Raw genomic sequence first — 144,179 nt, forward strand, 5'->3', positions numbered from 1 at the left:
CTTTATTTACTAAAAGAAATAGCAATGTTTGAAAGCAATTTCTTATATATTTCTGTGAAATTATCTTTATATTTAATGGTGAGCAAAATACCACATAGGTAATTTTATATATATGAAATGATAAAAGCTTTTTACAATCGTAAATAGTCCGAATGATTTATTTTAATTTCATAATTGTTTTATATAATTTTCATATACGATTATTACAATAAATATTGAATATTGTATCTAAATAATGTTTGTACTTAATCCGCTTTTACAAAAGGATTAGATTATTAGAGAAGCTCACTTTTAAAATGACTTTAATTAGCAAATTTATACACAATAAAAATTAGTAACAATATATGCATTAAATATATCTCTTCTCCAATAACAGCGTTAGTGCATTTTCAATGTCTTTATGAAATATTCCCGCTTCTGCCGCAGTAAATCCTTTCGAGCGCTGACGTACCTGATGGCGAAGCTGTCAGGAACGTTTTAAAGAATTACTGCCACATGACGGAGCTGTCCGTGCAGACGAATGCACGTAGCGAAATACCGCAAATCACAATGTTCACTGCTATTGTTAGGCGGCTAATATTTTTATTATGATGAAATTGTATTATGTCAAAGTTTTTTTTTGGACGAAGTGCTTTTACGCGGTAGTGTGATTTGGCAGAAATCGTCACGTAAGGGAGCGTTATCCCCCCCCTGGATGGACATACCCTCACTCTCTCACTGACTCTTTTAAATGACGATATACGGTTTTATATAGTGTAATTTCAGTAGTTCGGGATGGCAAAATAAAATTATGCTGTACCATGATGTTTCAATCTCTCTATATATTTTTACAATGCCCCAATCATCCAATTGTTTTCCTTATGACAGCTCAATCACTTTTAAAATAAGAAATAGTGTTACATGCCAGTTTTAAATGTTATAAAATAATATCAACTAAAGTTGTACAAATTATTGATCAATTAATTACAATAATAATTGTAATAATATGTACTAATAATAATGTGACATTATTAATGATATTATTAATTATGATATCCTATGACGTAGCACCGTATTGGAGGCTAGGGCTAGTCTCGTAACAATAGGTAACACTATTTAAAATATTATTACATTTTTGTCATTGTTTTATTCTACGTCATTTTTAATAACAATTTGTTTTGTTTTAATTATTTTAGTCGTTTTTGATTTATTTAATTGTATCTGTTATTTAATACACAATGTATATGAAAAGTAACTTCATTCCAACCGGGTGTCCCGAGTCACATGACATTTTTTTATTTTATTTACTTCTAGCGACCCGTCCCGGCTTCGCACGGGTGCAATGCTTGTACTAAATATACCACAGAATGTCTTATAACGTTCACAGTTTTTAGACATTAGACAATACAAACCGCTTTGTCCCTCCGTTTTAAATCTGTAATATCTTCAAAAATATTCATTTAAATTACAAGCTGTAAAGGGTCATAATGATCTATATTAAATGCACAGAGTATTTAAGGTACTTAATTGGATAAAGATGAATGCTGTATTGCTTAAAATCACTTCGAAAATAAGCCATTATTTCTCGTAAAAAGTAAAGGATAAAAAATGGTTACTGTCGGTTATCCCAAAGAGATAGACATATTATACAATTGTGGATTTTTTTTGACACCTTTTCAAGTTGCACAATACTGTAGTACATTATTTTGATCTATCTCTTAGGGTTCAACCAGCGCTTGCAATATAAGCGCAAAAAAAAAAAAATCTTACATGTTGTATGCAAAAGCGGTGATTTATTGATGGTTTAAATTTGGATCTAGGTTTCATTTATATTCACAACCCTCTCTTACTCTTCAAATCACATCGAGAGAAAAACTCAATATGTCGGATGAATTTCTACTACATATATCAATCTACAGTAAAGGGAATAAGATCTCTCTTCCTTCTCCTCAAATATTCTTCTCTTTGGAGGCAAGTACTGCGACATTAGCAAAATCTGTTGATGTTTTCATATTAAATTAGTAGGTATTAAAAAAAAAAGTAAAAATTACACATTTCGGGGATAAGTATTCTTGTCTCGCTCAAACAATATTCAAATGTGTATTATCCATTTTAACAAAACATATTTCTATAATCACCCTAAAGATGCGTCAAGATTTGAAGTGTCAATTTTAGTTGGATTAAGAAGTCGTTGGTCTAAGCGTAGGTACGTTTGGCAATGACATTATTAAACTTCAGCGCATCTCTCTTGGAGTGACGCTAAAAAACTACGTGACCGAATTGCACAATTGACGTTTCTCCTCTGAAAAATCATCCAGTCCAAAACCCGGGCCTTCAAGTGAATAAAATAAAAATTACGGTAGCTTTCCCTCGGGACACTTACCGCGTAAGTAACCTACATAAATTATATGAATAAAAGTTTTCACTTCTATATTAATATTGCATGCACGACACCCGAAACTTATTTCGATTCTGAATATATTTCTTTAAATCCGCTGCGAAAATGTAAGTTTAATTTTTATTATTATTTGTTTCGATTGTATAAAAAACTTTCGATAATTTAATTATCTGAATCACGGCTCGCGTGACCTTTTTTGTACGTTGATGATGTTGGTTACTATGTTTAAAACTTTTACGCGTACCGAAAACTGTTAAAGGTCTCAACACAATCTGATAAACAATATGAAAAACGGATAAATGAGTATTATATTTATGTATAAAATAAATTATTTCACAAAATTTACCAGAGTATTTTGGTATTTTAAACTTTTTAAATTTTAAGTAATTATTCAGTATAAGCGCTCAACATTCGTTGCTTTATTTAATAAATTTTAATCAACAAGATAAAACTTATGGGAAATAATAGAGTATGATATAATTAGTCACAATTTTCATTTTCATTTATATTATGTTCACAACAATCCTTTTATTCTTTTACTTTCTTGCAACACTTTTATGGAGCCATTTTTTTTGTTGCAATGGAAATAATGTGTTTGATTTGTAAAAGTAGGATTTTTTATAAAACATTATCTGTTCGAAGTACTCAGAGTTCTATTCTGTGATGTTTAGAAATAATACTCCACGAAAAAAGGTTTCCGATTTAGACTTCATAAGTTGAATACATTTTTCGTATGTCACGCCCTAATAAGATATTATATCGACGTCAAACTTTTATCCCCCAATGCGTAATAGCATGATGAACGCATAATTAAGTTTCTATTTCATGCGGTTAATGTTTGGGGTAAATCCTGACCTGGGGTGATAAAAAATCGTATACCGTCACGACAAAAGGCATGACGTTCTCTCATGACAACATATTCCCTCTTTTCCGCCGTTGTCTACCCCCTTGTTCACACAACTACTACTAAAGTTTTTATTTATTTCTATCTATACACCTTTGTTGGTTTTTATGAATTAGAGTTTTATTAAATAAAAATAAATCTAAATGTTTTCCATCTAAATATATCACGATTATTACAAGATATGATACGGCTTGCAAGCCGTATCATATCGTGTAATGTATGAAAATAACGGAACAGCTTTTTGACGTAATGTTGTTTAAAAATACCTTGGAAATCAAGCTATCTTGATATTTAGTGGCCGCTAAACGACGCCATCGCTATTCTTAAAAAAATAACAACTTTTAATAATAGAAACCCTTATCTGGAACTTTAAAGTATTACATAACTATGTTTAATTTTTTTTTTTTAACGAAAATAGCATACAGATCTATTGATATTTTTGAACAAATTATGCTAGAATAATCAACTATTATTAAATAATTTGAATAAGGATTTTCTAGGCCGATACGTAGTATCATTATCGTCGTTACCATAATTAGAGTGTAAATGAGAAGATAGAATGAGATATTGATCTATAAAAAGTTTGTTTATTCATCCAAGTTGTATAGAAGCGGGGATTAATAATGAGACATCAATCGAAAAACAAATTTCACTGATTTGGTCTCACGATCTAGATTACAGATTCATCGAGTTGTTTTTATTAGAGCTTCTTTGTTATCAACACGAATTTCAGCTTCAAATATTTTTTTAATAATATAATGTCTACAATATTTGTATAAGTTGACTCGCAGTGTTAATGAAAAGTAATAGGAAAAGTAAGTTTATATTATTTTTTAATATTTTATTGAATACGTAGGCGGACGTGCAAATGGATTTCCTGAAGGTAAGTCACCACTGCCTATAGACATTGGAGCTATCAGAAATATTATACACACATATGCTTAATGTCCACCAATCTTGAGAGATAGTATGTTATGGCCCTTGTACCTGTGGATATACTGGTTCACTGGGTCATCAAACTGGAATACGACAATAGTATAGTGGTACCTACGCAGACGGCCTTGCACAAAGCTTTAAAGGCATGGAAACTTGAAAGTTTGTGTAATAAAGAAGCCTATACTAAGAAGAAGATTAAATTGACGACGATGATGATAGCAACGCGTTTATTTAAATTTAGTATATTATTTTCATTAGCTGCAATACGGCGCCGAAACTTCTAATGGATTCGTTTCAAAAATGTACAAAAACAAGTCTCCCTTTTCTTTTATAAAGCTCGATTAATTCTTTAAAGAGGACGACTGGAATAAAGCGTTGACGCATTAATTCAAGTGCAACACGAAAAATGCATTAGTGGACGACGGCTATTCGTCATTGTCCTGCCTTTCTTTGGGACAACGCTAACCTACGGAATATTGGCGTGAACATTAAAAATCCATTGTGGTTAACATTTGTTACTGTTAGTTAAACTGTCAATCGTTTTTTTACGTTTAGTTCAATGATTTTGATTCATTGATTGTTCTTTATATTGAACAATGTAACAAATCGCTAAAATATTACCGTCTTATAAATCTATACATATAATATATTAACTAAACACGAACACGATATATGTATAATTAGAGAAACGTATGTATATAACTACTATTGAGTGGCTGTTGTTAATGTGTGCGTGTGTGTAATGTTTGTATTTGTTTAATTTTGTGTGTATCCTTTAGTGTTTGTGAATTTGAATGTGTTGAGCGTAAATATTTGTCTGTTTGGGATTATTAAACAGACTCAATTGATTTTAGGTATCATCAAAAGTCGTACCTATAAGTGTTAGGCGCCATAGACTAGATTTTTTCCGTTATACCACTGCACCATCGGTGAGATCAGGCAGAACGCACATATTGAAAACTTAGCCTTGAGGCACTGTAGGAATTTGGATAAAACAGATATAATCGCTGGTCACGTGTACAAGTTCGATCGGTAATATTAAATGCTATTATTGTCAAATGTTTATCGTTTAATAAAACGATTTTTCAAATATTAAAAGAATTCAAAGTATAACAATTCATCCAAAAAAAAATCCCTTAGACAACTAAATCTTTGCGGAAATAAAAATGTTAAACAGGGGCAGGTGAAAGATAAAAAAATCTTACTGTTTTCGTTTTGTAAATATATAAAAAAGAGATTACAATTTATTATTTTCTTAAAAAAATATTTTCAATTAGGGTTGCAACCTAATTACTAAAAAAACACGCAAAAGGAGCGGGAACAGTATGCCGTTTCCAATACACTCCGCCGAAGAAGACTTGGGAGCAGTCGTCGGCGTCGCTATGACTAGAAGGGTCTATTACACTGGAAAACCCCAGTAGGAATGAGAGACTTTCAAAGGCGGGCCATCGCAGGCGAAGACGGATTCGGTACCGCTGATTTTTTAATACTAATAATTAATGAACTTTCTTAATTACCAACAAAATATATTTTAAATATTTATGGCTATTGTGGAATTTGGAAGTTAGCAGTATTTACATTTTACTTGCCTTGAAAACTAAGGCTTAGCGTTGCGCTTAAGCTCTCTCCAGACGTGTCTGACGCCGTGTCCTTTTCAGTCGGATTATGAGAGTGCACCTGATTTTGCACTCAAACTTGTTCACCGCAAAATCTTCTACGGAATTGGATAGTCTTCATTGAGAATGACTACGATTGTCAAAATTTGGTGGACTAATATTAATCATAAATTTCTAAAGACTGGCTTAACGCCCGTTGATGATTAACGCATGTTTTTAAACGATTCAATGATTAATATTAAATGAAAATAAGATACAATAACAAGTAATAAGACAGATTAAACAATAAAAAAAATATATTTTAAGCGGGTACGAAAAAAGTACTCAAATTGTTTTTCACATTTTATTTCAACTTTACACCAGTTTTAAATTACACATTTATTGTCAAAGTCAACGTAACATACATACTTATTAGCACAAGAGTTCAAAGTTTCAAACAACCAGTAATATTATGAGGGTAAGATGTACAATTTACGCAGCAGCCTTTTTGTAATTATTTATCGTGTGTATGAAGTGAGCATTACTTGAAATAACGACATTGTTGCCATAATTTATTCACAAAAAATCTATAATTTTAATATATTATACAGGACTTATAACATTGACATCTCTTTCTGATGTGATAGGGTAAAAAGGATAGCGATATTCTTACTCACGGTAAATTAGCGAGACGAGTTACAAGTCGATAGACGTAATTGTTTACAGAACTCATATTATGTATATAAATTACATAAGTATTGTGACCAAGAATGCATTTGTCTAGCCCGCATATAAAATAATTTAATACAAAATATTGTTCACAATGTAATGACTATCATTGACAATTGCTTACGTCGTCATAGATATCAATGAAGTTTAAACTGTCCTTTTTCTACACACACTAATAGAAACATATTACAAATGTGTACCTGTGTGTGTATGATGTAATCGCTATGTTTTATACATTATAAATTATAAAATCAATCAATTATTATTAACAGATTATTACAAATATTTGATATTAAAATTGTTAAAACCTGTACAGTGTTGAATTCGCTGTATGATTTTAAGTGATGTTTAAAATATGATGTTAAATACTATGAAACAAAAACAAAATTACTTCATGGATAAAAAAATCACGATTTAATTATAATTTTGTATGTATCCATATTAAATTATTTGATATATTTCTCATTACTTACTTCATACGTAAATGAAGTTAATAAACTAATTTAATATAATTTTGTGTATGTAACGCAGAAGTTCATATTGTGTCGCTCCAAGTAAAATGCATTTTTTATATGTAGATGTTATTTATACGATAATTTTCTTACGCGGTGTGTTTTCACCTTTACATTTTTAAAATTTTGTATCTATATACTAAGCAGTAGATAATTTTTATTTTTTTGTTTATAATATTAATATTTTATAATATGAAGGTATGTCACTATTAATAATTTAATATTTGGATGGAAAATCTAGATCTATATTTATGATATACATCAATATTTACATAAAAGCTGTATATAATATATAACGTAATAATAAATAAAAGGAAGCGCATAAACAATATATTAAAATTTTATATAACCGTAAACAAATGTACTTATATTGTACGATAAAGGAATAATTTCTGTACAAGGAGATAGATTCTTATTATAAAGGATGACTTATATTTAGTTTTATACTGGAATAGGTTTCTTATCAATAGTCTAGTTTTAGTTATAGTATGACTAGACTCATAAGAATATTATAAATGTTACTCGTAATTGATAGAACAATATATCAATAAATCAGAACTTTATTCTGACACTGCATCCTTACATTTTATAAAAAACTATAATTTATTTAAATATTATTCATTATTTAATCATCAATAAAGAAAACGGTAACACTTTTCATATTACATTTTTTCACTTTTAACGTTATGATAATTAAAAGTAAATAAAAAGATGAACAGACCCGTGCGACTGAGTGAAGCGAAGACGATACTGAGTCTGATTAATCGGTAAGAACTATACAGTAAGGCTATGGTGATGTTATATCCGTTAATTACAAGAATATACCTTTATAGCTTATCTCATTTTTGCTGAAATCTTTTTCTGAAATTATGAGAAAAGTCAAATTAAAGTTTAGTGAGGTTCACTAAATTCTGAACGCTCGCTGGAAAGCTAATAGCGTAATATGCTGCCACGGACAAATAAACATTCAGATTAAAGTTAAATTATTTAATCCGACATAGATCAGTCTTTCAGAAACTTAAGTCAGTAGTACAGTTCTGGTACATCTTGACATTTTTAATAAATTATACTAAGAATTCGGTTCGAATAATGACTGCAAACATTGAAATATTATCAAAAACAGAGTACACAATAATATTGATATCACTCGAGAAATTGTTAACATTCTTAAACCTTGACTCATACATTTATTTGCACACATTGGATTCGATTATATGATCTACAATTAAAATGTATGTATGTAACGAATAGTCGTCAAGAGGAGAGCGTACAGTTGCGGCGGGAGGTGTTTGAGGTATTGGTGCGCGTGAGATGCTGCGGGTCGCATAGCGGGCAAGTTCCGTGCACGCTGCCACGCCGCGCCGGACACCATTGGCTCATCCGCGTAGCCGTTCATGCTGAACTGCAGTTCTGGTAAAATAAATAGTAGACCCCTTTGTTCAACATCTTATTGATTGTTTTTACCGGTAAATTATTGGTAGAATATATGTATTTTAGACTAAATTTATTTTGCCAAATCACGATTCAAGAATACTTCTAAAAGTATTTGAATATATATTTTAGGATTTTATTTATGTAATGTTCACAAGACAATGTTATCCTCTTAATTCAACAAAATAAAATGATATTATCATATCACATATTTATTGCACGTAAAATGAACATTTTCAATTGAAAGAATTTATATTATGTCAGGTTTAATATCCAAAAAATAAGACAAACACGATCTGTATGGTTGTGAATGAATTCACTGTCCTCATTCTCGCTGTAAGCAGAAAAAGCAATAAATCGCCACCACACGGGAGATCGTCTGTCGTGTAGTGTATTTCCTGAGGATGCTCCGGTTTCGGAGCGAAATCTATGTCGAGTGCGTTGTATGTGATTTGTTCAACGATGAATTTTATTTCGAGCAATGATGACTTGTATACAAGGTAAAATAAATCTCAAAAGAAAGGATTTGAAGTATTTCAACAAAATTCTGTTTCAAAATATTTTCTAAGAAAATACCTACTACGTTAAAATACGACAGAATTTTGATGAAAACATATTCGGTACCTTGCAAATGCATATAAATTCATGCGGTTCATAAAATATTCTACTCACTGTGTAGGCTAACTTGGCTCTCCATCTTTCCGAGCGCGTTGACAGAGGCGCACACATAAGTACCGAAATCGCCTGGCGCCAAAGACTTTATCGTTAAGTTCATCCATAAAGAATACTCGTTCACCGCTGCCTCCATGATGCGAAATTTCGGATTTTCTAATAATTTGTCACTCACTAAAGCTGTAAACATTTAAATTTGTAAATAACATTATTTTATTTTATTTTAAAATGTCTACTGTAAAAGTATTAGATCCGAAAATATTAATTAGAAATATATTGTACTCAAAATTGTTTTTTTTTTTAATTAACTTAATTTTAGAATTATGCAATTAATTATTTAAAATGAGCGTATATTCGAATTAAGTAAAAAAAATAACAAATGTATTAGAACTAAAGGTTCGAAAGTACTTTCGCCTTATGGGCTTATACAACAGAGTGTGCTTAAATAGAGACTTAATCGTACGATTAATTTTATTAAAGTGAATCTTTGTTCAGAGTTTAAGTTATTTCCCATTTCATAAAAAAAATGTTTTAGTGATTTTGTTTTATCGAATATCGTAGTTTTATAAATTATGTTTGTATTATATTTATTACATTTTGGATGCAATTTTTAATACAAATAGTTTTGTCAGGTCTGGTCTTATTTGCCTTAGGTATAATAATTAGGTAAATAATTTCTGAAACCCTGAACTTAATTCTGTAAACAACCTTTTATTGCAATTGTCTAGAATAATATTCCTTGGGCCTTCTCAATTTTTTTCATACAGTGAAATACATGCCTTTATTAAAAATGTATACGAGTATATAGCGAAGTTCATCGTTATTTGTATAATGTTTATTGAAAAAGGAATATTTTATTTTTATTTATTAATGGAATATTATGTTGTTTTTTACGATCGCAAAATTTTTAAGGGACTATTTTTACACATTGGATGTGTGTGTGCCTTTTTAAGGTACTATTATACATACATACATATACCCGAACTTTTCTTTAAGCTCTGTAATTTTATAATATAATAATTTAGCTGGATCTCACACACACATTTAACGTATTCACGACACCGGTAAGGCGTCTTAAATGTAAATATAAATATGAAAATTGTCATAATACAGACCGTATTGAATAGTACGTCTAAAATTGGAAATTTATTTAATTTAATATTTTCTCTAAACTTATCCATTTAATACAATTATTAAAATTTGACTTCATTAGACATATATTACTACAATACATATTTGTAAATATATATTTATAATAAACATCTTTTGCGCGTATCAATAACATTTGAACATAAGATTCAAACATCCAATATAGACACTCCGAGGTGTTCAAGTTTTCGATAGATTAAACCTTAATCTTACTCGAGTAATCTGTCTGCCTATTGTCTGGCGGTACTCCAAATTCACTATGGACGAATATTTAATAAAGCTATTACGTACTCCATGTGTTGCCCGAAGAAGAGAATATCATTAATTACATAGATTTTGCTTTGTTACGTGATTAATCGCCCTGTTCTTATGTAATCTTATGCCCTCGCTTTAAGTGAAGCCATCTATTCTTGTTTATCAGATTTCTTCTCGTTAATAAATCTCTCAATGGATACTAAATTTGTCATTTATTCAGAAATATATTAATTGTACGAAACGAGTCAGCGGGCACTATTTTAACTTAAGAAAGTTTATTTTTTTAAATACAATTATAGCCTGTTGAAATAACATAGATAGCCCACTTGGGCTTACTAACAACCACTTGGTTAAAAACCCACATTTAAGTAGTGTCGTAATTTCAAAATTTTCTCCTCAAAATGCGGAGGCCTTAACCTGGCAGTAGCAACATCTAAGTTTACAAGATTAATTTTTGGTTTTATCACGCATTTGTCTATCTTGTTTTTAAGGCACCTCTACAAACCGCGCCTACCAAATTATATAACGAACTGAAATACCTGCTGATAATAAAGGGAAAATGTTGTAACGGAAATATCTAAAACCTTATTAATTGAATACTTACAGTCCTCACGGTACCAGGAGTTCATAGCTTTGGGAGAGGCTTCAATGTAACACTGAAGTTCCACATCACTTCCAAGAGGCGCACCGACTAATTGGTTTGTAACCTTTACCTGTGGTATAACTGTTGAAAAAAAAAATCTTTATTAATATCCATACTAAGTTCTGTAGCAATTGAAAGTTCACTTAATAACATAAGATAAATGTTATAATATAAACAGTACTATTTAAGCGCTATATTGTATAGTATATAATTAGCCTTATTAATAGTCTACGATGTTGCTTGCACGAATTTTGTAAATATATTGAAGCGGTGTAAAGTCTGCCATAATAGATGACTTACAATGCACTTGCACGTGATATCGGCGACTGACGGTGGGCGGCACCCCGTTGCTCGCAATGCAGTAATACGCGCCCATGTCTGTTCTTTGCACGTGAGACAGTTCAAGACTCTCTCCTTTGTGACTATCTTCCACTGTTGAAATAAATAAAATAAAATAAGAAGAACATTATTTTTATTTGTCACATTAATGTCTAAGAAGTTATAGTCTTCAGCTAAAGTTCTTATTTTGTATTGATCAACTTCGTTACTCATGGTCACATTCCGGGAACCAGATAATCCTTTTTTAACAATACATTTTCAAGGCCCTGTATTAGCGCGTTACCGAAATAAAGCTCTTTAGAATATTTTATATGGTTAATGGGACATTCATTATTCAGAGTCATTTATCGATACATGAGAATACTCTCATACTGTTTTTATTTTTATTGTTTAAATTCGTACTCCCGGTGCTGACCCAATTAAGAGAAAATATTACTGAATACTGAGTAGGCACTTACTCTTCAATTGATGTAGGAAAAACAAATTTCTGGTTGAAATTACTGTACGTTTATTTCTTATTTCTAATTACTGCGGGTATTTCAGAAAATAAATTCACTGGAAAATTAAAACGCTGTTTCTAAATGACGAAAGTAACGTATAAACTTTTGGGGAGATAGCTCTGTGCTCGTTTAAACCCGACAGTATTTAAGTAATCGACATTTTGTTTGTGTGGTGTTTTCACCGCTTCAATGCCGAAATTCCGAGTCGCTGAGGCGTGAAAAAATATTCGGACTCAGGGATAGAGACGAAGCCACGTCGTCTGCTGTGGCTTTTCCCATTCAACAGAAATAAAGTCCCTTTTGATATCGCTTTCAGTATAATTCTTTTATTATGCTAACACGGTTCATTTAGTACGGCATAATGTGAATTTGTAGAACCGCTTGTTTAAAAAATGAACAAGAACAACTACTCAAGGACTAAGAAAGAACAAGCCATTACTGACGATTGGTTTAGTATTAAGATTGTATTATGTTACAAACACCGTAAAAGCCGACATCACAGTTCGTATATAAGTAGTGATATTTTGGTTTCGTGAATAAATTATTGTATAAATTGTATTTCAATATTTGACGAATATGACTCGTGGAATAGAGTGCGTATTTTGCTTGCAATTCAAATTAAAGTAGCGATCGATGCTAAAATTTGATCCGCAGTGGTAAACCGCTAACAAATAGTGTAGTACAGATAAACCAAATTTTAATGTAAATAACGTTGCAATATATGAACCGTAAGCGCTAGAAATGAATTACGCACTTCTATTTTTAGATTTGCTCTGCATTAAAACTATAATCTATTAAAAGTATAAATATTTTTAATGATTTTATTGAGTCGAATCAGCTTAAGGTTATGCAATGAGTATGTTTTTATTTGTCGTTTCTTTTCGTAGTAATTAAAGTACATTAAACATCAAATTAAATGCTATAATTATGACGAAACGATATATATATCGAGGCATGAATAATATAATGGTATTAGGAGTGTACAAATTGGTATATTTCCGTAGTCGTTCCTGTAATTAAGATATTATAAAGGCAAAAGCGGACATTAACGAACTATATGTTTAACGAGATGGCAATCAGACATTATAAATTACTTGCAGTTAAAGCGCGGAACAGGACGTTTGTAGTCGAGTCGCTAACTAATGAACTCGACTGGACACACTGAAATGGACGATTGAGGACGGGGAAACTGGCTCTAATAATATTACATAGTGTCAACCAAAATCCGAACATATAATATTAAAGTATAACGTCATCATCATCATCAGCCCACATTCCTGCCCTGCTACTTCAGCTTACTAATCCGGTGGGCTATGTCGATGACTTTGGTTCTCTGACGGTTCACCTCAATTATGATGCGATCCCTCAGAGATACTCCGAGCGTAGCCCTTTCCATAGCACGCTGAGCGATTTTAACCCGGTGGACCAGCTTTGTCGTGAGTGTCCATGTTTCGGCTCCGTATGTCAAGTATAACGTATTTTATTGTAAATTATATGAAAACCTATTTTATCAGAGCTGAGATGGACTAGTGGTTTGAATACGTGAATTTTAAACGAAAATTGCGGGTACAAACCTCGTATTAGCGGTAAAATAAAACATTGTAATTAAAAATTGCGTATTCAAACTTGGTTGAGGATCATTGAATTTTCATGAGATTAATTCTTGTTTATATTACATCTTATTTGTGGCGGTGAAGGATAACATCACGAGAAAACCTGCATCTTTCGAGTGAAACCTGTCACATAATATGTATGAACCAATATTCGAGTTAATGTTGGTTGATAGATTTTTTTATTAGTTAACAAAATAATCCTTCCAAGCTTTTTCCCTAAAAAAAGGAGGGCGCTTCACTTTTTTTACTTTAATTTAACACACAAATTGTAACGTTCTAACTAATACTCAATACATTTTAAACTACAATTGCGTTTTGTAAATAGAACGAGTCAAACAATAGTATTTAATTTAGTTTATTTCATAGTCACTCCACGAGCTCGCTTTTGATTTACCAAATAATAAACTATTTATTGATTACCTATTGTTCACAAAAACAAACAGTGTCCCCGATTTCAATAAGAATATATAGGTCGTGTCTGTTTTACTGGGCGGTAAGGCTGCGCGCAAGCCCATCTAGGTAGGTACCACCCGCTCATCAAATATTCTACAGCCAAACAGCAGTACTCAGTACTGTTGTGTGTATAAAAGGTGAGTGAGCCAGCTCGGTGGCACATTGTTGATATGAGGCATGATTAAATTTTCTAACTGTACCATGTTTATGGGCAGTTTTGATCACTTACCATCGGGCGACCCATATGCAGATCCGCTTACCTTTTTTATTAAAGAAAAATGTTAAACGTAATAAAAGCATACGAGTAAGCTACCCCGTGGTAAGTTAAATTTACCCATACAATCTCTATGGCACTGAAAAAAGGTATAAGCTTATCGAAAATATTACGTCCTTTTCAGTAATTACAATAACTCACTCACCATTCAAACTAGAACACATTCATAGGAAAGGTTAACATATATCCTCTTAACCGATTTCGAACACGGCCATTCTAAACGGAGAATAGCAAATTGCGCAGGGAATATTATAGTACTCCATTTTCTTACTGTCATAATCCTATGGGATAGGAATTCGATACGACCATAGATAAGACTAACTGCTTCACGCGTTTTTCGAAGCACATGACTGTTAACACGGATTATTTCCAAACTTGGTCAGTTTCTGAGAAAAAACCCTATAACTATTTATAGGCCGGATCGGGGGAGAGAAACGAGAAGAGGACTGGAATAATTGATAAGTAGGTTGTACATATATTCAACACGCAGCTTTTACCCGGCCCATCTAAAAAGCGGCTCAATTGATGAAATTAGATAAAGTTTTAAGAGCATCGGAAAAAAATGGCGACTCCAATGAATCCTAGAGATCGGATCGAAAATTATTAAAATTGCTCACGAAATTTTGATTTAAATGTTGAAACAAATAGTATAATGACTTTTTCTGATTAGAATCTCAAAATAATGATTTTCCAATATCAAATCCGATAGTATGTTGCAGTTAAAGCCTGGATACGGTGGTTTATAGAATATTCCATTTGAGATGCCTAAATTTAATTTACATTTACGGCATGTTCTCTCATAAGATCCAATTTCTTTGTTAGAATTCATCTGCTACTGACATTTTAATCCAAAAAAGGGGCCATTCCAGCCGACTATAAAGTCGTACGTGACTAAAATAAAACCATGCCGTTAGTCTGATTCGTGCATTTGCAGAATTTGATAAAATCCTGAATACGGACGCCACATAAAAATATAATTTAGAGTAAACAAAACAACTTCATTATACTTTTTAACTATTTCTATTACAAAGCAGAGTTTCAATTTGCTCTTTTACGAGTCTTTTAAAAGTTAAAGCTTAAACGAAAAAAGTAATTAAGGTCGTTTCCTGCCGTGACATTAAATGAATCAAATCGTTAGAAGAAAATCCTTTATAAACTGCAATGTTCATTGTAAGATTACTTTAGAAAACTTCAGACTAAAAAACATAGATACGATTTATTCATGTTTTTGAAACTTATTTCATTATTTGAAATATTTAATTTGACTGATGAGATTGTTATTGGTGTAGATAATCACTTAACAGGAAAAGCCTTCTTAATGAATAAGATATCAGCGGAATCGTGTTTATTAAACATATGATTTTGTATGATTGCTTATTTTTGATGGCATAAATCAATTCATCAAATCAACAAAAGTTTCACATTGCTATCAAACTCAAGATTATTAGAAAACATAATTTCAGCTCTTGATAATATATAAGTATGTATAATCAATTATTTTTTTTAAATTACTAGCTCTGTTGATATGATACATACATACATAATATATGTAAAGATATATTTGTACACATAATATTACATTCCATTGAAACAAGCAATCTATCCAGCCGTACTGCACATCTTACCGCACGCCCCACGTCACACTTTCATGAGCTTATTCGAATATTTTCATTCTACGAGTAGTATTTATTATATTTAAAACTATTAGTTCAAATTGCAAAAAGAGTAAGCGCCCAAAATAAGTTTGTTTTTATTTTGTTAAAGTTTATTTATTAAATCAAATGGAATTATGAAAGATACACTCTTCCGGAGTTTTCTATACAAAACCAATTCTTCTATATGTTACGGTTAAAGTGGCATTCTAAGCTAAAAATTGCCTAACTTAGTTGCATAATCAGTTAAGCAAATATTGTATTCTCGAAACTCCAATTAGAATAAGCTGATAGGGTATAGTATAGTTAGAACATACGGATCTTAAACGATTGTCTTAAAAAATATATCGTGAGGAATGTCATATGTTGGATGAAAGTCTGCCACAACTCTATCCTCTATCTATCTATCTATCAACTCGTATTGTAGCAGTGTAAATACTTAAAGCTCATTGGACACATATTGACGTACACTACCTCAGCGTCTGTCAACGACCAATGACCTTTCAGATTCAAATTAATATGAATATGTTCCACGTTTCAGAAAATAAAAGTAAATCAATAAACTAACAACGTGTTTTAGTTTGAGAATAATAATAAAATTATAATTATAACAAATATCAACTAGTATGATGAATTCTATGTATGAATCTATTAATTTCCAACAAGTGTTTAATTACGTACCGGTTAACATAAAAGAATAATCAAATTCCCAACATTCAATCAATCGAAATATATTTTAATAACAGGACCAGATATCATTATTATAACGAAGTTCTATCTGCTTGTTTTCAATTAAAAATAGCTTATCTCATTGATATAGAATTGCTTGAAGTTCTGAGAAATAATAAATGAACAATAATTTTAAGTATTAAGTTTTTTTTCAGTAGCGGTAGCATAATATCTATGTTATAAATAAATCACAGTTACCAATAGTAACATTTTTATAACTAAACATTGGCTGAATTCCAAATATGAAAGTTACATAAAACTTTTTAATTTCGCATTCTGAACGTTTAACAACGCATAATATAGAGGCTTAGTTAGGTAAAGGTAAGGTGGCTAGGAATGGTGGAGATCGTTTTACTAGCTTATTTATCTTAGTATATTAATATTAAAATATTATTTCAGGATTAAACCACAACGTGTAATGGAAATAGTAGCTATAAATTATTTTTTTTTAAACCGGTAGGCGGTCGGGAAAATGGGGTTCCTGATGATAAGTGGCCTGCACATAGATGTCGGCTTCGTATGCAATTTTAGTAATTTGTTACATAATCAATGTGCGATTCATCTTGGGAACTGATATGTAATGCCCTTTATGCCTGTAGTTATACTGGGTCACTCACCTTTTAAGCCGTAACACAACAATACTAAGTATTACTGCTTAACGGTAGAATATATGATAAGTGGGTGGTACCTACCCATACAGACGCACAAAGCCTTAGCACCGAGTATTTCTAATTGCTTTAAAGATTAAATTCAAACCTATCATATCTGTGTTAAAGTTACAGCATTTTTGGTAATGAAAAGAAAGATTTGTACGTGGTTTATAGATACATCTATAATAAACTACACCGTTTTTTGCTGTTTTGTGTTGCCCGTCCACCCGTCCATCATTCTGTCATCGAGGCAAAACTTTCACACATTTGATGCACAGCGGAAAAACAAATACAAAGTTCCGCGGCTCGCAACGATACCGGCAAACGATGTTTTAATTATACCAAGCAAAAAATAGCTTTATGGCCTTTTTTTGAGGCGGGAAATAGTGTATATTTCTCTTTTAGTTATTCGTGGTTGCCAGAAAATTCCTTTCGATGTCAACGATTTTTTTTTATCTATTCAAATTTATAATGTTTATGTTAGAAGTAAAGACTAGTGCAGACTGCTGGGAATGTATCGACAAATAGGTTATCACCGAAAAACAATATTTCATGGTTACAGAATTCCTACGCTTAGAAGATAAAACGTAAAAGCGTAAATATATCCCACTGCTAAGACAAAGCCCTTATCCACCACGTTGCTTCAATTCGGTTTGGTGGATACATTAGTAGCACACATGCAAGTTTGCTTATGTGCATATGGACCTTCATCGTCGAACATTATTGTTGAAACACATGAGGCACATGAAAATTAATATGATTAATTTTAAAATAATTATGAATAATAGCCTGAGAAGCAGAAAATTTTAATAACATACAAGTTAAATGAAATAATATAAAAGTTAATGCATAAACAATACAGAGGTCTTATTTATACTAAAGGCGCTTATTAATAATTCATAATATAGAAATCCACTTATCAAGTTTTTCGTCGTAACGAAGAAGCAGAATCTATTAAACGATAGTTCTATGATAAAAAACAGCCTTATCTATAATAGTACTATTCAGTATTCCTATGAATATTACATTAAAAGACGAAGAAGGCCTCACGCATAAAATAAATTATGGCAGAAATTCAAGCGACAGGCGACCAAAGTGTTCGCGATCTTATCACGCCGGCATCGCGGTTATGACATTATTAAACTAGACCGAACGTATCCACTGACGCTAAAAAATACGTGATCGTTTTACTCGATTTTTCCCCGTTGAAAAACAGCCCTCACAAATTTAAGACCCGCACTGACAGCCACGAATAAATTATGCTAATGAACGGTTTGAAAGTGCATCCGTTGATTCGGACGGTGGCGTGGCGCTTTTTCCGCAATTTACATACCCAATTACCGACATTCTATGACTGTGGTTGCATTGTTATTTTAAAGCGAGCGGTAACTTCTAAGGAATGATATAAACTATGCGTTTATTTTAATATTACAGTTCAGCTACAGCGTATTGCAGTACGGAAAGGGTTGTTTTAACTGTTATTAACTGTTTCGCTAAGTTCTTTGAGTCTTTTAGAACGGACTAATTATAATTTAAGTACCTAAATTATTAGTTACTCTAAGCTTTATTATTTTGTAACTAATTATTTATAATTTTATCGTCTTGCTAGCTTTGAGGAGGTGTTCATAAAATTGCAAGTCAAGTAGAGATACCTAATAATTATGCTGTGCAAAAACTTGCTATTATATAAGTTATCCTTAAACTTGTAATTATATAACATTGTATTGCTTGTGTTTTATTGCGCTTATTATCATTTGAATCCAAAAAGAACTATTCAAAGCAAAGATAATTATTCTGTTTTACAATTAGTTGCTATTAGATTGCTTATCCTGAAACTTGTAATTATATAACCTTTTTATTGTCAACGTTTCTCTGACTGGCTCTTTGAGGCACTTATCATGCCTTTAATATAATTCAAGTGTTTAATATAATACAAGAATAGTAGTTTAAAATATAGAAAGCTAGTTGTGGCTAGCGGCTTCGTTCACTGCGTCAAGTGTTAGGCGTAAAAACGTATGTACGAGTTCAAGCTTGCTTCATACTAAAATTTCTTCAAACTTGGATCAGTGATTAGGCCGTGCAATAGCTACAGATAGACAGAGTTACTTTCGAATTTATAATATTAGTATAGATAAGTCTGTTTCACAATTATTTTATTACTATTATTCTATTGAATTCTCGAAGGCGATCCGTAAACAGTGATTATTTACAAGCAATACCGTCGGCCCACATTCCTTGCCAATTATTATTCACTAAAATATTTTCCAAAACGCGATAGTTTATGTATATTTTGTAGTTATTTTTTTCAGTTTTGGAAAATAAAAATACGACCGCATTTTCATTCAATTATTAATATCCGCAATGATATCAGTGTAAAGCACTAGCCGTACCCATAGCCTTGCTAATCCTGAATTTTGATTACATAGAAACGAGATATATAGAGTTTCCTTGCAACGTGCCGTAACCTAAATGCATTTTACATGCTAAATCCATTAGGATTATGTTCATAAGTGTATACTCATGTCTGCGTCCGACCATGGAACTACATCTATTTTTTGTTGGGAAAATATCCTATTCTGGTAAGTAATATACATTGATGATCCAGACGCTATGCTTCGACTTTTTATCTTGAATGAAGATAAATTATCTATTATTATGAGCCGCGATGACCCAGTGCTTAGAACACGTGAATAAAACCTAGAGATTTCAGGTTAAAATCTGTTTAGACTTAGTTCTAAACAGATTTCATTTGTGTAGTCATGAGAAAATATATGTTTCGCATTAGTTCTGTTACGTGTGTATCCACCAAACCACAATGGAGTGACGTGGTGGAATAAGCCCTATTTCCAATTTCAGCAGCGGGATAATTGAAGGCTGGTATTATATTTAACATATTTCTCTTATAGGGTAAAGTTAAGACTAAAATACAAATGAATTTATGATTATTACCAACAAATGAAATTGAAATAAATGAACTAATTTAGAAATATATACCGAATATTTAATAGCACCATGTATTAATGTTACATAATATACTATAAATAAATAAATAATTGCGGCGACGTCATATACAATTATAATGAAAATCAAACCTCAATTATTGAAATGAGTTCGTAAAATAAGCCTTTATATACACATTTTACATGCAAAATGATCATTATATCATATTTCAAGTACAACTTAATGAGTACACACGATACTTGTAATAGCACTTAATACATGAAATTAGCTATATATTCAAAGCTTAATAAGGTAGCATTTTTTCGCTTTAATGCTAAAAAACTGTGTAGTTTCGTTAATATTCAGATATTCTAAATTGAAACAAATTTATTAATAAAATCACAGCCTGTACAAGTCCCACTGGTGGGCTAAGGCCGCCTCTCCGTTTGAGAAGGAGGTTATATCACCTCGTTGCTCTTATGCACGTTGGCAGAATCACATCTAACACACACGGTTCCTTACGACGTATTTTTTCATCGCCGTGAACGGGATGATTTACAAACACAAATTAAGCATTTATAAAATCAAGTATGCTTGGCCGGCTCGATCCTGCTATCATCGATAAATATTCATATGTACCACTGAACTATCTTGTCTCTCTTGTAATTTTCATATATTCAAGTTATGATACACAACGCACAAAAATAAATATTTGGTCTAAACACGAACTCCGACAATAAAAAATTTTTCCACCCATACGTTAAACCGGACAGCCGTTATTCGTGTATATTTTCATCTCCATTTAATAATGCATATTTGAGACAGATGATGCCACCAAAGAAAATTTAGTAGCACGGACAAAAAATAAGCCATATATGAACCAAAATTAATGGAAATAATGTAACGTTTTAGTTCCTGAAGTAAGCATGTTTGTTTTTTTAGGTTTTAAGTCTTGGTAAAAACGAACCCATTATTATAGGTTAGAATGTTTTCAAGAGTACAGAAAATACTATAGGTTACTCAATATCTGATCCACTCATAAACGCGGGCGAAAAGGTGAGCGGAGTCTAGTTCGCTTTGGAAAGAACATTCGATACGATTCGATTTCGAAAGGATTTTGATATGGATTTGTAAATTTTTGACCTTGAAAAAGCCGGAAATCTTTGTATTTATTTGTTTCATGTGATATTTCTTATATGACTCTATGTATGAAGGATAATAACTTAAATAAAAAACAATGTCTACCGCAAAGGAAGGAATGTACGAAATGTAGTTACATTGTATTCAATTTAACTTCGTTCGAATTCAATACTAAAATGACATTAAAATAACGCCAGATATTACGAATGAATGTTTTGTTTATATTGAAACAAATGCCTTTTATAACGAGCTTAAACATTCACGTGAAGAAAGATTTGATGATAAAATTATTTGTACATTATTGCAATATTTTCGATAACTTTGTTTTATATTTAGTAATTTTTATTAAAACTATTTTTTAATGTTCATAAATTTTGATGTCGATATTACTTTGCATACAATTGAAAATATAACTACTTGTATCACAAGACAAGTATTTGTTATTAAAAGGGCGTATAAAGCAAAATTGCTAATCTTTCACTTGTACGGGTAAATTCATTTCAAATATGAAAATAAAATATTGTATGTAAAACTAAAATTATATTTTCAAGGACTCCGTTTGATCGAAAACATAAAAGAAAAACATTTTATCGATGAAAAAATCACGATTTTCAATTTTACATTTTTTATTTATACTCGTAATCCATAAGTTATTGAGAAAATAAGTTGAATAATTCATTATAATATATAGAAATAATCTACTCCTATTTATATAAATATTTTTAATGATACAATGTTTTTGGCGCTTACTGCATTTTCTTCGCGAAAATCAATCATACATCAACTCCAAATAATATTCCTAAATAGAATTTACTGGATGCTAAGTTTACTTGTGAAAGAACAAAAGAATTTAACGAAATAATCTGTTATCGCTAAGCCCAATTAAATTATATTTAATAATAATTTGATAATTAAGATCATTATTATTATACCCGTCGTCATTAAGAAGGTTCTATTGTCTAAACTGATTGTTACACAAATGAACCATCGCTAAAGTGATGTGTTATCTTGACAGACATCACATTCTCAGCTTATAATATTAAATTTGATCGTATAACATACAGTAACATTATACATTATACAATATTACATTCCTGTCACGTCGAATGTATACAGGCTTATCAAAACGTATACCTTAACGTCATATGATACGTCAAATTTACCCCTGTCAGGGATTTGAAATATTTAGTCAAACAATACATGTTTATAAAGCATCATTTTATTTTTGGACGTATATAAATGAGTTTAATGGTATTATGCTTATATATAAGTAAATATATTTTTGGTTAAGTCTAATGGAGTCATAGATTTTATTGGAATTTGTGTACGCTGTGTGTAACGTTACTTTTTTGGAACAACGATTGTGATCCATTTAAATTTTTAATTGCCTGTTACAACTGTAACGAGATGTGTTTTGTTAATCAATAAACTTAACTGTTTAAGTAAATAAGATTAATCATATGTTTTGTTAAAGTAAGAGGCATTACATAAATATTTTTACTAGTATAAAATATTTTATTCTTGTATAAGATACTTAGTTTCGAGATTTATCGTTACGATATTTTATCATTAGGTAAGTGTTAACTGTTGGTTTTAGCTTTAGATCGTGTAAAAAATAAGATAATTTCTTGATGATTTTATATATTTGGTAGGTTTCTGTGCAAACCCAACTCTTCACATATTCTACAAGGTTGGTGGCGTATTGGCGATGTATGGAATAGTCTTAGATTATAATTTAATATAATATATATACATAGATAAATAATTACTTATTATCTAACTGATTCATCATCGCCGAGCGTAAACTATTAAAGTTAGGGCCATGAAATTTGGTGAGTGGGATCGTTTTATTGAGTAAACACCCACTAAGGAAGGAATTTTGGAAATTATACCCCTAAGGGGGAGAAATAGGGGTTGAAAGTTTGTATCACGTCCGTCATTTTTAAATTAGTAGCATGAAACATTATTTTTGGGATACTGATTAAAAATGAGTGGCGTATTTTACATATTTAAGCGTTTCTGGATATTCTACCCTAAGGAGTGAGTTACATACCAATGTAGTATACAAAGAGAACTTAAATAAATGTTAAATTAAAATATAACATTAATTTAAGATTAACTTAAAAGTTAATCTGTAAATTAATGTACTCGAGTAAGATTAACTTAAAAGTTAATCTGTAAATATATTCAACTTCCACGCGAGCAAAGCCGCGGGCAACAGCTAGTGAATCTATATAGAGTATCCCTTTACAAAATAACTTTATTTTTTTCGACGCGTTCTCAGTTTTGACAGTCATCTAGGTAGATGAATATTCAAAGGAATAGTTAAAATTTCTGTGGTAGTTATGTGTAATAAATATATATATATGATAATTAAAATATTATATTTTTTAAGTACCAAGTTTTAAAACAGATTATTATACTATTAATCTCTGATTAATAGTATTAATACTTAATAACCCATAGTAAATAAACAACTAGTAACGAAATCGTAGAGAAAATATTTTTGCAACAACTTCGGGTCCAGATTTGCATTAAAAGACGAATAACTTATTGCCGGCTTCGAAGCGGATATTTTAGTTAATTCGTAAACTTCATACTATTCCCTTCGCTGGCAACGAGTTAAGACGTTAATTAAAACACTTTGCTAACTTTAAGTACTGAATTTCTAAAAGTACGGCAATCAGCTTAATGGCTCAATCAAAGATCAAAACAGCCCCATCGCGTTAAATGTATATTATAAAAGATTTACTCTCACTTTTTAGTACCCTTCGTATTTGTTTTGAGAAATGTGAAAATCATTTTCTTCCTCGTTATTTTGGATCCACTTCAGGATCTATATCGAGATGCTAATTATAAGCTAGTATGACTACCCAGAAAGGCCAAGATGGTCCAGCGGTAAGGTAAAATTTTAATATAACGTGGTTTCAAACTATTGAATTATAAAGACTAATTACGCATTTTGTTTTTATAATTAATTTCCTGCTTGGTGGTTAAAAAAATAGTGTGGAAACATGCTTGAGTCGAATGAACCTCTACCACATGTGCCCACCAAGACGTGTTAAGGCAACTTAGTAGAATAAACTCCAATGCAACCGCGGTACATTCCAATGTGTATTACTAAATATTTTTGTTATCATCTACAAGAGAAAATCTAGTTGTGAGTAAACTCGTCTGAAATAAATGCGGAAAATAAAATGAATCCGTTCCAACGGGAATTGAAGCTGCAACCAATGGCTTTAAAATGATTATAATAGCTTTTGCAGATGATCAGCGACGAAAACAATTTACTGTGTAAAATAAAATACTTCATTAATGATTAAATTAAATTGTAACGATGGCTTAATTTGTATGTAATCTGATAATATTTCTAAAAAGCAATTAATTTAAAGTAACTTATTTTTTTACTTCTTGTTAAGATTTTTTTACGTTTATTTCTGCTTTTTTAAGAGGGTCATTCGTGTGTAGATAGGGGAGACCATTTTAATAAGAATTTAACGCTCTATGAGCAGTCTGTACGCCATTATTACTGAAACCACTATTCTCTATTTGTAGTAGGTGAAGCTTACAGCGCGGGTCAAACGTAGTGAAGTGCTGTGAAACTTATCGATAATTAATTAAATGTTTAAGAGTTCGCTCAAAAGTTACGCTTCTAATATAAATTTTAAGAGCTCACTTAATTTGTTGCCATGTTAGATTTAATAATAATTAAATTATAATTATACCAAATACTTTTACCACAAATCTACATGGGCTACAAGTTAATCCTTTTTGAAAATTATAGAAACATCTACTACATTAGCGGTAAACTTTTATTGAAGGCAGCCAATACATTAATAAATCTAATATATATGACATATTACTTTAGGATAATGCTGCAGATATTTAATCTGTTTTTATTTTATAAAAGAGAGCAATTTGGTCTATTTATAATCTTGGAGCTAGAGACTCTTTTCGGGATGTTTTTAACAAAGTAGGAATACTCACTGTTGCGTCACAATATATTTACAACTATACTATGTATATTCACAGTAATATTAAACACTTTGATAAAATCAGTGATAATCATTGTATGTGAACAAGAAGTAAGGATAAGCTTATAACGCCAAGATTCCGACTCCGCAAAGCCAATAAATCCTTCTTGGGACAAGGTATCCGTTTCTATAATCAAATTCCGCAGACATTTTTAACTTTGCCGTTTCATAAATTCAAATCATTTGTAAAAATATATTGGTAAAGAAGGCATATTACTCGATACAAGATTATATAGATGATAAAAAAGCGTGGAGTTAATGCTTGTTGACTTCCAGGCAGGATATATTACATATATGTATAATTCTATTTAACTAACATGACTGTATTTGTAGGCGTTGAATAAGGGTAACTGAGTTTCTTGCCGGTTCTTCTCAGTAGAATCTACATTCTGAACTTCACTTAATATAGTTTGTTAAATGACGATTCAAAAGTGCTTGTAAAAGCCTACTTGAAGTTGAAGTCAGGATTTTTTTCAAGTGCATTAAGCAAATACAGAAATATGTGTCTGTAGAAGTTCGGTGGTAGAGTGGTCATAAAAAGAGGGAAATACTTTCTTAAACAAGTTAATCATTAAAAAAACCTAGTCAAAGAACTTTATCAAAAAACAATATATGATAAAAAAGCACTTGATAATGTCTACTAGGAAAAGGAAATAAATAAAAAAAGTGTTATTATTCATAGACTTACTTCCAAAGACAATATTTAAAAAAATATATAGTATACGATGCTTTTTTACAAGTATGTAAGATACCCAGCCTAAAAATCAAACCTACCAACGGTTGTTCATGCTCTCGTGCATGTAACTATAACTAAAACAAAAATAAATAAAAACTCTCACGCTCCCCTCACTATCATTCTACGCTTCAGCTCCTTTTAATAAATAGCAATATTTCTCTTTTGAGCGTTATATAAGCCGGTGTCGACTAGCTTTTACATTACCTCCACAATTATTGCAATTACTTTGTCCAGACCTTTGATATTGCTTGAAGACGTGTATTACATACAAAACATTTTATGTGCTATTTTTTATGACACGGAAACTGCACTGTACTATTATTTTTTGTTGTATTTTGACATCAACAACAAAAGGAAATTATGATATATAAATATAATTATTTGTCTGAATACATTTAACAAGTATCAATCATTTCGAAGAATTTTATAATTAAAATAATTATTGAAACGGTACAAATTTGTTAAATAATATAGTAATGGCAATTAGCATTGTTCTACAATATATTAATACATATATTAACAGGAAAAATGGAAATGGAATGGAATATAAAAAATATCTTAATTTGTAAAGCTAAGGTTTATATAAATAAAATAATGGTCTGGTAAAATGTATTGTATATCTAAGCTAACCTCTAAACTAGACTAAGTTCAATAACCTTTGTGTTTTTAATAGTTAAATTTTTGTTTGCAGCATAACATTATTTTGTGATGAAAGAAAACGTTGAGAAGAAACTTGCATACTTGTTTCTATCAACCGCAATTTTCTTTCCAAAGAAAAAAAGAGTAAGTTGAGCTCAATAATGGGACTACAAACTGTTTTTTGATAGAAATATTTTTTACACCTTTTAGCCGTTAACCTATTGTGAATTATAAATACTTCTATTCGATACAAAATTACCGTGAATATTTTAACTTTGCCTGTTAATAAATTTGAGTGTATATATTAATAATATTTTGACGAGAGATAGACAATAAATGTCACTACATGGATGGACCCAACAGTCAAGCGGAGAGAGGGGAGACCTTATACAAGATGGGAGGACGACATAAAAAAGATCGCAGGAACAAACTGTCTAATAACAGCAAAGAACAGAGACAAATGGAAAGCCTTGGAGGAGGCCTTCACCTAAGAGGGGTCCATGCAAACACAAAAATTTCCAAGAAGATACACCTTACCTATTAAATCAAATTTATTGTTTATATATTTAAACATCTTCATATTTTTTTTACTTAAATATTCAAAAAAATATTTTTATATAACTTAAATAAGAAAAAAACTTTATAACTGTAGATTTTGCATGGAATAAAAAGGCTTTTATATTTTATTTATTTTTAATTTATTTATTTAATTTTAATTTATTAATAAGAATATTGATTTGTATAAATCTATAAAATAATCGTTTTATCAAACATATGGCAGGACTTAAGTAAACATCTGTCATGTCGTAAGCTTGCTTGCTATTTACTCGTTTGTGATGTGGTTGTGAATATTTTCTTATGGTATTTTATAACGCATATCGGTCGTGTTTCTTGATATTGTTTGTTTACCCGATTACGCTGTGCCAGCCTTCGACAGAGTAACTTTTCTTCTTTGCCGATTCTCAAACGATTTGGATGGTTTATTTAACAATGAATGTTATAATATACATTTAAGGTGCCATTTAAAATTGAATATAAAATCTTGAACTTTAAGGAATAATGAAATCTTTGCTTGAGTTTAAATTACTTGGTGTGTTTAATTAAGAACGGATTTTACGAAAAGAACGAACGAATTTTGTGGCCCATTTGGGAATATATACTCAACATACTTCAAATATACTTATATATTTAATGTATTTACTTTTTTTTTAAATAAAATTATTTTTATTTGAATATTTACTATAAATTATTAGACAGCAGTACTACTCTATAAAAACTTACTTCATGTATCATTCCTAAAATGTTTAAGATGACTTACGGTGGTACGCTATTTTGATGCGTCAATAACGTATAAATTAAATGTAATAAATGCTTATTAGTAAAAGTCGCATAACATTTTCTGACATATTATTATCGTTTTCTGGGGTATATTTTGAGTTTGTTAGTATAGAGGAAGTATGAAAAATATAAATAAATGTGTGAAATGAACAAAAGTGATTCAAGGTAAGAGGATAGATTAGAGACAAAGTTGATAGATTATAGATAAAACGACGTGTCTGTGGCTCCAAAAATGGTTTATGGACAAGAAAATGATAACGATGATAATCATAATTGACGTTTTTTGTAAAAAAGAAAATCTTTTTTTATATTTAACTAAATCCCCTGGTAGTTTTATACTATGACGTGTAACGTATCGTATTTAAAATACAACATCGCTTGTTCTGTTGACGCTGATTGGTTGATACCTTGGTTTGTTGATTGGTCTAAGTCATTTATTGTATAGGTATATTGATGCGTTTAATTATATAAACTTTTTGTCACGTAGTAAAACTATATCCTATTTCTTAATAATTACGAACTTTACAAATACTATTAAGCAATGAAAGAAGTCAGTAACATTTGACTATTTTATCATTTATAATATTTTACGTTAAGATCTTCAGCTCAAAATAACTATAAGGATTCGCGTAAGTAAGCCAACTAAACAGTTACACATAACATATTACAAGCTAGTTGTTTTAAGGTTAATGAGCTCAGACAATTCCTACGAGTATTTCTATTAATTAAATCGGACAATCTAGTGAAAATTCGTGTTTTACGCCGACAAAGTAATGTGTAAAGTTTCATTGCTGGCTTTTATCTAATTTATTTTTATGGTTATATGAGGCGGTTTATGAGGTATACTAACCCTTTGTAATGGATTGCAATCACGCGTAGATAACGTGAATTAATTGTAACTTTGTAATTAAATTGAAATATATTAAAATTGTAAATATTAATAATAATGTAAAAAATATTCGTTACCCGTGCCTTTGTTGTCTTTATATTCATTTTATTAAATTTATTTTAATATACCTTAATATTTTTTATTTTCAGGTATATTCGAAATAAGGATAATTGATGTGAACATACGATTTGACTTCCTCTAACGTAATCATCATATTTTATGCATGCCTCAGCATCTTCTGGGCTCAATTTAAAAGACATTTCTAAATTAGATTTACAAGCAAAAGCTAAAAACGTTTTGCGAAATATTATAATATTTTAAAAATAATATAATTTCAACAATTTACTTAAACAAACAAAATTTCCTCTTCAAAGGTATGACCGACCTAATTTCTGAAGAAATAATTCGAACCGTAAACCGTTCTACGATCTTCTTCGTTAGCAATTGTTAAGAGCAATTTAATTTTAAAAATTGAAAATACCAAGGCATTGTACTACCATTCCTAGTCTCGAGAAAACTATATTGCGTTTTTTTATTAAAAATACGGAGTGTTCCAACGAGGGGTAAACGAGCACTAAAACGTTATGGTTACTGCGGTGACGTTCGCACCGTTACCTAACTTATAAAATTGGTTATTTCCCACAATGACCATTCCTGGCTATTATATATATATTATCTTAAAAAACGATTCAGAAGTTGGATTTAAAAAAATAGCTTTTGAGCATTATAAAGTTTAAAATATAGCTAAGGTAAAAGTAATTCATATATGAGGATTTTGAGTTATTTTAATTATGCTAGTCAATTGCAATATGGTGTAAATCACCCGAGATGTGTATGTTGCTGCACGATGTTTTTCTATAATGCAGCTGCAACACTTTTTATTTTAATAAATGATTTTAAGGCCAACAATAATTATACTGCTTATCTGTATGTGATAATAATAAAAATCAATTTTATAATAGCTCATTGAGTATAAATGAATATTTTCATATCATAAAATTAAATTGTCAAAAAAACAATACGTCTTTAATATATTTACTATATAAAAATAATATCACAGATACAAAAAAAATGCCTACGTAGCTGATTGAAAGTGAATTGTTATTAAAAGATAAGGAAACGACTTAACAGGAGAAAAACTTCAATATTATCTTCTCAGTCAAAGGAAAGCCAGAACGTGCATTTTAGATGCTGTTATAGCTCAGCAATAAAAACAATGGAAAAGTTTATTCGCTTGTGTTTAATTAAAGGTACAAATTTAATCCGAGTTCAAATAAAAGCGCGGTATTCAAACGCAAAACAAACAAGCAATTTACAATTTACGTATACATCGCGCACACCGCATTTACATTAAGGCAACCAATGATATCCGTTGCTTCTGTTACGTGAAATTTCCATTTGGTATGTGGCAGTTTGCAGAGCGAAATTATTAGGCAATTGTTTGTTTAGCGGTTCGGCTATAGCCTAAACAACATCGTTATATGTGCATCGGCGTGATAATGAGTTCTATGCGCATACTGTATGGGAATGTTGATGCTAATGTGACACCTGGGGGAGGAACGAGAGAATGAGTATCTGCGAGATTTAAGGATAACTTGAATTTACTCTATCGAAATGTCAAGAAAAAAAACAATACATTACTTTAGTAAAGACGAGTGTTCTTATAATTTTTTGAAAAAATATTTTATCTAAAATAAAAGTAGCTTTTGGTCCACAAGTGCATCTGAGTTGTCACCACCCACTCATCGTATATTTTACCGCCAAACAGTAATACCTACTTAGCGTTGTTGGGCTCCGATTTGAAGGGTAAGTAAACGAGCATACTACAGGCCCAAAGGACGTAAAATAATAGTTTCTAAAGTTGGTGCTCATTAGCAATGTAAGGAATGGCGAAAATATCTTACGGCGCCAATGTCTATGGGTTGTAGTGACCACTTACTGCCAGCTTGGCCCATAACTCCTACAATCCATATTATATAAATAAGCATTAGAAACCTAACTAAAATTGTTAAACCGAAAGTAGCATTACTATTTTCTTTGTTTGTCGTTCTTTTATTCGGCAATAGGATAACGCAACCGCGTGATATTTTGCACAGTTTATTATAGTTTGCAAACTTATATCCGAAACTGTTCATATTGAATAGCTACTCATCATAATTCTATAATTTATTCTTAAAGCTAAAATAGCTAAGCGAATTTGAAAATGTTGTTTGCGAATTTGTCCCAGATTTAAAAATATTATGACATCGTCAATAAAAATAAGACGTGTAAAAAGTATGCGAACTTTTTATCGAGCAAAAACTACGCGATTGATAGTTTTTGCTCGATGAGTGATATTAATTTATTTATTCATAATATAGGTATAATACTAACACTACTAGATGACCATCGTCCTGATTTTGTATGGATAAAATAAGAATTTAAGTTCTTTTTTTTTTTAATCCTACCAGTCGTAGCTAAACCTGCCAGGTAGCTTAACCATCAAGGATCGTTGGACGATATCAGTTACAAACAAAAAAATCTTCAAAATCGGTTAATCTATTTAAGAGGAGTTCAGTACACACGCACAGAAGAACTTTATACATAGTATTATAATCATTTTGTAATTCCTATATCACGCTAAAGCGACTATACAGACTATGACTAAAATACTCCGGGCTTAAATGTGTAATATTTGCATATTTGTTTTTTTATGATATTGGACCACCTAATGGTAAGTGGTCACCATCGCCTATTGGAGCTGTAAGAAATATTAAGTATACGTTACATCGACAATACTCCACTAACATCAGAAACTAGATGTTAAATCCATTATTACACTGACTGACTGACCCTTTAAGCCGGAATACGACATACAGTACTTAGTACTACTATTTGGCGCGAAACGTTTGATTATGAGTAAATTTCCCCGGTGGCCCTGCACAGCACAAATAAGTAAAAAAGTGTGTGTGTTTCGTATCAAATTTAAATAAAACATAGTGTAAGTAGGAATTATTTTTATCAGTATTTTAAGCACACACAGACCACCGCTCTTAATAAATAACTTAATATTTATTCTGAGATAGAAACTTCAGTAAATTTTGAATGTTTTAAAATGAAAAACAATTTTACATTTGAGATTTTACGACGCAACCGGTTTCGGAAAATCCAATTTTATACCATTGTGTTTGTAGTACAAGGATCGTCAAACCCTCTAAATTTAAAAAAAGTTAAAAAAATTCCTCGAAGATGATGAAAAGATAAAATTGGTATTAAGTCGATATTTTTATTTTCCTCGTACACAATAACAATAAACGAGAGATAAAAAAGGGGATGATACGGAGACATGTTAATGATCTCGCGTTTTTCACTACGACAGATATTTTAAATATTATATTATAGACATCTGCTCTCTATGAATTTTTAATATAATATTATATTCTAAAAATATAAAGGCTTTAAAATTGTATATAAATATACTTTAAGGACACAGAACGTATGATACGAAAACGTTTTTATATTTGAGATTTGTAAGTTGATTCCTTTACTATATTGAAAAAAAAAAAACTTATTAATAATTTTTATTGAGTCATATAAGTAGTACGTCCAACAAAATAAGCAGATCACCTAGTAAAAAAGTACAGATATCAAATAAACTTTAATAATTATAAAAATAAATTTACATTTTTTTAATAACCTAAAATAGCCACAGGCACTCTTTACTTTAACGTAAAATCGCCGAGTTACTCGTAAAATGAAATATCATTAGCAACTTTTCGTAAACTGTATTGCCCTTACAATATCAACAGAGACTTCGCCATTACTCCCGCTGCCCGTGCTACCGTAACTTTAGGTTCAATCTTAAAGAAACAAACAAAAATTCATAAAAATTCAGCGGAGAGAGCGCAGTTGTCCTTTTGGTCCCCCCCTGAACGGCCCGACGTAAAAGAGTCTGACAGAAACTTGTTCGTGGAAGTCGATTTAAGTTACGAAGAGTGATAAATTACATTTCATGAAATAATGTTTAGAAAATAAGAGATATATTTTTATTACCGTCCTAGTTGAGAAATTATATTACCTCTCCTTATATGCTTTATATTGGATTTGAAAAACAACGAGATGAAATTTGTAGTTATCAAAAAGAATATCTCTTATATTATCAGATTAATCTTTTATAGTTACATTTTTTGTATTTAACTTGTTAATATTATAAATAACAAATACATACAAAAATTATATTCTACACACAATATACAGGGTGTGCTTAAATAATATTGTGCTGTTTTGTTTATTGCCTTTTTAGACAGACATTTCAATGATCGGAATGATTGGATTTAAAAACACTTACAGGAAACTACTTGAATTTGTATATTGTGTTGTTAATAATACGAATACATCGAAATGTTAGCAGCATACTTATTAATTTAAATCAAATGAAAGTATTTATTATATGAATATATTTTTTTGGAATAGAATAATAATAACAATATTAATATATAACAAAAATCATACGAAAGTAACTGATGCGATATTTGATTGAATAATATTCTTTAACAAATATATAAATAAGATCTAAGATCGTACAATCGAATCGCTGTGATCATTATTTACAATTTTTACAAAGTATTACGCAAATAAAACCCAACGATGACTATAAAGTCCGCAAATTATTCGAATCATTTCAAAGGAATCCTACTAAAAGGAACGAAGAGTAACTCAAAGCTTTTATATCTCGTTTAGAGCCGCCTTATTGTCTTCAACGATATATGTATTAAAGCTTGCTTTCTCTTGCGTAAATAAAATCCATTGGAGAGAAAAGTGCTTAGGACCAAGTGCAAGGGAGGCAGGCGATGGGCTAGGTGTAATGCCTCATGCGAGTGTCGGGGACAATGCAAAGTAGATTGAATTGAAAAAAGACATTCACGCTTTCGGGAAAAGGGAAACTCGAAATAAAGGGTTAACAATACAAACACTCCATTGGATATCCTCGTAATCATAAATAAGGTTTTTATAAGCTTAGCCTGTTAAAATTGTCAATTTTTTGATAGTCAAAGTATATATCAAATTATACAATCAGTTACCTGAGTTGTAGCACATTGTCTCAAAATGTTGAGAGTATTTATAGATAAAGAGTACAATCACAGATTTGAGAATTTATCATTGGGTAAAATAAGTTTTATTACCTTTTTAAATAATGCACGTGACATTAGAAGATGTACGATACAAAAGTAGTACCAACGTACGCCCGCAGGTGCTCTCTTCGTACTGTGTTCTCACTATTCGTCCCGTAAGTGCCATAAATATTTATGTAAAAGTACTCAAACAACAGTGATGAAAGCGTACCACGAAAAACAGTCACTAACTCCCTTTATTATTTACCATTATATGTTCGTGTGACACTTAGAATGTTCTTAATGTGATTTGATATTTCAACATACCTTTCTTTTCAAATAATTTTGAATTATTTATTTGAGTAACATACGTGTAATACATAGTGATAGTGGGTCGATAGCTGCACGTTAAAAAATCGGTAGCCGGAGATATGCATAAAAAGAAAGAGCATTCTTAATTAATTATGGAGAGCGCAAAAAAGTTGCTGGCCGGTTAGAGAGTGGTACTAAATTGTTATCGACAAACTCCAATTCTAACTGAACTAATGTTTACTATTTGACAAAAAAATTATAATAATTTATAAAAAAAATAAACCGACTTCAAAATAAGAAACAGCTAGTAATCCAAAAATAAAAAAAAATTAGGACCTACGGAAAGGCAAACAAAATTCAAAAACGGATTTATTCTTCAGGCTTCACTCGATTTATTTTTTTTTAATGCCGGAATTTTGGGACAAGGAGTACAACATTTCATATTTATCTGTTCAGTAGTTCGTAAAGTAGTAGTAGTACCAAACACACTCTTTTGGACTTTTACATCAACTTTATGGAATAACAAAAAAATAATAACTATACAACTACCTATTGTTTCTTCGAGTAATTTACACATATCTCTGAAACTACTGGATCAATTTTAATGAAGCATACACCGTTCCCTAAGTTGAAGTGTACTTAATTTAAATTAAAAATGATCATCTAGATACGACTTTTAGTTTTCGATAAATTCGTGGATAACCATACAAATATACATATAAACATACACTTAGAAAATAAAGCATACGTGCTTGGAAGCCCAAATGGATCATCAATGTTACATACATACATGTCGAACTGATAACCTCCTTTTTTTGAAGTCGATTAAGAAATAATTTAAACAAGGTTTTATATGGCATGGCAATTTCGAAAAAATCATTTTAATAAGCGCGAAGTTTCGCGGGCGACCCGACTAGTAAATAATAATCGTTGTATACAAAAAAAACAAAGTGACAACGTAAATGTCTCATATGGTTAAGTGTTCTGCATTAAGGATTTAAATTCATGTTTAGTATAAATGAATTAAGAAATAATAAGATACGCTAGTCAAGTTGGTGAAGAATAATAGAGCGCACTTGTGTTTGCGCACAGAGTTGTGCACTATTATTTGTCCCGCGTATTGGGTCGCGAGGAGGACGTCAGAGTAAATATATCGCATCCTACATAAGAAAACAGATTGTCTGGATGTTAAATTTTTAGAGACCAAATCTAATCTTTCATTAAATTAATGATACGTGAATTGTGAATAAAAAATTGTTTTATATATCTTTAATATGCATTATATGTTGATAATTTTTCTAAAGGTATTTTAAATCTATGTACTTTATATTTATTTTTTTATTTGCTAGAATTTTCATACCTGCTACAAACAGTTTGCTCGATTGATTGACATTTATGGCTACGTTCCGCTACCTATTAACAATAGCAGCGTCAAGTTATACAGTCTGTGATCTCCCTCAATTAAGGGGCTATAATGGTAGAATAGGAAATATTCAAATATACCTGGGCTATTTCGAAGCTCGTTTCAGCATACAAATTTTATTATATATGTATATTATATAGGCAATATCATATACAATATTTATCTACTTTTCTCCCGCTTTTAATTGTATCTATTGAACGATAAGGTTGAATTTTATGTTCCTGTCAAAAATGAAGTATATAACGTGAAATCTTTAACAATATTATAAAGAGGTAAATTTTATTTGGTACTCCAGAACTAATGATCTTAGACCAAAAACGTTAATGATAACTTTTTAAAACGTAACAAGTTAGTAAGGTCTGGTGATTTATTACATTTATATTAACATGGTATCATGGTTGTCATCAGATATCATGTTAATCTTTTTTTTTAAATATTTCAGAACAATTATATAAACGCAAATTCCGGGAAAAACACTTTATTATTCGCGTTGGTAGCGATTATCTATCTTAAAAGTTTGCTTTGACTGACGAACGAAACAGCCACCGCTAACAAGCAAATATTCATTAGCTCACGACAATATTATTAAACGTGTTAAAATAAAAATGCAAATGACATCATTTGAATCATTCGTGATTTAAAACGAAAATACTAATCTAGTTAGATACGCTTTAGTGAAAAACAAACTTCTTAATTAATAGTAAATATAAGTACAAGTTTGTGCGATAAAAGTGGCAGGGTTGCTAGAAAAATGAATATAGTTTCAAAGTGAAGTTTGTAACTTCCACTGTTGAGGGATTAGTTCTCTTGGAAGAGTAATCTTCTTAACGGAGATTAATTTGTATTCAGGTCATGATAATTGAAGCAATAATAATTTTAACATGAAATAAATAAAATGTTCGCGTAAGAAATTATTTGGGAATAAATTATTTATTCCGTCAGTTTATTAATTATATTTAACTTTTGACAAAACAATAATAATATCTTTATTTTTATTGAATTGCTGGTGGGAACAATTATTGACCTTCTATTATAATAATTAATAGATATAAATAAGAAATTAGTATTGCCTTTAAAACGTTTGTAAATTAAACGAAAACTACTAAAATATTTATAAATATATCTTGTGCTTATTCAAATCGCTGTACTAGAATAAAATCGCCAGATCTTCGCGTGTAGCGTAAAGCGCAATTTAGGATAGTCGGTCGCGAGGTGCGTTGAACAAGCGAAGCGTACGAGATATCCCATTTTCCCTCTCAACGTTACAAACGTTAGAGACTTTTGCATCTTACCAATTGCAAGCAAAAATTTAAATATTAAATTTTCATTACTTATTAAATCAACCAAATCAGAAAACACACTTGAAATCAATTTTTTAGCTTCAGGTGGGCGGGCTGTGGGAAAATGCAATTTCTACGTTATATTTATCGACAACAATAAAAAATAACCAAAGATCTAAATTGTAATTATTTTAGGAAATGTGTAGAAATGCATGAGTTCTTTAAGTCTAGACCACAATTCCTTTCCTCTTGTTAGCAGATTACATAATCTAAGTTGTATATAATATGACCACCTAAGTGCTAACTACACAGGCTAAGTATATTTACAAAACTCTACGAGGATGTGTGTTTGTAATGCACTTCGTTGGTTTTACCTGTAACCATTATAGTTCGCATCACAAGCTTAAGGCAAATTAATTTATATTCTATAAAAAGAAACCGTTTTACCTTTAAACTTTTAAAACAATTACACGCCGGTATTAAAACAAGCGATGTTTTCGATGGCTCTGTTTATTTATTTTATTGATATACATTAACGATAAATTTATAAGTATAAATTTGTATGAATAAGTTATTTATAGGTTTGAACAACATTTACAGGAAGACACAATTAAACTTCTTCGATATATATTTTTTAATTATATTTCAATTATTGAAATAGTCTGATGAAATTGATATTAATTATTATAAATAAATTATACTGTAATAAAAAGTAGGTAAGATTTGAAGTGATATGAGTTTATATCCATATAAAAATGATATTAAAATATCTTGGAATGTTTTTTTTTTTGAAATTATGATTAACTTGTTGTCGCCCTCGGCTTTGCTCGCGATATAGAGTTTTGTCGTCAGCTGATAGGCATAAAAAGTAGATCAAGTTCTTGGAGTTGGAGTTCAAGTTTGCTTCATCAAATTTGGTTCATTAATTTGGTCGTAAAACAGACAGAGTTACTTTGTCATTTATAATATTAGTACAGATCATGTTATTAGTCACATATTGAATGATGGTCTTGTATGTAAAACTCATTGAATAAAACATTTTAAATAAAACGCTTTCACTGTGAACTACAAGGGAAAAAGGCGGAACGTGTTGACAACTTGACATAAATACCTTCCATTCTTTATGCGGTTTCTGCAGACAATATGTTTTCTATTTCGTTATGGAATACGAAGCAGATTCATTTAAGTACCAGCTTATAGTTCCCACTTTGGCAAAGAAGTAGACTTTTTTAACCACGTTGCTGCACGAATTTTATCCGATTAATGCAGATTTTATCACCTCTTTTCAACACAGAGCACGAAACGCATCGAGAGAAGAATTAATTAATTAATTTGGCCACGTAAACAGTCTCGACGGAAGCTACGCAAATGGAACTGAAAGATTTTGGAGCACAATTAATCGTATGCTCAAATATAGGTGCAATCTTTGTTTCCGCGCTGTCATAATTTGACGGAATGTTGATTGACATGGCCGGAGAGTTCAGACGATCTCCAAGGCATGGAAGTGTAAATACTGACAACTTCTAAATGAGAATGGTTGTCTGATAAACCAGCTAACTTTTGTAGGCTTTGAATTATAATATAAGAGTCTCGGATTCTATGGCGTTATAAATCAAAACCTTAAATCAACGAGGTAGACCAAGAGAGAATCGAACCGGCACTCTTCGATTTCAGTTCAATGTTAAAACCATATTAATACCAGAGCGTAAGTAAATATATTTAGATACAAAAAATTTAAATAAGTACAAAGGATGATTTTTGAATATTTATATTGTTCACATCACACTAGGACGCTTGTGTTAATTCCTCTTGGAAGTTTAAAAGTGAGCATTTGCTGAACAACTATTTTCAAAATATGCAGTAATAAAGGGGTTGAATTGAAAATTCCAGTCCAAACTGAGTAACTAGTAAAACAATGGAACTGAACGTTTAAATTTATGAGCTGCAACGTGATTTTTAAAAAGCAAGTAGTTATTGTTATTGAAATTGTACAAATGAAAATATAGCTGGGATTCATGTTTACTATAATATTATTATTATTATTTTTGGCCGTACATGGTTACACGTAAACATCACTCAGAGTTCGACGTACATAATAAACGATTAATTATTTATTCAGAAGCGTAGAAATCAGCGTGTATTGTTTTTTTTATTTCTACCCACATAATATTTGATAGACAATTCCCATTAACTCATAATATTATAATTCCCATTTCCATTAAAAATACAAGCTTGTTCCATAAAAAAATATACTAATATATAAAAAGACGTTAAGATAATCAGTTTATTCGTAATTAACTTGATGGTAGGGCTTTGTGCAAGCCACCACTACCACCTACTCATCATATATAAATATATATATATTTTACCGCCAAACAGCAGTACTCAGTATTGTTGTATTCCGGTTTGAAGGGCGAGTGAGCCAGTGTAATCACAGGCACAAGGGACATAACATCTTAGTTCCCAAGGTTGGTGGCGCATTGGTGATGTAAGGAATGGTTAATATTTCTTACAACGTCATTGTCTAAGGGCGGTGGTGACCACTTACCATCAGGTGGCCTATTTGCGCGTCCGCCAAACGATATCATATTTAAACAAACAGTATACTTCCTAGAAAGTTAAAATAATTGTAAGATAATTGAACATAAGATCTTTTACTGTTAAGTAAAATGAATGTAAAGCTGTTTTTTATTTATTGAAATATAACAAAGAACGAATATCAAACGATAAACAAATGACTGGAATTAAAAGAACTTAAGGGACATAAATTTCTCCGAACAATCTTCAAATTAAAAACAACGTACGTCTATACTAAAATCCATTTTATAAGTTTCAAATGTCATTTTCAAACAATTCGAACTGTAAACAAGGCAGGAAAAATACGTAATATTTTTCAACCTATAAGTTAGCGGGAGTTGCGCCGTCATTGTGTAACGGAACAAATTGTTACTGGCTCCTTTTGTTACGATTTTCTCTACGTTTGATACTTTTGCATTCACAGGTGATAGAACATTAACGATCTAGAATATAATATCTGTGTATTGAAAGAAAGTAGAAATATTATAATAAGAATAATTTAATTTTAAATACAATTACTATATTTTTTCAAAGAACAATATTTATTCGAATTTAATGGTAACTTCAGTCTGATAAAATAATAAGCCGAATTAAAGTAAGGAAGTTTTTCCGGTGCCTATTGAAAGTTTTTATAAGCGCCTCATACCTTAGGTATATATCTACTTAGAAACAAATACAAGAAAATATATTAATAATAGTAGTTTCTTAGCAAGATTTTTATTTTGTAATTTATTTAACATTTATACTCCCATTATACTCTAAAAAGTATACATATCAAAGAAAACATCCAAAAAGAATATATATAATCTAAACATATTAGACGGATATATAAAAGTTAGACACGTATAATTATACAAACGTTTAAAATAAATAAACGGTGACAATTAATTTTTAGAAAAATAGGACATTTTCTTAAGGTGGCATGTGGCCGGGCGAAGTATTCCTATCAATTATTTCGTAAAGTCAGACACGACGTGTTTCATCACAAGTTACATACAAGTTTCTCATTAACTTTTTCATGGCTTTGGATAAGATCGAGTAAATGAGTGTGCGTTAACAATCATTTATCATGTCTTGAACTCAGTAATGATTGTTTGTATTAAGGTATTCTACAATATAATAATCCATACGTTCCGACTAATGACACATTCATATTAGAATAGAAAATAGAATAATATATATTTTTTAATAATTATTATAAAACAGAGTGCCCCGCCTTTAATTAAATATAATCAGTCGGTAGTTTAATGCAGTTGCCACCAATGCACGGATTGATAAAAGAGCCGAGATGGCCACAGAGGCTAGAAAACCTGAATATTAAGCCATGATTGAGGGTTCAAACATGTAACCCAGGCAAGCACCACTGAATTTTCATAAGCTTAAATTGTGTTTGTAAATAATCTCGAACTCGATTAGCGTCGAGTACGAGAAAGCATCGTGAGGAAACCTTTTCAAAATTTTCTTTCCTTTTTTGTGGTGTTTTTTTTGTAAATTAAGTGGTATATTCTTGCTTTCTTCCTTTCTTTTTCTCTCCCTCTCTCTCTCTCTTTCTTTCTTTCTTTCTTTCTTTCTTTCTTTCTCTCTCTCTTTCCTTCTTTCTTTCGTTCGTTCGCTCGCTCGCAATGGAAGAGGAGACCTTAGCCCCACAGGGGGAAATTTAGAGACTGATACTTAACGGGGATGATCATGCCGCCTTGGAGTTTAGCTCATAGAATTCATAATATTTAGTACGATATAAACCTCTTATGTAGACTCTAATTGTACGCGTGCGAAAACAGGACAGGTAGCTGGTTATAAAGATAAACTTTATTAAAAGCCACGTTCACTAATTAGCTTAGTAAGTTAAAATAAGTCTTAAATATCATAAGCTCATAAGAAGTATCTCAAAAATCTTTAGAAGCAACGTAGAAATAACAAAATACAGCCATAAACGATAACAACCTTCCACAAATGTGAACTATAGGTACGGCGAACGGTGTAATGAAATGAGTTCGCTGGAGGTAGAACTTTTACATTTCAATTAGATCCCGTTTACGGTTGAAATACTCGCAATTTTAATTTTTGCAGCGGAACGTTAATACTTATCGCCGTTAAGATGTATTCTGTATTAAAAAAAAACTCGATAGTCGACGTTTATGAAAGATAAATTATATTTTATTTTAAATTATTGCGAGCAGTTACATTTTCGGTTGTGAATAATAACTACCTAAAACTACTGCCCGTGAAATTATTATTAATAACGCCCACGAAGTTTTATTATGTGAATTTTAATGGTAGATTTATAATTCATCGAGTACTCGACTGTGAAGGAAAACTTGGTGAGAGAACTTGCATGTTGCATTGCATCCACATCGGAGGAGCTTTTTGGAATGCGCTCTAAGCCTCTCCTCAAAAGTAAAAAGAACTAGAGCAAATCTTAGTCCAACATAAAACATTTACTGTATGTTACTTCAAATGTTTTATTTTATATTATTGGAAACGATACAAAATATAATCCTATCCTATCCTAATCCTAAATGGCTCTATTTATCTAAAAATTTAAATTATATTAATTGTAATATTTTTATATAGCATATGCGTAGGTGGATGAACTACCTGAGTGTAAGTACTCACGAATGCCTATAGATATTTATCTCGTCAAAAAATTTTAATTTTTCTTTACATAATGTCACCAACCTTGGGATCTAATATGTTATGTCCCTCGTGTCTGTAGTTATACTGGCTCATTAATTCTTAAACAGGTTGCATTACTGCTTGGCGGTAGAATAAACGTATATAAATTGGTGTAACCTTCCCAGACGAGCTTGCACGGAGTAAAATATAGTCTAATAAACTACATACAAATATTACACGTGAATTTATTTTAATAATGGTTTTGAATAAATAAATTTATAAAGTAGATCATATGTATCTTTGAAAATGTATAAGTTTAAGATTTCTGCCATTATGGCGCTATTGCTCTTCCAAGACACAGCGCACTTAGTCTGTGGACACATGGTATCCATTTTATAATCTGTGAACCGTGGTAAATTTAAAACTTGTGCAAAAATATTAAGAATAAAGTGTTCATTTTGATAATGTAGTCTAACAAAAAGTTTTATTGAAATATTGCCTAGACTCAATAAATGGTATATACAGTATGCTGATGAGATGCCGTTGTCATAATTTTACAAGGCGTTTCTCGAAGCTTGCTTAATGTGACGTTGATCGCTCAAGCATTTCTAAAATTGTTAAGGTAAGTGTATTAGGTGGTTTCAAATGCAAAATATTCTATAATACCCACTTAACTTAATATACGTATTTTAATGACGTTATTTCTTATGTTTTTTAAAATGTTTTTCATTTACAGTTTAAAGTTGCTGTACTTATAGAAGCATCAAAGTGTACTGATAAAAGCATCTAAGCCTTCAAACACGCTGCTTCACTAAAAGTTGGGGTCGTGTCAGACTCATACAGACTTCCCCTAACTGTTTTCCTTCATTGCCAAGCTAAGGATAAATTGAATACACAATATTGGCGTATGTAAAATCTAGTGTTTTTTTACGATAATTTTGTACTTATGTCCGCGGCATTATGATCTATGACTAGATTATTCGAAAAATAAAGTCTATATTGCAGTGTACTGCTAAAGCTGTCTTTGTGACTCTTTGCCGAATACAAGTGCACTCTTCATTCTCTCAAACTAATAATCCATTAACACCGCCAACTTCCGAACTTCGGAATGTTACTGATAATTTCACGACACACTTATAACTTTCTAGCAGCCTGGCCCTGATCACTTTTCAAGCTAGCCACGATATCAACGCAATGAATACACAATAGTATAAAATCAACTTTACCTTTCTTCTCTCTGCCACCATCATGTCTGAAGACAATCGGGCGATTGCTCTCCCTGCGCCACAAGACGGTAGGCGGTGGAACGCCAATGGCGCTGCAAATCAAACGAATGATGCCTCCTTCTCTTGCTGAACTGCCTTCTGTTACCGAGTCCACAATATCCGGAGGAATTACAACGGATAAGTGACCCATCTGAAAGAAAACATTTATTTCTTAACTTGTAATTTTATTTTAGTTGACATAATTTCAAGGCTGAGTATTTATAACAGACAGCTTTAAAATAAATATTAATTAAAATAGCTTCGTATTCTCGAACGAATAATTATTATTAAGGCTTTATATTGTGTCCATACAGATCAATCGAGAAACCTTCAATGATTGATTCTATAAACTGTCAATTCCAGGTCACAAACGGTTGGATCACAAAGCCAGAGCAATTACGTTTGAACCCTTTAATATTTCTATTAGTACTCTATTGTTATATAAATTAATAATCAAATGATTATTTTATGGCTGGTACAAATGAATCATGATGATGTAATATTATGTGGATTTTTCGTATCCGAAAGGAGTTATTACTACAAGCAAAACAATACTTCTTTTAAATTAACACAATACTAACTAAATCTACTCATCATTATTCACTTGTTGCTATTTTATTTTATTTGGGAGTATGTATTATATAGCACTGCAAAAAAATTTACTAGAAAAAATTAAGTCAATGTTTCTTGATTATATCTTTGCTGGTTTCTGTTAAGAACCGATTGTACGGATATCCGCGCGATTTTTATTTCTATTAAACATGCTCTACGTTATTAAATATTTATATAAATTTCTTCCTCTTGCTTCTATAATCAAAAAAAATATATAAATTTATGAATTCAATTCAATTCAAATTTGAATCACAGTTAAGAATAGATTGATTAAAAAAAAGTATATAATAAGAGAAGAATTACTTGATAATCGATTATACGGATAATAAAAAAGTGTGGAGTTAGTATTCATTGATGTCCGTGAAAGGTAAATTTAATTTGTTATTGTATTAAATAATCTTTGCAACTGAATGTCCGAAAAGAGTAACTACTAAGTTTTTAGCCGGTTAATCCTTGTAGTATTTACAATCCGAATGATATCTTTAATTTTAATTGAATCCTGTAAAATGAAGATTCAAAAGTGCTTGAATGAACCAACTAGAATAAAGTATATTTCGATTTGAATTGGATTGATTTGAATAATAAAACATACCAACCTGACTTTTCATAGGGTCAGTATTGACTTGGCACATGTAAGTGCCGGAGTCGTTTGCTTGGACGTTACTGACGTGGAGTTTCCATGTGTTGTGGTTATTGTAAGTGACAGACAGACGAGGATTTAATGCCACCATGTTTGTGTGAATTGCGAGGATGGCTTTGGAGTCTGATTTAATCCATGCTACCTGGAAATAAAGTGATGCTTAATTGACACGTTTAATACTAGTAGGTATACAAAGTACTAAGTTACTATGTACTGAGTAAATAAAAAAATAACAAATATTGTCTTGTCAAAAAATGTTTTAAAGATGAATATTGTTGTTATCATTATCGGTTATTGATTACTTCAAGCTAAAGTTTTGAAACTTTAATTATACTAATATTTTTATGTTAAATATCTATATAATACATATTACATACATATGCACGTATTGTTAATAGAATTGGTGCATACGTAAGTAACCTATAATACTTTTAAGTATTCTATTTTTTTATGGCATTGGTTGCCGGACGAGCATATGGGCCACCTGATGGTATATATATATATACATATATATGTTTCAAATAATTGAACCCACGACCACAACTAGAGTTTATCTCGTGCTACTGCTTCAATTCAGCTTCCAAAGATATAAAGAAATAAATTTATTTATCATTGTGAAAAACTTGATAATTAAATTGAAGATTCCTTTTGTTGTTCTGTTGATTCCAATTTAAGAATGCAATTAGAATCAGTGTCGGCGAAACAAACCATCTGGGATTGCATACGAGCGTGAAATTTCATTTAATGTCTGGGATTAATGTCATAAATTGCTCGCAATTTCCTCGGCGCTTCTCCAAGTTTGAAATCGTTTGTATTGTTCAACGTAAGAGGCTGAAAACTTAATGTGACTTAAACTCTATGGCGAGCAGTAAAAGTGAGGGTGTGACATATAAAATTGTATCGTGTTTTACTGAGGAATGTACGGGCGTCTCATCCAGCCGCTTTCACCTATTTTTCATGTGACATCTCCCTTTGTTGCGGTTGGAAAATAAATTAGTAACAATTTCATTGTTTGTAGGAATTATTTCAGTCTAGCGCTGAAGCTAACATTGCTAGCAATGTTTTCGTGAACGTTATTATGAACGTGTTAACTTTATATGTTGTTGAGTCAGTCTCTTGTTTTTTACTTATAATCTTTTTTTACTTTTGATGACTTCCTTTGCTTACATTTTTTAGACGTGAATGGACCAAAGTATTTATCTATTTTGTATAAACGTTTTTGGAAGCGGTACGTTCAAAAATCATGTGATCTTGTTATTATTTATTTAACAAAATAATATATGCATATTCTTAAAACTACATGATGCTTACAATATTTAAAAATAATTTTATAGTATAGAGAAGTTTCATTATTTAGCAAACAACAACTTCAACTATGAGCATTTTCCTTCAGGCTAAGCACATTTTCTAAGAAACGCTGTAGGTATTTTATATTTGGTTCATTCACGATGCAAAATAGTATTGCTAGAGATCACAAAACTTTTACTACTTTCATTAGTTGAAAGAAAGAGGAGTCTGTTTCAACATAATGCTTTTAAATCTTCTTTTACGGGATGCTTTTAAAGAATTACATCGAGGAAGCTTGGTAATATAATATGGACATGGATATTATTGCTCATTTTGAATCATGTTGTTTCATAATTATTGACGATAAAAATAATGACGACTGGAGTTAAAATATATATTTATATTTTACTTGTTAAAAAGTTTTGTATTGAGATTATCGCTACCGTTTTACGGAAACCATTATATGCATACGATGAAAAATTAGATAAGACCTTGTAGATCATAAATAGCCCTTTTCACAGTCAAGAAAGAAGATGAAGAAGATTAGAAATAAGACGGGATATTATATCGTTTTTGTTTATATTTCAAGGTACAAATGTTTCAATTGCAAGCGTCACAAAGATAATATTTAGAGTTAGAGACGAACATTTGCGCCATTTTCCGCTGCGACTCCGGCCTTTAGTTTTGTTTCCCTGAAATGAGACGCGACTAATGTTTCAACAATAAGCGCTGGGATGTCGATGGAGGAAGAAACGAATGAGAAATTAAGAAATAAATCCCTGGCCAAAAAAAAGTTTTCATATTTTTACTCAAAGAATAGTGCTGTTCCTAGTCGGAAATCTACTGTTATGTGATAAACCAAGGTTTTTTTAGTTTAATGTTTTATCAACTAGGTTATAGAGTTTGAACTAATCGTTCATCCTATTTCTTATTTGGCAATGTATTTAGAGATATCGTCATCTGGACACTTAACATTTTAGTTTATAACCGCCTCCATTACATACATACGTTTTGAACTGGACTTGCTTATAAAATTCGCCAGAACTATTAAAATTACCTCGAGCCAATACCACCTTATCGATAAGGAAATTAATATATAATTTTCTCTATATACAAATTTATTGTAGTATACAATATTAATTAGGTCTAGGATATATATATTAATTAGGTCAACGTAGTTGGGACAAAAAATTTACGCAGACCATTTCTGTAGCAAACGCCGGAAAAACTACACTAAAACAAAGTAAAACCACATGGGTAAATATTCCGAACAGAGGAACAGCTCTAGTGGTTAATAGGGTTAGCAAGAATTAAAATACTATCAAATAATTAAATTGTATATGTATTATATATAAATATATATATTTATAGATAAAAATTGAGATACCCTAATCTGTGATGTGAACTAAACTAAACTATTTATCCAACTTTTTACCTTTGTTTATGACATTTGGTCATTCAAGTTTTCTGGTATGGTCCTATAAATTACAATGAGATGCGGAAAATCGTTTCATATTATTTTTAACAGAATTAAATAAAAGCGCATTGCTGTGCCTGTCACAAATTTGTCGTAGATCATTTTGGTATATAAATATATTAATAACTAGTAAATAATTATTAAATCGCGTAAGAAACAACTTCTATGTAATACGGAAGTTCGTGTTATGGCACAAAACATATTTATCGGACAAACTGTTTTGCCCTCTCATAGAGCAAGTGTGAATCTGGCGGTGAACGGTTAAACAGACAACTGCGCTGTATCAGTGTATCTAATGTTTGTGGCTTGGGATTTGTTCGAATGTTTGGTCATGTCAAAGTTTTGCTTCCGATAGCAGACTTTTAAGCATCGAAATGATCTTGTAATATAAATGATGTGTTTTTTTTTGTTTGGTCGTATGCGTTCTTTTTTTGAAATTGCTGGAAATTTATGTGGCAAGAGGCAAAGTAAGTGTATGTGGGACTGAAGTAATTGCTGAATACACTGGAATATCCATTATTCAAGGGATGTTTTAAGTATGCTACCATGACGCCTCAACGGTTAGTCTGTCTATGCGGAAGATGGTGCGCATAACGCACGCGACGTTGTTAATCAGCCTTCGATATCATTCTTTTCCCCATTTTTCGTTGGCGGAGCGAGTTAGTGGAGAAACTCTCCTCACTTGTGACCTCCTTACGGGGTACGACAGAACACTTTCGCATAACGAGAATATCTCTCTATATTCGGTAGCGAAACATTTCCGTCGATTAGCGCCACCAGGGAAAATCTCTGTGCCCCACGAGGCACACCCCTAGCAAGAGATCGTTCCTAAACTATTAACCCCTTAATCATTGAACCTCTACAGTTGGTTTTGACTCTTCCAAAAGGTTTCTGGAATAATCTCATAAAAGCAGAACGGGTGGTGCGCGATTTGTATCGGATAAACATTTAAAGAGGCATTGCAACGCATGGCGGGCATTAGCTAATCTTTTAAGCAATTTCGTTTTTGTTTTATATTCTGGCAGTTACATAACAATAATAAGATTAACCTTAACTTACTCAATATATAAAACACGCACAAAAATTGTCATATATTAAAATGGCTGAGAGTATGCGGTGACGTGATGTTGAAATTTGTGAGTATATTGACTGTTAATCAATATACATAGAATCAGAGTATATTTGAAAAAAAAACAGTCGAGCAGGGACAACTTAGTGGAAAATACTTATAGACAATTTTATCAATGTAGAATATAAGAAGTAATAGAATATAGGATGACCTCTGTGGTCAAGTAGTGTGTACACCGGTTTTCATGGGCACGCCACTCCGAGGTCTCGGGTTCGATTCCCGGCCGAGTCGTTGTAGAAAAAGTTCATGAGTTTTCTATGTTTTCTTGGGTATACGTATGTGTGGTACCGTCGTTACATCTGATTTTCCATAACACAAGTGCTTTAGCTACTTAAATTGGGATCAGTAATGTATGTGATGTTGTCCAATATTTATTTATTTATTTATAATTTTGTCTATTGAAATATTAAGAAAATTATATTTTTAAACTCGGTACACAAATTTAAATTTGATGTCACAAGTACTTTACATTCATTCAGCTGATATTTAAATTATTCTATTTTCACTGCCTGATCGTGGTTTTATTCGTTACGTCTGCGGTCCCGCTGTAGAACGCCAAAGCCGAGTGTAGTTTAGAATTCCTAGTTTAAAGTGCATGTCTAATATAATTGTCATTAATTATATACTTAATAGCGTTTAATAAAATAAATTTTATTAATAATTTATTACATACATAAATTATTAATATGTTTTCATAAATCGCTTTGGATGGAGGCTTAAGCTTAATTTAAGATTTTTCTGATCTACTTAATGCTCTGCAAAATGTTGACACATTTTCGTCGCACAAGCCCGAAGATGAGACGTCTATTTAATGAAATCGAATGACAGCAATTATTTTTTGTCGAGATATTTATTTATAAAGTATACTATATGCTTAAACTCCAGTGACACCCTAATCAAGTGATGCTTGTATCTTAGAGGTCAGTGCCATCCTATACCATTATAGCTGAGAAAGAGGGAAGTGTTCGAGTTATATGTATCAATAAAAAATATTTTATTTGTACTTATTTTCTTGCAAGAAATTCTTTTAATATCATTTTTATTTCATACTATCTATTTGTTCTAGAACGCCATTACGAAGGAGACGTTAAACTGTACCATGAGAGAGATTAATTACACCACATTAATAAGTTTATGACTCTGTCCCGGTGAAAAAGCTTACAATTTACGTGACACGCAATAAACTTCATTCCTTAGAAAAGTAAATTAAATTTTTGATTACGTATTGTTTAGTTTCTATGAAAATCAAGGAACGAGATCTTTTTCTGTCGTTTGTTTTACCAATTTCCAGAGCCACTGAGATAGTAAGCATTTTTTATTATATTTGTATGGATTCTCAGCTTTTTAATAAAAAAATAAAGAGAGAGACACACTTAAGCTGTATCCTATTCAATAAAAAGGTTTCACAATCGGTAAAGATATTGCAGTATTAACTAACAAATAATAACTGTAAATTTACAATCTTCTCTTTATTGAAGTCGACTAAAAGCAGTTGTAAAGGAACAGTCAGTCAGTCAGTAGAAGCATGAAGTCTGGAAATTTGCAGTGTTTCCACTGCCGTGCGTCAGAGAGCACGTTTAGTCTTAAGGCTGAACAGAGCTATTTAGGAAATAATTCCGGCCGTTTTTTGCCGTCATATCGAATTAAGAACTCCCTGTGCCCGCGTGTGTTTATATTAATATTGTCCGCTATTAACTAAACTAGTTTATTAGGATTAGTGTCGAGGATTCTAGTCTCTCTCTCTTACTCGCCGTAGCCGAAATCGGTCAGGAGAATCAACATTAGACGCTTAAAACGATATTAAATTATCAAGTTAAGAAATTCTAAGGAAATCAAATAACAGATGTATATCTTATTACGTGTAATTATCTATTATGTATGTATATACTTTACCTAAGTAAAGTACACTTTTTTACTAGCGTCTATTATGTATGTACAATTTGAAATATACAAAGTCACGGATACAGTCATATTAGTTACTTATTTAATAAGTCAAATTATCAATATTTGTATTCAATAAATGCATTAATATTTAATGGTGCTGTCATTATTAATAATATATTTTCATTACTTTTTAAAATTCAGCTCAATTTTCCCATAATTACAAGCAAAAATAAAATTAAAAATTCTTTTATTGGAAGTTGCGTTACTAAAAGGGAACGATTCCCAGTCGATTCGTGAGCGTCCCAGCTATCTATGGATACTAATTGACAATTATTTACTTAATTAATGGCGCAAAACAAAAGCAGCCAGCGAGGCGAAGAGTCGACCGCCACGCCGCATCGTATCATGTTGAAATTTCCTACTGAATCGGGGTAATTTATTTTTTAATTTAAAGTTTTTATTTTAACGCACCATGAAGTAATTTATAATTTCTACAGTGATTTATATCCTGTAATTTGTTTTTACTAAAAATAGTTAAATTGTCTTTGAGTAAACAGTTAAAATCTCGTAAATTTTAGTTATTATTTAACAACAATTACTTGTATTATGTTCAATACAAGTAATTGTTGTTAAATAATAACTAAAATCAATACTTGTATTACAAGTTATGTTCTGTTATGAGATAACTAAAATGATTACAATGAACTATATAAAAATATACATGTATATTTATTTTATATCTATTACCTGCTTATAATAAAATTGTTCAACTAATTAATGTATTATTATTATTTATTATTAGATTAAATTCTCTTAAAACTTGTTATGTTCACATATATTTAATAATTGTGACTCATTTTCATGTCAATGATGCCACAATATTCATTCTTAGATGAGATTGAGATTTGTTTGAAGATGTCGTGAAAACTGTTAAAGATACTTGTAACTGTGAAGAAATTAATATTGTTGATGCAAATGGAACTGATGGCTTTCGTGGACAACCAAAGTCAACACGTTTAAATTTAATGAGAAAAGTTATTATGATTTTTTAGTAAATAAAAGGGTATTTTTTTAGTAAATACAAGGAGCCTTTTCCTGCTTCGTAGAGTAAACCCAAACAGTATATAAAATTCATAATTTCATATCATTTAATTTTTAATTAATTTTATTTTCAGACTATACTACGAGTGATATTTTTTGTGTGTAATGTTGAGTGTATTGATTGAACTCGGTAAATGGCACTGTGATCGAGTTTTTTAATTCACCCGAACGAAGTCACTTGGCGTACGAGGGCAGCTCGTGTTAATATATTTTTGAAATAAAACTTCATTGTGTACGACGACAGTAAATTACCTGATTTTGACTTTACAGACGTGTATAAAAAGTAAAACGTACGTTTTACGATTTTATTTCCTTTTAGTTTTTGTTTTATTCGAACTTAAATTGGGATTATATGATTACGTAAAGTAATAGCCCTTAAATGTACCACTAGTGCCAAAGCTTGGTAATACAACGTGTTAGGGATGAATACTGCCACATTTGTATCACACCACATGTGTGATATTCATACAGATTTTCCTGCTTTGCTTTGTTTCACCACTGCGCTTTGAGATTAATTATAAATACAAATAAAGTTTATGAAAATGTGTATATTTTGCTGCGATGGTTTGTTTGATTAGATTCTAATTTAGCTTAAGATCATGTTCTATTCTCTAACTTCTCTTGGCTTTTCATATTATATTATATTTGTTTTTTATATCCTAATGTAGCTAATCCGTCGTACTTTTGAATCGATATTCTTGAAAAGACAATGAAATCGATTTAAAAAATCGCCAGATTGTATACACTTGAATCGAGTTTAGACAACTAATTTTCGCTTAACAATAGTTTACTAACTTGCGACATCTCTCTCATCATCTCGGTGCTTTGAACACTGAAAAATGTCCGTGAGGAAAGGGGAACTAGTTTACGTTCTTTATTTTCTATGGAGTCCGTTTTTGACCGTCCGTTTGGCCGTTTTCTTAATTATATAATAAAAAAGGCTGTAACCGACATTGTACATCACGTCAAATCACTTCTATTAAGCCTTCTGTGATGTGTGACGTGATTGTGATGACACCTGTTGGATTGACATTGATTCCTGGAACGGCGACAAGCTCTTATCAGGAAAATAATGATAATTCAGTAAAATACTGAAGCAAACAAACGAACCTAATATTCGTCCCTAATTCTTAATTGTTTTGTTTTTAAAACAAACATGCACTTTATACTAATATACTTTCGATACACAAACATCACAGTTTATTTTGCGCGGTCATGAGATGAGATTTATAGAGTACATTTAAATTTTTTGCACCTATATATTTAATGAAGGCCTCAATGTAAACAACTCTTATGTAAATAGTAATAAAAAAGGTGTTTTTTAGGTGTGTATACTTTTATATTTTATCGTAAATATTTCCAAGTGAAAAGTCAGCTTACCCTATAATGGGAGAGGTGATTGACAACACAGGTAAAGTGGACGTCTCTGCCTTGAGTGACAGTGTGGTTTTCGAGCGCTTGTAAAAATTCGGGTTCCACATCTGCTTGTATCGGCATTTCTCCTAAAAAATTTAAAGCATTAGAAAACAGTGTTTATTTACATAAATTTGAATTATGAATTCATCTATACTAATATTATAAATGCGAAAGTAGCTCTGACTGTCTATCTGTCTGTTGCTCTTTTAAGACCAAACCACTGATCCGAACTGAAATTTTGCATGCAGCAAGCTTGGGCCCTAAGGCTATTTTATGCGTAATACTAGATCAACCCTTACAACACGAACTAAGCCGCGGACGAATTAAGCTACTTGTATTTAGTTGCCATATTTCAAAAATGAGGAAAAAAGGAAAAGGATATAATTTTTCTTCGTGTAAAATTGTATGCATCATAATATTTCATTTTGTTTGTTGTCATAAGAAAGACTGAACTGAAATTGAAAATATTATTTAGAAAAAAAATTAAAACTCAATAATTTCTTGTACAAGCTTGATTCGTTGTTTTTTTTTTCATTTTCTATCAGCAGTACAAAATGAAATGGCTAAAGGAAACCAGCGGAGCGAAATCTGAAAGATTTTCTTATAAATTAATATTCAATTTTACTCAGCAAATCCCGAGTCTTAACTTGTCGATGTCGGGAATTGTAAAATGATTAGTCGAATATTCAGTTTAACTTCACAAGTGGAATTCTGAAAATGTCTAAGAAATTCCGCTACCCTATTTCATATTTAATCTATACATACAATAAAACTGAAAAGGTACTGCGTCTGTGAATTATATTCTTGGAAATGATTGAAATATATGTTATTATTATCACCTTCTAATTTGTAAAATAATAGGATTAATTTTTTTATAAGTACATTGTCATTTTGTTAGCATATTTCTCTTCTCTCTTGGTGTCACATGCTTTATGGGCAGGCAGCATTAAAAACAACGAAATCATTTTATAATGTTCTTTTATTATTATTTCAAGTAATTTCATTCTGGTATTAAGATGTAAGCGTCAGCTGCAGTGGCAATGCCATGCTTTATATCTTATTTTATTTTTACGATGTTATGAAGTAACTAAAGCGATGGACATTAATTACCCTCTGTTGAGTATTGCAATTATGATTAATATTATTTAAACATTCATCTCTATCTCTCGTCACGAAATAGATTTTAGGTAGAATTACTTTTCAAATTTATTACAAATATATTTTTAATTTTAATAATTTAATAAAAAATATATATGTAGTTTCTGAATTTTGTGGAATACGTTTTTTATCAGGAATTTTAATATGCATAGACGGAATATCGATGTGTGTACTGTACATACAAGAAATTGATTTAATTTTCACAGTTTAAACAAAAAAGTAAAATATGAAAGCATTTTTTCAATTTTAATTCAGTTAGCAGCTTATACCAATCTAAATTTCAAGATATAATATTCAATTTTCTAAGTGCTTAAGTAATATAGAAAATATTTAAGATAAATAGTACCTGTGACGAACACACTCAGAAACGTCATCAGCCAGCAGGCCGCTTTTGTCGACGGTGAAAGCATGTGTTTGTCGATGATATATCTGAAACGAAAATGAAAAATACAACTTCATTTTCTTAAACTATAGATTAAATTCTAGTTGAAAATTTTCCCGGCAGATGAAGAAGACAAATGGTTGAGACATTAACGCTACACTTTAGCAGGTAAATAATTTTCTCGGCACTCTTATTCGTATTTAATTTTATCCATATTATAAGTTAAGGTTTTCTTTTTTGTTATACTTAATGGACTACCTCGTCGGTCCAGTCGTAAGGTATAAGGTCCTAGATCCCGAAGTCCTAGGTTTCAGACCGGGTCGGATCATAATAATGTTATTGGGATTTTCGTCGAGATATTCTCAATAGTAGCCTGAAAAATGGAAATTTCTTCGTCTGAATTATTTTTGATTGTGTCGGATTGCCATCCCATTTGGTCAAAGATATATTTATATTATGTGTACACTTAATAGATACATACTTATGAGCTATAGTGTAATTATAGTCTATCGCAGTTTGTCGACCGAAATTGGTCAGGAAGACATAATCAAAGACAGAATCAAACTTTTTTAACATTATTTTATTATATAAATTAAAAATATACAACAACTTACTCCATAATAAATATTAAAATAGACTTATCATTGTAATAGGTAAACTCTTAAATTATTGGTCATAGGATTAACAACAGTTTAGAGGGAATAATTCTCTTGTCTAATTCGACATGGGTTTCTTGTCCCTTTAGGCCTATAAATAACAAGTTTTATGATAGAGTAATTGTATGATAACGTTAACTGTCCTTTTTATATTGTTGGAAGAACTAACTAATCGCTACCTAAATAATTAATCCTTTCCAAAACTTGTAGTGGGGAGGGAGGATATGTGAGATTCGCCGGCTGTGAAAGTGCTGAAATAAACCAATAAACCCGCGGTACCGACTTCGACTCTTCGGAAGGCATCCTGGGATCGCTTGCACAAGCTACCATGCTGCTCCTACTGTTGGCCGACCTACATGGGGTCCTATCTAAGCTAGATAGATCCCGGGATAACCCACCTACTCCTGGCGACGTTTAAGGCGGAAGGATAAGATGAGCTATGTGTCCATAGTACCGACGCCTTCTTGGTCTTCTTCAACGGAGCGGGTCAGTGGAGGCACTCTCCTCACGCACCCGCTAAACAGTCTTTTCCCCCATACAACACACTTGGAGGAATATATAATCTCAATCCACCACCTCTCTCATCTCGATCATCACGTTAATCACACCTTCGCAGGCTTTCGCTAACAGGGATGTCTCTGACGCCACCGTTGACGGTACTATGACTGAAATAACTAGATGGCCCAGAGGTTAGAACGCGTGCATCTTAACCGATGATTTCGGGTTCAAACCCAGGCAGGCACCACTGAATTTTCATGTGCTTAATTTGTGTATATAATTCATCTCGTGCTCGGCGGTGAAGGAAAACATCGTGAGGAAACCTGCATGTGTCTAATTTCAACGAAATTCTGCCACATGTGTATTCCGCCAACCCGCATTGGAGCAGCGTGGTGGAATATGCTCCAAACCTTCTCCTCAAAGGGAGAGGAGGCCCTTAGCCCAGCAGTGGGAAAAATTCACAGGCTGCTAATGCTAAAATGTAAAATGCTAACTGTTTTATAGTTTGTTCACGTCTCACCTACTAACTAACTAATCATCATAAAAATCAGGTTGTCAGGGGCAAAGATAAGGCCGCCGGACCTTCAACTGCTTCTACTCTCCCAACACGCACACATTATTGCTGATCAATCTAAACAATATCTAAAATATTATTTGACCGGATGAAAAAATTTTCTAGTTTTAAATTAAACTATTAATTAAAAAATATAATTAAACAAACTTCGTAGAGAGGGAACTCCGGTTGTTATCCAAAAGTGCTCGGTTAATTTGGTGTAACGCTTTTGCTTTGCACGTAGCACTCATTTACGTTGGTTTTTATTTAAACAAGGAAAGGTTAAGCAATTATAAGTTTGAAAAATTTATTTTTGTGTAATTTAAATATCTTATGCTTTTAATGACTAAAATAGCAATAGATTATTAACAAAAATAAATGTGTACCGCAATCCCCGTTCCATTAATTAGCATATTATTTACATGCGAACATTTATTTTTAATTAATTTACGCTTTTGTATTAACTTTATATATTTAGTGTTGTTCTATTTTAAATTTGCTACTGAACTGAGTTACTGGCTTGGATTTAAATTTCAATTGTTATATTGTAGATTTTTATATCTTATTCAAGTAGAATTTTAATCATATTGTTTATTATGACTGTCTATGCAAATGATCTGACTTCTGACCGTCCAATAAAGTACTTAATATTATATTAATGTCTCAAACAACAAAATATACTTAGTAAAATTTGTACAGTTAGATTTTGTTGGTAAATAATAAATAACGAATAAGGTGAAACGACAAACAGTCACCAATCAGATTCGATACACAAATAATATGATTAATTCAGCAAATCCGGCTTACACAACTCGATTACGTGTATAATTAGAGGCTATAGAAAATCAATCAATGCGCCACAAATCGTCGGCCGTCTGTAGTTTCATTCGATCTCTATGGAAATGGTGGGTTCCTTAGAATATGATACGGCAAAAATGAGAGAAACTTACTTATAAACGTATCATATCAATGTTAAAATTTTTAACAGCCTTATAAGTAACTATTTAGACTTAAAAAGTTGAATTTAATTTATTATTATGTTAAGATTTAATTTGTCATGTTATATTGCCGCCAGTCATATAACGTCATCTGTCTCGAACTTTAAACACTCGTTTTATCTTACCGTATAGCTAGTTCAATATAAAACCATTTTTATCTTTCCATATGGATTGTCAAAATAGTACTTACAAATTCTAAAATAAAATACCTCACATCTAAAGAGCCGGCGAAAGGAACTCATCGGTTCAATTATTAATAATCGCTGTTGATATTGAAATGTATGTATGAATTATTTAAAACAATAGTTAAGGATGTATTTTTTTTACATTTACATTAACAGCCTGTAAATTTCCCACTGCTGGGCTAAGGCCTTCTCACCCTTTGAGGAGAAGGTTTGGAGCATATTCCACCACGCCGCTCCAATGCGGGTTGGTGGATACACATGTAGCAGAATTTCGATAAAACTAGACACATGCAGGTTTCCTCACGACGTTTTCCTTCACCGCCGAGCACGAGATGAATTATATACACAAATTAAGCACATGAAAATTCAGTGATTCCTGCCTGGGCTTGAACCCGCAATCATCGATTAAGATGCACGCGTTTTAACCACTGGGACATCTCGGCTCTCAGGATGTATTATGTGTCTCTAAAAAAATTTTTCAATGACAAATTACAATTACGTTCAATGAAATCTTGATATTATCAAATTAATTCCAAATAATATTTTTTAAATGTGTCATAATTTTATTAAAACAGATGACATTACCAAAATTATATGTTCTATGATGAAATCGGCTAAGAAATAAATATCTCTAGCGGGAACACCCCTAGAAAACTAATTGCAGCCCTATCCGTATTGATGGCACAAACGAACGGGGATCAATGTAAATTATCCAAGCTGATCCACAGAATGCCATTACCGTATATCACTATAACGTTTTATTTGTTAAATACTGAATCTATTACAAATTCTACTAGCTAGAGCTTCAAATTCACACGAGTAATAAAAGTTTAATCCCTAGATCTTTTTTCAAAATTATAAAGTCTTAAGTAATATGTATGTACGTATATGTACATATGTCTTTTTTTGTTACATATTATTTCTTAAATTGTTTGATTTTGTTTTGGTGTAGTTTTTAATTTCGTAACTGCATTAGTTAATTCCCTGAATAATATATTTCATTTTCGTATTCTTACTAAATATCTTAATAATTCTTATTATGTCGACTGATTTCAATATTTTAAAACCGCAATGATTAATTCGGGGAGATCGTAAAAGTCATATAAGCAATATTTGCTAAGTGTAATCAATCTACCTGTGTGCTTTTGAGGAACTAACCTACCAGTGAAATCAATCTCAAGGAGGGGTCAGGCAGGCAAGAAATCTGACAAATCAATGCAGTTTATACATTTTTCCGATCACAAGTTTCACATAAATGAGAAATACGGTGTACAATAATTCTAATAGTATGTGAAAATCAATTATTTGAAAAGGCAATTATTAAATATTTACTGATATTTGTTTATTTGCATTCTGATGTGGAAAGAATTAACTATCAAATTGTTGATATTTTTATTAACAGGATTTAAATTATGAAAACAATCTGAGCCTAAATTAAATGCATTTTGATAATGTTTGACAGTAATTTCAAAATAACATCTACGAAATGTAAACAACTATAGCGGATTTGTGTATCAAAGTATTCATTCGTTTAAAACTTTATCAATGTGTTTGTAGATACACCCAATGTGTGTGTAGGTTTCGGTTAATCAAATACAGATGTGATTTATATACATTTTAATCATTCACAAACGATTCGTTAATGGGTATGTAACTTTGTCTCATGTATCATCGGTAATTGGTATGTTACTATGTAACCCACACTAACGGTTTGTTTTCATATCCAATAGTTCAATTATTCTTTTATTTGAAAATATTTCCTCTATATTGGTTATTGCGTTTATAAAAAAAAAACAAAATTGAACAGACCTCTTATCCTTATATTATATGGGACATAAAAGAATACTACTCATAAAATACAAGATACATAATAATTTGTATAATAATATAATATGTATATAATCAATTTGATATAAATAAATTAACATATATTATAGTTGATCCGTTAAAATTTCAATTAACTACAATTGCTTCTTAATTGATATTGTTCAATGATAATATCGTTAATTAATAATAATTAGTTTTAATGCGGATTTATTGAATGTTAATCTTTATTAAGTGAAGTACAGATTGAATTTTCTTATTAACACATTCATTATAAATGTTTTACATATATAATTTATCGTTGAAGTAGAGACAGCAGAAAAAATATATTTTTTTTTTAATTGTCCGAATTTTAATATTATAAAGAATATTTTATTATTTTTTCTGTATTCGAAGCGATTAATTAAATTTATAAGTAGATAAATTAAATATTACCTCATTTTATGTACTGAATTTAATATTATATGTACGGTTAAAGAGTGTTCTACAGGCTAAGCCCAGGTTATTATATATGTATTGAGTTCCACTCAAACCTATCCAGTGACTCTCACAGAATACCTAACAGTAACAGGAAGGCCTAAAAATGACCCCTCTATAAGTAATAATTTGATTGAATAGTTTAGAATCCTTGTTATATATGCATGTGTTAAATAAATGATTCAATATTAAGACAGTAAGAAATCTTTTTTTGAATACGCTACTTAAATAAACTTAATATAATTGGTAATTATGTCAAATATCAAGCTTTCGGTCTTAATAAGATTTCGCTTATGATAAGGAAATTGTACACAACGCAAATCCAATCATATGCCCACAAGCCACGCGTGATAACGCGATAATTATTGCGTGAGATTATTATCTCTACGTATCTATTGCGTTGCATGACAGCTGAGCTAGAAATAAGAGAAGAGACAATTATTTTGATTGCGTGAGAATGAAATGATATCGTTTCGGCTCAAGTTAAATATATTGTTCAATAATCGTAAAGTAGAGCAATAGTCTGTTAATACTCCATTGCTTATGTTTATTAATAAGGCTTTTTTATTAAGATAAATAAATACATTTAAAACAATTCAAATTGGAAATGCTGGCAGCGTTTTCACCTCTATCCCACGTGGTCATGATTTTATACTATTATTTAAGTTTTCAATGTGAATAATTCTAATTATTATAATTTTTTACTGAAAAATTAAGTCAATTTTTTAAATATTTTGTGGAGGTAATATTGTTATGGGTATTAATTATTGTACCATGGTGGGACTACAATATAACCCAAAGAACAATCCACCGCTAATCTATTAATGCGATCGTTTAGGCACTTAAATCATATAAAGATTGGTTAATGTTAAGGTAGTGGTAACGAAACCCAAGCAAAAGTATTGGTAGCTAGGTAGGAGTGCTGGCGCGATACAAGCAAAAATGACCAATGTTTTATTCTATTAATGCTTCCCACGCAGGTCAAATAAATGAAGATGATGATTGTAAGATTTGTATTTCCTTTTGACGATGAATAAATGGGCCGCCTGACGGTAATTGGCCTCCAACGCCCGATGACATTGGTGCTTTAAGAAATATTAACCATTCCTAGAACACACCAATGCGATACCATCCTTGAGAGCTAAGATTTCAAATCGAAACACAACAATGCTAAGTACTGCTGCTTGGGGGTAGAATATCTGATGAGTGGTGGGTACCATACAGGCTTGCACAAAGCCCTACCACCAAGTCGCTATGCTTAGAGCATTTATTATGATGGTTTAACAAGACTAAGAAAAATCTTTGTGTGTCGTTTACGCTTCAGACACATTTTTGTGAAAACTGATCGTTGTCTTTTTATGTAATGTATAACTGGAATAAGGCATATTTGGCGTAGTATTTTCGAGTTGACTTATTAATTACATTTTGCTTTTTGTCTTCAAATTACGTTACGTACGTTTAAAATCTATGAACATGATATGTTAACGTTTAGCCTTAAATATGGAAAATAAATGTAACTGATTTACGTATCTAAAGAAGCATCTTATATGAAAATTTGCGGACATAAAGCTGACTTTAATGGAGGTATAGGGATAACTCTGTGTATTTTAGTGTTGATCCTGATGAATGCATGGTATATATTGAAAAGCAAGATACATTGTGATTGACATTATAAATGTATGGTGCCTATGCCTTACTGGGTATTAGGCATTGAATCATAGTCCATTTTAGTAGTTGTTTTTCTTGATAGAAGAAAAAAAGACGACAAAGTTATCTGATGATCAATGATAAAATTTTCTCAAACATAAAGCTTTGACCTTTTAAATGAAATGGACGCACACACAAAACAATACTCCAAAGTATTACTGACACCCTCGCATTTACAATTGTGTGTTCACGCAGGACACGGATCACGTGACACAGGACACACACGATACGGATTAATTTTAATGAATCCGTCTAAGATCTTCCTGTAATACTTAGACAGATTGTAATTTATGACTGAAAAAGTCAAAATGAAAACACTGACTATGTCAAAATTTTACAAACTTTTTTTTTAAAATATTAAGATGATTATTTTAGTTGCGAAAATAAAACAAGCAATTCGTACAATTGTATAAACAGTTATAATTGGATATATCCATGCGTTGACGAAAAATTGGAACTTTATTGAGTTATTTTGTATAAATACTTTTTTATTAATAATAAGTATGAGATCTTTAACAAACCAATTAAAGTTGTTATAAGAATTATTTCTTTTGCTTACTACAAAGACTAATAAATTGTTGCCGAGAATACCTTAATAAATCCAGTTCGAGTCAGAATCTGTAGCCATAAATTGTCAAATAAATCGAGCAACAAGGCCCCAGCTATTGTCGTTTGCTCGACGTCAAGTCATAATTCGAAGGGCGGTAGATTATCGCTTGTTCTCGTTGTTCATACGTTACTAACAATAAGGTACTTCTGAAATTATAACGAGGAATAATGCGTTATAGATTTCAATCAAATTTGCATGCAAAATAATGAAAACGATCACTTAAAAAAAAACGTAAATATATTTTTTCCAAATTTATGCAAAATTATTTAACTTTTTTGTTGTTGGTAGGGCTTCGTGCAAACTTGTTCTTTATCTTACATCGGTACTAGGGTCAAGGAACATATAGGAGATGTCAAAAATAGGCGTTCTTCAAAGTCTGCAGTCTGTGAACATGCTCTGGATAAACCTAACCATTTTATTCGATTTGATAAACCACAGATCCTCGCTAGAGAACACAGATTCATTCCTAGAATGATACGCGAGGCTATTGAAATTCAAAAACATCCGAACTTCAATAGAGAAGATGGTTGGAGACTTTCTAACACTTGGGATCCACTTAAAAATTTAAAATCCCAAATCCAACAGACTGCAAGACCTAAAGATACAGTTAGTACCTTCTGCGTGCAACCGGAACGCTACTCAAGATATCAATTAAGAAATCGTTGGCGGTAGTTGTAAATAATATTTCTTTTGTATTTCGAACAGACAAATGTCACCTTAGTCTGCCCGTGACCACGAACACTGCAAAGTGCTCGAAACGTCGGGATGTTAAAATAATTAATATACGCGATTAAATCCGTTAAAAACTAGTTTTATTTCAAACTTGTTCTTGTTCTGGCACGGCAGAAAATCTCAAGGGAGGTTAGATATCTACGCGGGCCATAATTATTTTGGTGCACAAGTGGATGTGAACATAAGCGTATCCTCTATTCTATTATCCTCATCATCCAATGCGGCTGAAGTACGACACGATCAAAATGACCTACGATACTGTTAATACTGCTGTTAGGCTTGGATTAGGCTGTATCCCAAGAACTTTTTTTTAGGCTAACCTGGAGCATGGTCGCAGGACTTCAGGTTCTGCCGTATAACTAACCAAGATCAAGGAGGCTAAGAACTCTTTCAAATTATAAACTTGATTATTTTATCTTTTTTATTTTTTTTTCTCGGTTTAAGAATAATTCAGATTTTAGTCTGACCCCCTAGTCAGATTCTATTATAAAAATGTATTTAATTTCTTAATCTAAATACGCAAAGACTAGGCTAGGCTAAGGCTAGGCTGTTTAAATCATTTCCTCCATTTTCTCCTCTGATTGTCAACTGTCTTATCAATAAAACATTATAAAAATAAGTAAGAACCTATTTGCTTTCCTCAAATTTAAAAATAAAGTTCCTGGTGTATTTATATTTATAATTCATCTCATGCTCAGCGATTAGGTATAAATTAACGTGCAGCAAATAAAAAATATATATTTAATCTTAAAAGAAATATAGTTGAAACGTGATTCTAAGCGTAATCACCGAAATGTCATTAGAACGAAACCAATATTAATAAAATTTGTAAAGGGTATTTTGAAAACCTAAAAAAGACAAAGGAACTCCACCACGTAGCCATTTATATTAAACGATGTTACCCGTCTTAGCTTTACAAGGGTACAATTAAACTTCTTATCAACTACTTATATCGTCTCGCAGGAGAGAAATTTCTCATAACTGTATTCAACCTGTAATGTACTTGCAAATCTTTGACTGACAACCTTGCTCTGAGAGATTATGAAAGATATTTACTTCAAATTTTCTGAGTTGATAGTCTTCGATCATAACATGCATTTTTATTATTAAATACACGTTACAATTATAGTTTTACACTAAAACCACTTATCGTATATTTTATGTTAGCAAACACATTTTTGGATGAATGAAATTTCTGTTGAAATGTTAATAGTTTTTCGATAACTCACTACAAAAGCGTATGGATTGGTAATTTTCATTTCGACCACGTTTATCGTGATAAATTTTAACGGCGAGTTTTTTTGTTTCATTTTTTCAACGTTAAGTAATATATCAATACTTAAAAGTTGTAAGTCTCTTATGATTAAGACTGAGCTGGACTGTTGCTGGGTATATTTGTCCTCTAATTTTCGAGGAAAAAATTAGAAAAGGAACCCTAATTTCAGAAATTTGACACATGAGGTATTCTTTCACAACCACTTGCTTAAATGGTTTCGAATCTGAATTCACTTCAACCACTGAGCCATTTGACTCTCATTCTCATCCTAGCAGTACAGTAATTCGATATGTAATGTGGTGTATACACAAATAAACACATGCATAGATTTGCGTCCTTTCATCTCGGAAAAATGCGTAATCCTAGGGGGATATAAATGCTGCATAAGAAAATATCTGAACAACATTTCTTTATCTCACATTTCACCTAACCACTATATAAAACGCATTCTAAAACTTCCTGAATAGAATGAAAACTTTTAAAACGCTTAAAAGCTAAAAATAAAAAATAATAATGACAATAGATAGAACTGATCGATTCTATAATTGCCCTATCGTGTTGTATTTAATTTACTGTAAAGCACAGTAGTCGTCAGTTATTTGCTATTATAGTCAATTATATCATTCGCTAGCATTTGTTATATGTATATATTACTTGTTGTCATCCGCGACTACACGCACGTTTGCGGGTTAGCTTATGTCTTTCCTTGAAGTTCAAGCTAGTTTTAGACTAAACAAGCTGTCGCCCGCGGCTTCGCTCGCGTTTTAGAGGATTGTTTGTCATGTGTTAAGCAAAAAAATAGCCTTCCTAAAAGTTGCAGTTTACTTCATACGAAATTTCATCAAATTCGGTTCATCGGCTTGGTGGTTAAAGAGCGACAGACAGACAGACAGAGTTACTTTCACATTTATAATATGTGTATAGACTAGCAGAACCTGGCATATGTCGTTTTTGAACGGTACAGAAGTTGCAGCGCCATCTAGCGGTGAGTTACAATAAAGTTAATACCTAGTCTCTCCAAGAAAAAAAAAACACATGACGATTTTAATAATCTAAAAATGTCGAAGTTAATGAATCTCAATCGAATTTACCGAAATTCACTCATATTATTGAAATATAAGATTATTTTGTGTGTACGATTTGAATTTACACATCGGCCTATTTATTGGAATTCTTTGCTATTATAACGGATACTCACCATACGAATAGTTGGGACGTATGTACGTTGTAAATGTAGAACGGTATTAATTCACGTAACAAGTCAAATAATATCGGTTGAAAGAAAATCAAGTCTACAAAGATTTATAAGTCCATTATTTACCGAGATTTTGAACAAAAACAATTGCCCCTCAACTTCTAGATGGTGTCTAAGGCATCGGTACTAAAATATTGATACAAAGTTTAGAACAATAAAATTACTGACGGTATTTTTAGCAAGGTACATTAACTTAACTAGACTAATGCTTTTGTTTGAATTATCAATTTATATTCAATAAATACTTACGCATTAAGTATGCGTAAGTATTTATTGTACAACAGTATACAGTAGTTACAATACGATATAACTAGTGGTCCAATAATTAATCATAATTTTTGTAAGTAATAATAATCGTTACATCAAATTCATACGAGATTAAACTTTGTATTATAGTATATAAAATATTACAGTCAAATATTCTATGACAGTTGTGAATAAAGGCATAAATATAGTCCCCAAAGGTCAGAACCATTCATGGTATCCGTCGACATGTCATCCGCCTTCATTAGTCATAACAACATTTTCCATGTGTCACAAACATCCTACTATAAATGATAAATTAGTTTCGACTAACCGACACCTGTTTAATGTACTTTAAGTTTATAGTATTTAGGATTATTTTTATTAATTGCTGTTATATCCCAGTGGTTGAAACGCAGTTGCAATACAACACAAGAATACATTTATATAACTGTTACTCTTCTAAGTATTCAATTTTTTACATCCCGAGAAAATTTTCATTTTATCTCTAGACCAAGTAATTCTTTCCGTAAGCAGTCACTTCATCATGAACTTCCTGACGCAAGATTATTACAAAACTTTCTTAATGTTTGTAATAATTTGAGATTGAAAAAAGTTAAAAAAATTACAAGTCTTAAATTTAAAAAAAATATACCGATCAGCTTAAATCAATGTTGTGATTCATTAATGTAACCAAAAATGATACATTTATGATAAACAAATCATTATTAATACCAAAAATCGTTTAATAAAATATGGTGCGTTACACAATACGACTTAATCTACCTCAATAGCACATCAATTATCCTTGTTTCCCATATAATCAAATATGCAATTACCGAATGTAATTAGTATTTAATGTGAGGTTTAGACTGTGGCGGGATTCCCATAATTAATGAACATTTGGGTTGCAAATCAGTGGCCACGTTCGCAGAGTTGACTGTCGGGAAATGTGGAAAAGAATAAAGATAAGATTTCTAACGGAATTATCTACCTTTGCTTTTTCAACGGACTTTTATATACATTTCTATCTCCGCTATGTTAAACTACCTGATGGTAAGTGGTAAGTGAAACAGTAAAATTAAATATTGAATAGTCAGATATAATATAAAATGTTGTAGGTATATTTATAATCATCTATGTATTTCTTTCTATTGCATCTACATAGAATAGAACACAAGTTACCACATTAAACTTGTCCAGCCCATCTTACGCGAGTGAAGTCGACTGTTGCCAGTTGTAATTAAATATAACACGACACTACGTCTTTATATGAAAAAAACCTTAGTAAAAAAAAGATAACCATAAAAATTTAATTACATTAAGTTATTCATACTTGCACTGCGTTCTAAAATTAAAAAAACAAACATAATATTTAAACAGTTGTTTCTTGAATGTCTTATGAATTTGTCAAATTATTTCGAATAACATTTCAAAGTGGAAACGTAAAATGAATTCGAAATATTTAAAGAGACTGCTACAATTTGTCTAAAATTAACAAATCAACAAGGAAATTACGACACCTCGACGGGGCGACTTAATTAACCGACAAACAAACAAGATAAATGAACTGTCAGGTACTAATGCGCTTGCCGGAAGAATTCAAATATACGATTTTTGTTATATATTTTTACGAAGGAAAATTTAATATTTAACTTTACAAAGGTACAAATTGTTTTTGTTAATTTTACATTATTTACAAAACAATAAATAATAATATTGGAAACGAGCAATGGATTTTAATCAAACTTTATATAGTATCTCACATCTTAAGCAAATATTCTTTTTATTCTAGAATGTTCTCAGAAAATCTGAGTGCTTGCATCTCTCGGTGAGATGGAAGTTTTGGGACGTGACGAGACCTCCGAATAATTGTCTTAATACAGATAAGCAATATGCACATATGTACATTGGTTAATATAAAATGTTAAACGAGTACTTGTGCGTATATACGTATGTGTGTGTGCATAGCATGTATGTGTGTGTATTTATACATGTAATTATTCTATCGCTTTATCAATCAAATTTCCAGATAACTGACAGAAACACCCTCTGAACGTATTTAATATCTAAATCATACATATTATTTCCATACATATGTACTTACATAAGTTTTTGCCGGATATATCAAACTATATTTTTTATGTAAATATGTATAAAATAAATTTGTTTTAGCGTAATTGTATTAGCGTTAAATTTTAAACGAAACTAAACGTAACTAGTAACGTTCTAACAGTTTTGGTCTTCCTGCCGTGGAAAGGCTGACTCAATTTATTTCCACGTAACTACCACAGAACAGTAAAACCACTACGCCGATGTAGTTAGATAAACTGTTGTTAAACGTAGCTCGAAACTAAAAAAATAATTCAAACACTCGCAAGTACATTGCTTAGTTTACAAACGTTACTATTCATGAAATTTTCGTTTAAAACCAATAACACTGACGTGAGTTTTATTAAGTTATATTACTAAAGTCTTGTGTGGAAGACATTTTTATTCCACCTTTGTGAAGCAGTGATGAAAAGTTAAATCTGTAAATTTATAGTAAACAAAATAATTTTAATGTTGATATTTTAATGTCAAAGTTAAGTAAAAGAACACTTTTAACGAAACGCAAGTCTTCACTCAATCAAAGATTACCATATCACTGTCTGACTGGCGGCACAAAAAGCAGAACAACTTATTTATAATAAATCGTACGTTATATCCATTATTTTAAAAACAGAACGCTTATTCGAATATAATAAGCGCATAATATTGGAGAAAACATAAACGCAATCCTATAGTTGTCATGAAATATTATGTGATCCGTTTAATTATTGCGCATACTACGTAAAATCGAACCTAATTACGTGTATATTAAAATTTACCGCGTCATTATATTATAATAGCTTAATCTCATTGGAACTGCAATGCAATGAAATTATATTTAATTTAATTTAATTATGTTTTTTTTTTATTGACGTTTTTGTTTAGTCTTGTATACGACAGCTTACGGGTTTAGAAATCGGTTTCAATGCGTGAATGTGTACCGAGAAATCAAAAAATTTAATAATAAGGCTACCCCACCTATTTTTTCTTAAGCCTTGCCTTTTATTTTGTATTTAATTAATTTAAATTTACGTTAGTAGTACTATCTCCACTCATTGTTTAAGAGGAATGGTATATAATATTCTAATTAGATAAGAATATGATATAATGACTTTACTGTCAAGTTAAATCATTATAATATATTCTTATTATTTATTTCTGGTACATATTATTTATGGGATTACAATCTGATAGCGGGAGGGAAGAAATGGGAGGGAGAAAAACGAAAAGAAATACTATTTATTTCCTTATCGTGGAAATTAATAAATGTTTAATAAATTAATGTAATAACACTGACTCAAAACTTCAAACCGAAACATTACAATACAAAGTATTCCTGTTTTGGCGGTAAAAACATAATATGATGAATGGGTGGTATCTACCACCAATACGTATTTTGTATTGTAAATTTACATCAATATTCCTGTAGTGTCATCCATTATCTGGCGTAATGTATCTGGATATGCCGGATGTATTTACGTCATCACTTTTGTATGCTTAAATAGAAGATACATATTGAGCCCGTTATATATTCTGTAATTATTATTTGCTGTTACGATTCTGAATGTTGTCGCTTTGGATTTTCTTCGGGAGCGCAATATTTGCTTACTGCTAAATCCTTATGTAAGCATGTTAAGCTGATTTTAGTGAATTTCGTCAACTTTATCTTCCTTTTATTCATATATTATTTAAATTTAAGATACAAGACTTCCTACTTTGTATATTCATTTAAAAAAAATAACATTCTGTATTTAAAAAACAATCACGAAAAGATTTATTTAAACTCTTCTTAAATAAACAACTGGAAAATAGTGTTCTTAATCTTTCGAATGTATTTTAGTTTCTAGATATAACGAAATTTTATTGAAACTCAATTCTATTTTAGTTTATACTCAGGACATATTTTTTATTCTGAGTTAAGTTGCCATTGGTTGAAAGGGAATTGGTGAAACAAAAAAAAATGTATCTCCACATTAAAAACGTGGATAAAGTTTCAAGTAAAGCATCTCGTTATAACTAAATATATTCAACATTCACATCATTCCGTATGATATAACATGTAAAAAAAATATTAAAACCGCCCAGCTCACGATAGGTGACGATGAAAAAGTCTCTTTTATTCATTGTGTCATTTCTATCACCATCACGTCTTTTTTGTTCGACGCCACAACTGCAACTGTGGGCTAAGGCTTAATATTCACCGGTTATATTACGCTATATATTGCGATATTATTTTTGTCGAAGATTTTAGACGATGGAAACACATTGCAACAGTCAACAAAATTTACCGAAGTCGAACCCAAACATATGTAAAATATTGTATAGATAGAAAAAATATATATTTCAAAGTTTATCGATGGAATGGTTTTGTATAGGCTCTAAGTGGGTACCTACTTTCAATTACTAATTCTACGGCCAATTGAATATATATATATAATATTGAATTGGACGAGTGTGTAGTTAGCATATGCTTTATACGCTTATGCTGGTGGTTTTTCCGAACCAATACGACTTAGGTAACTTCTAGAAAATAGCCTACCCATTTCATTAAATTAAAAGGGAAAACAATTATCAAGTCTACAAAGTCGTTTTCCATCAGGTGACAAACTGACAATTATCCTCTATTTAAATATACATTAATATCTAGTGTCAATAAGCAAAAATGAACCCTCATCACCAGGTCCTATTGTTGGTTGTCATCCTTAAATAAATTCACTATGGGTTATTCAAAAAACGGCGGTTTACAAATAAAAAAAGATTTAAAATTCATCAATAGGCAAAGATTATGTTTACTTATATAGAAATAAAAACATTTAATAAATAAATAATTATTGAATCTTAGAAGATTTTAGTAACGAAAGTTCCATCGCATTTTTATTATCAAATTGTCTATTCATTCAAGCATTCCAACCACAAACTGACAACACCTAAAATTAAATCCATTAAAACTTTTTAAACTTTCTTTGTTATATAAAACTTTCTACCAGAAATTATTTATAAAAAAAAAACCTAATTGCTATGAACATAATTATTTCTGTTATACGTAATAAATTATTCAATAGTTCTGCATAGTATATTCCCATTGAATAATCAACCTAATGTTCACCTTACAATAGCGACTACCGTAGTCGCTTTTTACACAAACGTTTCCCCTTTACATTCACGGCTACCGAACGCAAAGCGGCTTTTCAGTGTTACTTTATCGGATTCTATTCAATTTTATTCTATTTGATATATTACTTGAGAATATGTACATTTCAATGTAAGCGGAATGCGGTTCAAAGGTTTTGATATTAATTGAAATTGTCTTCGTTTTTTTTAAAAATATATAAATTTTCCATTACAGTATCTATCGTAAAATTAAGGCATAAAGGCATATATCGTCAAGTAAGGTATAAGCGTTATGCCGGGCCACCTCTCTTTTTCTTCCTCTCTGTTTCTTTTACTAACGGTTTGATAAAATAATATTTAAACTTATTTTTCGTTATTGTTTGATTCACACTTTATACAATACATAATATTTAGCGACTAATATAGACATTGTCGGATCGCAAATCTAAGTTGAACTGATTTCTTTGATATATTAGGAACAAAGTTCAGTTAATAGTATTTCAACTTACGTTAGTACCCTTTGTTCGCTACTTTATGCAATTTGTAGGTACTCCTAATAACTTAAGACTATTATTGTACTATGTAATAATATGAAACCTGAATAACTAAAGTTTAAGTAAGTTGCACCAAACATTATTCTAATCCTTAAATGATGTAATAAAGTTTCAAGTCGTGTTATAATTTATTTTATGATAATTACACAAAAACGCTTAGAATATTAAACCTTTATAAATCACCAAATAGTCATAGGTATGTGAAATTATTCGTAGCAAGCATTCCGTAGCATGCCGTAGCCGTCACATAGAATCCTAATTTTGGCTCATTAGATCTACAGTCGACAGTCGATACTAGAAGAGTTGTCATCACCGTAATATAATTATTTTTTTTTGCTCTTTTTGTGTCAAATATAATATATTCTAATAGAATGCAACGGTAAAGGATCGATTCCATGTCGATGTAAAATAAATTTTTCGAAAATATTTTTTTAGTCTACGGAATATAACTTCGTTCACGTTAATGCATGGTTATCAATAATGTCCCATTTAAATCGATTTCAGATCGTGAATGATAATACAATTTATAAAAGTAAAAATTTGCATATTTCTTAATGCATAATGGGTTCTTAAAATCCAAAGATGATTTAATCTGTTACCTCATTTTATATATATTTTTTTAAAGTTATTGGTATTAGTAATTGTTGCCTGTTTTATTTGACCATCTATATAACTGTTAGTCTGTATGGTATGGTTATATAGTCATATTTCATGACATTTTAAACAACTGATGTCAGAGTATGGGTATATATCAAGATTATTTTCCGATCAAATGAAATCAAATCAAGTAAACTTCACAATGAAGCGTTTTTGAATCGTCGATATTTAAATACTACCAACTCAAATTGAAGTTAAATCTATGTAATTAATAAATTACTAAATTTATTATAATAAGTGATCGGGCGTTTTTATACTGCCCATCCGATAATACTACTTTATATGTACTCAAAAATTATACAGAAAATGCAGTACGTTTCGCTGAAGGTTTTATTGTATAATCTAAATTAAAAACCGTTACTAAATCAATATACATAATATTTATACCAGATGTAGCAGCGCAGTATCATCTGCTTTAAATTAAGATCATTGACATGTCAAACATTTAATGTTCTAACAATTCTTACAATATCGTTGAGTCAGTCAAAAATCGTCAAGAAAGAAAGAAATATAAGATGCGTGTGTTGTTTTGGTGACACACTTATCTCGTGACATCGGTATAATTGCCAGCCCTACTACTACTACTGGCCCAGCAGTGGGCATTTACGCGTTGCTTTTTACTTTTATATAGTTGTGAGGTACGCTTTGAAAAGCAGTGATCTGGATTTGTTTCGAATATTCAAAATGCAGCGCAAAAGGCGCCGTTTGTAAAAATAAAAATTGTAACCGTTGTGTACAAAAATATTGTACCTCTAATATTTAGGTATTTGAACAAATACACGCTGGTGTATTTGTTTTAATTTCATTGTTATTTCTATTCGATATATTAAGACTCATTTTTAATAAATAAATTTGGGAAAGTCTGATAACACACGGGAAAAAATTATGTATAATTCATGCGGATTATACAAAACAAAGTTTTGAATCAGAATGTTTTTTTATGGTCAGAAAAAGGTATCCATAAAAACTTTTTTTTTTTAATGCAAAGCTTAAAAAATAAGGCAAAGGTTAATTTGCAAGTCCTATTGAATGCTTGTACATTAAAATATTGTCCATGTTTATTAATTCGTTCACATAGGAACGGACATTTTTTACTAATTAGCAATGACTCTTTATGATGAATTTTAAAAAGAAACATATTTTAGTAGGTTTGTATAATTTTATTTAAATTTAAGAGACAAATAATAACATTTTAAACACCATTTAGAGAACATTTTGCTCGACGGAATTTATCATATTAAAGTTCAATAAATTTTGTAAGTATAAATAATTTAAGCATGCAGGAACAATCAGGAGATTTTTATTACAAAATATATTCTCTTGGTTTTTTGATTGACGCTTGATTATTAATGATTCTTTATTTAAAATAGGTAGACAGACTGGCGATTAGACCACTTGATAGTAAGTGGTCACCAATGACCGATACCATAACAACTGTAAGAAAACTTCTCTTTCATTACTAACAGTATTTAAAACGGGATATTTACCATGACGGCATTAGAAGTGTCCATATCGGACTACCTCCTTTCTCAACATCTACCCGCAAACGTCAGTCTCGTGAATAAGACATTCGTAGATAATGTCTAAATATCGAGCTCCACCAAATAAAAATAAAAAACATGGTAAATATCCCGTTTTAAATACTGTTAGTAATAAAAATAACCCTGTTAATTTAAAAAAAAAATCTCTTTCATTGTCAATCGACCAGCAAATTTCGAACATACGAAGTTATGTCCCTTGTGTCTGTTGTACACTCACCGTTCAAATCGTATAACAATAATATCGGAATGTACTGCTGTTGGAGTTGGAGGTACCCAGACACGCTTGCAAGAAGTATTGCAATCGGGCAAATTGCTTATAAATTATAATAAAAATACTCGTAAATTTGGACGTAATCATATTGAGTTTGACAGCTCTATTTGACTATACATTAAGCATTGGAGTAAAATCGTAAAGCCATCTTTAACTTTACTATATACAACGTGAATATTAAACAATTTTTGTTCACATTCCGTAAAACAAATCTAAATCCATTCCTCTCAGAGCCGCTCGTTGTGGCGTTTATTTGAATTTCCCCATTTCTATTTCAGACCGTAAAGGCTCCGGGAGCACCGCATATCTGTATCGCAACATAAATATTCTGTGTCAATCGATTATAATATTTGAAACGATATCTCCTAACAAAAAAAGTTAAAACGTGTTTATAAATGTTGAAGAATATTAGTTGGACAGTATTAAATTATATATGATGAGCGATCTATAAATTTGCTACTGCTGGCCAACGGCCTCCTTTAATTTTTAAGGAAATTATTTGAAACATATTCCACCAAGCTGTTTCAATGCGGGTTGCTGGATACACGTATGTATTTTTAAAGATCTAAGCATACACAAGAACAGACAGGCAACGGTAAGCGACTTTGTTTTACACTATGTAATGATTTACAATAGTCAGACTTTTTTATGATATTTACATACTTGGTGATAGGATTTTGTGCAAGCCCATCTGGGTTGGTACCACCCAATCATAAGATATTCTACCTCCAAACAGCAGTATTGTTTTATTCCTGTTTGTAGGGTGAGTGAGTTAGTACAACTACAAGCACAAGGGGCATAACATCTTATTTCCCGAGATTGGTGCGCATTGGCGATGTAAGGAATAACTAATTTATCTCTCAGCGCCATTGTCTATTGGCGGTGGTGACCACTTAACATAAGATGACCCATTTACCCGTCCGCCTAAGAACACAATGTGCTTACGCACATACAACAATATTTACATACAATATTTTTTCTGCGTTAACTGTTACTATTGTTTTGTCGTAACCTCAAGTAAGCGTCTTAACGTAACGACTTATTTGTATAACACTATTCCGAAAACTCTGCTGATTGATGAGAAACAAACACTGCCCAACAACAAACAACACTGTCGCTTCGTAAAAAATAAGGTTCGCTTTAATTAATACGATTTGAATAAAACAGACTAAAAATGATGAATCGAGTAGTGAGTTCTTAAAACATGCTTTTCCAAATTTAAATAAATCCGACGTTATAATGTTGCCAATTAATTAGACAGCGTACAAATGAACAAAATTATCTCGATAAATTATTGTAAATAAATTACGTTTTTAATTTAGCCTTTAAAGCTACTCAAGTTTGAAGTAAACCTAACGATACACTCATTATTTAAAAGGAATGTGCGTGTTTCACAAGAATTTGCTTTGTGAACGAGTTTATAAGTAGATACAAACTTGTGAGGGTACGCTTGACATGCCATTCTGTTCTGATCTAACTGATACATTCAAAAGTAATTGATATTGTAGTACAAAATATTTATCTAAATTTTGAGTAAAACTCTTTACGTTATAATTCTTTTTTATGTAATATTTAGGCGTCCGCCTAATGGCAAATGTGCTACCTGATGTCGGAACTAAGATACGTTACTGCTTGTAGTTACACTAGCTCACTTGCTCTCAAACCGGAACATAATGATACAAAGTTTCGCTGTTTGGTGGTAGAATACATATTCTTCACATATTATTATTATATACATATTATTTACCGCTGATCATATGATCAGCTGTGATACCTACCGAGTCGGTAACCACTAGGCAAATACAGTAACCGTATTCAATATAATAATAAATGAAATATTTGTATTATAATTAAAGTACATTTCGCTTAAAAAAAAACAATGTTTGATGTTATCGTTCGATTGTAAGTCTGTATGCCAGTCTTTTTATTCCGGGAAATACAGAACGGTTTTACGTGATAATTTAAATATTATATTTCCGTATACATATTTATTTTGATATTCGTTTAGTGTTTCTGAAATTCATTTTAAGCCTATGTACTTGTGTAGACCACTTTACAAATTACTATACCATCGAGCCTTATAAACATATATTATGTATATTTCATATCTCATAAATTAGATTATAGGAATCAATATCCAGCGGTAATAAATATTATATGTAGGTGTCCGTGTAAGGTTATATAAGATCAAGAATCTTCAGCACATTGGAAAGTATATTTTTCGTTAAAAATAAAATGTATGCAAGGTGAATTTAAGTTATATTTAAATTTTATTATTCAAATACGCTTCGATTTTCAAGTCAAAAAGTTTTAAATTTATATTAATATAACTATTAAATCCTATTAATAGATGAAAGAATAACCTTTCACCACTTCCTTCTTCCTGTAACTTTAACCACCCACGCAATTTAGTTCACATACTAGATAATCATGAAAGTAGAATTAATTTCACGGCAATAAATTATTAAGAGGTTAAACTAAATTAAGGATTGGGGGTCAGTGGTTTTGTTTAAAAAAAATCAGTACCGTCTGTAACATAAAGGTACATTGGGCACGTGCCCAGGGCCCCTATTTTCACGGGGCCCTGAACGGCTTATACTGCACTTTTTTGGTAATGATTCTGGCGGTGCGGCGGAATAGTTATTAGTGTTTTCTTAACATAAGTTTTGTATAGGTATTTGTTTTCTCTTCTGCTCTGATATGTAGCAACTTATCTTTTTTTAATTTTTTAATTTTTTATTTAAGTACTTTATTGACCACCACAAAGTAAATGGAACAAAAGGCGGACTTAATGCCTGAAGGCACTCTCCAAGTCAACCTTTAGGTCAAACAGAAAACCATGAATGCAGTTAAAACTATAAAAAAAAACATATACATACATACACATAGTATCTACAAAATTATGATGAATATTAATTGATATATACTATATATAGTAAAAACAAAAAAAAAAAAATTATAATAGTGCATTATAGAAGTAATGAGAACTAGGGGTTTCCTGACGATATGTGCTCACGTAGACGAGTCTTTAAGATTTCTAATTGTGCGTCTATTTGGTGTTTTATCGTCTTAATTTGTATTTTTTTATTATCTACATAACAATTTAAGCAACTTTAAAACGTTTCAACGTGAAATATTCAGTAATTTATGTTTCATTTGCACCTTATTGTTCAAAAAATACACATAAATAATTCATGTGTGCAAACATGTACGATAATATTATTCATTTTCTTATGTAAATTTAACTTTTATTAATTAACGAGAATATAATTTTTAAATTTTTACAATAATATAATATCATAAAAAAGGTCGTTCGCGTACCTTTTTATTTATAACAAAATTAATTATTAAAATAACATGTACAATTATGCCATTATATATTACCCACCCAAGAATTTCACAAAAAAATATATACTAACCTTTTTTGTGAGGCTCAAATAGGTTTTCATTAACGTAATGCCTATTGACTTAACTCTCAACTCGGGTTCCATAGGCGGTCAATTTAATCCAGACGAACGTGTAAACAGAAATGTCGTGGATGCTCAGTCGGGTCGCAAGTTGATGCGTCACGCAATATCAAAATGATTGATGAGAGGACAGCCGCTTGAATCCCGTGTGACCACAGCTTTGTGCCATTTGATACACTACGCTCGGATTAGTTTGTTAACGACAGGGCACATGTGTAAAGGAAAATATACGTTTTCAAAACTGTGGGATATAATCAAAACACCAATGCAGTTAGAGGGTTACTATATAAAAAAAATCAATTTAACAATGGCTTATATTTCTTTCAAAAATATAAACACACTTACTAACCCAACTAATCTACGCAGTTTTATTACACTTTAGAAATTAAATGTTTCGGAGTCGAGTCAAATCAAGACCCACATATTTGAAAAAATATACCCCTTCAAGTGAAAACAAAAAATGCAATACGAAAACGCATACTTGCTTTTGCAGATATTAAAAACATATACCTATAGCTCCCGTGTCACGCAATCTCAAAAAGATTGATAGGAACAGTTCCATCAATTCGTTGAAACTCTTGCATTTCGTACATTATTTCTGATGTTTTGCAGTTCAAGGCTGCACATGCGCTCTCGAAAGAATATTCTTAAAAGAATAGTAATGCACCAAATTAATTAAGGAATTAATAATATTCCTATTTAACTTCTTTTAAGCTTATCATTTGTATTAGAAGTAGGTAAGACAATAGCCCAATATAGTCAGGATCAATCCTGCGACTTTTGCATTGCTAGGCATTGTAAACCATTGCGCTATTGATGCTTAGTTATATATTTTTTTAATATAATTTACTCAAGTAGGCCCTTGCGAGCATTTTTTAAACCAATCTAAAGTTCCCGGTTCGGAATGTAGTCTACCAAGAAGAACTGCCAAGAAAATCAATACTTTTCTTATTTTCCTACAATCAGTTCCATTACTATTAATCGCAATAAACGTTAAATAATTTGAAATATATTTCAAAATAACATATATATGCATAATGTTTGAAAGATATAATTCTCTTATATTTACATTGAAAATGGACGATAAATTATCGCGATTTTTCTTCCACCTTTCAATTAATGCGATGTATATTTATCAAAATAACTAATTATGCAAGTGAAGTAGACGTCTTTTTTCCTTTCATTACATGGAGTTTAATATTATTTTCTTGGAAAATTATATCTACGTTTATTTTATATTATTTTATTTTATCTTCAAGCTAGCACTTTAAAATGTATTCAGTTTCACAGTGGATTTTATTTAAATCTTTTTTTTTCATAAATTGCATAGTGACATAATATGATGCCTACTATGGTCTAGGTAGCCTGGTGGTAAGTGGTCACCACCGCCAATGTACATTGTCAATGTAAAGAACATTACCCATTTTTCGTCAATGCACGACCGACCTTGGGAACTAAGGTGTTATATCCCTTGTGGCAGTAGTTACATTGGCTAAGTCACCCTTGGGTTGCACAGATAAATTTAAGATTATGTACTATGTAGTTTTTATTTTTATTTTAAGATGTACTCGTGCGCATAAAAACGGACGCTGTAAGAAATATATTCCACTTCTATCTTTGTCAATGCGCTGCCGATTACAGGATCTAAGATGTTTTATCCCTTATAGCAACTATTACACTGGCTGATTCATGATTCAAACCAGAATCAATCAAAGTTTTGGTATTAGTAGGTAGAACACACCTTAACCGGTCTTCACAAAATACCCAGTGAAGAATTTTAGTTTTAATATTACTAGTAAAAAAAATTATTGTAACTTATTTAGCAACAATGCTGGAAACTAATTAATGAACGTGGAAAATGGTATTAAACGCACGTTGTCTTAATCAGTTGGAAAAAAGGGACATTTTATGTTTTTAATAAAGAGGTTATATTAAGAAAAGTTTTTAATATATTAACGCATTCGGTATATAAATATAGCACGAATTGATCAAGAGAATAGTAGTATAGGCCTCAATGTACGCAATATCGTTACAAAGCAACAATGCTAATATAGCCTCATCTATACTTAGGTATATTATGAATAAGAAAGCAACTGTCAGTCTATCTGTTGTTCTTTCATGGTCAAATCGCTTAACCGAAATCGATGAAATTTAGTACGAAGTAAGAAACTCTAAGGAAGGACATAGACTACTTCTTATGCCTTACAGCTGATGACCTGCCTCTAAAATGCGAGCGAAGCCAGGTGAAAACTAGTATAATAATAACTTGTGATTACCAGTGCCGTAATGGTTTCATGCATACGAAGCGTAAGTTATTGATTTTTTTTTTACTCCAAATAATATTTAAACAAAATAAACACAGACATATTTATAATTGATTTTCATTCAATTGTTTTATATAAATCGATGTTTATCATGCGAACAGACCAATTACTATTAGAACGATAGTTTTAAGGTTCGAGTAATCAAAACCATACATAAATAAATAGCATTAAAACACCCGAATATTACACTACAATAAACAAGCTAAGAAAGGCGAAACTGTCACCAAACCATAGCACTGAATAAATGAAACGAGACAATACGATGCAATACAATTGCAATGAAAAGACGCGGTCCGTGTGTTCTAGTTCTGAACAAGAGGAATGGGAACTCGCAGGTGCATACAACAATACATTGGAAGCAACAATGTATGCTATTGCCATGCGATTGCGCTACGCCACTCGACAGGAGTGACTAAAATTTTGGCACGACTAAGATTACTCCGTTTTTTAATCACTATCTTTTCTAGTATTAAAAAAAAAGAGTTATGAAAGTTTAAGGCGAAATTCGGAAATTAATATGTAGTATTTTTGTGTTTTTGTTATAATATAAAAACATTTATGTATTCATAATTGTATCATTAATGTTTCTCAATAATTTTATGTTATTAATTAAATGTAAATTTACGTGTATTTTCCATTTAAATACGCTTATGTTATTTTTTTTAAGCGACGTAACAACTTTGGTTGGATGTACTGAAAATATATAACACTCAAGGAAACGCTTAAAGAAATTATACAGTATTATTTGTTGTTAAGAAACTTATACAAACTCCATCTTAAAGGCATTTAAGATGTTCCAACTAAGCTCAGGCGCGACCTTTCTAATCCATCAAAAGTAAACTATTAGTGTCGGTAGGAGATTTTTATAGACACATTGAGATAGATGAATATATAAAACTTATTACATTATGTATCGATTCATATAGTGATTAATTATTAATATATTAACAGCCTGTGAATTTCCCACTGCTGGGCTAAGGCCTCCTCTCCCTTTGAGGAGAAGGTATAAAGCATATTCCATTTCGCTGCTCCAATGCGGGTTGGTGGATTCACATGTGGCAGAATTTCGTTGAAATTAGACATATGCAGGTTTCCTCACGATGTTTACCTTCACTGAGATGAATTATAAACACAAATTAAGCATATAAAAATTCAGTGGAGTTTGCCTGAGTTTGAACCCGCAATCATCGGTTATGATGCACGCGTTCAAACCACTGGGCAATCTCGGCTCTATTAATTATTAACGGTAATATATATTTTATTTGAATTACTTATGAAGTACATTTTTATTTAAACTTTATTTTTATTTCTTACTAGGTTATCCTTATACGATTCGTACGGGTAACTAAGAGCTTACACTAAACTATTCATCTTTTATATTGAAGGACAAACAAACAAACATTAAATTAGATTAAATCTATTCATTTTAATTTTCATTTATTTACATCTACTTGAATGTTTCATTAATCTTCATCTATGAATAGGACCGATGACTATCTTGATTGCGTTGTCAAGCAGTATCTCATATCATAGACAATACTCTATATAAATGACTAGATGAATGCCCGTTGCCCATCCTATGCCTTTTTATTGCTTTTTCTTAGTCCTTATAAAGTACAAAAAACATGTTTGCGTATGTATTAATGTTCAAAAAAATATTTTTGTTTTGTAATTGTTATGAAAAATAAATTATTAATTAACATTCACTTCAAGTTGCTATGTTCAATTGCAATCTATTCTGTGTAGGTCATCAAATATTTTTCCACCTAACAGCAATAACTTGGAGCGTTATGATCCGGTTATTTTTAACCAAATCATATACATTTCATTGATTCGGCGCAAATACAAGGGACATAACAGTTTAGTATCGAAGGTTAACCACGAATTGACAAGGTAAGTAATGGTTAATTGCTCATATTTATTTTATTTGATAAAATAAATAAAAAAATATTATATATTTTTACATCACTATAACAAACATTTCGGCCACAGTTCCCTTATTAACCGAAATGGTCTGTTTATGCAGTATATTAATATAAACATACTGTTGGAAATATAAACCAAATAAGTACGGAAATTTATATTTAACAGTGAAAAGTTGCTTAACTTTTGAAGTAGCGAATATGAAAAGCAAAATATTATCAGCTTTTTTTTTTAATTTCGTACATATTTTGCATAAACGGTATGTAAAATAACTTCGCGTAACCGTGGGTGCAACATTTTAACAGGAAATTTCTACATTAACCCGGAGTGAGTGGGCAATAAATAAACCTTTATATATTGAGTACAGTGTTTTTCACGTGAATTCGTTGCTTAAATTACTTATATATACTCACTCTATAGAAACTACTCGGGTAGTACACGAAAACTTACTTATTGGTCGGGGTTTTTCTCTGAAATAGTAATATACTTAGTCTTTATACGAATCCTTATTTTTATTTTTTACCGACGCTGAAAGGAAAGTTAGACGTAAGAATAGATGTAAACATCAGAGTCCAAATCTTTTTTCATTATAGATCTTCAGTATTAACACTCATTGATTTCCAAAATATACAAACGTTTTGTAAATAATATCTCAAACAAAAATTAAAGTATTTGTTTACAATTGAAATATTATGCACTTGGTATGTCTAGAGAGCAATCGCTTAATCCCCAAGAGTAGCCTATCTAAAAAGTTATAAGTTTCACAGTATCCGACAGCCACCATTGTTTCCGACATTCAACGATATAATAATATGGTCATAGTCTACATTTTTATGAAATATTAAGATACATGACATGATAAAAATACATTGGCGTATGTAATAATATATGTATACAATTCCAAACAATAAAATAAAATTTTCATAATCGGTTCATAAATGACTAAGTTGCGAGGTAACAAAAATAAAACATCCGAATTGAGACCGCTTCCTTTTTCCGCAGTCGGTTAAAAATAATTTTCAGAAGAACTAGTGAGAGAAACTAAGTTTCGTTTAGATTACAATATAGTTTTTTTTTATGAGTGACGGCCGAAAATCTGAAAGATCAACCTCTCGGACAACATTATGTAACCTCTTACAATATTAATACCAAGAAATAACCGTGCAATAAAGAAACTAACGCACATCAAATGATGTTTGAATGGGTTGAATCGTTGTACCAAGAGAATTTATATCTACCATACGTCATTTTATACTTGTACATTAAAGAATCAAATACAAAAGTTATTATCTTTCTCATTTAATATTTTTGCCTAAAATAAACTATATATTTCATTCATTTGAAATAATGATTACATAACTAACAACAGATAATGTTTTATCCTGGTCTGTACGTTCAAATCGTTTAAAAAGTTTCGACTATACGAAGCATAAAAGTTCACAACAAAAGTTAAAATAGCACTATCCATATAAGCAAATGTCGATGATTTAATTCGGCGATAGCGGGAACGTTATGTCCAATTCAATCCCAATGTGAATTTAGTCCCAGTCATAGCGGTCGGACCAACAATGCAAACTCTGAAGTTCCTAACTTTGTCCCCTCCTCCCGCCGCCCCGTCCCCAAGGACCTAGTCCGGCGTCAGTATGTGGCTGAATTTCGGAGGAGTCCAATTTAGCCCTATTTATGCAACACCCGAGGTCCCCTGCGTTTACTGAACTGACACTGTATTAAGTTTAATGATCCTGAGCATCTTGATTGATTCTGAGATTGTTTCGATTTCAATTCGCTCTGAATTTAATCTTGATTTGTACGTGACATGGCTGGATAAACATAAGGGTGTGGATATTGGAAGTTAGGAATTATTCTAATTAATTTAATTAAACTTACATACTTTTACATACAAATAATTTTAAATTTTTATTTAGGATTTTATTAAAACAAGCCTTTTTCAATGGATGGACTCACCATGTATAGGTATCATAATCACCAAGGTGAATTCTAAAGTACTGCTTTCTAAATACACTGCTCATAAACTTAAAATATAGAAAAAAAACTAGGATGTTTAAAAACGATAGTATGGAAGTTTGTAAAGTGAAGAATAAATCCAAGTGGCACTTTTTTTTCTTTTATTTCTTCGTCTCTTTTACTCTAATGACATTTCTTTTTATGTCTAATGTGTTTTTAACATTTTATAAAGATAAATATTTTTCTTTGTACTTCATTGTACACCACACAGAGAAAATAAATAAATACAACATAGATCCAGCCTTAATAAAAGACACGACCAATTTTGCGACCTTATCGCTACATAGCGATCTATTCCAGGCAACCCATGTCTTCTTCTAATATCTTCTACTAGAAACTCCCCCTTTTGTTAAAGAAAAGGTTCGAAAAAACAAACATGTGGTTCGCTCCGAACGATCCGCATTGGAACAGTCGGGTAGAATGCTTTTAAGTCATGTCTCCCGGTAACATGAGCAAGAGTTTGACTAACAAACCATAAACAAATTATATATTTACTTAATTTATCCTTTTTGTTAATCTATCTATCTTAAGATTAACACGTTTATACTATAAAGTAATTATAGATTTTAACATAAGTGCTTCTATGAAGTAGATTTATAACTAGGATTAAATTATTAATAATATAGTTTATGGTAAAACCAAATTATAATTAAACTCATTTTCTGATAAATTTATTGTATAATATAAAATTGAAAAAGCAAAATTTTAAAAATTGTAAATTTGTCTCATGAGTTTTTATTACTAAAAAAAAATATTTAACAGTCATGTCCTACCCAATGAAAGAGAACGTACGAGCAGACGAAAAGAGCCAAGTGTATAATATACATAAATTTATTTAAATTGGAATCTATTTATATAGTAATTAGACTCTACATTAGTGCTTAGTCTCACACCCTCTATGCCCTGTGTTCGTGGAGACAAGAGTCACAAGTCTATTCAGCGAAACATCTCATCCCACTGTAATTTAGTAGGGGACAGATGGGTTCACCGCGATTGCTCGTATCGCTTACATAAAAAAAGTAAAATAAAAAAATATGCCGAAGGTTCCCTTAGTATTGTGTTACTTAATATTTCAATGCTAACAAAGAAATTTTGCAATATATAATTTGGAAAAAATAATAATAATAAGGAATTCAGAGATGAATTTGTTACGTATGCAAAATTCTATTGCTTCTTTTATTTCTTTTTTTTTTTTTTTGAAAAGAGGCACGTTTGTTGTATATATATTGTTGGTTAATATTTATTTGTTTAAGTTTTTCCGGTAACGAGAAAAGGATTCAATGTAACTCAAACGAAGCCAAGTCACGGATATACATATATACGGTTTTAAATTAAAACGCCTACCTTAATATGCGATAAGAGCAATAACAAAACGTGTTCATCTGGCGCCATTTGTAATTATTAATTCACATTTTGATCTGTTATAGTTTTTACTAACTTTAAGCTAACAAGTTCCTGGAGGTGCTAACTTTTATTTTGACCGATCTTTACGTAATATATTCATCATTGATGATGTGATCACAAGTAACTGTAAATCAAGTTCCTAAATCAATATAATTTATATTACAGTGATATTTTCTTCAAATCGCTCTTATTTCTAAGCAAATGATGAGCTTAATCAAATAAAAACAAAAGAAGTGAAATAAAAGAGTAAAAATGCAATTTTAAAAAGCTTGTAATACCTTTTTTATCTTTGTCCGAACTATTTTTATATGTTAATTAAATCTGTTATTTTATACCCATGCGTATATTACTTTTTTCTCCTCAAAATGTTTTTTTTTTTTTTGTTTCGTAGCTATTAATGAGTGTTGCCAGTAAGATAAAATGATTCATAAAATGTTTTTCCCCAAATTTGTTCAACAATGATTGTGATCGAATTTCGACCACTGGGCGAACATTAGAATAAAAAAAGCCTTATAAAGCATATATAAATAATTAAAGACTCGCGCGAACTTTATATCTTCTTAAATCTATAGGAGCAATTTTCTTATCGGAGTGGAAAATGGAAATCGATTTTCTGAATAATCCATATATTTATACTGAGTAGCGAAGCAGGGCGGTCTGAGATCGGCTTAAATCTTTGCCTTGGGTTTATTTCGTCTCGTTTCTATGCTATCTTTGTTACAGAAAATATAAATGAGTACAAAATATTTTAACCAAATTTATTTCATATATATTATGTAACTTTTATTCAAAATAAATAAAAAACATTATATATAACTTTTAAAATTTCAATAAACTATTAAGTCGGAAATAAAACATAAATCTATAAGTATTTTACGTGCGTATATCCATTTATATTTGAATTGAAACCAAGTCAGCAGCGGCTCTGAATTAAATAATTCATACTAATATCCATACTAATACTAATATTATAAATGCGAAAGTAACTTTGTCTGTCTGTCTGTCTGTCTCGCTTTCACGCCAAAACTACTGGACCGATTTAAATGAAATTTGGTACACAAATAGTCTAGAGCCTGAGAAAGGCTTTTTATTTGGAAAAAAGTGCTGTAAAGAGTTGAAAAGGGTGATGAAAGGTTTAAGTTGTTGAAAGTATTATCATCATTCGAACTAGAAGCATAAAACTTACATTTTAGACTGTACACTTATAAACATGACACCCACTAAGGAGCGAATTTTGGAAATTCTACTCCTAAAGGGGTAAAATAGGGATTAAACGGTTGTCTGGAAGTCAATAATTTTTTTAAGTTAGAAACATGAAACTTTATTTTTGGGGTACTGATTAAAAAGGAGTAGATACTTATTTAAGTGTTTCTGCATATTCTACCCCTACGGGGGTGAAATAAGCGTTGAAAGTTTGTATAGAAGTCCGTCATTTTTTAAGATAGTAATATAAAAACTTTATTTCTGGGAGACTGATCAAAAATGAGTAAATACGTATTAAAGCGTTTCTGGACATTTTACGCCTAAAGGGAAAAGTAGGGGTTGACATTTTGTATACAGGTTAGTCTGGAAGCCCCTCATTTTGAAGTTAAAAGCATGACATTTTATTTTTGAGCTACCGATTAAAAATGATTTGATTCGCATTTAAGCGTTTCTGGATATTTTACCATAAGGGCTGAAATACACACCAATGTATACCACATTGGTGTGTATTGTACAAAGAGTTCTTACATTAACGCAATATTTTTTAGTTAATTTGTAAATATATTCATATTCTACGACAGCAAAGCTAACAGCTAGTAATATCATATATATACTTTTTTGTACTCCATAAACATAAAATACAGAAATCTTAGACTAAACACAAAACCTAACCTGTATTTCATATATTCCACCCTGTTGCTGCAAAGGCAAAGCGACGACCAACACGTGCAGGTGCCCTTGCAACGTTTTCCTTCTCTGATCATAATTTAAATTATAAATACAAATGAAGCACATGAAAACTTTGTGGTTGCCCAGATTTAAACTACAATTAGTTCAAATCCATCTATTCTATAAACTATTTAGTAAGCTTCAATTGAATATAATTATAAATTTAAAAAATCAACTGATTGCTTCTCATTGTAATGTTACTTTACATATTCATTTATGCTAAAATCCACACATAGACTGTCAAAAAGTTAAATGTTTCTTTGTTGAGAAAATTTCAGTAGTAGCCGAGGATCTAGAAAAAGCTTGTGTTCATATTCCTGTGCCTGGGAAAACCTGTGCCTGTGCTCTTTCCGGTCGTGTCGCATTTTCCGTTCGGATTATAAGAGTGAGAAAATAGAGATTGCTTCTGTTTCCGCATACACTTGTGCACTTTTATATATCTCACATTGATGTATAGACTTCTTTAAGAAGGTTGATAAATTGGTTCGGAGGACATCAGATATCTATTGATCTTAACTATACTGATAATATACATTGATTATATGAGTTAATACATCCTTCCTGGGGCACGGTATTCGTTACTATACGAAGATGCCACAGTTACGTTTAAGTTGGACTGTTAAAAAATTTAAAGTACATGTCAAAAAAACATTGATTAATAAGGCAAATTACTCAATACAAGATTATATTAAAAAATAAAAAGCGTGGACTTCGTATTTATCGAATTCAGGAATATAAAAAAATAATTGTAATTTTCTGACATACTCTGTTAAATTAAAATGGTAGAAAAGAGTAACTACTAAGTTTCTTGCCGGTTGTTCGGAACCGGTGGTTCGAAAAGCGGATTCTACCGAGAAGAAGATAATTCTACATTTAATTCAAAACTAAAACATGACGATTCATAAGTGCTTTTAGGAGTAGAATTAAGAATATTTTGATTTTGATTTTATGATTTAAGTAAGGGATGCTCGATAATTAGAATCATTCATAAGATAACGCATATTGTTTGAGATATTAAACTGTGTACCCACTGGTTGTATTTTTTTAGTCTTTTTTATAAATTAAAATATATTCAAACTGAAAAATATAACAGAACTAATAGGCGATCGTCAGAATGTTTTGTTTTACATTGTTTTAGGTTTCAAATTGAGTAAAATGATACGAACATGTGCTTGAACGTATCAGTTTTTAACATTGGCAGAAAACCAATAAATTCGAACGTAAAAATATTTTTTTAAATATAACGCATTTTATTTTACATTTTTAAATATATTTAAAAAAAGAATAGGGTATGTGAGCCATCGGACGATGAATAAGCGCATAGACAGTGTAAGATATAAATTATTTTTATATATGGAAATTCGCCAAATGTGGAAACCAAGATGTTATGACCCATGTTCTTATAATTACACTGGCTAACTGCCGTTCAAACTAGAATATTATTTAAGGTTAGGAGGTAGAAGTATAAATAAGTGAATGACTACATAAGAATTTATAACCGGTCTTACATAAATCCAACTGCGGAATTATTTGTAAGCAACACGCTTGTTTTATATTGTCCTTGCTTCTAACAAATATTCTAGTACTAAAGAGGTTCGTTGCTATAGTGTTGAGGTGCTTTCAAGAATTTTCGATTGTCATCCAGCAGGTTTGAACTTTATCTAGAGCTGATTGCGACTCTTTCTGAAGTATCGTCGGATTTTTCCTTTACTTTACTTGTTATCTCGACTGCAGAAACTTATTTCAACATGAGAAATATAACTCTTCTTAACTTTGTGAAATTGCACTGCAGATCTGCGTTATTGATTGCAGTAATTTTTAAAATAATATAGGGAACGCTTACGAAGATTTTAATTCATATATATCATTATAATATATTTCGTCTTGACAATATTGTCCCCAATTAAAAAATATTATGCAATAAGGAAGTTTTAATTAATAAAGTAGCCTTTATGAAGATTTCTAGCATTTTAATCCATAAATTACAGTATTTATTCGTAAACTTTGCATTCGTGCCTACATATTGAATTTTTATTTTGACGTTAAATCCGCGAAATATCGACTTTCAAATCTATTAACAGTTTCCTGGCACCCAAAATTTTCAGGGCGTTGAAATGAAAATCTCACAAAGTCGGTAATAAAGTAAGACACGCTATAAATTAAAAATATATATATATTTGGAATAATCTACTTAAATCGTATATTTATAGATTGGATATAAACGCGTAATAATTTTATAAGCAATCTGATTCCGATGTTTGGCTCAGAGTAAAAAAATGTTTTCAATGTGGCACATTTGCTTAATTTCAAATGCTATGCGGTTTTATTTATTTGCCTTAATATTCTAAAATGAATAATATATAGAAGAGATCTAGCCGTAGATGTGCAGAAAATATATAAAGAGTATTTTTGATTGCAATTTACTAAATTATCACGATTTAACAAATAATTAATTTTAGGAAGCGGAAAAAGGTTACTGGCTGGGTAGAGAGCGGCCCTATACCTGTATAAAAAAAAAAAACAAATGTAAAACGTGCGAACAGTCGTCGCCAGTTTACAGTGAAATTAAATCAAAACAAAACCTTTCACATGTTCCGTAATTTCTAAAAATCTGTTGAATAAACGTGAAGTTTCGCGGGCGACTCAGTAGTTATAGATAAGTCTTTGTGTTGGTCAATTATCAGTTACATTGCAATTGCTTTAATATAAACAAATATAGATTGCGTTGTTGTAAAAATTGAATAAAAAAACTTACATCACACTATTCTTTATCTAAATTTGTAATAAAACTTCCACACACTGTAATAATACAAAATTCATGTTAAGCCAATCTGATTTATATGACAACCAATATTGCACAAGTTCTGATAACACATTGTCGTCACAGAAAATTTACTACGTACATAACTAAGCACGGGCGTAAATGCATACTCTTTGTTCATTCAAACAAAGGCATTCTTGTTCTGTACAGTGTGAACATCGTCAAAAGTTCCATGCATTGTAGGCTCTATGTGTATACAAATAAGAACTACTAATGTTTATCTTATTTGTTGCCCTGTATACAATAGCTCAAATGCACGTGCAAATGACATTTTTACTACCAACTATGTTTTCGTTTTGAAGTGAGCTGAATAGCACTCGACTATTTTTACTGAGCTTATTTTTTTCATATCTATTAAACATTTCATAATGGATATCCATTTAAACTGTAGTATAAATACTACACTTTAGACTTGATGGTGGATGATTTTTTACACTTAAAAATTTATTCGGTTCAACCAGTTTGTTGAAATAGGTGATTCTGTAAATCATTTTTATTTTTAATGAAAGCAGATCTGCGGAGTAGACTTGACTAATAAGTGGTCACGTTTGTTCACGGAGTCTGATCGTAGGCTAAAGCCATACCGATGTTCAGTGTGTCTCCATTTGTAAGGCGAAGCATAACATGTTCCTTGCCTCTGTAATTACTCGAGTTCATCCTTTATATTGGAACACCACAATATAAAGCGTTTAATTTGTAGATAGAAACTTTTAAAACGGTTTTTCTAATAGAAATTTAAAGCATATTGTATCAATATTTGAAAATAATTAATAAAAATGAATAGAACTCAGCAATTTTACAATTATACGTTAAATCAATTATAAAAATTGCTCATTTAAGGCTCTAACGGGTAAACAACGAGAACTCTCTAACGAACGATGCTCTATTAATATTATTTTCTTTTTAGTGCTGTAAGCATGTTTTTATATTTTTTAAGCTATTATTTTATGTGCCTAGAGGTTTTTTATAAGATGTTGATGTGCTAAAATTCACTTTGATTTTAAGTGCGAATATATCAGTTTTAAATATTCATATCCTTTTTTATTCATTTTTTCCAGATCTAAAGGTTGACCGTTGGAGTCTGCCCAGGGCATTAAGTCCGCCTAATATAATAACATATTTTTTTTCAAGTTTAGATGTATAAATAAAATACAGAGTAATTAATAAAATCAAGTAAGCTATGGCTCTAGTATAGATTTCATTCATTCGGATTCATTCACAGAAATAAAATTACTTTTAGTTTAAAAAGTATATAATATAAAAAAATAGCAATTAATAACCAGTAACAACCAGATACGATGAAATATAGTTATTCTTTAAACATATTTTATGGAACAAAATGTATAATCTTGTATTTTCTTTTCAGGATATTTTCCAAAATGATTCTCTCAAATCTCAAAGAAATTATTTTATACAATGGTCATCTATTTAAAAAAGGTCAAGTACAAGACTTGTAATTGTACTGTACTATAGATTTAATAGGAAAAACGATAGTACATTACTGTATCATACATATATTTTATACATTGAAAAAAAAATTAGTACTATATTAACGATATATTTGCGTATTAGTGATATAAATTTTAAACATTTTTACACTTTGAATTGAGTCTATGCATAAAAGGACAACGTTTACGAAGTATTTATGCAATATATATATATATATATTTTTAGTGAGTTTTTTCAAAATGTTCTATAGGATTGTATGGAATGTCTTTGTAACATATTTTAAAAAACAATTTTTTTTTTTAATGAATATAAGTCATACGAACCAAAATAAAAATTCAAATTCAAATTCAGATTTACTTCAATTTAGAACAGTTACAGATATTTAAAAGGATGGAAATATATAAATCGTGTGTAAAGATGTAATAATACTGGATAGGCCAGTTAAGTATGTGAAAATTACTTGTATAATTTACATATAAATGTCATACTAAGTTGGGTTTAGCTAGTATTACCATAATTATTATACTGTACGTTACGGTAATCTGCAAACGTTGGTAACCGATGTTTATCAACATTACTTAACCCGTGTTGATTTGGACTTCTGAAAACTAATTTATATTATTAAAATAGATATTATGTATATTTCTTAAAATTTCTACACTCTCAGGTAATATTTAACTATTCATTTGACGTCGTCCTAACCGATTTCGGCCACAGCCATCTGGAAAACAAGGAGACAAGCCAACTACGCAGGACTTATAGTGCACACATGTGTGATTTTTTTTTTATGGCATTCGTTGGCGGACGAGAATATGGGCCACCTGATGGTAAGTGGTCACTACCGCCCATAGAAAAAGGTGCTGTAAGAAATATTAACCGTTCCCTACATCACCTATGCGCCACCAACCTTGGGAACTAAGATGTTGTGTCCCTTGTGCCTGTGATTACACTGGCTCACTCACTATTCTAACCGGAACACAACAATACAGTGTACTGTTATTTGGCAGTAGAATATCTGATGAGTGGGTGGTACCTACCCAGACGGGCTTGCACAAAGCCCTACCACCAAGTAAATAATCATCAAATACAGTTGCACTCCTTTCCTTACTATCATTATCCGATGAGACGACAAACTAATAATTAAGGAGGTTTTACGTGCTTTCCGGTGTACTAGAGATGTACTTCACTTCCAATTTTCAACACCGGACTATTACTGAAAATTTTGCGATGGAAAAAACCAATAACTTTTTATCTAATTGACTTGCGGTTTGAATCCAGGGCCTCGGGTTATAAAGCCATATCTAGTCACTTTATCAACAAGGCTATAAATTTTTATTTGTTGTCAAATAGATTTTCGGTTACTTCGTATATATTATCTATTAATTCTATTATTCTTTTAAAAGATTGAAAAAATACTATTTTTAAACAAGCAAATACTCTATATAGCAAAACCCAATTACTTTGGACTAAAGATAAATAATGACTCAAGGTCTGTAAATGATCAGTATCATACATAATGTGATTAAAAATTAATTATTTCAGTTGTTTATTTTCCGATATAGGTACGAGAGTAAGAAATATTAAGCGTTCTATACATCGCCGATGCGTCACCAACCTTGGGAACTAAGATGTTATATACATTTCACTTGTAGTTACCCTGGCTCACTCGCCTTCAATTCGGAACGCAACAATACTATAATATCTGATGAGTAGGTGGTACCTACCCAGCCCCACGCGCCCACACAGCCCTACCTAGCTATACGTTTTTACACTGGTAACATTTTTAATGTAGTGTATAACATTTTACATAAAATATGCAGGTTAAACGCATTATCATCCTTTACTAAACAAAATTCGAGCAAAAATCCAAGAAAGTAATAACTGATGTAATAGAACTGATGTCATCTTCGAAGCCGATACTGGCTGTAACCAGTTTTATTTCTGTTTAGGATTTCTACTTATTTTTATCGTACACACATTTATAGTTCCAATTGAAACTGAAATCCATCAGCATGTAAGGGTTTGAAAGAACTTTTTTAATTGTGGATTGTTTTGAAAACATATAAAAAAGCATAAAAACTTCAATACGACATAAGTATAATATAGATGCATGTTTATAATTATAATATAGATAAAAATATGCAAATTACTTTGTTTGCATTCGATCAAATATTACGCTATAAAAGTTCCCCTACTTAAAAATATTGTAACTCATTTTAATGAGAGAAAATTATTACAAAAAAAAAAAATTACGCCTATTTATGGCGCATATATCGCCCAAATCAGATATGATTGAGCACTATTAATATTATTCTGATTATTATTTATGATGTATTATTTAATCTGTTCAATTAAAGCTATAAATCGTAATTTACGTATTTATAACATTATTTTAATTCAATTATTTAGGTTAATGAACTTAAATATTATGTTACCTATTATTATAGTGTTTCTATCGTATGTTTACTCTGGATATCAATCAATTATTTTCATGTGACATTAAATACGAATGACGTTTTGATATTACAGTTTGCGGTTATAAAAATAAGAAGTAAATTATAAAAATATTTCAAAGAGAACAATGATTATAAAAAAACTTATATTCTTCTATTTATAAAATTTCTTATGAAATTATATCTTAATTGCCTTACAAAGGCTGCTTCATAAGTTATGCAGATTTATTATACGTATAAAGCAGAAAACTTGCATTGTCCGCTCGCTCCAATTAATGAAACCAAATATTATTTTAAATGATAAAATGAATTTTTAATTGTTTCAATTAAAAACTATAAGTGAATATAATTATTTAGCAGAAAGATCGATATTGTAGTCGATAATTAGTTTAACAACACTGTCTCGTACCTTAACATGGACTTGGTAAAAACTAAAATTAATGATACAGTAATATTACAGAGAGTTCCTCAAAATTTTTGCCATGCCATAGTCTTAAAAAATCTCTTAGAAAGTTAAATATATTGAATAGGAAATATGTATGTAATACAAAAATCGTTATTTTAAAGTAACGCACTTAATTTTACACGTGCAAAATGAGTGAACGTAGCGCTGCCACCGTGCTACGTGAGAGCTGTGCTACGGATGTCGTAAATCCTTATTTCATTACCTCCTGCAGAATTTCCTTCCCTCTCATTATTAAGGATTTCGCCCTCTTTCATGTAATTTCTTTATGTAAATTTCCTTTCAAATTATCATATAACATTTGACGTCGTACTCAGTTCATATTTATAGCTATTTCTTTCCAAATTATATTATAGATGTAATAAAATAGGTACGAAATTAATAAAAGAAATATTATATTTTTCAACATTGATAAAGTATCTTAATCTTTTAAAAGTTATTTAGTTTCGTTAGGTATATTATTGCATTAGTATTTTAAACATAATGCGATTTTCGAATTATGTCGATTTTAGGTTAACGACTTTCAAATACTCTACTGATTCACCTACAATCACATTATTTATTGGCTTTATAGACAATATCGACTTGAATTTTAGACAAACTCGATAAACATTGATGAAACAAGATCACATTACAACAGTTGCCCCCGGGGATGCCTTTGAAAATTGTGAACAGAATCTTTTTAAGGAATATGTAATTCAAACAAAACCTTAAAAACATATTAAATTAAGTATTATTATTTTTTTAATTTATAGAATAGTTTATAATTTTTATATTATTAAAAGATTAATATATTTTTTATACATTATATTAGTGAGCAACAATATTTCTCTTAAAATATATTTTAAATCAGTGTTAAAAAATAACATTTATTGTATTCATAATTTATCATTTTATATTCTTATAAAACTAATAATTATTATTACGATAAAGTTAACTTACTTCCTCAATCGAACGAAGACAACAATAATAACAGCACGCCACAGTCATAAGTTTATAATAATTGTTTTTAAACATGAACACCAATTCATTATACCACGGCCTTATTTTTTACCATACAGCAACTTTCATTCCTTTGATTCATTCAAGTAAATAACCACGTGGGCGGCTAATGCGCGGGAAATCGAGAGATCGAGCGCCAAAATTCACCGTGCCCGACACAACCATCCCTTTCCGTGCCTCACAATATACTGACAACTGTCACAGAACTCCCGGCCGGTGTTTCAGCCGATTTTACTACCAACGTTTTCCTCTCTTGCCCTATCTTGCTTTCACGAAAATATATATACACAGGGTACGTACACATACGAAAAACAACTTAGTACGTTTCTGTACATATTACGTTTTATTTGACTGTGTGCACCGACTGCACGTATGTGCGAATTATGTTAGGACACATCTTCACGATTGCTTACTATTGCACTGTTGCACACAAAAATACTAAGTTTTTTTTTAAATATCGGAACCTCATTGCAACGAAATAAGGTATAAAATTCAAAAAATCGATTGAGTAGATACGTCCTGTTCGAAATTAATCATTTGAATATTTGCGCATGTCTGTTGTCAGTGTTTCATCTGTTGAACTACGAAAACTATTGTTGTCCTTATTTTTCTTTAAGTTTTCCTGCAAAAGTTTTATTAAAACACTGGTTACAGCATTCCTGTAAGTATATTTTCTTTCTATTACTGTTATAATATCTTCAAAGATAAATATATGAAAAAAAATTGTTAATCATTATAATTTTGTTTCCAACAATTCTAATGAACCTTAAACGACCCATTTCTCTACTAATATTTCATAAATTAACGTCAAAAATACAATTTATATGAGTCTTACCTATTTTTATTTAATTGTAAAAAATATACAAATTATACAATATTTCTTAACAACATTGCTTGTTAGTAATTTAAATACACTGCAATTTGAATAGAGAAAATATTACGTTGACTTCAAAGAACTTCAAAGTAACCAACGAAATTATAGAAGCGCTTTTCGTTTCCGTTCCTATTCATTTATTATAAGACAAATCTTTTATCCGTTTGCTTATAGGAAATATTTAAGGAACGACGCTTTAAATACAGTTTGACTTGTTATTTATCGCATTAATTTGTTTGAAGTAATTATATGGTATAGTTTTACCATTATCATATGGATTTATCACGACCACTGGTTACATGATACCTACGCAGGTTGATGCTAAATTGTGAATCATATAGCTTTTTGATTTTTTGCATTTCAAAAAATAGTCATACAGTGCAATTTTCGTATTATATATGTAACAAAAAAGATAAGATTTTTTTTATACCCTTAAAATGAACGCATTAAATGTGAGACATGCTTTTAATAAATACAAATATTCGGATTGAGCGAGTTATAATGAGCGAGCCCGAGAGGCGCTAATAAAACGTTTTATTTCTAAAACTATTTATTAAAGAACCAGAAGTAAAGTAATTACATTTATCCTATCAGCTAATTACCCTAGTGTCAACTGCTCGAAGTGTGAGCCAGAAGTGAAGTTTCCTTCGTACTCGGTCCCGATGGTTGGCGGCGATTCATCCGTGGTTTCGATGTTGCAACTCGTGCGATTCCCACATTATGTATTACGAAGAATTATTTAATTCACGGCGATCGCTTTGGTGGTCTTTGTGTTGTATTCCCCAGAATGCTCAAGTAAGGTGTTACGACAATTCTTGAATGTGGATTGTCGATGGAAAATATATAACGTAAGGTATAGATCGATAGTTATCAATACTGTAGTGCTATTATAAGCGGAGCCTATTTAAGCTTATAAATAGAAAATTTATACACAAAAAGAAATAAAAACTTATAAACGAAGTATTTTTTGTATCACAGAATATATAAATATCATAAAATAATTATTAAGTCTTTACGGATCTACAATCTGATATACGTGATTTTTATTTATTACAAAATAGTAGCTATTCGAACAGAGTAAAGAAAAGGCAAATAAAAAAAATATAAAAAAGTTAACAAAGAAACGTTAATTTCTTATATAACTTTATTTAGGTCATTAACTTATAATAAAAAAAATGTTGTTTTTTTTAATAGCATTGATTAATGTTAAATTTATCAAAGAAGAGTGAGATCTTAAAACCGACAGTATACATTTTTAGTGATTTCGAGAATGATTCTATACTCTGCTAATTCTGGCGGATCGTGAATCAGAGAACTATCTCGTAGTTGAACTTCATAAACGGATCGCCATTAATTTCTATTTCGTTTCAATCATAATAAATAAAATTCAGGAACAAATTTGTAACATAACTACCTATCGACGCAACTCGTACACCAACATATATTTGTCATTTTAGTAAATAAACCATAACTTAAACAAGAACTGAAATAAAACAATGACAAGTAATTTAGTTGCTACAGATATTAAACATAAGATAAGAGTATGGAGCACTCTTTCCAGCGTTTATACGGAGCTATGAATAACAATTTACTAAAGAGCCGAGAGCACAAACACTTGAGCGTGGAAGTTTGCTCCGAAGTGCCCAAACTCCAGAACAATGGCCTCACGTGACGTTACGAAATCGGTATAACTCGTTCATAATAAACTTTCATTATGATATATTAATATCTATGATAATTATATTAACATTAGTGATAAAATCTTTAACCATAAAAAAATACAGTAATAACATGTGATTGTCCAAAATGATTAGGCAAATGATTGCTCAACAGGATTTAAACCAGGGATATTTTGTAAAGATTGTCATGTTTGATCGAGTGGGACACATTGGTTCTAAAGCCATGTCCGATACGGTAGGATTACATCTGCTGTCTTCAAACCTCGCTATTTTTGTGTTTGTTCAGCTTCCGTTTCCCAACATTGATAATAATATGCCTTATTAGATAATAACTATGGAATTATAAGGTTATTTATCATAATATTAAGGAAATCACAAAATTAAACGTCCCCTTTCTTAACTCCTTGACATCAAATTCAAGTATTCTGTTGTTTGACACATCTTATGAAAGTTGTTATATCGTAAGTTTATACAGGAACGTTGAATAGGGCTTAATTGTACGAAATGTCCATGTTTTAACTATTATTCTTAACAAATCGCTTATTATATAAATAATACAATTTAATAATATAGTAATATAAATATTTAAGACAAATTATTTACATATTTTAAGTATCTTTATTAGTTGATATTCATTTATTACAAACAAAAAAATGCGTATTTTTTTAAATTATGATTATTTAAAAATGTTTTATATATATATTTGTTTCGTCTGTATTGTAACCTGTATAATTTATACACGATAAACTTATGAGTGTATATTAACTGTAAAAAAATAAAAAGAACTTAACTAACTTGTTGATTTAGTAGTCATCTTATAAAGCCCCCATAAAATTGTTTGTTTATCAAGCAATTATTTGAAGAAGTCTGGGCTTAGGACTTTGTAGTTTCGGACTTCCTTGTTTTGAGAAGCACATAAAGGCGATCAGGCGTAGGATCAAGCGTGATATCCCTCCGGTTGTGTGGATAACTATCCTATCAGATTATGAAACTATGTATGGAGAGTAACTTATGTGATATCTCTTAGGTAAGCTGGTCCATGAGATTTCTGGTCTGTGACAAGACTGACGTTACGCTAAGCAAATAAATTACTTGTTCTAAGTATTCTTTTTTTGAAATTGATATAACAAAATATTTGTTTTTTGTTATCTGTAAAAGGATGCGTGCTTCTTTAATGGATCATAAAAAAGTCATCAAGACCATTTTAGCAGAGAACATAAATCTCTCAAAAACACACTATTTTTTTTTATTTATCCTAGAAGCTTATACCATCTTTTCGTCTTTAAATATTATAAATGTTCTTTTTAAAAACGATCTTCAAATCGTTTATATTATATTTAAAGTCTAAGAGCAAGGATTGCTATGTCAGGGGAAACTTGTTGAAAGTTATCTTTCCGGCAAAGAGTTATGAAATGCTAACTTTAGGGTCCCGACAAAAATGCGTCGACAGTTTGCTCAACTCTGGCCTTCAACGGATTTTATAAATGTTAAATTCTGGGAGAGATTCTCTCGAACCGACGACCAATTTTTTTCCCATTTCGTTTGTATGAACTTCACGAAAACAAAGTTAAAGTATAAGATGGCTGAAGACAAAGAAAATGAGATATACAAAAGTAACTTCGAAGCGATAAATTTCTTTGTATTATACTTCAATAGAAAAAGTTTACTTAATTATTATTAACCAAACAAAAGAAAATATAGGAAATCAATGAATATTTGGAACACAATACATAGTCACTATATTTATTTTTATTATACAGATATATTTTCTTAAGAAATAGTTATCGTGAATTATTAAGCTAAGTTTTTTATAAAATTAAAAACTTCGATTCGTATTACGAGTACTATAAAATATTCAATATCTTAAGTGGCGCTTTAGAACTATAAATTGAAAAAAAAAAAACTAATAATACCGTAGAGCGCGTCTAAAAGGATGTATTTTAAACCACATATATGTTATGTTTTTAATCTAGGCTTTATTAATAACAGAGAAACTGAGTTGCCGGTAAATATGCGCGCTAACCACACTCTATGTCAGGGCGTACGTTTAAACTATGCTAGTTTACTTTCATAATATTATATCCCAATTATTCTCGATTAGAGTATTTCATTATTACATAACTCATTCTTATGAAATAGCAATCTATTTAATTTTTAATGAACTATATTTCTATTTCATACATTATTTGAGCTAAGATGCGTAAATAGCCATGAAGATAGTTAATCAACTACATATATCCCTTGATATGGCTTATATTATAAATAAAAATAAAACTTATATAAGTGTTTGTTTTTTCTAATAACAATTTAAAATATAAATGCGACTAAATTTAATTTGAAAAAAATATTATTGTTTTCTTTTGTTAACATGCAAAGTAAGTTGAAAGGAAAATTAAAAATGGATCAGCTTAAATGAGTTAATTTCGACTTGTGTTATTTATAAAACGAATGTAAAGACAGCATCTATGGTCCTCGAGTTCCCTGTGGTATTATGAGGAGTTATTTGCTCGCAGCTCGTTAGTATGACGACATTCTGCATGTAATGATATGCTGGGCTACTAAATCCCAACAGATTATTAGTTTACTAGATTATTAAGGTTATTTTATTCGCCCCTGAGATGCAGTAAATATAAACCGTGTTGAAAATAAAACCGTTAATAAGCCTGTTAAATACGATTTCAAATTTCGAATGTTAAATATTTGTGTCTAAGCTTCGCTTTAATTTATTTAAAAAATAATGAATCTAAATTTTCAGGACGTACATTAAAACTCATTCAGTCGAACTGAGAGCGCCGTAATAATCCGCTTTTGTTTGCTGCTACATGGTTATTCCAAAATTCAATTTAAATATGATGGCGCGGAGAACAAACATGAGATCAGCAAAATTAAATGACGTGCGCCAATTGTCGGAGTTTCATATAACTAGACGGGAATCAAATATAATAATCTTAAGCATTTCCACAAATATTTATTTTATATAAGTTTCAGATATAGTTTTTTAGATATTAGATATGAGTAAAATGTTTTTAACTCGAAAGATTGTTAATTTATATCATAGCTGCGTTGCCTCGACTGTTTCGTTGCTCTAGTGATGAGATCCTGGATTTAAGCCCTTGGTTGGGCTCATAAAACTTTATTGGTTTTTACCATCGAAAAATTCTCAGTAATAGCTCGGAGTCTGTATGTCGGAAATGTGTACACTCCCTGCCTCTTCCTTTCCGGTCTTTTCGGATTAGCCGTCTTATTGGATTACGAGAGTGCGAAAATAGAGTGCACCTGTGTGTGCACTTGTGCACTGTAATTATCCTGCGTACTTCGTTGGAAATTGATCAGGAATATATCATCATCGTTGCTACGCAATCAAAAAAATATAATACCTGCGAGCTTTACCCGAAGATTAGAGATTACAATTTTAGTAAGCAAGTATTCTAAATTTGTTATTTACTTTAATTTGTATTCAACGGTTAATTTATGTATTATATCAAACAATAATTCAATTTTTTTAATTAAAATTTAACATGAGAGGAGTTGAGCAACTAGAAGCTGATAAATATTAACGGGTCTTTTTAAATTTAACTTTTTTTAGTTAATCTATGATATTTAGAAAGTTTGTAATATTTACGCTGTTTGTTATTTTATTATGAAATGTGCACTAAACTTACATAGCGAGAATATATTGTTGCCGCTTTAGAAATCTACTAACAAATCTCAAGACGAGCGTTCCAAATCTGCTTCTCGCTGTTACGTAAATAAATCCCAAGTCACAAATGTAAATCTATATTTTATTTAAATTTATTAAACTTTTCATGTCTTCAAATTTTGGTACCATTATATTTCATTAATGTAAATTTAATAATCCCTTTCTAAGCGCAACATGAAATAAACTCATTAATAATAAAATTAATTAATTTAAACTTTATTTAAGAAACTTAAGAATTAGACTTCGGGAGACAAGTTCAATCTGAACAAGCTTTGTCGTGAGTCCCAACGAAAGTGCATCGCAAGTAAAACAATGAATAAAGTTTGAAAGACTGCTGTGCGATGGAGCACGGATTAATAGCTTTGACTCAGGTGCTGGGAAATGGGTTTACTGGCAATACATTATACAAACTATGTTATATTGTGAATAATAATAAGAATGCGCAGAAGATACGTTATTCTGATTAGTCAGTTTAATTAAGTTTTATGACCAAAAATCCGTGACCTTTTACATTGTGAATACCTTTTGTACATGACTTCGATTTTACATTTGAAAAATCAGTTTTTTTTCTAAGAATACACTTAAAACTGCGATTTAATATCTTAATCTTTAGCTAAGAAAAATTGTTGTTAAGCTTTCTTAACATGAAATGGTTTTACTGGTGGGCATGAAAGGGCATACATGAAAGGGCAGGTGTTCGTAGATATGCATCTACGAGCACCTGCCCTTATAACTTAGCTATAAACCTAAATAGTAAATTAGTTATTCTACCAACAAAAACTAACACTTTTTGTGTGTTGTATTAAGTTTGAATGAGCTAGTAAATTACAAACAGCAGGTACATATCATCTTAGTCTCCTTATACTTTTACTGGACTTGTTAACAATGAATCGACATTTTCTATAATAAATTTAACATAGCTACTTCGACTTAGATCGGCTTAGAAGAAAGTTAATAATTCTTACAATACCAATATTTTAAATCAGCTATTGTATTGCTTGATAAAAAATACTTTTGAAATAAATATAGTCCTGTTTGACTAAAAATGTTTATTAAGTATTAAACATCATTCCGTACAGTCGATAGTTATAATCTAAGTCTTGGTAGAGATTAAGAATTTAATTTCGAAAGACAAATACAGTCTCTTGCATCTCGCTTCTTGCGAGACTCAAGGCAAGTGTTTCACAAGAAAACAATCAATGAAGGAAAAACTTCGCCTTCCGCGTATAACAGCCAGTCAAGATCAGAATAAAGCCAGTGAAATATCGTTAAATGCTTTCGTAACTTAAAACATATCTGCATCAAAACATTATTGTGCTGATTATAAATATTTTTAACTTTCCATTCATTAATTATTCGGTTCAATTTATGAAAGTTAAGATTTTAACAAAGTCCCACGATTTTAAGTTCCCAGTGTAAGTATGCTTTATCTATCTATGATAAAAAGATTGTACCAGATTAAAAAACATCCTAACACTAGCGTATAAGTATCGCTTTTAAAAGTTTTTTTTTTTCATCAGGTAAGGAAAACAGTTTATTTACATGAAGATAACCACATGTATATGTCCTCTTAAACGAGGTAAGATATGCTCGAGGCAAACCCTTTCCATGAGGTAAGCATGTAAGTGCATCTGCGATCTTATTTAATTTTTAAATAACTAAACGATTACAGTTTGTAGGTGTTCTAAACATTTTTATCATTTAGTTTTTTTTTTATTTTACAAACGTGATATGATAGTGCTCATTTGTACAAGAAATTCTCAGTCACAACTTGGAGCATACTAGACCAACGTCTTGTATCTGAACTCTTTCCTGGCTTGTAAAATATACCGTTCTAACGTATACAGGGTCAAGATATAGAGTTGAGAGTACATTTACCAGACGCATATGCCCTTGCTTGGCTTTTAAGGGGTTTGACGTCAGGTGTTAGAAAAGAGTACTAAAAATAATATCCTCCTTAGTTTCATGCTTGCTTCAAACCAAATTTGGTCTTGAAAGAGCAACAGACATCCCGACAGATTTACTTTCGTGTTTATGATATTAGCATGGATAACGGTAGTATATATGTTAAAAAATAGATATTTCCATTTTTTATAAGTCTGACGACGACTGCGTAGTAATCATCAAGTATCACTCACAAAAATAATTTATATTAACAATAATTATAAAAGAGCCGAGATGGTCCAGTGGTGAGAAAGCGTGCATCATAACTGATGATTTCGGGTTCAAACCCAGGCAGGCACCACTGAATTTTCATGTGCTTAATTTGTGCTTATAATTCATCTCGTGCTCGGCGGTGAAGGAAAACATCGTGAGGAAATCTACATGTGTCTAATTTCAACGAAATTCTGCCACATGTTTATTCTGCCAACCCGCATTGGAGCAGCGTGGTGGAATATGCTCCAAACCTTCTCGTCAGAGGGAGAGGAAGCCTTTAGCCCAGCAGTGGGAAAATTTATAGGCTGCTAATGCTAAAGCTAAAAATAAAAGAACAATTTCAACTATCAAATTATATTCCAGTATTTTTTTAATACAATTCAACATTTTTCAGAAACAAATGTAAAATATGCTATTCGTATGATGTAGCAAAACCAATATATCTCTTTACCTCAACACCATTTGTGAACACTTGACGAGGGCCAAGAAAGCCTCGGCTGGAATTTGAAATGCCGCGTCACACGTGTCCGCTAACCGCTAACTTGTCTACAACGCCGGTACAAAGGACAAAGCAGCATCACTATCCATTACGTCCCGGTGCCATACTATGGACATTGTTGGATATGTTGGTCTGCTAACGCTCACACGTAAATACATTAACTTAATAAGTTAAGCCTTTACGTGGAATTTACTCTGTACGTAGGAAGTAAATGTTACATTCATACGTTAGTTGAACATGTATTTTTATTTGAGAACATTAAAATGGTAAAAATATGTTGGTTTTAGAATTTCGTGCATCTGATACCATACAATTAATTTTAGACTAAATTTGGTGAGCCAAACGCGGATATAGCGTAAAAAAAGGAATTTTCATTATGATTTAGGTATATACTATATTGCGGAAAATAATTATGATATTTTTTTTCAAAAGCGACTTGTGGCATATGATATGGCATAACAAAGGGAGCTCTTTATGGAAAAAAAATACCTTTAAGTATTTATTTGTAATTTAAAATATATATACAACAATCGAATATTGTCTGATGCTACAGGTTTTTTAATTCATACGTGAACTGGAATGTTTGTAAATTGGAAATAATATGTAAAAAATATAATATTTTCCGCTGGCTAATTCCTTTGGTTTTGTTGATATTATAATAGAAAATGCACCAAATATAGAAGAAATATTCCATAGAATTTCAATAAAAGGTTTTATTTTTACTTCGAAATCATCCGAAGAATATATTTAAATAATAGAAGGTGTAGTGCATCCCTCCAAATCTATTATGTTATTTCAAGTTTGGGTTAAGTGACATTTCTTCGAGAGATGAAATTTGTTTATGACAGGCTTAATTAAATTTCTACTTTGGAATACCTTTAGCATTTAAGAAAATATACGTCTTAAACGAAATTGAAATATTAATATCGTATAATCGAATGATGTTATGTTATACATGATATTATGTTATGTTATAAAGCATTAGCAGCCCGTAAATTTTCCCACTGCTGGGCTAAAGGCCTCCTCTCCCTCTGACGAGAAGGTTTGGAGCATATTCCACCACGCTGCTCCAATGCGGGTTGGCAGAATAAACATGTGGCAGAATTTCGTTGAAATTAGACACATGCAGGTTTCCTCACGATGTTTTCCTTCACCGCCGAGCACGAGATGAATTATAAACACAAATTAAGCACATGAAAATTCAGTGGTGCCTGCCTGGGTTTGAACCCGAAATCATTTATGTTATAAAGGCGCTAGCATAATAAATGATATAACATATGATATTGTTAATAATGTCTTTTCGAAAGGTAATAGAGATACCCGACTATATATAAAATAATATAAGGAAATATATTTAAAAAAAATAACAGGCTTCAATTTATTTCTTATAATTTAAATGGGGCTGAACAGCTACTATAGCCCCTCATGCATAAAAAAATATTTATATAAAATTTTGCAAACCATTCTTTTTTGAAGTTGGTTAAAACTCAACTACGTGTTTAGAATAGGAGGTATCTCCTATTCTACTACCAAACAACACTTGGTATTGTTGTGTTCCAGTTCGAAGGGTAAGTAAGTCAGGGTAATTACATGCACAAGGGCCATAACGTCTCAGCTCCCAAGGTTGGTAGCGCATTGGTGATATGGTGCATTATTAATATTTCTGACTGTACCAATCTACGGACAGTGGTGACCACTTACCATTGGTGCCTCATTTGCTAAGCCATCTATATCTATATGACATGCATATATATCTATGCATATATTTATGACCGATTATAAATCAATCTAAACGTTTCTATGAAATCAATGAGATAAATTTAAAAAAAATATGCATAGAGACGCTGTGTTTTAATGTGTATTAACTACGGGTGAAGCCGAACGCTTATGTTAGTATATTTAAAAAAATATACATACATTAGACCAGAGAAATAATTCAAGAGAATCTTGTCGGATTAAGTAATATATTTATATTATTCCATTTTGATTTGGCAGATACAAATGCCTGTCATTTATTATCGTGAGAACTGAATTGATTTATTTTGAATATTTTTGTATAAAATGTAGTAAATCATTTTTTGCAAACAATTAAATGTAATTTTAAATATTCTGCTCCCGTTTTTACTTCATTGATAATATATCAAATTAAGTTATCATCATTTTTAATTAATGTAGCTTATTAAGCTTGCTTAGATGGATAGAGTAAGGAATGAGTACATAAAAGGAAGTTTAAAAGTGGCACCGGTAACATAGAAGCCATCTGGAAACCGGCTGTCTTGGTATGGGCATGTTATGTGGAGGAATGAGGACCATGTTGTGAGAAAGGTTTTGAGTATGGATGTGGATGGATATAGAGGTAGGGGACGACCCAAGAAACGATGGATGAATTGTGTGAAAGACGATATGGTTAGAAATAATGTTACTTGTGAGATGACGACTGACAGAGAAGTATGGAAGAAGAAGACATGCTGCGCTGACCCCAAGTAAAATTGGGATAAGGGCAGGAGGATGATGAATGATATTAAGCTCCTATGACGACCTCCGTGGTCGAGTAGTGTGTACACCGGTTTTCATGGGTACGCCACTCCGAGGTCCCGGGTTCGATTCCCGGCCGAGTCGATGTAGAAAAAAATCATTAGTTTTCTATGTTGTCTTGGGTCTGGGTGTGATTGTGGTACCGTCGTTACTTCTGTTTTCAATAACACAAGTGCTTTAGCTACTTACATTGGGATCAGAGTAATGTATGTGATGTTGTCCAATATTTAAAAAAAAAAAAAAATATTTATAAAGCTTGCTTAGATTACTAATAGATAATCTCTAAATTCTCAACCGAAGAACGCAAGTTAAAATTTGGAGAGATATCATTGACTTACGTAAACATAATGAATTAAGCAAATAATACAGTATTACAGTACGTAATTACTTCAATATCATCTGAATTTCAATAAGTTAAACAGCTGTAAGCAACTTGCGTTTAAGAGACTGCAGTCCAAGAAAGAAGTTGGTAGAAAGTCGGAAGAATGGAGCCGAAACTTCAGTAAAGTAAGTTTTCAGCGCTTGCATTTAGCTTTGATTTTAGTTATTACTAATATAATTTAATAAAGTGTGTTGTGTACGTTTTTGTATTCAATTTTAAAAAGAATATTTGACGACGTAAAATCGTAGTATAGAAAATTTTATGAAGATTGAAATGAGAGTTAATTTTTAATTTAAATCCGACGTTCATTGCGCAAACCTAAAAAGCGTTAAAATGCTTATATTAAATTTTAAAGATAGCTAGGATTTTTAATACAGCGAAGCATTGCTTTCGTACTTGACCTTATTTTTGCGTTGGTACAGACTGAGACGAAAGTTGCTCAAGAGTTTATAATATACAATACAAAATCTGCATATATTATGTAATTACTTAACCTATTATGGATATAGGATTTCTTATTACAAATTATATTCAAACACATATTATTTACATGTAAGTTATTCTTGATGCTAATTAAGATAAAAATTCTTGTCAGTTCACAATTTTCACGATCCATTTGTTGCGTTAAATTTGCCGTCTCAAAATATTTTTCTGTATTATATTATTACTGAATTTAAATTATATTCAATTTGTAAAAACAAGAAAGCTTTTTAAAACATCCAATTGGAAATTTCAATACTTTATTTCGCAACTACTATAATGCCTCCCGCCATAATTCATCACGGAATATTTTGGGCGTTTATTTAAATTGATGTTTCATAAAATCGGTGGTTTTGTAAAATTCAAGTAACAAAATGTACAATTGCATTAATGAGACAGTTATTGTCGATAAAAATATAGCGTCAGGAAAATTGTAAGCGTTGTTCCCGGCGCTGCAGTTTTCACGTTCTGTCGATTTAATACCATTACGCTTTTAATGTAATGCCCGTAAATTATGCTTGATTTTATTTTTCACTTATGCCATTTCGTTTAAATGACACACACAATAGGTTAAAAGTGCTACCACATGTAACACGTACTGTACGTACCAAGCATAACTTAAATAACCGTAAAATTTTGTTCACTGTGAATACTTTATAACGTTATGAATATACTCGTTCTTAAAAAAATCTAAGAATTTGACATATATATACATATAATAAAATTCGAGTGTCTGTTTGTAATATTAAAATAACCGTTTTTTACATTTTTATCTGTCTATTTGTTTCGACTTATATCAGGAACGCTTTTTTCTTGCCCTTAAACCAATTTCGAAGGTCTTCAACATATCGTTTACAGACTTCTTGAGGCGCCCAAACTTTATCCTAATCTCCAAGTTTCAAGCCAAAATATGCGAATTATATTTTTTTATAAAGTCTGTAATATTAAGGTATTGCTTTAATACAATATATTCGCCACAAATATAACAGAAACTGTCAGACGAAATCACAGACTTTCGCACAGACGTCATTGCACTATATTGAACCAAGATCTATAAAACAATGACGAATTAATACCTAATTGTACTCCGCCACTTTATATACTATCAGAGCGCGCACCTTCAGGTTACAAAATGTTTATACTTGATAATTTAGCTTACATATAACGTTCTTTATTTAGAAAGTAATGATCAAGATGGCCCTGTATACATTTAAAAACAGTTATCAAAATAAAATTGTACCTATTATTTATGACTAAGTTAGCCCAAAAGGTGTTTTACCTTTTTATAATACAATTATGCATTTTCCAAAAAAATCTGACGTTCTGGAATGGAGTTTGGAGTATTTTTTTATATTTCAGAACACCTAAATACATAGAAACCTTTTGAAAACATCCAGACAGTATTTTTGTTTCAGAAAATAAATATCTAAATATTCCATTCATAATATTAACATCCTGTAAAAGTCCCACAGCTGGGCTAAGGCCTCCTCTCCCTTCGGGAAAAAGGTTTGGAGCATATTACACCACGAATCTCAGGTTCGGCTTGGTGAATACACATGTAGATTTTCGTTGAAATTAGACACATACAGATTTTCTCAAGATGTTCTCCTTAACCGCAATTCACGAGATGAATTATAAAAACAAATTAGCATTAGCAGCCCGTAAATGTCCCACTGCTGGGATAAAGGCCTCCTCTCCTTTGAGGAGAAGGTTTGGAGCATATTCCACCACGCTGCTCCAATGCGGGTTGGCGGAATACACATGTGGCAGAATTTCGTTGAAATTAGACACATGCAGGTTTCCTCACGATGTTTTCCTTCACCGCCGAGCACGAGATGAATTATAAACACAAATTAAGCACATGAAATTTCAGTGGTGCCTGCCTGGGTTTGAACCCGAAATCATCGGTTAAGATGCACGCGTTCTAACCACTGGGCCATCTCGACTCAAAAACAAATTAAGCACATGAAAATTCAGTGGTGCTTTCTGGGTTTGAACCGGCAATCATCGGTTAAGACGCACGTGTTCTAACTGATTGCCTGACTTCTTTCCATGTAATTGTCTATGATTCTAGAATATTAATAAAAACATTTGAAACAGCTTAAAACCCATGTACTTACAAAGCAATAAAAATAATTTAATTAATTAAATTTTACTCAAAAATCAAACAAAGGCTAGTTATAAATTTAAATCAGCTATGATCAATGAATGTAATTTGTACAGCCGTATTCGTTGCATTTTTGATGACGTCATATTTTATATTTCCGACTGTGGTATCGCAGCCCGAGGCAAATAGGTCAGATAACGCATCACCGGTCTTTGTGTACTTTACCGTCAATTTGGGAAACCTTTTCTGGTATCTGAATTCATACTGGACTATTTAATAAAACTGAATCCTTTTGTGGTTATGTTAACTCATGACGTAATAAATGTATAAATTTCAAACAATAATAATAAATAATAATTATATTATAATAGACCTATATTAAAAAAAAAATTACATCTTATATATTCCCAAATGTTTGTTTGTCTCTCTCTATTTATTACTTAATAATATAGCATTTTTAGCATATGTTTCCAGCAGAGAGGAATAGAATACAATCAACGCATGAGTGTCGTACATTCCAGTTAAAGGATATTTCGTTAAGTTTTTAGGTTTTCAAACGGTGAAACTATTAACCAGTGAAAGAATTCTCAATGTGTGAATATGTTGACTAATTCGATTCCTCTTTTTACTATTATAATACATCCCTTTAATGATGTAAATATTATTTAATGTCTTTAGTTAGCATGGTTAAACACTATATATAGCAAATATTTAATAACGATATTTGACGTAGTAATTTTGGAAAAATGTAAATGAATACAAAAACTTTTTGAGATATCTATTTGGTAATTTTAAAATGAATTCGAAACGCTTAATTTTAATTATACGAATGCATATATTTAGGTAATTTTATTTTTATATTTAATAAAAAACGTACCTTTTAAACTTTCTCTTTCTGTACTCAGAAATTGTTTGTACATTGTTTTATACAACTAAAATTTCAGTGTAAAGTTTTTTATCTGTCAAGTCTGTTTCTCATAATCGAAATAAAATTATCCAATTTGTATATATTGAAAGAATATATACATTGACTTCAAAGTCTTAATTACAAAGTTATAATTCTCACAACGTAAAAAGGAAAGTATCATTTAGACGCTTTTACGTCGTACGAAACCACGAAAAGACATTTCTTTAAATAAATACGTAGCTATTTACAACAAAAATTTCCAAGGAAACTCCTTAATACGTCACTGATTTTTATTTATCGTACGTGAAATTGTTTTCTTTACAAAACGAACCTTTGACATTGAGGTTGAAGTCATTTTGAACTTGTTTATATGAATATTCATACATTTAATCTTTGAGGCTATCAAACGATTTTTTTCCTTTCAAGCCATAATGTCCGGGAAAAAAAACATCAAACAGTTTTGTGTGACACGTCACATTTAAATTTAATATAACTTCTGGTTTATTTATGTTAAGAGTATTGACAGCGTTAAATGTATTATTTTAAGATGAGGAATATTTTTCACGGCTGGTAAAAAATAAACCATATTAAAAAATAGCATATTTTTTATAAAATTAATAATTCAATTTATGAACGAATTTTTTTTTAGATATTGCCCGTCTTATCGTCTCCATTGGTGACAGGAAAGTTAGTCATATTTTTCCAGAGAATCGGAAATGCGAATCAAAGGGGAAATATCATTCCCGCTATTCCGCGGGATGAATCGTACAGTTGCTATTTTTAATTATATTGGTATACATTCGAGTTTTTAATTGAAAAAGTTCTCATGTAAATAATTATTAACACAATATTTTCATTCACATTAATTAATCGTAATAACTTTAATTAACTCAACCAATCACATGGTCACATCTGATTTTTAAACACTAAATACTCACTAAAGACATCAAGTGTTAAGATCAGGTAAACATTTGTTACTCTTGTAACTACGCTAATCCAATTAGAGAGAATTCATTATCCATCCGAACGTGTTTCTCGAGCAATAGTGATCTGTCGAAAGAACCCTTGGTGCCCTTAAAGGGGCTCTTGTAGGCGATTAGCGTTGGAGGGCGCTTCACCCCCTTCAATGTGGGTTTCGTCTCTACGTGCGTAGCTCTCCACTGCGCCTATTATTGGCTTATAGCTTGAATTATATCGTTACCTTTGTTCTGGATTTCATTGCTTTAATACGTATTGCAGATAAATATATTGGATTTTATTTTTCGAATGATAAATCAATTAATCACGTAAATGATAAAATAATATTAGTATTATAATACATCAAAGATATAAAAAATCGAGTTAATTTTAATACATAAGTTAATAGAGGTGTTTTTCGATAAAAAAAATATAAAGTATTCGTTGATTTTTATGCAGAATAAATAGTAAATTGTTTTTTATTATTTTTAATCCTTTGGGCCACAACCGAAATTCTATAATTGATTTAAAACTAGACAAGGTCCGCTCTAATAATGTCCGTACTCGGCAACACAACTACGATAGCTTGTAATATGATGAAAGACATTTTGAGTTATAATTATGTATCCACTAATACACGGGCGGACAGTACGACGGTAAATTGAGTTCCCTATTTTACTCCTTGACAGGAGAATACCACTTTAAGGAGAATATGTTTTTGCGTTTTGTTATTAACCGAAATGTCCCGAAAAAAAAAAACTATACTTTATTTTCATGTTATTTTCATGTGTAAAATAAATAATCATTAATTGTTAAAATGAAGTACATACATATTGGTAATTTTTATTCTTTGATATGCATTATCTGAGGGGCTAAGGCCTCCTCTCCCTTTGAGGAGAAGTTTTGGAGCATATTCCATCACGCTGCTCCTATGCGAGTCGGTGGAATGTGGACGAATTTCGTTTATTTATATATTCGACATATGCAGGTTTCCTCGCGATGATTTCCTTCACCGACGAGCACGAGATGAATTATAAACACAAATTAAACACATGAAAATTCAGTGGTGCTTGCCTGGGCTTGAACCCGGAATCATCGATTAAGATGCACGCGTTCTAACCACTGGGCCATCTCGGCTTTAATAGTAATAATTACTACTAAGTCAACATTAAATTAATTGATAAATTTAATGCTTTGCATTTAGGTTTGTATTAAATGTATATATTTTAATTAATTTTGAAGGCTCAGAAAAAAAATGATATCTTCTAAAAATAATACTTTCGCACTGAGGGTAATGTATAAAACAATTTTATCAAAATATTAACAAAAACAAAGCTATTTTTGGATCCCGTATCGGTTAAAGCGAGGCAATGTAATTCGTATCTTAATCCATCAATTCGTTTGTTTAATTTGACCTTTTATTTTGAAGCTGTTGCTGATGCCATATACATATACGATTACATACGCTTTGTAATACTCGTATGGTGTAACAGTGTATTATATTATGTTAATTGTTTTAACACTAAGTAGCACCGGAAGTATTATTGCAATCCTGTTTGCTGTTACCTCATTTGCATTGCGATTTAATTAAGAGGAAATTAATTTGTTCCCGTACATAACACTATTTCCCGCGTATCCATAATTCGGCAAACATACAAATAATTTCATTATATTTTTGCCGCAACAATCAATTAAATTAAGCTATTGGATTTTGTATTGTTTAATTTAGTTGCTGTCATGGATTACCGATTAACTGAAATCATTGTTATTAAATCTAAATAATTTAATATCTATCAAAACATTTTAATACATAGAATATTAACAATTTAAGTTTAATGTAATACTTCGAATAGCTACTTTTTTGTTAGGGTTCCGTAGCCAAATGGCAAAAAAAGGAACCCGTCATGTTCGTCTGTCTATCTGTTTGTCTGTCTTAGATAGGTCTTCAAAAATGATATCGAGGTGTCTAATGTCATTTTGTATAAACTGAATAGTTTGGGCGAGAGACACTTCCAAAGTGGTAAAATATATGCCACCCCCCCCTGTAACTTCTAAAATAAGAGAATGATAAAAATAAATTAAACATATACTTACATAAAAATGTTTAGATAGGTCTTCAAAAATGATATTGAGGTGTCTAATGTCATTTTGTATAAACTGAATAGTTTGGGCGAGAGACACTTCCAAAGTGGTAAAATATATGCCCCCCCCTGTAAATTCTAAAATAAGAGAATGATAAAAATAAAAAAAAACATATATGATGTACATGCAACTTCCACCGAAAATTGGTTTGAACGAAATAAAGTAAGTAGTTTTTTTTTTAATACGTCATAAATCGTAAGCAGCAATTTACCTTTCATTCAATCAATTCAATTATTAAAACATCGATCAAAGCTACAAAGAACTACAAGAACTTTTATATTATGTTACTTGCTGCTACGGAACCCTTCATAGGCGAGTCCGACTTGCACTTGGCCGCTTTTAGTATGAAAGACTGTATCATATATAATTTATGTTTAATTATACAATTCACTAGACTACTTTAAGTTTAAGACTACTTCTACGCTCATAAGGGTTATAGCTTAATGCTGTATACCTTAGCTATTTTCTCAATCAATGGGCTATTAAAAACACTTTTTTATGCAAAAGGTAGGCGGATGGACAAATAGGCCACTTGATGTTATTGGCACCGTTAGCCATATTACCTTTCATACATCGCCAATGCGCCACCAACCTTGGGAACAAAGTGACACATCAATACATATCAATAACAAAACAGTACCAAATATTGCTTTGCTTGCGGTTTGCACAAAGTCCAACCAGAGAAAAATCGTACCTTACCTTTTTAAAAGGGCTCGTATTTTTTTTTATTACATTCCACTTTTACAAAATAGAATCAAAAGTATGTAAATTAGCTAATAAAATATATAAGTATAAAGGTACATTTCGAGTGGAATAAATGTTCCTATAATTTTCATGCTCAAGTGTGCATATCAAAGAGAAAGAGACAACTGAGAAACTGAATAATTCTAATATTAAAACGAGACTATAGCTTGAGTTTGCAGCTACAAAGACTAAAAACTCTGTCCACTTGAAAGGCAAAAGCAGCTTTATTGTCGCAAAGAAACGTTTCTGCTTGTCTCCTTACTTTCAAGCTATCTTTGCCGCCTGTGAAGGCACGTTAAATTACGAGCGGAGAGCCAAAGAAGTAATACGAATGCAGCTCACGATTTGCAAGCATAATGGGGCAATTTCCTAGTCATTTCCCGGTGAAGGCAAGTATTCGACATCTTGTGGCGTTATGTAGCGTCGCCACTTTTCGTCGACAAAGATGTATCGCTTTGCTGTGTGTAACAGGCTTTGTTTGATGTTTCTGTTACGTATCTGTCTTTATAATGCTACTTTCTTTGTTACGCATAGATGCGTGGATATATAGTAAAGCTATTCATATGATTACGTAATTTTGTTTCTTAGATATTTTTAATTGAGATACTTTGTTATTTGTTCTTATTCATTCGGTAACACTTTGTATTATTATTAGTTTTGACAGTTACAAAAGAGATAAAAATAAATATATCACAATACATGAAAAAAAAATTTAAAGTCTGAGAGCCAGTTATGTGATTCATAACATTACAATACTATTTTTATAGTCCTACTAATTAACATTGTATATCGGATAAAAATAATTGTATTTGATGGACATTTGAAAAAAGAAAACAAAGAATTGTATTTAGAATTAGCTTTGAAAATTCAAAAATATAAATATCTTAAAGCCTATGTATGTGACTTTGGCACCTTGGGTGCCAAGTTTTATGTCAGTTCTTTTCGGTAGAATCTACATCCTACACCAGTAGTGTGATTTTGTAAACAGAACTTCGTTTTTAATTAAATTTAATAAAATTACTTTTTAGTAAATAATAATTTTGTACGGTAACCAATGTTAATTTTTGTTTGTATATAATTTATAACCTAATATTAATAATTATTATGTCAATAAATATGTAAATTATAAAAAAGTAATTAAAGGTTTATCATCGGATTATGATAAAACTTTGGCAATCTATTTTGAATAAGCTCACGAAGGTTTCTGATCCAAAATAAAAACAAGTTTTTTTTTCTTAGTATGTATGTCCTTTGTTATAATTGTTTAAGTTGATTATTCCACACGTGCAATTCCAGGAAGTGTGGTTAGTTAATTGTAAATGTTTGATATCGCCCGTAATGAACAGATTAATTACTTTTAGATATTCTTAGGAGCTCCCGGCAAATTTAATAAAACTGAACCGATGTAAAAGTTTTAATTCATGACCGCAAATCGATTGTAGAGAAACATCAAAATCATTCACTACTGCCTACAATAACTTTACGAACACTGTAGGCGAGGAATATCGAAAAGTTTTCTTGTTAAAAGTTCTCAATTGCTAAATGAGAATAATAATTCGCAAAATCACTTCCCTTAATTACGGTTAGATATAAATATGATTGAACAAGAGTTAAGACTTTTTTACATATAATCCACACATCCCACTTACCGTCACGGTAGTAACATCGTAAAAAGCCGATTCTAGGAATAGCAAGTAATTATATAATAATAATGATTGATTTTCACAATGTGAACGTAAGAAAATACAAAATCAAATATACATTCCCAGTAATACGACGCGGCTTTTTGTTAGTACATTAATGATTTATTTTATATTATAATAATAATTATTATTATAGTGATAGCACATTTGTTATATTAACAAATATACTTTGCTTTAGAATCTAAGTTATTTTTAAAAACACTGATAAATAAATCGGTAAATTGCATCGCTTTTATTTAAAAAAAAAGATGTAAGATTGATCTATTAACATGCAGATTAGGTAACAAAAATTGATTAATGCGTCATTTTATCACTATTACGAAACAGTTGTCTAACAAGTATTTGTTTTATTTTCGAAAGATTATTAAGTGTATAATAAAATCCGTTATATGGGTACCATCTATCAGGAGAATTTTGTAATACTCCTGTCACATTTGCCACGCCAGACAGCCCCGTCTGCTCAGACCTCGTGAAGACAGCCGGAAAATTAGAAAATAAACACTGACTTCCTGATACTTTATTTTTTCTCACGCATGAGGAGGATGACGTGAACGCGTTTCAAATAATAAATACGATACAATTTTATATACAATTACATCGACGATACAAATTAACTTCATTCAATTAAATATGAGGAATTACCGCAGGCGTTTCCAGTCCATACCCTCGGGGCTTAGGAGACAAATTTCTCTGAAAATAAATGCGATTCAAATTCAGACAAATAGTCCCTGCGCGGAAGGAGCAGTTTACCAGGAAATTCGTCCATCACTCAAGGTCGGCAAAATGTTTCGTATTCCTTGCCCCACTCGAAGTATCCGTAGAAAAATATCATCTAATTAATAACGTTTGTTTATTGAGCCCAAGAAGCAACACATGGTTGGTCGAAGGAAAAAATAATATTCTAAGATTTTACCTCCATAAATGTTATGAAAAGTTACTTTTAATATAAAAATTTATATGTGTGAAAAGCAATACAAACACTTTTTTAAGCTTAGCTATGAAAATATTAAACACGTAAAATATATTTGTAAATAATGTTATATAATTATTATATTCCGCATTTAAAATACAAATGTAAAGCTGGTTTTTCCACGGCCTTTGACGTAACGAGCCGCAACACGCCAGCTACCGCCAAGGTGCCATTAAGCGAGCCGTTCATGGCAGCGTGGTCTATCCCGTAAGGGCTCATTGGATCTACCCAAAGTTAGTAACTTTAAAGGTCCATGTAATCGCAAGCCATGGTAAGCGATCTTAAGTCAAATCTAATAATGCTTTAAGCATGGTCATGATCTCATACAACAATAAAATTAACAGCCTGTAAATTTCCCACTGGACTAAGGCCTCCTCTCCTTTTGAGGAGAAGGTTTGGAGCATATTCCACCACGCTTCTCCAATGCGGGTTGGTGGATACATAATTATGTTGCAGAATTTCATTGAAATTAGACACATGCCGGTTTCCTCACGATGTTTTCCTTCACCGCCGAGCACGAGACGAATTATTAACACAAATTAAGCACATGAAAATTTAGTGGTGTTTGCCTGGGTATGAACCCGCAATCATCGGTTAAAATGCACGCGTTCTAACCACTGGGCCATTTCGGCTCATGATATCATAGTATGTTAAATATTATAAATTTAGGACGTATACTTCACCGATCATATTCGTTATTGGTTAAGTATTTAAGGTACATAATTAAGTTGTACCTATTTGTAAAAAGCCTATATATATTTTTTTTTTACCTTGGTGATCAGGGTTTATACAAAGTACCACTTACTCGTCACATATTCTCCCTCCAAACAGCGATTTATATTTATCACTAATTATTAATAAATATAAATTATTATTATTTATTTTTTAAAACGCCATCGCTATTATAGACCACCACCACCACCATAGACATCAGCGCTATGATAAATATTAACCACACATTACATCGCTGATGCGCCGATCGCTGCACCTTAAACTAGAGCTTACTCTAGTTTTCCCTAGTATTCCCAAATCACTTACGAATACTTCAAAATGGATCAGAACCTTACCAAATATTGTAATTTGGGGGTAAAATACGTGATGACTGATGAGTGGGTGGTCCCTACCCAGACAGGCTTACACAAAGCCCTACCACAATTATTTATCAATAAATTAAATATATTTCTGTGGCACAGTCTTCTTAGTACAGATCTAGACGATGTCTTCCTTGTTAGTAACTTGTTCAGTTTTTGATTTTATTATGACGTAAAAAGATCTAGAAAATGCTTTAAGTTAAGCACAGGTTAAACTAATAACATTATACAATATTTCTCACACTTTAAGTCTAAGTACGCTACTTATACCCGCGTCAGTCGTGAAGTGACCCTTCGTAAAACCGAATTGTTCGTTATGAAAATTAGTATAATATTTATACCGAAATGGGTAAGAAGTTTAAATATAAACGTTTTTTTATATAATTCCTTTCATAAAAAAATTAATAACATCGACCATCACAATATATATTTTTTTAATATAATATATTATTTAATAATAATATTTATGAAATAGATTATATTCATATTTCAAAAATATACAAATTTAAATACTTTTTTTATGATATTTAATATTGCACTTGGAAAATTCCTTTATTAAGTTAGATTATTCCTTTATTTCGATGAATTTGAAATTTGATTGCTTTTGCCACTTCCTACTCTAAAAATCCAATACCGTATGTAACGTAGGAAATAAAAATACTCATTATAGCTTAAGCCATTGTATTAAGCAAAAGTAAAAATTTCGAATGGTAAACTAAATAGTCACGGCACGAGTGTAGTAGTGACCTCTCCTTAAAACCCACTGGGAATGTTTGCGAACCTGTCGGGCTGTATTAGGATTAAAACAATTCACGAAATAATTCTCCAATGCGCCACCAACCTTGGGAAGTAAGATATTATGTCCCTTATGCCTGTAGTTACACTGGCTCTCTCACCCTTCAAAACCGGAACACAATAATACTCAGTACTGCTGTTTGGCGGTAGAATATTTGTTGAGTTGGTGGTACCTACACAAACGCGCTCGCACTAAAACCAAGTAAAACCTACCGTTCATTTGTAGTTTTTTTTTTTTATATAAACAATTTTAGAACGTAGGAAAGAGAAAAACTATTAATTACTTATGTAGCTTACAAAGATAAGATACTGGGTCTATTTATCTGGCATAAAGGAACTATAAGTTTATTTAAAATAATAAGTATCATGTGTGTTAACCTAAGATCTACGACCAATTTCCACAAAATGTCATGTGCTTAGTCGCTCCAACATGAAGCTTTAAAAGATAGTACCGTTTTGTCTTTCCGTTGCTGCATAAAAGAAATACGTCATCAATTTTTTTTCGCATTTATGATAACAATACGTTAGATGTATATTTGAAGTTAAGAACTTGCAAAAGAGCGCACTATATTAGGGGCGAAGCTATGTGACACACTCCGCAATTATTATAAAGGAACCAAAACTAAAGTTACTTAAATATTCACGCGAATTGTAACAAAGTGTCACATCTACGCAGAAAAATGGAGCAAACTGGTGACGCACTGGTACCCCAGAAATGGTAAACGTAAAAGAGAACGTCAATTGTGAATATGGGAAGACAAAATCTATCAAACACAAGACCTTTGTGAACTATAGCAGCAACAGATCGAATTCAATAACATCAGACAGAGGAAATCTTTATCAAAAGGCACACAAAAATCTTAGAAAAATCTTCTGAATATAAACTACTCTGTGGTTTTTGTTAACAAGGTCTATTTTATATTATTTTTTATAAATGTGAACAATAATATATTTTTATACAATAACAAATAATTAGTATCTGATTTAAAAATATTTTAGAACAAAAACCACTTATACCTCGTACCTTGGGTATTAAATTTTTGTGCAAGTAAGATATAACTGAACTTTTTACATAAAAATGAGAGTTTACCGTTGCGTGAAGATTTTATGGTAAAACTGGTAATATAACGTGATAAGTAAAAATATTTATAATTTTGAAGATATCATCGATACCGACAAAACAAAATTAAATATTTAATATTTATCAAGATCAGATAAAGATCTATTATTTCCAAGAATTTTCGCTCTCCTAGTAGACACATGATAAACTTCATGTCCAATGTCGATACAAACAAAGCCCGAGGCATAGTTTGCACGACATAAAACAAAAAAGTTAAAATCAACAACCGACATTTCTATCAGTCAAATGTCAAGGGATGTCGAGACTACATAACATTTCCCGATTGCTCGATCCCTGGCAAGCAAATATATCACCGTCCCTGATGCTTGAACGGGCAAAGTGCTTCACTATTTTCGGTACACGTGTTTTTCGTGTCTCATCCAGAATATACTGTCGATGGGCACAAACAACAAGATTAGTACACGTCTGGGGAACGTACTAGCGTTATCAAGAAAAAAAAAATGGTTCATTTATTACATAATATGTAGATACGAAAATATTACTAATCCGAATTAGATTATATTTATTAGTTGTGACAATTTACTGGAGAAACAATTGTTTATTGATGGCATGAAATTTCGGGTGTGACAATTTTTAATGATTAAAATTTTACATACTTGTTTCATCGTTGGTAAGAGAAGTTCTATTCCCCAGTCTATCTATCCAAATTGTTTGAGCAATATAAAGCGTATAATAAAGCTATTTATGAACAAAGTTACTGCTGAAACTGTACCTTTGAATTTAAAGGACATTATTTGATATATTTTTTCGATCACATTGTAAAATTTAAATATACTTATACTCATCATCTATTAATATTCTAAGATTCAAACTAAATCTAAAAATGGTCAATAAAATGTAGAATAGACTGCCATCGTTTGTTATAATCATTTGCAAATACCAAGATCTTGTCGTTGGCGTTTATCGATTTTTTTTTGATAAACTTATGTTATATGTTTTTCTCAAACTGTGAAATCAAAGTACAATAAAATGTAATCAAATATCTAATAATATTAAATTTAATTTCTTACAGAAATAAAAAGTGAAAAAACAACGTAACACAGTTCAGAATGATTAAATAAATTTTAGACAAACTTCGAATACGAAGGAGAGATGTTATCACCGGTCAATATTTTTTATAGTTGTAATTTATTTTAATTAAAACAAGCAAATGGGTCTCAGAGTAGCAAATGAGCATTGCTATCCACAGACTCAAGCAATAAATCAATCCATCGCCAACTATGGGTCTAAAATGTCTCTTATGCCTAACTTACACTGGGTCATTCAACTCTCAAACTGGAATACAAAAATACTAATTATAATATAAATGACTGATGCTTAGGGAGCCATGATGGCCCAGTAGGTCCAAAACTTACCTCAAAATTCTGAGTTCTAGCCCGGACATCCACCACAGGAAACATCGTGAGATAACCTATATGTGAAGGATGAGAATCCGCCACGTGTGTCCATAGACCTGCATTGGACAAGCATAGTCGAGTAAGCTCCAAACCTTCTTATTGAAAAGAAGAGGATGCCTTAGCAAAGCCGTGTGATATTTGCAGGTTTTACATTTAAAGGCTACTTTATTGTTTTTATATTTAGGTGTCAAATAATGGGTCAGGACTCATCCCAGCGGACCAATCACCAATCACGGTACCTTTTTTTGATAATTTAAGCCGAACGCAATATATGTTTCATTTGTTATAATTATACAAGACTAGGAAACCAGAACCCACCATCAGATGGGAATAACAAATGCACATGAGAGAGAGAGAGAGAGAATGAGAGAGAATACAATCTCGCAGTCAATAGAAACAAATTCAGTAAATATGCAGTGTTTAATCACGGCACAAATGATTTATATTGTTCGGCGATTGCAAATTGATTTCGTTTTAATTAAATTAACTATAATTAATATTATATTACATCAATATTACGGCAAATTGTAGTACCAATGTAATAATTACTTCACACAATAGTAAGCAATAATAATAATTGATTTATGTTAAACCATTATCAGATAAAATGATATATATCGAGCTGTTTGTATTAAAACCTAAGGGAAGTTGTTAAGTAAAGTTACAAGTTTCAATACGTTTTATGTTTGATCTCTGATACGACTTAGTTGAAGAGATTCCAAGAATTTACAACATTTTGTAAACCATTCATTTTACAAGGGTCTTCGAAACCGCGAAACAATGGAAGCAGTATTCTAAGTTTGGGAACTTTCTATCTCTTTTGTCTATCTTTATGGCAACGAAATTATACTTTTACATAAAAAGTTTTATCTCTGAAGCCTTTCGTAGTTTTAATTGCATTTTCAGATGAAGCAACATTTTTCAAATTACTGGAATTTGTCAAGTTTTATTGAACATCATTTATTGAACACGTAATTATTAAAAATGTAAAATACAGGGTAGGTTTATAAGTTTATATCTCATTCGCATTTTTTCTATTTGACTGATAAAAAAGAACTGGGATTATTCATTTAACCAAGAAAAAAGGGGAATTGTTTAATTGGGAAATGTTTTAAATTATTTTTTATTTTGGCAACAAGTGCTTAACGTATAAAATGAAATTCAAAAAATTAGTAAATTAATATTCTTTAAAATTTTCCACCGATGGACTAAGGCCTCATTTTCGGTTGAGACGAAATAATCGGAGTTTCTTACACTGCACTAAAGCAGGTTGGTGGAATTCCATTCAACACTTGTTTCCTTCCTTCCACCTGGTTTCCAAACGATGTTTTCCTTTATCAACCACCAGCAAACTTCGACTTAAATAGTCGAAGTCAAAGTAATAAAATAATATATAGCGGTCCGATTCGAACTCACGCTAAAGAACTTCTTAACAAACATAATAATAATTACCGCACGTCTACTTACAATGTGATTTTTAAGATGAAATTATAATTTTCAACTTATAATTCCAGAACCTTAACACTTTTACAATACAATTGACAGTATTAATCAATTCGTTACAAAACTTTTTTAATCTTGAATAAGTAGAACACTCAAGAATAAAATTGCAGAACGTTTTGCAGTTTACAAAGTTAACTTTTACTACGGTAAATATTACGGAAGCAATATCATTTTAAAAGTAAGGCTATAAGTTTAAGGCGGTAAATGCAAAGTTGGGATAAATTTAACAGCAAGATAATTCTTCACTGGGTAACTATTATCGGGGTGTCTGTAACGCAACAGTGTACGGCTTTAGCGTATTATTCGCTGTTGCATTGTAAGCAATACTGTTTGTATAAGCTGTCCCTATCAACGCTATCCATACGGGCTTAAGCATTTGACCTGCTATTTATGGATTACTAAAATATCCAGTCGTAAATAGTTTCCCACGCTTATAAAATGTGACACTTGAATTGATTTTGGATTGAACTGGACTTCAAATTGATTATAATAATGTTACGTGTGAATTTATATAACCATATTAAATTTATTTTTCATGCAAGTCCACTCAACAAATGATAACGTTTTGAGTCATTTTTTGTGTTAACTGAGTTTAAGGCAGTAAACAAAAAAATAAAGATTTCATGTAAATAATAATAACGAGACGAGAATAGTAATAGTTTGACGATGTCTTAAATACTTGGAGGTAGAGATTTGTGCCCGTCTTAGTATGTACCACCCACTCATCGTATTATACTCAACCGTCAGGCAGCATTATTTAATACAGTTCTGTTTCGGTTTGAAGGTTGAGTGAGCCAATGTAACGTAATGTAATGCAAAAAGGACATAACATCTTAGTTCCCAAGGTTGGTGGTGGTTGGCGTTGTAAGGGATAGTAAATATTTTATTACAGTGCCAATTTCTATGAGCGGTGTTGACCACTTACCATCAGTTGGCACAATTGCCCAATGTAGTATGCAGTAATTATAATAAGCGCTATTAACATATTTTCAACTCATGAAATGACTGAAATGACTAAGGAAATAATTACGTTAATTTAAATTAAAGTACGACAAATTCAAGTACTGTTAAAATAATATTAGTTTCGTTTTATTCTATTCGGGTCAGTTCTTTTGTTAAATATTTGGAGTCCCTTTTGTTGAGTACAAAAAGGATACGCTTGAGTAGAAACGTATAATATTATTAGAAATATGTAATATAATTAAATATCCAGCATTCCAAGAAAAAAACAAATGTACATTTTATTTACTTCACGATTACGAAAATGCGGTTATTATAACTATATTCCATTAACTAATTTGATCACATTAACAACACGTTGACAAGTAAGACACAAATATGAATTAAAAATAGTAACTGTATAAAACTTGACCGCGTGGAATGGAGGCATGGATAGAAGCATTTCTTCTTTGAATCGCAATTCCGATCTCTGGGCAAAAACCGAACCAGCCAACAGTCATATCAACAGTGGTGGCATATATATCATTTTATATAATCACGATTATAACAACATTGGTATGAATACATCTATCTTTTAAAACGATTGATTTTAAGGTAACCAAAAGTGTGCCTCAAAACCAAATACCGAAGCGGCTCGTTAGAATTTCCTAATTATTTTGCTGTGTGATGTGTAAACTGTGTAATCGTTTAAGAAGGTCTAACAATTTCTACTCCAACATTTCGATAACCGCAAATACGTTCGCGTTACACTTTAGAAGGGTCCTCTAAGAACGTTTGTATATAGCCAATTCTCTTTGGAATTCGGAGCTTTCTACACTATCCATGATAAATAATTAAAAGTTAGTGATTTAGGACCGAAGTTCTTTTACTTACGCGACTTACAATAGAGTGGCAGAAATTGTCACTAGGAAAAAGCTTTATTGAAGCCCCCTCAAGGCAATCTTTCCCTCTCTTCTTTTTATTATAATGAGTGTTAAATAATATAATTTAAACTTATGTTTTGTTTTAATGCTCAAGAAAATTTGTAATAACACATATTTTTTCATCATTCCATTATTTTCAAACGTTATTAATGCTTGCATGCTTTATTCCACTAAAACGCTAGCTCCCCAATCCTATACAAAGAACAGAATACACTAATGCTTTATTTAAATGATTGTAATAACAGTAATAATATAATTAAAAGTGAAGGTACAAATGAGACTGGGATGTTATGTGGTTGATTTCACAGACAAATACAATTACTGCTAGTAGTTTAAACTATTCCATAGATCATTCTGATATAAGCCATCTACATAATATTTAAGTTGATAGGTAAGATAGGTTGACAGTCTCTTGTAACTGTAATTATATTATCAACTTCACTGTTCCAACTGGAACACAAATATTGACTGATATTGATGTAACTAACGGAGAAGAACTTAAGTGGAATTGTATTGGGAATATATGATGAAAGGCCGATAAACGCTGAAGCAACAAGTCCCAGATATTGCGGACCGGCAAGCACAGCGTTGGGTGGCGACCGATGGCTGGATTCGAAAGGTGGAAACCGAACTCCAGCAGGGATTTAAGATTTGTTGACGATAACTATAATGATGAGGGTAAAACAAGTAATGTAACATATTAATGTTGTCTTAGATTTTCGCGATTATTAGACTCACGGGCGGACTGCCCGTGACCACGTACACTGCAAAGTGCTCGAAACGTCGGGATTTTAAAATAATTAATATACGCGATTAAATCCGTTAAAAACTAGTTTTATTTCAATGTAACATATTTCCCTTCTTAACGTAATAGTTTTATATTTAAAAAGAAAAAACACTCTTATACCAGAGTGGCTTCAAAATTTTTGACCCCAATATTATATATTTTTGTACAATATCAAAGTAGTAAGAACAGACATAATTCTGTCATCGTAATGTCGCATTATTATATCCTTACAATAACATCACGTTATCTTTTATGAAATGATTATTACTACTTTAAACATAATTACATATAATTCGACAATCATTTCTTTTCACTGTGTCGGGTCCTTTTGTCGCCCATTCACAATGAAATGGCTCTCTACAATGGACAATATCGTTGAGTCGAGGGTAATGTTCACCTTTATGTGCATATTTATAGACCCACCTCCTCGATTGTGTTCCATTTGGATTTGTTAATATCGGTATAATATTTGTCTATTTCCAATGATAATCAAAATCACAATTTTTATTAAGATGGCAATTTACAAATACATTTGAGTTTGTTTTTTGCAATATTAATAAGAATGGACGTGAATTACTGTTTTAAGTATGACGTCGATAGTGTCAAGGAGCTTTTTTATACATTTACTAAGAGAACCTTGGCGGAAATGCGTTGTATTTCTTTGACATGTCATTATTCAAGACAGACAAGATTATATTCCTTTTAACAGTCTTTTCCATTTTATGCATATGAATGCTTAAAGCTACAACCACACGCACATGATTCGAGATTTCGTATTTGTTTTGCATTGTATATTATAATATTCGAAATTTAAGGATTCGGTGATTAAAAACCAAGTTAAAGCTATTCAGTGTCTCAACGAAAAACTGTACAAGTGCTTGTAATAATTTATCTTATTAAATTCATATTAACTAAAATAGATATTTAAGACAGTTGAAGAAATTCAAAGTTATTTCAGTCGAGTTAAACATTTGATAACCGCAAATACGTGCTCGTTTATACAAGGGTATTCTTGGTTCACGAAACAATGACAGCATTCCAAGTTCAGAAACTTTGTGTCTGTTTTACCTTTGTCAGCTTTTAAGACATGGCGGTTTTGGGATCGATGGCGAGGTAAATATATTATATATATATATATTACTAAGACATTATACGACAAGTGCCATCGAACACGGTTACCACTTACGACCTTGTTTGGGATAAGAAAAAAACTTCAGGCTATCGCACAGTCACAATAAATAATATCTGTTGACCCAGGGCATAAAAGTTTTATATAAAAATGTCTAAAATCCCGAGCATCAGCTGGTGCTGAATTATGCTGGTACGCGAGTAATTAGTGATCGAACTTAATTGAATCCAAACAGTTAAAACGAATTTAATAAATTAGAGGTTTTATATATAAGTTTGCAAACGAAGCCATTTTTTGTGATAGTATTTTTTATATTTTAATAGTTTTTTTAAAAAAAAAACTTAAAAACTTATTGACTTCGCTTGTTAGAGTTTTATTATAAAAACTTACTATTATGAAGTTTGCAGATTAAAAGTTTTGAAATTGAAGTAAGGATTTTAATAACAGAATTGAAAATATTTCAATAATTTGGACTAAAATTATTGTTGTTCATTTAAATGAAAATATCATTTATAAAATATATTATCTATTTACAACTGAGTTTACTCGGTGTTCAATCCCAGGTAAGCATAACTGATTTTTAATGTGCTTAATTTTATGATTCATCTCGCTCGTGGTGGACTAGCGATGAAACTGGGCACATCCCAGTGAAATTAATATCTCCTACATATGTATCCATCAAAGTGTATTGGAGCCGCGTGGCGGAATAAACTTTCTGCTGAAAATGAGATCCGTAAGACATCTTCGTCAATTAGTAAGACTTTTACAATATTTTCACAGATCCTGTATCTATTATATTATGAAAAATATTGACCCCGTTGGTATTAGTATATGCTTTAACATGTGTATGGGCTAGTTAGTGCTTATATGTATGTTTTATATTTTTAAGATATATTATATCGACGTGGTCCGAGAGAAAATTGCCGGTCCGAGGCCGGCTTTTAGAGAGAACGATGCCAAAACTATTTTAGATACGTGGAAAATTTATATATAACATTTTGAAATCTATAAAATGTCTAAGAATAGTTCGTGACACTATATAAGTAAGTATATAATCTATACAAATAATAAAATCGTAACTGATCAAAATCTGTACACAGAAGATATTTGAGAAAAAATTGTGCTGGGTGCATCTACTAACGCAATAGATCACATCAATATGTTCTTTAGAATTTTTGACTGTTTATCTATTCGTTTGTTACCGCTAATTTGGGAATCGGCTTAACCGATTTGGTTGCGGTTTTGACTGATTTATATTGTAGTATCGGTTTATTAAATCGAGATGTTATGGAACCAGGGTGATGAGGTTAAAATATTTTTGAAAGACTTCCAGTGATGTAACATCATCCCTTTGCGTATGAAAATAAATATACTATAAGTATAACGGGTGCGGCGGAGATGTTTTTATGTTTATGCCCCGGTTCCTTTTCATTCCAAAAATATACGTCACTTTTAAGCGAGCGCAACTGCAAAAAAAATCTATGCTTTCATCCCCGACGGCACTACGTGTAATATCGTGTAACACAAATTATGAAGTTAGACAAATACTTTTTAGTTACTACAATGCTACGACAGACTCAAAGATACACGGATATGTCAACCGTATAATACTCCCACTTTTGAGGCTTAAAATCATGCGAACGGACTCGCGGGCACCAGCTAGTTTATAAATAAATTAAAGAAAGTTATCGTATAAAAATACACATTAATTTTAAGCTTTATTATTTATACTTTGTAATATTGATTGAAACTTTAGAGACATTACAAAATATTTGATGAAGCGAATAAAAAAAATGTAACACGTGCCATCGATCTATTACAGCAGCTTGGGCGGATAGATTGCTTGTTTCGATGCTGATTGTATTATATTATGTATTGGCTAACCGTAACGGCTTTGCACGGTTAGAATAAAGATCATCATCATCCTGCCCTTAACTGAATTTACCTGGGGTCGGCGCAGCATGTCTTCTTCTTCCATATTTCGCTGTCGGATGTCATCATTACAAGTAACATTCTTTCTAACCATATCGTCTTTCACACAATTCATCCATCGTTTCTTTGGTCGTCCCCTACCTCTATATCCATCCATAACCATTCTCAATACTTTTCTCATAGCTCGGTCCTCATTCCTCCACATAACATGCCCATACCATGACAGCCGGTTTCCAGATAGCTTCTCGGTTACCGGTGCCACTTTCAAACTTCCTCACTCTACTCTACTCATTCCTTAATCATCCATATCGAAAGATCTACATATGACTTTAATTGTTGAAATCTTGTTCTTCTTTCAAACTTTCGTGTTCTTAATATTTCACAAAGCTTTCGGAAGACAGACAAACATTCATTTTATTTTTTATTAATTATTTACATTAACTTTGTTTTTTAATATATATTAAAGTTTATAACTCTGTTTTTTTTCTTGACTAATATTTCGATTGAATCCATTGAAGTAACGTTATTTTCACCTTACTTATTCTCAACCATTTGCAGTAAAGTGAAAAGAAAAAATCTTTATGTAACTATGGCATTTTTTTATTATTATTTTATGCCGTAAATTATGCTGCGATCGAACACAACGTGACTTGCATGAGATGTCGTACAAATTATGGTACTGTGGGAATCACATATAAAAAGTAATATTTAACGAGGCAATAAATATTCCTACAACATAACAGCCCGTCAATAGCGCGAACGAGTTTTCATAAATTGTGTAAAATTTATAAAAACACTTTTCACGTAGCTTTAAAATATGATCGTAAAATAAAATACGTTCATCGAGTTGTAGCCATCAATTTTACACACTGCGGTCCCTAATAAATTAATCAGGGAATGCATTAAGGCGCGGGTGCTATAAATTGCATAATAATTTTCGCACGAATTTTACGTGAAAACTTTGTTATTTTCTTACTTAATAAAATCTAATTAACTAAGAGTTCTGAAGCAGTATTCACAAGCTTAACATTTGGTGTTACTGAAGTTTTCCTCTTATAATGAATTAGAATAATCATTTTGATGAAGGCTAATATTGAATGTTCGCAGACTTTTCGCGGAATGGAACGTTTGAGCCGAAATAAGAACCAATCTAATCTAAAAACCTTGTTTCAAGATCGAATATTTTATGGTTAATTATCGGTCTTTAATTTATTAATATTAATCAATTGACGAATTGAAATAGTTTTTTGGAGATCCGGTTGTAGATTTATTTGTATAAAAACTTGTATGTTTTATGTGTATTAGGAACCTATCGACCTATTATAAGGACGAGTAGTAACTAGTCGTATAATATTATTATTTTTTATTGTATATAATATATATTTTTGACGAAAAAGATAATTGAAGAGTCAGTAAGTGAAACATGAACCAATAAAAATGGATACTCAAAGAGGAACACGTGTGATAAACATCATCGCCTACACTAATTATAAGATTTAAAAACATCAAAAAAGCGTAACTCTCTAAGTCGAGAAATTCTTTTGAAAGTTCAGTATTGTTAATGGTAGCAAATTGAAGATTGATGTATCAATTGGCGCAAACAAACCCGAGATCGATTATAATTTCGACACTAAATATTCGAAGATATATTAATAATTTCGATGTTTTTTTTGTGGATATTGCATGTGTGTATGTATTTATCCGTACGTAGTTTAGAAAACAAAGAACCGATTTTAATTAAAATGTATCATGTGTTCGCGACTTAGTTTCCGTGTGCGTTGGACATTTGAGTACTCCCAAATCGTTACTATTTCCTGGAAACTATTGATTGTTGCAACAAAAAATGAAAACTGGCATATTCAGTTAAAATTGATATGTTTACAACATATAATAAAAGTAAAACCTTTTTACTCAAACTTTACACGGATGAACTTTGCAATCTAATTGTGTGTGCGTGTGCATGTGTGTGTATCACGGATATTTTTCTTTCTTCTTTCTACGTTTCAATCATATGACCTGCATTATTTTTTTTTAATCTCATTTGTTGTATCTTGTTTTTGTCTTTATTTAACAATGTCACTCTAGTAGTTTTACTGCAGATAAAATGAGTTACTATTTAGGTTGGTATAACGGCACAGTAGACCTAACAAACCAACTTGATCTCAATTTGTCCTCTCACTAATCCCGCAATCGATTCTAAGGTTTAGCCCGTATCTAAGCTGTAAATTGTGGAAGATAGTTACCATCCCCTAATAAAATTCCTAAGGGTTGATAAAAACGTTAAAGTATCTCGATTTCTTCCGCATTGGAAACAGCTAGGGCATATTAATAATTCACAGCCTAAAAAACTGATAGATCATTATATGAATAAAAAATAAAAAATATATATCATAGTATAGATGTTTTATCACATAAAACGCTTTCTTCTACTTTATGAGAAACGACAGGTAAATTATCATTCTTTTTTAATATTGTTTAAATGGATTATTTATTTTGACTACACGAGAGACGATCTAATGATGATTAAAGCTGTTGATTGTAAAGAACAAAGCTGAATATGATATAAAGTATAAAACTGGTGTGAAGTGCCGCTTTACCTTACTCGATTCAAAAATCTCACCATCGACCTCTGTTTGGTCGACCAAAGTCGAAATCATTGCCAAAAGACTCAAACTCTCTTGCTTGTTGTTTTGGAGTATTATATATTTTTTACCGAAGCCGTATTGATGATTGTGTATCACATTACGTCATCGTTATTGTCTGTATATGCCAGGAATTTATGGTTTGGTTATAATTGGTCTGTAGTTGGCAAAATTATAAAATACGAGTGTATTAAAATTAACAAGAAATACTACGAATAGAAGAGAAAAATTCTACAAATTTCAACAGTAATCACGTCTAACTAAATACGAATGGCTTTACAATAAAACGAAACATAAGTTGTGAAATAAACTTGCCTTTGATTTTCACCATTTTCCTTTCAAAGTCAGCGTAAAATTACCACGCAGTTTCACAGTCACCGCGTGTTTCGGTTCCGTAGGAAATAAACTTCAGTAAACACAAATTTTGTTCATTTACACATTCGCAGTAAATAAAACTACTTAGATGTTTATTTCAAATTCCTACATTTTATTTCAACGTTATTGAATTATGAAAAAACTACTTAAAATAATCTTAAATACCAATAATATGGGTTTTAAGCCGTGAATAAATGAACGGGAAGCGATGATAAATCTTTTTAATCCCATGATAAAAAAATATGTAACGACTTAAATGCCGAATCCGAAAGTTTGTTGACAATTATTATTTCATAGCCTTGAAATAACAATGGTATCTTCCTTAGTTTGCCATAAATAATTTAACTGTGGATTTATATAACATAAACATAAGCAGCCCGTAAATGTCCCACTGCTGTGATAAAGGCCTCCTCTCACGCTGCTCCACGCTGCTCTAATGCGGGTTGGCGGAATACACATGTGGCTGAATTTCGTTGAAATTAGACACATGCAGGTTTCCTCACGATGTTTTCCTTCACCGCCGAGCACGAGATGAATTATAAACACAAATTAAGCACATGAAATTTCAGTGGTGCCTGCCTGGGTTTGAACCCGAAATCATCGGTTAAGATGCACGCGTTCTAACCACTGGGCCATCTCGGCTCGCTTGGGGGGATTTATATAATAGCACATATATATAATTAGCACAGCTATTAAGTTTAGTTAAATAATAGAGGATCTTAATATCAATCGATTCGAATCCCGGCATGATAAAAATGTTGGTTGGTAATGACAACATTAGTCGGGATATGTTATTACCTGTTCTTGACTCTTTAAACCCTGTTATTACCCACATTATAAACTTTTCCTTTGAATCTAATACCTTTCCAACAGCTTGGAAGTTAGCACATGTGATTCCTTTACCCAAATTATCAAATCCCTCTTCATTTTCACAATTTCGTCCCATCTCTATTTTGCCTATCCTATCAAAAATCCTTGAAGACGTTGTACATAAGCAACTGTCAGAATTCCTAACACATAATCATCTCCTTAGTCCTTTTCAATCCGGTTTCCGTTCCGGTCACAGTACTTCCACCGCACTGCTTAAAGTCACTGAAGACATTCGCTTCGCTATGGACAAAAGAGAGTTTACTATTCTCATTTTGCTCGATTTTAACAATGCCTTTAATTCAGTCGACTTTGATGTATTGCTTGGTATCCTTCGCTCACTTAACTTTGCTCAGCCTGTGATTGATTGGTTCCAATCTTATCTTCGTGGTCGTCGGCAGATGGTAAAGTCTGATGAGGCTTCCTCGGACTGGGCTGATCTCTCTGCTGGCGTTCCGCAAGGCGGCGTACTTTCTCCTCTTCTGGTTTCAATCTTCATTAATGAAATTACCAAAGTTATTTCTTCTCACTACCATCTCTATGCAGACGATTTACAGCTTTATAGACACGCCACCTTATCAAATCTGTGTTCGACCATACATGATATCAATCATGATCTTGTTGAAATTAAGAACTGGGCTACATCCTTTGGGCTTCTTGTTAATCCCTTGAAGTCGAAGGCAATGATAATAGGTACCAGACAGTTATGTAGCAAAATTAATTGGGACATTGTACCATCAATTGTCTATGATGGAACTCAAATTGCATATAGCGACCAAGCTACTAATCTGGGGTTAGTCATAGATTGCAATTTATCATGGAGAGCTCAGGTTAACGAAGTCAGTAAACGTGTTCATTTCTCTCTGCATTCTCTAAAAGGTTTGCAGAATTTCCTTCCTTTTAAAACAAAAATATTACTTGCACAATCCCTTCTTCTTCCCATCCTGGACTACGCTGATATTTGCTATCTTGATGCGAATGAAGAGCTACTTGACAAACTAGATAGACTTCAAAATTTGTGCATTCGTTTCATTTACGGTCTGCGCAAATTTGATCACATTTCTCAATTTCGACGTCAGTTAAAGTGGCTTCCTATCCGACTTCGCCGGAGCTTGCACATATTATCGCTTCTTTTTAATATATTAAACCATGGTAGCCCTGATTACCTACATGAGCGTTTTCTGTTTTGTCCTGCTCGTGAAAGACCAGTACGCGCATGTGTGGCGTCGAAAACTCTTGAGGTACCATTTTTTAATACTACTTCCTATGGTAACTCGTTTTCCGTTGTTGCCGCTCGCCTATGGAACTCTCTTCCAGATAATATTTTCCATAATAATGTTACGATAAAATCGTTTAAAATCAGAGTTAAGCAACACTTTCTTGCCACTTAAGTTTAATTTATTTTATATGTATGTATATATATTTTTTTGTATCTATGTAAGTTGAATGTATATATATATTATAGATAATAGTATATATTAATGTATATATTTGTATTTAGTGTGTAATATATTCATTTATCGTTAAGTCTACTTGAATTCTATAATATAAAACTAATTGATATTGTACCTACACCATAAATATGTATTACAAATAATCTCCACTAAATTCAGGGTTTCTGGAAGAGATCTCTTGTTAGAGATAAGTTATCCCTTTGTACACATTTTTCATTTATATAATTTTCTGTATACTCTGTTGGTACATAAAATAAATAAAGAAAATAAAACTCAATAGAATATTCAAAAACATTAATATAATATAAATGTAAAGTAAATAATAAATAATAATAAAAACAAGATAAATAATAACACAGTATGTTTCAAATAACTTAAGCAAGTTGGCGGTCAATGCACTTTTCATAGCAATCTTTTCTTGGAAATAAACCGTTTTATGGAGCTCTGTCATCCTCAATTACATTTGGTAAGTAGTAAATAGACCGCAATAAAGTAATTTAAAAGTAGACACGTCTTTTGTCTGCATTTTTTTTCATTGATCCAATTTGCTGATTGTGACGTAGGTTAGACTTCGATGTCAAATATCATCAACGTAGTCCTCTAAGAACAACAAATTACTACTTTGCAGATTTGCAATCCTTCGTCTGAAATTGTTTTTATATTGACAAGTACGGATCAAAGGGTTGATTGTATGACATTCTATTTACTTGATAGTAGGGCTTCGTGCAAGCCAGTAAGTATTGACCTCTCATCATATATTCTACCACCAAGCAGCAATACTTAGTATTATTAAGTTTTTATTTGAAGGGTGGGTGAACCAGTGTAACTACAGGTACAAGGGATACACTTTTGGGCATGTAAAGATTCTTTTTCACGGTGCCAATGTATATGTGCTTTGGTGACCACTAACCATTAGGTGGCCGATTTCTCCATCTAATAAAAAATATATTTAGAATTGATAAAATATGATCATTAATTTTGGTATGTCTTTTATATATCAGCATCTATATAAACAAATTTACTGAAAGTGGGTCTTGAGACTTCTCTAGCTCGCTTGAACTGAGTTACATTACAAAGTTAATTGAGTCGTTTAAAGTATACTGTCTGCAAGCTAATTTTGTTAAGTATGCATATTATTTAATATAGTATTCGTAGTTATGAATAGATTTAAAATGAATTAGTATAGAAATCGAATAAACATATTAGTTTGAATTTGTTAATAACACCAATTTTTATTTTCTATCTCTCTTCTTCTTCTTTAGCTCTTAAAAGTATTTTTAAATTTTCATGTTACAGAACTGAATTTATTCAATTATTATTTATTTTATTATATATATTAAAGCTGAAGAATGGGCAAAAAATCCCAGTAGTTACTCTTTTCCAAAAATGACATAGAATAGTCAAATACGTAATATAATCTTCTACAGTATACATTTTCTAAGTGTGGTTCGGGTTGTGTGCAACAAAACTATAAGATCGATTAAACTATTAATCAACACAACGAAACGTTGGACAGTCTCTTAACACGTGTTGTCTGCACGACGGTTGATAAAGTAATCTATTGCTTTACACGCAATCTTCCTTTTTATCGACTTGCACGAACATCTAGTTAGACTCTGACAAAACACGCATACTTGCGAAACGCAATTCTAGATAGTACGACATTCCGTATTAATGATTATTATCTGCCTGTTTCGCCCTTGGCTTACTATAAGACACGCATACGCAAAAACCTCGGAATGAAAGATAAATGCAGGATACCTAGATAAATATTATTCGGAGCACTATAAAATAGTGACATTAAAGAAAACTAAGTCAAGCTTACAGAAAATTTGTGTAAATTTTTCCCTTAATTATTGTTATTTGATGGAAACAACTACCAGCGCCCATTGACATCTGCAACACCATCGCTTGCAGAAGCGACGAGGATTTGATAGAGATTGAATGAATAGTTTCTTAACAATAACGATCTCGCGGATGGAGTCTGCTGCAGCACGGAATTTGTAGCTATTTGGACATGTACAACCAATCGGTCGGTTTCGTCATTACCGCTATGGGATCTAAAGACAATATTCATGGATGGTTATCGCAGTCTACACGCAGCCAGATAATACATTCGTCCTGCACTTCAAGGCTGCCGAAGCGTCGAGAACAGATATCATCTCTGACATGAACGCACATCCCAGCTCGTGGTATAAAGGAATGTTCCAATTTGGATATGAGTCCCCTTATGAGGGTTGCCTTATAATACCGGCTCTAATTGCCCTGAACAGTGGCGAGCCCAAAATTGGACCCCCTTAGCATTCGGAGGGCAGTCTGGGCATCCTTGCTGAGGTGTTATGCGTCCTGAGCATGGTTGCCCAGAGAGGGATTCTCCACCACAATCGCTGATGGTACCCTTCTGGGTATGATACCTAATTCTGCACAACCATCATCTTTTATGGCGGAAAAGAAATCAAGCAACCGGGACTCTCACATTACGGACGAAACGCGGCAACTTAGATACCACTTTACGCCGAATATTAAGTTGGAGAGTGGTAGTTCTACATTCGACTCCAACCCGAAGGTACGCAGCATGGCAATACCATTGACAGTACGCAAGAAGGCTATGTTAGAGAACTCTGTAATAATAATTAATCAGAATACAGTGTAAATAATAACTAAAAAGACTAAGAATTCAATAGTGATAATTATACAAAAAGTTTAAAAGTATCAAGTCCGACACAAATTTGCGAAATGTATTATATAAAACGACAATAATATTGAAATTAATTATACAGATACAAGTTAATGCTACACTGATTTAGTCATTTGGTTTTAGTTTTTATTAAATTTGAATTGGTATCAGTTCAAATACTACGTTAGTAGAATTAAATTATGGTTGCGCCAATTACAGCCGTTTTTAAACCGCACAATGGCCGATCGCCAATACATGTGCTTATAAACACCGTTTTACTATTATGGGGATATTATTATTATAACCATATATACATATATTATAACGATATGCGTTCTGAAATAGTTTGTGAGTAATCCTTTTGCGGTAAATTATAATTTTTTTATTGTTGTTTTTGTATTTGATGATGTTTTATATAATTCTGCATATCCTAGTTTATATTGGTGCATACATTACTTACATTCCGAGTAAGGAGTTTTAAGGGATACTATATAAATACGGCTTTACCTCTTCGCTTTGAGGCAACACAAATGACCAAAAAACTAGAAATCTTGATTATTCATACAATTACATTATATTTATTCTAAATATATGTAAAATTAATTTTACTTATGGAAGGAAAAAAATATATTAAAATTGATTTTGTACAACCTTGTCCACGATTAGCTTATTTTTACTTTACATTAACAGTCCGTAAATATCCCACGGCTGGGCTAAGGCCTCCTCTCCCTTTGAGGAGAAGCTTTTGGAGCATATTCCACTACGCTGCTCCAATGCGGGTTGATGCAATACACATGTGGCAGAATTTCGTTGAAATAAGACACATGCAGGTTTCTTCACGATGTTTTCCTTCACCGCCGAGCACGACATGAATTATAAGCACAAATAAGCACATAAAAATTCAGTGGTGCTTGCCTAGGCTTGAACCCGAAAACATCGGTTAAGAAGATGAACCACTGGGCCATCTCGGCTCAATTAGCTTATAAGCAATAATGATTCTGATTATATATAATTCAGGCAAAATAGTAAGTCTTGAGTTATATTCCGCAGAATCAATGTTGTTCTAGAATTATCTATGTTTTCTCCTCATAAAAAATGAACTTGATTTTAAAATATATCTTGACTTCTTTAAAAGAAGTTTATTTTCCTTCTAAACCACATTTTCTCGAACATCAACCGATCTAATGCTACGCCCAATTACTCGATCGGTTTTAATTGCACTGCTGCCTGTGACGGCGCCCATTCTTTTAAAACACTATATATTTTTTGTTTCTAAACAAATACATGTCTTGAACACAGATTTTTTTGTCAATACTGAAAGAAGCTACGTTTAAATTGCGTTTTCGATTTTTAAATCCAATTCTAGTGAATATTTATGTTTGTTTTATTTAAAATTCAATTTCAAAGTTACCCTGAAAATCTAAATTATAATTGATATTATCTGTTTAAAGGTACTTAAACGTTTTTGATGCAAACTATTCACGAAAAAGGCACATTGGTGAGGAACGGAAGATTTTTTTACAACTTTCCGAAAGCGTTCTTTCATGAACGCCTCAGATTTCTATTATACACGTAATTGCTTTCCTTAATTACAGTTGCCTAATTGTCGGTATTCTGTCTGTCTCATTAATAATATTAAAATTATTCCTTCATCAAAGTAAAATTGTGATCAATCAATAATATGTATGTATTTGAAATAATATTTTTATTTATTTATAAATGTATAAATTATATAAAACAAAAGAGACTTAGCGAGCTGAAACTGACATACTGTAGGTACGTGTCGTATATTATTACTAGAATCGAACAATATATACATACATAATTTTCAAGGCGGTATGAATTCAAAATTCTTCGTAACGTTATCTACAACATCTTATTTTAAATACGTCGTCATAAAGTACTTCGAAAATAAACAAATTATAATTATTCGACGTACTTTAAAAGGATTTAAATACTACGTGGTTTAATATGTTAAAAAATTAAAAAAAATATGTTGAATATTTGTAAGAAAATTTACAATTAAACGCCGTAAACATTTTAAATACGATGAGCTAACATATTTATTATACTGTAAAATGAACATAGTTTGAATACCTTTTGAGGAGTGATCACGTTATTAATAATTTATAGTTCATACCAGTAGTTTAAAGATAACTTACATAGTCGAAATTCATTCAAGATACCGTCCCAGCATTGTGGTGTATAGAGAAACCGCTTCAGGGAACGTTGGTAAGTATTTGCTTGGTGGCAATTGTTCACAGTGAACTATGTGGATAAGGGCTAACCTAACATGTTTATCAATCGAAGATTATTATGAAGTTATAACACAAATCTTTTCAAAAAAATTATATAATCGTATTTATATTGTTACTTGAATTTGTTTTCTATATTTTAATAAGTGTATGTCGAAATTGTTTTTTTTTTTTTTATTAGTATTATTTTTAGATTTAATTACTTTGGGGATTTTTGTAGCGATTTCTAAGAGTCTAAACAGTAAAGTTAGTTTGGCTACATTAAAAACAGCAGTGTTATAATCATAAAGTAGGTATCATAAGCTTGTAGTAAATTATTAAATTAGTAGTTTTACTTGGTGGCAGGGCCCGCCTGGGTAGGTACCACCCACTCATCAGATATTCTACCAAACAACGATACTTAAAATTGTTGTGTTCCAATTTGAAGGGTAAGTGAAGTGTAACTACAGGAACAGGGCACATAACATCTTAGCTCCCGATTTTGGTGGCACATGTGATGTAAGGAATGGTTATTATTTCTTACAGAGTCAATGTCAATTACATAATAAAGTAAAAAAATCTCATATATATTTATAACAACCACATCAAACAGTTATATGAAGTTTAATTATGAGGAATGGCAACATGAATGGAATGAATGAATTTAATTTATTGTAAAGCGTGGTAGAATAAATATTTTAATAATGTAACAACGTCTATGAACAAGTGACATTCAAAGATTTACGTCATCTAAAGTTATTTTATTGATACCAATACATAAAGCTGAACTGTTTGTTTCTATAAATGCGCTTACGTCAGAATGTCAGTCCGATAGAATATCTTTTTACGTTATAAACACTCAGAACAGCTAGTGATATATAAACTTTTTATAAAAGTAACGATGAAATTTACTACAGCGAGTTGTAGAATGTTATTAAAGAAAGTTATTGAGATAGTAGATTTTGGCATCGTCGCAAACACGATTCTTGTTGAATTAAACCATAAGAAGGCCGTTTTCCACAGGTTTAAACGACAAATGGGCAATGGGCCAACGATTCTTTGATTTCTATTCGCTAGAAGTACACCAAGTTTAATTGTACCCACTCATTTTTAAATTGTGGTTTGCAATCTTTTAATATCGAGTTTCATTGTGAATACTCTTCGTTTTTAAAGGCTTCACTATTATTTTACTTCATCATCGTGTATCTAGCATACTTATGTGAGAAAATATAGGGTTTTTTTATAACCTTTTGGGCTAAGGCTTCTACTTTAGAAGATAATTTTTTGAGCTTCTTTTATCACGCTGCTCCAATGAAAGTCGGTATAAACACATGTGGCAGATTTTAATCACATGAACTTCACGACGTTTATACTTGGGCTATCTCGGTTCACCTTTTCCTAATTTTTGAAACGTAAATTTTACATGTAATTAGGATTACAAAATAAGTGAACAATGAAGAGACGTGTAAACTGGTCTCTTCAAGGACTGCCCAATACCAACAAACTCCTCGTTCAAGTCAGTGACAAAGCGTGTTTTTTTAACTATAATTATTATTTTTTTTTACTTTTTTTTGCGGTCTCAATACTTCAACGACTTTTATACACGACGACATTGACTATTGTCAGTTATCCTCTTAGCACAATCTTAATACTAATTGCCTCGTCAGTCTGAGTGCTAGCAATAAGACTATAGAAGCCAGGACGGGTTGAACGTTACCAGTAATACACTCTCGTACCTTGAAAAGCACGTGAAGCCATTGGTCCTCTTAATCTGTCGAGTTGCGTTGTATTCCGGTTTGAACAGAATTTAAACGTATAGGTATTAATTACGAGACGAAGTATATTAAATTGAACATTTTTTTTTTTTGTTTGTGAACATATATTGCTTACAAGAGTATTAGCGTTAAAATGAGTAAGGGAAAATAAACATGTTCTTAAAACATATATAAGAGGAAAATAACCGACTTGGCAAACAGCTCGGTTCATTCTACACTGAGCCATTTATTAGCTGTCATAAATTGCTTCAGTGGGTTTACTCAGTTTCAATTAACGGACAGACTACTGAGGCGATGTGGACGCGAATGCAATTTCTTTACGTATATCGATGTATCGGTATTATTACATTTTTAAAATTATGTATGATATAACTAAAGTTGTTAATCTTTATATTAAATTAGAACGATAAAGTTATTACTAAGTTATGCTGGTATATTATGGCAAAAATAATGCACGTGCGTATATTACTTAGGCTGAGCGCAGATTGTTTTTTGCTATTAATTCATTACAAACATGGCAAAGTAAAAAATGAAAACTATCTTATATAAAATAAATTTTAAAACAGAACAGTCACATGCTATGAATTTACGCTTCTTTATTGAACTAAGAACTTTTGATTGACTTTGAAAATATATACTTATAGTAAATGCTTATTTCAAATTGCCAAATGGTGTAGAAATCAATGATAAAAAAATTACCACCATCGTTCACGACGCTAGATTGTCTGGTCGGTGATTGACAAACGATCATAACCTCATCCTAACACAATATTATAGCGCAAACATGAACATACTAAAATTACATATATCTTTTAATAATATGACAAAATGCGCTTAACAGTATATTGTGACTTATAGTTCGGAAGGTAGCGTTTCAATATTGGTAATGATTTACTAATTTTTTTTTGTGCAATTTATTATTTCATTCCTAAATATTATGTGTGCAAAGTCTATGAAAATAAGTGTTAGATTTTTTGTTACAATTTGTAAATTACTGATAAGCAGATCCACCACTACAAACACACTTTCATTTGAACTTATAACCCGAAATAAAGTACTTGACATTATAATCAAACAGAAACAAATAAATTTGTAGTTTTCAACGCTGCCTCCTGGGCTTTTCTATTACACACTGTAAAATTGACTGGCTGTCTAAGGCTCAGACAAGGCCAATAATTGAAGAACAGGCGATTCTTTGCTTGTGTTCTTGTAATTTTATTATTAATATTTTTATATTTATTTATTTTTTATTTTAATATATATTTAGTTAGTAACAGGATACAGATCAAATATTCTAATGCCAAACAGCAATAACTAAGTATTGTTGTGAACCGGTTTGAAGGGTTCGTGAGCTAGTATAACTAAAGGCATGAGGGATATAAGAACTCAGTTCCCAAGGTTGGCGGCGAGTTAGTGATGTACATAAGTAATGGGTAATATTTCTCACAATGCCAATATCTATGGCTGATGGTGACGACTAACCATCAGATACTACTACTACCCATTCGCACTTTTACAAAACTATTTTATATACAAATAAAGCAACTATTATAAACCTAATATTATAAAAGCGTTTTCTAGTTTGGACGTTCTTCTACCAGGAACTAGTTTTCCAGTACATCACTTCTTGATATTTCACGGTAGTGTTCTGCGGTTATTTTTAGCATCTTAAAATCATTTAGGACTAAAATAAAGAACGGTGTACGTTGTCGTTTCATTAAATTAACTAAATACATTTTTTTTTTTTTTTTTTTTTTTTCTCGCTGGAAAAACGCTTTACGCGCTTCCCCCACGTGATGGTAAGTGGGGGGGTGTGTGGGACTCCCCGGAGCCCTGGACGCGGAGTGCGCCCAGGTACGCCGGGTTTACCCACTAAAAAACCAGCGGTACCCTCTCCGCCTTTCGGCGAGCGCCACGGGATCGCTTACGCATGCTACCGTGACGCCCTGACGGTCGGCCTCCAATACCTAGAAGGGGTTCTCAGGGTACTGAGACCCTCCTAGTCCCTGCGACGCCTATTGAGGCGGGGGGAGAAGGTGCGCGTAGCGCTTCTTCCTCCTCCCTGGTCGTCTTCGGCGGAGCGGGTCTGCAGCGGCATCCTCTTCCCGCTCCCGCTCTGCGGCTTCCTTCTGCGACATCACGTTTTCGCAGAAGGACCGCATCGCCGACCAGCACGTCTCGCTACTGAGCATTTCGTTGACGATGCTCGGCAGCGAGAGGTCTCCGCCCATAGTCGCCGCCAGGGTGTGCCTCTGGGGCCCCCACGCAGCACACTCACTCAGGGTGTGGTGCGACGTGTCGACTGGCGCACCACACTCGTGGCAGGAGGGTGACACCTCCCGCCGCGCTATTCCGTGCAGGTACTTACCAAAGCACCCGTGCCCGGTAAGTACCTGTGTCATCCTGAAGGTGAGTGTGCCCTTCTTTCTCACGACCCAGCGACTCAAGTGGGGACGGATCGCCTCCACTGTCGCCAGGCCCGCCGTGGGTGACCCCAGATCCTCCTGCCATCGGACGATCAGGGCTTTCTGGGCTAGAGCCCTGATCCGCCCGACCTCCGCCGACCCTGGACAGTCGCCGCGGTTCCTCGATTCGACCCGGAACCGGTACACCTCCGCGAGCACCTCCGCCTGGAGCTCCCAGGGAGGATCGCCCGCGAGAAGTGTCGCCGCAGTCCATGACACCGTACGGTACCCTCTGATGCCTCTCACCGCTATGACCCTCTGCGGCTTCCGCAGCAGGGCCCGATTGTGAGCGGTGAGGGCGTCAACCCAGATCGGAGCACCGTACAGCGCCATCGACCTCACTACGCCGGAATAAAGACGCCGGCATAGCGATCCCGGTCCTCCCACATTCGGAAGGAGGCGGCCGAGAGCGGCGGCGGCGTTGATGAGCCTCGGGCCGAGATGGACAAAATGCTGCCCGAAGCTCCATCGACCGTCCAGGATGAGGCCCAGATACTTCATCTGGGCCTGCACCTTGATCACCGTCCCCCGGACGGTGATACTCGCCCCTCGTGGGGGTCCTTTCCGTGGACCGTGGAATAGAAGGGCCTCCGTTTTATTTATGGAGACCCTCAAGCCCAGCATTCCCATACGGTCCACGGTGAGAGCCGTTCCGACCTCGGCGAGGCGAGCTGCCTCCCGAAAGTCCCGCCCAGTCGCCGTGACGAGGGTGTCATCAGCGTAACACAACACCCCCATCCCGGGAAGGACGGGAGCTCGCAGGAGCCAGTCGAAACCGACATTCCACAAAATTGGGCCGAGAACCGACCCCTGTGGAACGCCGCAACCTACCCGACGCCGGACCAACCGCCCATTGACCCCCGCCCAGAGGACCTCCCTGTCCTGGAGGTACGCCTCCAGTAGCCTCCTGAGATAGGTC

General features: G+C 31.6%; 2 protein-coding genes across 2 annotated transcripts in view; both read right to left on the reverse strand.

The window, feature by feature from the left end:
* Window positions 1–7,818: 7,818 nt before the first annotated feature.
* LOC125067363 (lachesin-like) lies at window positions 7,819–95,439 on the reverse strand. The gene is made up of 9 exons (XM_047675915.1): window positions 95,218–95,439; window positions 54,740–54,822; window positions 53,200–53,321; window positions 44,898–45,083; window positions 43,651–43,840; window positions 11,504–11,635; window positions 11,165–11,284; window positions 9,157–9,336; window positions 7,819–8,463 (listed from the first exon to the last, which is right to left on the reverse strand). Exons 2-9 carry the CDS (start codon window positions 54,801–54,803, stop codon window positions 8,279–8,281), a joined length of 1,179 nt encoding a protein of 392 aa, XP_047531871.1. The 5' UTR covers window positions 54,804–54,822; window positions 95,218–95,439; the 3' UTR covers window positions 7,819–8,278.
* A 37,558-nt stretch (window positions 95,440–132,997) lies between these two features.
* Window positions 132,998–144,179, reverse strand: part of LOC125067528 — a 12,966-nt gene continuing 1,784 nt past the window's right edge. Inside the window, exon 2 of the mRNA XM_047676187.1 lies at window positions 132,998–133,148. Coding sequence (XP_047532143.1) covers window positions 132,998–133,148 — 151 coding nt within the window. The remainder of the gene's footprint in view (window positions 133,149–144,179) is intronic.

The sequence above is a fragment of the Vanessa atalanta genome, chromosome 11, assembly GCF_905147765.1.
Source record: "Vanessa atalanta chromosome 11, ilVanAtal1.2, whole genome shotgun sequence".
In the NCBI taxonomy this organism is placed as follows: domain Eukaryota; kingdom Metazoa; phylum Arthropoda; class Insecta; order Lepidoptera; family Nymphalidae; genus Vanessa; species Vanessa atalanta.

Bases quoted from the DNA above. Each gene is read 5' to 3' on its own strand.
- LOC125067363 (XM_047675915.1), bottom strand. From the start codon at position 54,803: ATGCTTTCACCGTCGACAAAAGCGGCCTGCTGGCTGATGACGTTTCTG. The intron at 45,084-53,199 runs GTAAGCTGACTT...CTTTATTTCCAG, and splicing joins ATCACCTCTCCCATTATAGG to GTAGCATGGATTAAATCAGA. The intron at 8,464-9,156 runs GTGAGTAGAATA...TTATTTTACCAG, and splicing joins GAGCCAAGTTAGCCTACACA to AACTGCAGTTCAGCATGAAC.